Genomic DNA, 144,179 nt, shown 5'->3' on the forward strand with positions numbered 1-144,179 from the left:
GAGGTCATGTTGGTCAGAGAAATTACGACCTTAGTGACTGACTGACTGTACTTCTTTGTACGTGCAGTGCTCTCCTTCTCTCCCCTCTTTCTCTTTTAATCTCTATTCTGTTATCTCTAGTGCATGGTAGCGAAACGAACGCTCATCTGGTTAAGTTCCCTGACTTTCTACTTATTATGCTTTGGCGCGGATGTGACATTTAGGACAGGTCGTTCCCCAATTCACGTTTGACAAGCCAGTTGGTGGTTACCCTCACTCATCGAAGCTCGCGCCAAATAAAATAAGGGAAGAATAGAAGAAAAAAGAAACGAACCGAAAAAAAAATCAATCTCTCCTGTATACTTTCTCATTGTTTTCTTTGTTTTACTGCAACGCTCTTTCTAGAAATTTCCAGAGTCATGGGCCTATGCAAGAGAGAAAAGTCCCGAAAGCCGTAGCTTGATTGGGCGCTTAATAGCTAATCTTAGTAGTATCTATCTATCTATCTATCTATCTATCTATCTATCTATCTATCTATCTATCTATCTATCTATCTATCTATCTATCTATTTATCTATTTATCTATCTATCTATCTATCTATCTATCTATCTATCTATCTATCTATCTATCTATCTATCTATCTATCTATCTCTTCATCTATCTATCTCAACCATACAGGCAAAGACTGCTGTAGAAAAGATACCTGTACACACCCCCGGTAGCACATGTGTGCATGCGTCTATTATTAATCAAAATACTTCGATGTAACCAACCTCAGTCAATGTACGCGTACACCTCTATAGCGTGACTAGCCCTGCAAGCTGTCTTTCTATAGAGGCTCACTCGCCGCCCTTTCATTCAGGCTAGCACAGCGTAGGGCGCCCGTGAGCGCGTTGTAGCCGTCCGAACGGTCTGTTGCAGCAGGGTCGATATAGGTAGAAGAAGCGCACACATTGTCAGCAAGGAGGCAACTGTCTCAAATGGTTGCTTCGGGGAAAGTGGTACTGGGTCATTCAGTGTTTGCTTATGTTGACAGAAAGCGGGGGGCCACAGGGTTTCGCAGCAGCTCGGCTACGTTCTCCCACAGGCTATACTCTCAGCCGGTTTTCTCTCCCTGTCTCACTCTCTCACACCTGTCACGCTTCGGTGAATATGCTAGGGAAAGTGAAACCCGAGGTATCGGGGCATTCTAGCCACCACATTTATTAAACTGCTGCCGCGACAGCAGCTAGGATAACGAGCATGTGCATAGAACTGGTATAAATGCACCAACGGTGCGTACATAGTGTACAGCGCTAGGTATTTTGATCTTTCCCCCTCCCCGCACCTTGCTGACGTGAAGAGTTCTTGTTCTGAGAGCGAGCTCCGGCTCTACAATTCAGTTTACCTTGCCATTAACGATGAATTGATGACAGCAGAGGAAGTTCAGAGTTCCGGATGGTGTCGCCGCTCGTGGAAATAACGCCGCCTTCTCTCTATAGTCACTGAACATTTGTTTCTCTCTTTCCCCGTACGTTATCACACCGATTAGTGGTGCATAGCAATATTTATTGTCCAATAATGTCGGTATGACATGACATGAGAGTATGATAAACATAAATGATAGAATTTTCGGCTTCTTGGGGCCTGAATTTTCTTTGCCGCTAGACGAAGTTCTGCAAAAGTTAAGCCGTTAGGCTCCACCACTTTCGCCTTTTTATGCTCAGCAATTCTAATCGGTGCACGAAGTTCACTACGGTCTGTTCATTTATTTTAAAGAAAACCTAAACAAAATAATAAACACAAGCACACGTTCGTTCGAAGCCCGCAAGCACGAGGACTAGGCAACTACCCATTTTTCTCGTGGTAGAGATGAACGATTGCAGCGCCAGAGTACAGATTGTGACTTGGATATTCCGACGTCTAACGACAACGTAATCACGTGACTTTGTCAAAGGTTGGCCATTTCGGAAGCAGTGCAACAAAAAAAAACGGTGATTTATAAAATGTTCACAATGCCCCCGGGCCTGCAAATATTACAAACTACGTTAGTTGCAGGAAGTTTTGCAAAGGTTCAATATATCGATTTAAGAGGTTCAATATATCGACTCAGAAGAAACAGAAGATGGCTTTCTCGCCCCAGTCGGCTGGAGCAGATGCATAGCATAACCTGTCTTTTTTTTTCTTGTTCTCGTTAACACGAGAAGTGTGACATTCATAAAGTCATAGCTCAAAATACCATAAAATGCATAATCGAACGTGCACTAAAATAACTAAAAAAGCAAAAATAAAAAGATCACAGAATATTCATGGGGTGAATGACGACGACTGGGTGAAGCTCCGGAGGGAATCATCGGCAGAACCACAAATCTTCCGTGTGTAATTCGCCAAGTCGAACATCGTGTAAAGACATCATGAGAAATACTGTATGTATATATAGAAAGCAACTTTTATTTGTTCTTCGAGACGATGGATGGATTGTGATCTCCCTTTATATATGACGGCTTATGGTCATGTGAAATGAGGGGTGAGGGGTTCCTGTGTAGGTTGCAGTGGAAAATTTGCAAATACTAGGTCAATGCATGATCCTCGGATCGTGGTTGGTTTCATATAGTCATAAGATATACATCTATGCGTCCATCCACGCATTCATTCATCGGTCCATGCATCCATGCGTGAGTCCGTCCATCCGTTTGTCCGTTCGTTCGTGCGTCGATTCATCTGTACATCCGCGCGTCCATCCATTAGTCTGTCAGTCTGCCAGTCTGTCTTGTTGCCCGTCCATGCGCCCGTCCGTGCGTCCATCTGGTGAACACTCCAAGTACCGCCATCTCCCATCTCGCATCCCCTGTCTGTCTGTCTGTCTGTCTGTCTGTCTGTCTGTCTGTCTGCCCGTCCGTCCGTCCGTCCGTCCGTCTGTCTGTCTGTCTGTCAGTCTGTCTGTCTGTCTGTCTGTCTGTCTGTCTGTCTGTCTGTCTCTCTGTCTGTCTGTCTGTCCGTCCCTGCTCAGTGAGGCATTGAACTAGGCGGTCACAAACCACGACGAGCCAAGAGACAATTGTTCACGGCTTTAGGAGCTTCGCCCCTGAAAAGCCAGCGCATTTCCTCTCCGCTTAAATCGTCATTGTCAGCAGCCCTCGCGGGCTTTCCTTTTCATATAGAACATGCTTTATCAATCTAAACAAAAAGAAAAAAAGCGCAAGAAGCGTCCGTATAGTAATCCTTGCTATGCAATGAGTTACGAGTGTCAGGAAAGGTAATAGTAATGAAAGTAAGACACCGTCACGTATCACGAGCAGCATTATGGGAAAGGGAGGGGGATGAAAAAACTTTCCCAAGTGTCATCGTGTCGAAAACAATCGCCACTGTTTTCTTCGTACTTTGTTTCTCTTGTCTGCATCGATCTCCCATCAACCGTAAACTCCATGTGTTCCTTCACTTAATATACAGACCACAGACGTGTACATGAAAAAAAAATGTAATGCGATGCTCATCGAACTGCACGGCTCCTCGTCCACACCCCGCCTCGTCAATTATGCGCTCTTTGTAGCGTGAAATAAGAAACGTCCGAGTTCTTACTAAGGATGGGCGGAAGAGGACAGTAGGGGGGAGGGATCGATATGGCTGATATTTTGTGCCCTTTTTATGGCCGATGAATGCAGTGATGCGACATACCGGGTCGTGATAACGTTCCAATAGTGCTGTCAGCCACTTTCAAAAGATGATTTGAGTTCAACGGTGACGAAGTAGGAAATAAAGCTTTAGGTGTCGTTTGTATGATGGAAGAGAGGCTTCTGGTTAATGTGCGCATGCGTGCAGTCGTCTCGGAGGTACCCGAGGTAACGAGGAGAAAACAACACTAAAGTGATCCTGAATAAACTCAAATTTTTCGTGCCTCGCCTTCACAAGCGCAAGTTATAACTATGCAACTGAAGCGAGAGAACCGTAAATTAATGCTTCCTTAGCAGAAATATCAAGATATGCTCTTGAAAGGCATTTGTCGGTGGAATGCGCAAACAAGCGCACTGCCATTCATCGTCACGTTCCTGATCATCATCAACAACATCGCCTCTCTATACTCCCTTTTCCGCCCCTCGCCTTTCCTAACGCTAAGTAGCAGGCAAGAACATGGATTCAGGCTGACGTCTCTGTTTTTCTGTAAGGATGAACGTTTTTATCTCTCTCTGTCTTCTTTCTTGGTAATATGACGCTTTTTTTAGGGAGCATCATGGTGGCAGTTGATCTGTAAATTCTTCCAGGATGTTTTACATGTTTTGTCGACGCCCTCATTCTACGGTTTCTGCATGACTGCTGATATCTCTACTGAATCAAATGCCTGCTCGTAATAAATAGTGGTTTGGTGTATTTTGAGCCTTTACTATCACCTGATTGTCAGTGTGAATGTCGTCGATTGTTGAGTAGCCTGCTCAAAATCCAGCTTGATTTTTTGGTTGATTGAATCGTAATGTTGCCTCAATTCTATGAATAATTACCTATGTAAAAGCTTGTATACGACGGAGAGCAAGCTGATCGGCCTGTGATTCTTCAAGTCCTTGTCCTGATTCTTATGAATTAAGATAATTTTAACATTCTTCCAAGATCCTGCTACACACCCCGTCATGAGGAGCTTCATAAACAGGGTGGCTATGTTTTCTAACACAATCTGCCCTCCGTCTTTCAGCAGATCTGGTGGTACCTGATCTTCCGCCAACTTGACCTCATTTCACTCCCTCCAAGGCTTTCTTGGCTTCTCCTGCAATTACTGGTGGGATGTAGTTTGCGTTACTGCTAGTTCGTACATTAGTGTCGTGGCTGTCTCCGCTGATGAACAGATCTCTTATTAGCATTCTATCTTTATCAAACCAATTACATTTTTAATAATGTCATGTGCACTAACGCATGAACTGATTGATTTATATGTGGGGTTCAATGTCCCAAAACCACTATATGATTATGAGAGACGCTGTAGTGGAGGGCTCCGGAAATTTAGACCACCTGGGGTTCTTTAACGTGCACCCAAATCGGAGCACACGGGCTTACACTAACGCACGAAATAAGCTTCAATGTTCCCGTACGAATTCTTTTGAAGACCACCAAGTGAATGGGAAAGGAAAGAAAAAGCACAAGTGCAGGGTATGTCAATCGGAGCATGGGTATCGGCACTCCGTGTCCCGACATCATAACTACAACAGCAAGGTACAAGAATTTAGGCAATGCAAGCTCCACAATTTGGGCGCCACGCTCGCGCGGCAAAGCTGGGCGTTGCTGGGAATATATGCGGCCAGTGAATGCGGCTTTTAAAAGAGTTGCCTTTGTGGCAAGTACCAACTTGCCCCGCCGCCAGCAAACGTCTGGCGCCAAGCCACCCTCAGTTTACGAAGGTGGCTTGGCACCAGATATTTGCGGGCGGCGTCAGCAAGGCCACGTGCGCGCATGCCATGTTCATTCGGTCCGGATCACTGCTAGCCATCAACTGTTACAGTGTGACGCAGTATACAGATGTCATGCGAGAGCTCAGCGCGTGCTCGCAAGCGTGTGTGGCAGCGTTGTGGCGGAAGGAGTGCCGTAGGCCCCGCCGCGGTGGTCTAGTGGCTATGGTACTCGGCTGCTGACCCGCAGGTCGCGGGATCGAATCCCGGCTGCGGCGGCTGCATTTCCGAGGGAGGCGGAAATGTTGTAGGCCCGTGTACTCATATTTGGGTGCACGTTAAAGAACCCCAGGTGGTCGAAATTTCCGGAGCCCTCCACTACGGCGTCTCTCATAATCGTATGGTGGTTTTGGGACGTCAAACCCCACAAATCGATCAATCAATCAATAAAGGAGTGCCGTAGATATTCCCAGTTGTGATAAGAGCAGTTGCGCAGCTTTACGTTGCTTTGGAAGCCAGTATACCAACAAAATATATCGTCAATTCGCTCCAGAATGCCTTTCGTGCACGAAATTATCGTTCTGATTTCTCGTATACAACGGCAGTAATGGACTTCCTATTTGCGGAGAAATTCCTGTGCCCTTGTTTTATCCAGATCTTATTTGTGGTTGAAATGCGGTGTTGGACATCCCTCCAAGACATCACGGCGTTGAGGACCGCGCGTGTTGGCGCGGCGTATAGGAAGGGCGTATTTAACAAAATTGATGAAACATGTGGGAAAGAGATTACTCCATCAGTCCTTCCTTATGCGTACCGTCCATATAGCGCAAAAAGCCATGTAGTTTCATGAAGGGTAGCTACGCACGAAAGCAATTACAGTGCATTTTATTTTTGTCTGTGTGGAAAACTTGTATTCGTAGCGTGGCGTGTTAACTAGTGAATACACTGGTAAAGTAATTTTTTTTCAGGTGGAAGACTTAGATGCCTCAACAAGCGCGGAAATAAATTGTCGCAGTCATGTGATAAGGTAACCATATGATGTATTTATAGCACCTTAGAACACCAATAGTTCTGACGTCGTCATTAGGTTATAAGCTTTAAGAAGTCGTTGAGAGAGGATCAATACATCAACTGAAAAGATCAGGAAGAAGGCTTACTTTTTCTGGTGGTCTTATTCTAGCGCAGAAGTAAACGAGTTTTTTTTCTCGTACCAGCAAGACCAAGTCTGAACTATACTCTTCTGGTCGAGACAGATACTTGGACCAAAATGATCTCAATCGTCAGCAAGGAAAAGGAAAGCTGTCCACTCCCCTTGGTTGCTGGAGGAATAAACGTTGATTCTCTATATCTCGCTTCGTCCAGAGCTGGGGTGATTTCTCGTAGGCTGCTTACTCACTTATTAGTTTTAAATATTATCAAATAAGTGACCTATGTATTATGAACGATTATCATTTAATTAGTCTAGCATGCCTCCAGTCATAACGTATTAAGACGCAATTATTAGGACGGCATCAAGAGCACAAAGACAATAAGAAAAAAGGAGAGGATGGCGAGACGCAAGCTGCGCTCTTTGCCTTTACGGTCTCTTTTCCCTGTCATCGATGCGCTGTTGATACGCTGTTAATGAATCGTTACCCATTCACCCGAGCTCACGCTCTTACAGGCTAAGAAAAACGTTTATGATGTTCATGAAAGCCAGTGATCGTCAATCGCGTCCTGAATAAAAAATTGTTCTGAGTGCTCTTTTCTGGTGTTGACGGACTGGATAAAAAGAGGTTTTGTAAGCTGCAACCCCATGATTCATCACAATATGTAACCTAAAATACAAATACATAGTGGTATCCAGATAACCACGTGTTTGTGAGAGCGCAACGCCCAGATGCGAGCTCTGCGCAAACAGCGCTTACTCACTCTTGTCAGTGCAGGTTGTTATCGCATAACCTTCCTGGATACTTGAATGGGCTAACATCGTTTAATGAGATATGGGTTACTAGTAAATTCAAATATTTAAAAGGCAGGATGTTAGAGAGATTTAGAATACCCCACGCAAAGATTGTGGACGTAGCGTTAGCGTTCGTCACTCAACGGCAGCCCGCAAGAGGTTAGCGTCCGATGCATGCGCAACGCAAACGCAACACCTTGCGTCACACTGTTATTAAACTCTCTGTTGTTGCACCTTCGAAATACAACCCGCTTCGACCACTGCATCTTGGGACCTTTCCACCTGTTGCACCTTACACGTGAAGCAAATTTGTCTGTGTATTATTGATACCACGAGATTATACAAACAATCAGGCTAATAAAATAAAAAAAAACACGAAATACTCATTTTTTCACGTTAATTGCAAGTTAATTTATTAAAACTTTGCTACCCGTGTCTCAACGGGTCATCAAACTACTCGAAAGGCAAAAATTGTTTATGGTGTTGGCGTTGGGCACGAGTTTATAACGAACACGTATCCGCTAAAGGAAGTAAGGAAGAGGACAGAGAGGAAAGGCAGGGATGGTAATTAGATGAACCAGTATGCTACCCTACACAGGAGAAATGAATGAGGCAGTTTTAAAGATGAAGAAAGAGAGAGAGAGAAAGAGCACACACTAATTCTCACAACTCACAAATTAAAACGCCATCGGTCTATAATCACCAGTGCAAGTCTGATGACTGCAGCAAATTTAGCATTGCCTTCGTCACCTTCACCCGCAATGACTTATCAGGACGACACTGAAGAATTGTTTCGGCCGTCACCGCAAAGGAAGTGATTTTCTCTATGCATTGTAGTGAGCAAAGTTGCAGAATATGAGCTGTAGTGTCTCTTTCTTATCACAGTTGTCACAAAAATGGTTGTAGGTCATTTAGATACAAAAGAAGGATCACTTCGTCAAGCGCGTACCAACTTTTGCGCGAGTTGTGGGGGGGGGGGCAAATCTAACTCACTCGCCAGCCTTTTTATATATATATATATATATATATATATATATATATATATATATATATATATATATATATATATATACATATATTTATATTTATATATATATGTATGAATAAATATATATATATATATATATATATATATATATGTATATATATATATATATTGCTACTTATATATCACGTAAAACATAAGAGAATCAAGTTTTTCGATACGGCATATTGTTGTTTGCCATTGGTTTTTCAGCATTTAAAATTGTCTGTGTGCCATAAAATCGTCTGCTTCTTACATGACGTCACGAATCCATGAAATGTCGTGGTGTTCATTATAGCGCATGCATAATAGAAAAGGCATTCATGCGCTGAAAAATATCTAAAACTTTTTTGGGGTAGTCGGAGAGAATCTTCTTCTAAATATTATTCAAGCAGACTAGCCGCTGGCCACATTATCAGCGGCTACTTATCGCAGCTGGCGAGATGAAACATAATAAGTAGAACAAAATATATTCACTTGAAGAATCAAGGCATTTAGTAGCTGGTGCGTGCACACATCAATGAGCTCGTCCTTGTTGAGAGAGAAAGAAAGAGGGAATAGATAGAAATAAGCAGCGCTGCGCGTGCGTACTTCTTTGCTGTCCAAGTTGTACTTTGAGCTGCAAAACATAATTCAAGTTCAATGAGAACCAATGAGCCCCACTCTCAGTTAAGCCTACATAGTGCTAAAAACCATAGTCCGTCACCTTCCCCTTGGTCCGGTGAATCAAGCTAAGGGGCAAGCCTTAAAGTTGAGCTTCCCACTGTGCTAGAGTCCACCGCTTTATTCGTCACCACTTTGAAATCTATCACTATCGCTCCAAATTACCATAAGCAAGGCGGATCAGGTTTATCAGAGACAAAAGCGGCCCCCTTTTTTCGCGCTTCCAGATAAGACTAGAACATTGAAGAATATTCGTAACATTCATCAGCTCACAGCAGCTCCGACAAATAAGCGGGGATAATAATGTTTTGAGAAAAGAAAATAATTTTTCTGGAGCAGCAGACCAATTGGCCACTCCATAAAAAGTTTGCTCGTTCGCATCCTTAACTTCATCAGCCAGTCACTGCAGAAATCAAGCGTTTACAAGTTATGCAATGTTCTTGGGCCCCTGTTCAGCGCTGGCATTCTCTGCAATGCTACTGCCCAAAGTGCGAACGCGCCGCATAGGCGCCCCACACCGCAAGAGTCCACAAGGAAAATCGTCACCGCAAAAGTGTTGGAGAAATTTCACTATATTGTAATATTTCCTCGTAAAACCATAAGTGATTACGGTCACCGGGTAATGGAAAACTTAGGCTTAGTGTTTGCTTTCCCCAGCATGCAACCAACAGTAACCACTGTCGAAAGTGGGGTGGGAGGGCTCAGCCCCTCTAACTTTTCTTAGTGTGTGTGTGGGGGGGGGGGGGGGGTGGCTTGCGCCTCTTTTGCCCCCCTGGCTAGTACGCCTATGCACTTCGCGAAATGACTCACCTCTGAGTCATAAACAGCAAAGCAGAGAGGCATCACTGCGGTGATGTCCAGTAGGTGTATGTAGAAGTAAAGTGTTCGGGCTGAGATGGTGCTGATTGCGCAGTCAACTTGTTGCATTCAAAGCGGAAAAAGTAATTTCTTGTGCGGTTACTCGAAGTTGGTGAGCAGCGTCGGTCCTTGATAACGGTATCTTCTCAAGCCTATCGTCCTGAACCTTTTCACAGCTAGAGCTTCTCGAAATGGTGCCGCAATGGCGGAGATAAACGAGTTTAATAACCGAAATGTGTCATTCTCTCATTTTGCTCTAACGTCAAATCTATTTTTTATTTTATTTTACCACTCAATGAGAAAAAAACTGGAAGCGTACTTAGCCTCAGGCAGACAAGTAGGTTATTTCTGCTACTGACAAAAGTTGAATCCCGTGCGGACGTCACGACTAACTCTGTGCATACCAAAATGCCTGCAAAGGAGCAAGAGATTGTTTGCATTTTAAGGTGCCTCCACGTTACGTGGCGCTGCCACACTTCACAGTCTTGATGATGATGGCATTCTGAATACTCGGGATATGTTGTCGGGAAATAAAAGAAAACTTATATGTTGGGTCAAGAAGTTCGTTAAAAAAAGTCGATCAATTCATATAGCGTCTGCTCGTGGCAACTAAACCACTCAGTTCATGATTACGAAATGGTGCGCACACAATAAAACACTATCACTGCCATTGTTCAACACTAAAACTACGACATGCTTGCGCCACGAATTTACGCCACATTACGACAGTTTGCATGACTACTTTGCATGCACAGTTTGTACGCACAGTTCTTTTTGACAACGTTGGTGCAGTCACAATATGCTCAGGCGCTCTCATCTATAACCACCCTAACACCACCCTCTTTCGCAACCCTTGTGACAGTGGAGCCCGGAGTTACTTATAGTAGCATCTAATACCCAAGATGAACGAAGTGTTACTATACTATCGTAGCCAATGCATTGCTATGACAAACTGCCAAGTTTGCCCGCTGACGCTTTCGCTGTGCAAAAGTGTTATCTTTCTTTTCTCTTTGCTTAATGCTGACGTGTCCGTTTCTCTAAACACTAAGTACATTGTCCATTTGTGCAAAAACCCGGTAATGATGTGCACGCGTGCCTCCATAATATCCCGCAATCACCGCAGACATCACTGTCCTCGCAAAGCGAAACGCGACATCACTGTCTGTTGCAGAAACGAGACGAGACAGGCGTGGACTCCGTTCAATGAGAATTAACAGCAGAAATCTTCTTTTTTTTATTTTGCTTATTCACGCGCGCGCTCTTTCGTCTCTTGTTTTTTTCTTCGCCTTCTCTTCAGTGAGTTTCAATAGCCCTTCAAGTTGGTAGATATGTTGTACAGGTCTCCGAATGAGTTTTCCATTTGTTTACAAAAGGCAGGAGCGTATTTTCTCGTCAACTCCCGAATAAACTTCCATGACTTTGGCCAGGTTCTGAAGTGATCTAGAAGTGCGTGAACCAAGCAATACGATGCCTCCTCGGTTCACTCTCGTTTCTTGTTTACTTGCGTAAGGTAAGCTTGCTCTCTGAATTCCTTCAGATATTCCTTGTTCCACCTTTTCCACCAATCTTTCATGATGTTTTGCCGCTTTCTCCAGATTTCTTCAATGTTGACTTCGAGTTGATTTCCGTCATTGCCGGTAAGTCTATATTTTCCACCTATTATGGCAGCCGGTGCAATAGGTAGCGGCTCATCCGGTTCGCTGTATACAAAAGTTAACGGCCTGTTGTTAAGCACCGCTTCAACTTCAGTGGCTATTGTCTCCATCTCTTCCCTGGTTAGCAGTCTCTTTCTGATGACTTTTCTCATTGATGATTTCATGCTTCGTATTATTCTTTCATAGAAGCCTCCCCAACAAGGCGCTCGTTCGGCGATAAACTACCACTTTATTTTATCTCCTTGGTTAGCTCATTTAGAGACTTCTTCTAACTCTTTCAGCATACGATTGATTTCTCTGTTGGCTTTCTTGAACGTCCTTGCGTTGTCACTATATATTGTGCGACATAAGCCTCTTCTCGCTGTAAATCTTCTGAATGCATGTAAGAATGCTTCTGTTTTACAGTTGTCGACCACTTCGAGAAGTACAGCTCTTGTTGTTGTACACACGAATACTGCGATGTACAGTTTTGTCATGCCTTTCAAGGCGTCTTTTATAAGCATCGGGCCTGTAAAATCTACACCAGTATCTTCAAATGGTTGTCGGTGGTTTACTCAGTCAGCAGGCAGGGGTGCTGTGTCTTGCTTAATTTGTTTAGCGTCAAATCATTGACACTTTAAACATCCAAGAGTAATCTTGTTCACCTGCTGCCTTCCTTGGATTATCCAATATTTCGTTCTAAGCTGCGATAGTGTTGCACTGACTCCTCCATGCAACGCGAGCTGTTGCACATGTCACACTAGCAGCTTTGTAGCAGCCGTCCACTTTGGTAGCACAATGGGATGTTTTTCATTGTATGTCAGTCCACTTTGAGACAGACGACCCTTGTGCCCTATTAGTCCTTGTTCATCTTCAAAGACTTCCCTACCACAAACAAACATCTTTGTTGTCTTCGTTGAATTGATCTTGTTGAGTATAATATGTTCCCGTATCTTTCGTTGCTCCAATTTTATTATCACCGTCTCTGCATTCTTTACATCCTCAAAACTCAGATCATTGATTATCCGCTTCTTTCTTATAATCTGTATGTATCTCACAACCCAAGCTGTTACTCTGAGCAATCTTATGCAGGTTCCATACTTCTCTGCGTCGATCACGACCGGAATTGACGTTTATGTGTTAGTTGCAGAAGATTCACAACTCTCAGTGTCTTCTTCTGTTTCCGTCTGCCCTGTGGTCTTATTTTCCGTAACAAGTCACTTTGGACCAAGCCACCGTAGGTCCGACTGCATCAAAGCCTTTGTGCTTATACCTCTGCTCATGAGATCAGCTGGGTTCTCTTCACTTGCAATGTATTTCTACTCTCATAGCTTCATTTTCTTTTTTATCTCTTTCACCCTATTCTCTACAAATTTGTCTCGTTTTTCTTTCCGTGTAGCCAACTAAGAACAATGGTCGAGTCCGCCCAGTATCTTGTAGCATTTACATTGCTTACAAATGTGCTTCTGATGTATTTTGAAATGCATGCAGACAGCAACGCAGCCATTCACTCAAGCTGTAGTAACGAGATTTAATTCATTGGCACTATTCTTCCTTCTGCAATTTGTATTTCAGCCTTCTTTTCTTTCTCGTAGTGATTTATCAAATAGGCCACTGTTCCGTATACATATTGACTTGCATCAGAAAACAAGTAAAGTTTCGTGTGAATAGCTTCCTCTTCTGTCTTACATCAAACCATCGTGGCACACTGAACCCTTGAATCGATTCCAGCTCTTTAATCCATCTCCTCCAAGTCTCTGTTTCATCATCTGGCAGTGAGTCGTCCCAAGACGTCCCTTTCCTCCACATGTTTTGTATTTCTCGCTTGACTGTTACCGTAAATGGAGTAAAGAGTCCCAGAAGATCGTACACTCTTGCAGTGAGCTCTAAGATTTGGCTCTTTGATAGCGCACCTCTGGTATCAATGTTTTTTATGTTAAAAGATAATAGGTACAGCCTATCTACCTTGAAGTTCTATCTTATGCCAAGTACCTTTATTTTGGTAGAAGCCCCGAAGCTTGTGTTTTCCTCTTTCTTTATGTTTTGTTGTAATCCAGGCTCAATTGTGTTTAACTTTCTGAGAGTCAATGAAATGACGCCTCTAGAAAAATCTCCTTTGAATCCAAGTAAATGTTTTCGGCTTCCTTGGGTGATTCGGCTCCCATTATTATGTCGTCGAGGTAGATGTTTCTTCTCAGCTGTTTAATCGTCTGCGAAAATTTCTCCTCCAACTTGCTGAGGTAGTGCTGTACTGTTGCTGTGAGCAAGAAATTCTGGAGGCTGAGCCAAACGTCGCTTTTGACATTCTGCATGTTACGATCTTCACATCGCTTCCACTTGAAATTCTATCCCACCAAAGGAAACACAGCGCGTATCTGTCTTCCTCGATTACTGAAATCTGTAAGAATGCCTTCCCAATATTAGCTGTCATTTGAATGCGATGGTGCCGGAAGTTCATCGGCATGTGCACGAGATCACAATTGAGATTTGGTCCAGTTTCAAAGTTGTCATTTAGAGATGACCCTTTTGTGGACGATGATGACACATCAAATACTATTCTTATCTTTGTTGTTTGACAATATTCCTTGATGACGGCTTGATGCGGCATGTAGTAGCAGTGTGTCATCGGTGCCTTTTGTTCCTCGGCCACTTCTGCCACTCCACTATTCAAGTACTTTCTGATGGTATTCTCGTAACATCGCAATACACTTTCGTCTTTCCGTAACCTTCGAGTGAGTTGCTTCAATGTGGTCATTGCGACACCCTTATTTTCATCAAGCTCCACGGTGTCTTTCCATGGAAGTCGTACTGAGTATCTTTTCTCTTCAGACTTTGGGTTCTTGCTAAAATACTCCATCACACTCTCTTCTTTCATTGCATCTTGCTCGGTACCCTTATGCCGATGGTTTCTATGTCCCAGAAATGCCTTAGCTCTGTCTCTATGTCGGACTTGTCCACTTTAACGTGAAGTACCACAACTGTTGACCGTTTCACTAACAATGTGGCTAACTTAGTTTTGCCCTGCACCGTCCAACCGAATATGGTCTCTGTTGCTGTCAGCTTCTCTTCCAGTTTTCGGATGATTCCGGTCATTATTTGCCAGTACTGGTCTCATCTAACAATTTCTCTGCAGTTTGTGGTTGTACATAAACCATCAGCCAACTTTAATCCGTCGTCTTCATACTTCTCCTTCAGTGAAACTGGCAGGAGCGGTATTCTTTCTTTTGATATAACGTCAACCTCGAGTGCTTCCAACAAAGCCTCTTCGCCACTATATGCGCTTCTAAGTTTGACTTCAACTGAATGCATAGTCTTTTTCTCTTGTCCTCCTCCGAAAGAGCTTATGGTCAGTCTTTCTTTTCTGTTGACCGTGCAACCAAGATTCTTTGACAAGCTCTTAAGGATGAATGTTCTTTGGCTACCAGTGTCCAACAGAACCCGACAGTAGCACGACTTGTTTCTACCTTCTGCTATTGCCATTGCAGTCTACTGAAAAATGCTCGACGATATATCCGTATATTGGCGGATGGACCCTTGCTCTTCCTGATTTTTATATTTACCTTGAATGGTTGCTGTGCCCTGCGCTGTGAGTTCTTTTCCCCGGCACATAGACGTTGCGTGCCTCTTTCCGCATATCTTGCATCTTATGCTTGCCTTGCATCTTTTAGCACTATGTCGGAGCCTCGTGCAATGGAAGCATCTTTGAGACGCTTTTAGCTTCATTTTCTTCTCTTCATATGCCATATTTTTTCTGCAGTCATCTGAATAGTGGGTATTAGTCTCACAAATAATGCAAAACTTTACCATGGTGCTTTGAAACTTAACCGTTCTTTTAAGTTGCCTACTGTCAAATTTGTCGCCGTGGCTTAGCTTGCACTCTACCAATTCCTCTCTGCACTCAACTTGGTCTTCTATATATCTCACCAAGCGCTTCAGAGTTTCTCCATCATGTTTAGTTGCATTCTAACATTTATCTGAAGACCTGCCGGCCAATTTTTTTTGTTTTGGTTGGAACCCCATGTGCATCTCCGCAGGTAAATATCTTTTAAATACTGGTAGTAGCAGCGATGCATATTACTCGCTTTTCACACTTAAGGATTCCAGCCCACGCGTATGCACTTGTACCTTGTCTGACAGTCTTCTCAATCCTTCATAGTCACTGCAGCTTGCTACTGTACTCAAGTTAGCTCTTTCATGCACATTTCTTTAAGCGCTTAGTCTTTCCGGTATCGGTGCTTGAGCATGTCGATAGCTTTCACATAATTACTGTCCGAATATTAAAGCACCTCCACGACAGCTGCCGCTCAACCGGTTAGTGATGACAGAAGGTTCGTGAACTTTTGATTCTCGTTTAATTCTTTTCTCACGTGAACAGCCGATTCAAACTGATGTCAGAATCTCTGCCACTTCCTCATGTCGCCATCGAACTTCATTAATTCTACCTTTGGTAGCTTTACTGAATTTGCTTGCGGCGCTTGCCTCGCATTGTCATTTGAAGGGACCTGTAACCTCACTGGCTCGCGCCGTTCTTGTCGACAAAAGTAGGCACTCATGTTATGCAGAATGCTAATCGTCCTTAGCTTGTACTCAGTGGTCCTCGCAAACTCAACTTCGGCTGTTTCCGGCGTTATGAAGTATTTCATTTGTTCGTTAACTGTCTTTAACATGTCGGCAATGCCTCTAATCTGGCTCGCTATCAGTGATATTGCCACAGGGTCTTCATTCTCATGAAGCTTATTTTCTGCTTCGCTCACTAGGTGTGTTATTTGCATCCTCGGCGTTTTTCTTTTCTTCGAAATTACTTCCCTGTTCATTTTGAATAATTGAGGAAACAGCCGGTCGCTCACAGATTTCAGCGGCGAACCTTCACCCGTACCTGTGTCGTCTTCCGTGTCTGTGCCGCTCTCTCAGATTGCGATGTGCTGTCTCGCTGCCGTCGGTTCGCACTGGGCCTTCTCTTCATCCGTCCTGTATGGCCTGTCTTTCGTCCTGGTATTCCGTGGCCAGTGGGAAGAGGAGAAGCCGCTATTCTGGACACGGCACCATGTCGCAGAAATGAGACGAAGCAAGCGTGGACTGCGTTAGATGAGAACAAGCAGCAAGAATCCTTTTTTATGTATTTTTATTTCGAATGCTGATATAATGTAATTCACTTTGAAAGCGAGTACATGATCATGGCGAAAGCCATGAAGGCCAGCGTCCAGCCGGCCGTCACTCCCGCAGCCCGCACAACATGCACGTTGTCGTACGTATAGTTCCTCAGCATGACGCCGCGCATAGCATGTGCCGGAAGGGCCTGCGGTACGGCCCAACTGAAGGGACGCAGCACCTCCGGGGCGCCTTCGACGGGCCATAGCACACCTCCCATGAGAAGTGCTGGATAGAGGGCGGCCATCGAGAGCAGCAGGGCCGTCGCCTCATCCTTGGATATCGACGAAGTCAAGAACCCGAAGTTCATGCCGCAGAGTGCCATCAGCACTGGTATGAAGAAGGCCGCGCAAAGGCTTCCGCGCACAGGAGTGTCGAAGACGCTGACGAACACCACGAGCATGAGTACCGTCTGCATGTACGCCATGGACATCTGAACCACCGCATGGCTTGTGATCACCTCCACTGGTGTCACGCCGGCTACAATGGATCGTCCACGGATTCCTTCCTGGTTCTCGGCTACGAGCAACAGCGCCGTCAGAGACATGGACAAGGCAAAGAGCGTCGCGACGATGATGCCAGGGCTCATGAACTCCCGGAAGGTGAAGTCGAAGGCGCTGTAGAAAGGATCCGTGAACCGTATCGTTTGAAGAGAGAAATTCAGGCTGGTCAAGTTGTGGGAGAGTGCCTTCAGATACCTAGTGTGTGCTTCCAAGATCTCTAACTGCAACGTGTTCCTGATGGTGTAATCGGTCGCGTCCAGGAAGAAGTTGACCAAGAACCCCTTGGTGTATCCCCTGAGCGACTTTGAGTGCACCCTGGAATTCAACTCCTTCGTGTAGTTTGGTGGTATGTGGATGGTGCCCCAGGCCTCTTAACCGAGCACCGCATCAAAGGCCTGGCGGATATCCGGAAACGGCTTCTGCGTTACAGTCTCATTAGAGATCTCGGCGAGGAAGGCTTTGCTGTATGAGCCGTCCTTGTCTTCGTTGACCACGCCCACCGGTAGATAGGAAGGCTTGCCTCCCACGAACAGGCAGAACACGACGCCCACAAAAGACGGCACCACCAGCTGGAACAACACCGTGATAACCTTGCGCATGATCTTCAGCAAGTTCTTGACTACCAGCGCCCTCACACGAAAGCAGCTTCGCACTGGTCCCCAGTTTGTCCATGTGAGCAGCAATTCCGGTACAGGACACGGCTTCACGGGTGACGCAGGGGCCAGCCGAGGGCGCCTCATCGACTTCGGCTTCTCAAGCACTGGCCGCGTCTCTTCGACTTTCTTTTCAGCGTTCGTCAGCGCCTGTTTTTCAGTGGGCGGCGGAGGAAAGTCCAGTGCCTGGCACACCTTTAGGTAGGACTCAGCCAGGGTAGCCGTGCCATACATCTGCATGAGTTCGCCCGGCGGCCGCTCGCACCAAATCTTGCCATTCTTCATCACGCCCACCGTGGTAGCCTCGGCGATTTCCTCGATGAAATGCGTGGTGACGAGCAGGGTGACGCCGTCCTCCTTGGACAGCACAAGGAAGTAGCGCCAGATAGCCTCACGCAGCACCGGGTCCAGACCCACGGTGGGCTCGTCCAGGATGAGAAACAGAGGCTGGTGCATCAGCGCCACAGCCAGGGACACGCGCCGCTGCTGGCCACCGCTGAGGTTCTCGACGAATCTGTTGGCGGGCAACAGCTGGAAGAAAGAGCAGAGGAAGCTGATCCGCTCGTAGATCTTCTCCAAGGGCATACCGAGCAGCTGGCCGAAGAAGTACATGTTCTCGGCTATTGTGAAGTCAGAGTGAAGTGCTAACTCCTGTGGCATGAATCCGACGCCCGGACCAGGCACCAGTCCCCGGTGCAGTTGCTGACCGAAGATGAGCACCTTGCCCGAGTCCGGCTTGCACAGACCGACCAGGCACTTGAGGAGCGACGTCTTGCCGCAGCCACTGGCACCCAACAAGCCGTAAATGGCTCCCTTGAGGATGGTCATGTTGGCCCCGTCGATGACAGGCGGCGAGTTGCGGCTGTAGCAGAGCCTCAGGTCGCGCACCACGACGGCCGCCAGGTTGCTGCCTGTAGATGTAGGTCCCATTTCAATGGCAATCGATGGTATTGCGGCACTTGGTTCTCGAGAATGAGGCACCCTCCCACGAAGCGAAAAGGTTGCACAGTAGTTGCAAGCTCACGTCGTGCGTTCAGCGACAGTTGCTCAAGCCCTGATATTTACGGGAACACCACAGAGAGATATGCGAGCGCGCGCTTTTCCGTGCCCCTTGTCTTCTTCTTCTTGTCTTCGGCGAGTATCAACTGTCGCTAGAGTGCGCAGCCCACCAGTTCAGACAGCAATGTTGTTTCGTCTTTCTATTTCTTGCAGCGTGGAGCATAACTACAGCAGCCACTGCAATTTGTAGAGTAAAGCTATCGTTCTATGGCACGCATTCAGTCGGCGCCTCTAGTTTAACCTTCCACTACTAACGCAAACACTAAACTAAACCGTTCTTGTGACTTGGTACGCAAGTGATTACCATGCTTTTTTTTAGGTTTCATAAAAAGGCGAGAACCACAGCTTCTGAGAGCAGCCACTGTGGTCTGATTACTTTTTTTTCCTAGCTGTTGCACCAAGCTTGTAAAATCATAACTTTCAAAGTCAATATTACGATTTCAAGGGGTCCCGCAATATCTTTCTGAACAATAATGTAATGACTCCATCAAATAAGAATATAGCCTCACGAATAGACTGTCACAAAAGATTTTAGTTTCCGTCTAGTAAAGTGGAGTCACAAAAATTCGTCGCACGTTTAGAGCACATTCTCTATTTTGACGTATTTGCCAGCGCACTGAAATCTATGCAGAGGAGAATTGAGCGGAGGAGAGAGGAGGTGCGCATCGTAAACGCTAGCACTCTATATTTGTTTTTTTTTGTTCTCTTTATTGAGTGCGCGACTTGCTTTAATCATGATCACAAGTGAGCATACAGCACCTGCTGGAATCTCATGGTGGCCTAGATGACAATGCATCTCACAACGCTCAAATAAGCTAATGGCTGTGGAATATGAAACTGTGGCACGGCTATTTGTGCCTATGGCATCATTTGCAGAGAAAAGAGGGTAGGATTCTTAACAAAGTTTTAAAATAATTGTAAATTTAACACCACGTGCTCAGTGATAATATTTGTGTCGCCTGCTCTCGGGAGATTCGAGTTCCAATCGCAAGCCTTTAAATTGCATGCTGAAAACCCGTCCCGGTGTTCCTTTTAGAACACTGGAAATTTTTCTCCGTGCATTGTGAATCATTGAAAAGCGTCACCGTGACAGTCCTTATACAGCAAAAATGAAAACCAATGCATTTGGTGATTGGTGCTTCTGTAAAACAGCTAGTTGGTGGAAGGCTTTTAACGGTACTCAGGTGGCCAGTAGCTCTATATTCGGTACCCAAATCTAGGCACGACTAAGTGACACTGCAAATTTATCGTCATTTACAACGAATGACATTAGCTTAACAGAAGGTCATTTTGCCTGCCTGCTGTCACAGGACGAAAACACACATCATTTTAGAAGGATGACAAGGACCTTAGCCTTTGTGAGCCATGACTCGGGGAGAAATGAGAATCTATCGAGCATTGCTAGTAACATGATTCTAGTGTCGAAAATGAGCTTTAACCTTAAAAAGCTGCCCTAAGAATATAAACGCAGTTGTTTTACACGAGTTGACGCAGCTGCTCAACAAAAGTGAAATGAAACAAGCAGCCAATTCAATTTAAAATATATCGCAGAGAGTCAGTGCATGACTGACACAGTGGCTACAAAAAATATCATCATCATATTCATCAACAACAACAACATCATCATCATCATCATCATCATAAGCCTGACTACGTCCACTGCAGGACAAAGGCCTCTCTAATGTTCCACCAGTCAACTCGGTCCTGTGCTTGCTGGTGCCAATTTATACCCGCAAACTTCTTATTCTCATCTGCCCACCTAACCTTCTGTCTGCCACTAACCCGCTTCCCTTCTCTGGGAATCCAGTCCGTTACCCTGAATGATCAGCGGTTATCCTGTCTGCGCGCTACATGTCCGACTCCCGCCCACTTCCTCTTCTTGATTTCAACTATATATGATATCCTTAATCCCAGTTTGTTCCCTAATCCACACTGTTCTCTTCTTGTCTCTTTAGTTACACCTACCATTTTCCAGAAAGGAGATGGTGGGTGCTAATTCATTTAGTGGGCGTTTAGACCCCCAATGCACGGGAAATTATGCCATCAACACCCGCGATATATGCTACGACGACAACAGAGCACAACTGAAACAAAGCCGGCGTTCGGCCACCGTTTCAGCTGCTGTAATTCAGAACTTCAGATCAGAGTTCTTTCAGAATCTATCGCGCATAAATTTCGAAATTTATTGCAAACGTCGTCAAATCAATAATTTAATTATTCTAGCAAAAAATGTAGGCGCGAAATATAAGTTACTTGTGTGTAAGTCAATAACCATTTCTTTAACGGGTTTGGGTGCACGTTAAAGAACCCCAGGTGGTTGAAACTTCCAGAGCCCTCTACACGGTGTCTTTCATTATCATATGGTGATTTTGATACGTTAAGCCCCACAAGTCAATCAATAATTCTCTTTAAAAGGTTCCTGACATCCAGACTACGCAAAATTGAGTGCGAATGTGACTCGCGAACTCACCGGAAAGGTTATGTCGTTTTAATCAAATGGCATTAGTTTTTCCGAGTCCCAGCAAACGAATTACATCGAAAACAAATGACACTCGCTGTAAATGGCGTCAGATTCAACGTGTGACACGGGTATAGGTTTCGGGAAAACTGATTTCTCCAGACATTCGCGAATGTGTGCGGCCTAACTGCCCCATAATTCTATCAGTGCACTTTACGAAAGGATGGACATCTGAATTCAAGGCTGCTGCTTACCGATGCAGCAGTAATATTCAGCTTTTTTTACAGCGAAAGCTGTTATCACAACCCGGGTCGTCAGCGCCGTAGTTGGCCGCCGCCGCCGGTGTCCGTAACCACTATCACTCAAAATCACAGCGAACGAATGGCATTAAGAACGAATGACATTACCTGAAATTGCCACCAAATAAGAAACCCTAAAGACATTTGGTGACATACTGAGATTAGAGCCCGGGTCCACTGCGTGCCAGCCCAGTATTTTGCCACTGAGCCATGCCGGTGCTTGGGATTCGTTCACAAGCTTGCCTTAGGCGGGCTTGGTGTCGTGAAAGGAATTGTGTTAATATGAGTAATAACGTGTTTTAGAACTGCAGAAAAATCAGGCATCACACAATGCAATCGCCTAACGAGTGGATCGTCTGATTCTCCAACTTATTACAAAAGCTTGTTCTTCATCACCTAATAACTGTGGCACATGCTGATGCTGATGCTGATGACTTCAGATGGATGGCACTCACCCACAGAGGGGGATGGGCCAAGAACCGGGTGGCAGGATACTTATTCACTTCAGGCGTAATTCTTCATCGTCGTTAGCCACTAAATGGAACACAAAATGCGTTACATGTGTTTAGCGAATACCACGCTTCTCTGAAAAATGGCGAAGGGTAGCCTAATAAATGGCGGCCTACTATGCATAAATTATGATTATTAAAGGCGTAGTGGGTACCCAGCAAGTGTGCTTGTAGCATTTACCCGAAGACTGCTTAGAAAAGCCTCTGAAAGACACCTCTTCTTGTTTTCGCTGTGACTGTGCTGCGCCTCTCGCGCAGGCCTGGCTTTTCTCTCTCTCTCTCTCTCTCTTTCTGAAACTTTGTCAGGTCTCTGTACGCCTCTCACGATATGTAACTTTTTCTACCTTGTAATACAAACAAGTACATATACTAAATTCCTCTACTGCTTATTCAACGAAAAGTGTATACGTGTAATGGAACAGCTAAATATTCATTCCCCAATATCATTGCGTTCTGCGCCACGCATTTCTTAGGGATCTTTGCAACCGCCTTCACGGAACAAGTAACAAGGGCATCGTACTGCGTCTCATAATCTTTGCGGTGTTTACTAAACAGGCTGTTATATGCCGAATACTAAAAGCATGACTTGGCTGTCTAACTACGGCTTCTTTGAAACCATCTCAAATCACTACTCACGCGTTGAAAGCTATCATCAAATCATCACTCAAGCGTTTTGATGAAGTTACACGTCATTAAAACATTATTGGGAAGTCATCTCTCATTCGACTTCACTTACTCGTGACACAGATACACAGGACAAACAGCAGCGATGGCATAAGTGCCGGTGCACAAATTGTCATGCATTCGATCCTCGATTCAAGTGGTGGAGAATTTTGTAATGTTGGCGTGAGACGTCCGTCACCCATGCGCTTGCATTGTGGCGCACTTTCAACATACTTGGGCTAATCAAAACTTAATCTGAATTCCTGCTTCACGGTGTGTTTTGGGATGATAAACCACGTGGCTTCATTGACGAAGAGAAAATGGCCGGGTGTTTGTTGTGCGACATGCAACTTGTATTCCACAAAGAACAGGGAAAGCGCCTCACTACGGTCGTCTAGTGGTTAAGGTACTCGGCTGCTGACCCACAGGTAGCGGGATCAAATCTCGGCTGCGGCGGCTGCATTTCTGATGGAGGCGGAAATGTTGTAGGCCCGTGTGCTCATATTCGGGTGCACGTTAAAGAACCCCAGGTGGTGGAAATTTCCGGAGCCCTCCACTACGGCGTCTCTTATAATCATATAGTGGTTTTGGGACGTTAAACCCCACCTATCAAGCAATCAATCAGAACAGGGAAAGCGCTTATAGTGGGATACAGCGATATTTTGTAAGCCATCACCCAGGAGAACTTTGACCTGCTTGAAAATCTAAGATGTGTTAAATTAAGAATGTATGCGGCAAGTAAAAGAAATGAGTCAAAAGATGGGGGGTGGGGGATCATAAAAACCTAGACCTCGTTTTTCATGGCTTGAGTGAGATTGTCGGCTCTGGCATTGTGATTCGCAGGCAAGAATTGAAGAACTCTTAAATTAAACAGCAGGAATAAAGAAAAAAAAACATTTTGAACCAGCTGTAACTAAGTTTGATGAAGAAACTGCGCGCTGATCGTGTTGAAAGCAGTATTTCGTCATGTTCGTACCATGCAGTATAACACTATGGGAGAGGAGCAGGAGGAGAAGCTCAAGCACTGAATGAAAAAAGGAGCTCGTTAGCGTTCAAACTTCTGCTGCATATAAAAGTGGAAGGTTAAAAGTTGACTACGTGGGAATTCCAGTGCTATAGCTTTACGAGGTCATATTGTCAAATAAATATCTGGAAGCCCCGTATTCTGAGACAATTGGTTGTCGACGTATCGCCTATGAATTGCTTTCCGTATGCGTTAATTGGCTGTTTTGACAAATTGCGCCCAAGTAGCGGCGTGTCTCATTAGGCACGCCTTGATGATGTCATTATTGACGTCTTCAAGGGACGATGTTTTTTTTTTCATCACTCGTAGCTGTCGAATGTTCTTGTTTGAGTTGGAGTAAACATTTTTGTTTGACAAAAATTTAGGGCTTTTGTTTTAGTGAACCCGAACGCTGCGCATATTCCATTTTGTTCACTAGTTCTGCTAAAGTTCCACAATGTTAACATGCCATAAATAGATTTTCTGCGTCCATTTACAGTAGGACAGTTGCATTTTGAAATCATTTACGTCAGCGAACCTTTACATTATATCTAAGTAACTTATCTACCCCCCCCCCCCTCCCCATGCGGTCACTACACATTTTACGAGAGCTGTTTTATACGGTGCCTGTCGACCAACGCACAGAACAACAAAAATCTCCCAGGGCCCCTTATGTAATCACTTATCATTTAAAGATTGATGGATGAAAAGTCTTTTATTGAAAAAGAGGGAGGCACATGTCCTCTGGGGGGGGGGGCGGGGGGGATAAGCGGGATTTTCAAACTATAATGTTTCACAGTGTCATTGGGTTTGCACTTACTCCAGTCACAATTACTTGTACTGACGCGGTGTGTGGTCAGCAATGGCGAAAGTTTTTTCTCGCCATTCAGCCGATGTATTGATCGTGTCCCGCCATCATTCAAAAGCTTTCTATCTCCTAAGGAGCTTTAGTACTGCTCCAAGATCAAAGGCATCTCACCTGACTCCGTCACCTTCAATCAGGCTACGATGTCACGTCATGATACCATCATGTGGCTGCATGTAACGTAAACTCACAGTAACGTCATAATGACTTCACAAATTCTGTCGAGCTGTGACGTATCATGACGTTGAATGGTTACGCCATAACGTGACGATGATGAATTTTCGCGTCACTCATTCTGGACGCCGCGAAACGCCAACGCGGATGGTTGGAGTTCCCCGTTAGATGAGGCGTCTAAGGCACTCGCCTTAGTGTCTAAAAACAAGAACACATGGCGGCAAAGTTGTCGCGCCACTCTTCAGCGGAAGGTGTAATGCTCGTAGTACCACCGTGAGCCAACCAAGTTCTCGTGTGTGTTTTGGTTGATTGATAGATATCGTGTGAAAGTAAGTAAGGCTATATCAGGAAGGAGAAGGAGGAAGAACGTTTAAGCGGAATCACAGGGAAGTTAGCCAGTTCTCAGACCGGCTGGCTACCCTGTGCTGAGGAAGGGGAGAGGGGAATAAAAGATGATAAAAATAAATGTTGCGAAGAGAGAGAGAGAAATTACAAAAAATACAAAAAATACAAAAAATACAATAAAAAGGCTATGTCAGAGATACCGTTGTAGAAGACTGCAGAAAATACCAGCCGTTTTCAGTTATTGAGCTAGCGCTGACATTCAACAGTACATCCCAAACAAGCGTTTCACGCGCGTCGAAAGGTGGCCGTCGCGGCAGAGGTCGAACACACGTCATCTAGGCCGCAGCTAAGCACCTTGACTTTACCGAGATGCTGAGTCGGCCTTGATCATCTTGTGTGTTTGCACGTATTCAGCTGACAAGGTAACGACATGCCATAGGCGTAGCACGCATACACACAGGGCCTGGTGCATCTGTTCGCACGCACCATTTCAATGAAAAAGCGCAATGTCTGACGGACCGCTTTAGCCAGAATTCTTTGTTGCTGTATCTCGTTAATTGACGGCAAGGCACCATCCTTCTGATAGCTATTGGCTTATCCGTCGGATGTCTTGAAGGTAACGCACCAGCAAACAACGTCCTAGCGCGCAACGTTTCACGAGTTTTACAGTCGCCCAAATCTTAATATCGCTCCTCAGCGCCAGTCTTTTATGCACGTTCGTCAAATGACTGAATTACGTTCTCAATAAATTCAGCGCAAGTGCAACCCACATACAATGTTCCAGTTACGAAACAATTTTTTGGCAACTGCATTCGGCCACGAGGCGCTAACACACAGCGAATTGATTGCGATGCAAAATAGCTCAACATTTTGGGCGAGAGTATGTTTTTTCCGCGTCTGCGATCACTCCGCACTATTAAATATGAATCGGTACCGTCACAGGATCGGTACTTTGAAGTTCGCATGCAACATAAAAACCACACATATTCTGCAAAAGTGCTCCTGTTTCGAGACCACAAATGCAGGTAGTAAACAGAAAAAAAGAGGACAGTGTCGGCAGAATTGCGAAGGTAAAATCTACGTATAGACCAGGACTAGAGAAAAATCAAGGAAGCATATGCACGCCGGGTGGATGTGCCGAAGAGCAAATTCGCTGTGACACCCGAACTCCCGCCTTGTCTCGCATGTGATGAGATCACGACCACTTAGGCAAAGGCAGTCAGGTATATCGCATTACTCATTGTGTTTGCCATTGCGGGCCCGTATCGCGTGTCTGTCTCGGGCCCCATGCCATCCGCCCGCTTATCCGCCATCAACACAGTTCATCCGAAGAGAAAAGACAGAACGGCGGTTCCTGCTTCTGCGTGCCTGTTTCTGCACGCCGGTGCTCACAGGAGAGCAACGCGGCACCGCAGCGGTCGGTGGTGGTAGTGTCGTCAATGTATATGACGTCAGCGGCTCGCACGCTCACACCAACACAAGGCGGGAAGTGTCGCTGACGTCAGAGACAAAAAGCCGGAAAGACTCGAGGTAATACGAGCGGTGCTCCATCTACGTCGGAAAAAAAACTAGCCCGATGCTTGTTGTATGGGCACCAGTTCGCGGAACACTGTCAGGACGAAGCTTGACATTTTTTTTTCTTTTTCACCACTATACCCTAACGAGTTTTTTGAGCGCTCACGTTACTTATTTCTCGGGTAAGACGTTATTATTTCTCGCTTTTTCTGTTGAGTACGTTTTCCCAGGATCATTTGAAGGGGAGAAATGGAGTGACTGTATGCTGATGTGCCATTTTAAACTATAATAACGTCGGCATATCTATCTATCTATCTATCTATCTATCTATCTATCCATTCTCTCTCTTTATATATATATATATATATATATATATATATATATATATATATATATATATATATTGTATCAGATTGCAGCTTATCAGCGTGACAGTACGTCACACTTATTCTGTCCTCCCTTTGTTCCCTTTCGCTCTTTCATATCGTTTGCTTTAAAAGGGCTCGAAATAAACCGCCAAGCTCTCTTTTGGGTGGCGCAGCTCTAGCCAACATGACAGCCTGTTTCTTTTAGAGACACAATACATGCTGTTAGAAGTGCCAAAGCCTCGTCAAAATGGAAAACGTCAAGCATCCAGAACAGCTGCGGTTGGCAGGCAACATACGAGGAAATTGGCAGATGTTCAAGAAAAAACTGGAACTTTTCTTCGCGGCGACGCCCACTAAACCACCCAGGACGGAAGCCTCCAAGACAGCAATCTTGCTCAGCATCGCCGGTGAGGAAGCCCTCGACATCTACAACAACTTCTCGTTCGCAGAAGGTGAGAGCAATGAAGACTACCAGACAGTGTTGCGGAAGTTCGAGGAGTACTGTGTCGACGAGGGGAACGAGGTTTACGAGAGGCATGTTTTTCGCCTTCGCATGCAGAACGAAGGAGAGCCGTTTGAGCATTATTTGCGAGAGCTTAAAAAACAGGCGAAACTATGCAGTTTCGGCACGCTAGAAGAATTCATGATACGAAATCAGATTGTTTTTGGCACAAAGAACCCGAAGATAAGGGAAAAGATGTTGCGAGAAAATGGCTTAACCTTACAGAAGGCTGAGCAGATTTGTAAAGCAGCCGAGGTTTCAACACGACAAACTGCTGCTTGGTCGAGTCAAACGTTGCAAGTAGACTACGCCCACAGGGCAGAGCACAACAAAAAAAAAATTTCGGTGCCGACAGTGCAACAAGGAGCACGCGCAAAGGCAATGTCCAGCATATGGAAAGACATGCTTTGCTTGCAATAAGCCGAACCATTTTGCTATATGCTGCAAGCGTCGACCGAGCCGACACATAGGCCAAGTACAAGAAGTTGAGGCAGAGGACGGATTTGACATTTTGGACATCGGTGTCTACGGTGTCAGCCTCGGGGAAAGCGCAGACTGGACGGTGAGCGGAAAGCTAGGCGGACAGGAAATCAGATTCAAAGTGGACACAGGTTCACAAGTCAACATAATTCCGTGGTCTCTTTTCCGTCGTTTCAAGGATGCAGCGGACCTGCAGGAAAGTAGTGCAGTTTTGAAGGCTTACAACGGCAGCGCCATCAAGCATGTCGGATATAGCAGGGAATTGTTGCTACTAAGCGACGCGACGCATGCTGTGACCTTCTTCGTAGTCAAAAAAGGTCGCCAGGCCATATTAGGGCTGCACGCATGTAAGCAATTTGGGATTGTCCCGAAATCTGTGGATTCGGCAAGGTGGAGCGAGCCGGAACCCGAGAAGTCCTTTCCAGACTTATTTCAGGGTATGGGCTGTGTCGGAAGGCGATACCGGATGATCCTGCGGGAGGATGGTGTTCCAGTCGTGCACCCAGCCCGACGGGTACCCTTGGCCCTGAGAGAGCCTCTTCGACAAGAACTGGAACGCATGGAAACGGCCTCCATTATCAAGAAAGTGGACGAACCGACAGAATGGGTGAGCCCTCTGGTTATTACGCGTAAGAAAGATGGGGCCCTTCGTGTATGCATGGATCCGAGGGAAATAAACAAGAACATAAAGCATGAGCACTATCCTATGCCAACAAGGGAAGAGATTGAGGCAGAGCTGTCAGGTGCAACATGTTTTTCGCGCCTAGGTGCCAAGGCAGGTTTCCATCAAATTCCATTGGACGCAGCTACATCACAAGTGTGCACTTTTGCGACGCCGTTCGGGCGTTACCGCTTCTTGCGACTTCCGTTCGGAATTTCGTCCGCAAGCGAAGTTTTCCAGAAAACGCTAACAGAAATATTTGAAGGATTGGCAGGTGTACGCAGATACATAGACATTTTAGTGTGGGGCGTCAGCAAGGATCAGCATAATGAACGCCTGCAGGCCGTGCTGAAGCGGGCACAAAAAGCGGGCCTGACTTTTAACCTGAAGAAATGCGTTTTTGGCGTGAAAGAAATTGAGTTCCTGGGTAACGTAATAAGTGAGCAGGGAATAAGTCCGAGTCGCAACCTGGTTGAAAGCATTCGTTCACTGCCTACACCTACAGATAGGCACACCATGCGCAGAATGATGGGCGTGGTCAACTATTTTCGCAAATATGTGCCGTCGTTGAGTGATAAGATAATCTTGCTGCGCGGCCTTGTGAAAGAAAACGTCGCGTTTGAATGGACCACAGCGCATCAGCGGGAATGGGAAGCAGTGTGCAACGCGTTAACAAACCCACCGTTACTCGCGCTCTTTGACGAGAAGAAGGACACTAAGATCACTGCGGACGCTTCGGGGACCGGTTTAGGCGCGGCCCTGCTGCATCAAGAACATTAACCGATTGCGAGACCCGTTACTCGCAAATTGAAAAGGAAACGCTCGGTATAGTGTTTGCATGCGAGAAATTTCATCATTTCGTTTATGGTCGAAAGGTATAGATCGAAACTGACCATAGGCCCCTGCTTGCCATTTCTCAAAAGGGCATTGGAGACGTGCCACCACGATTGCAGCGTTTTTTCATCAGGCTTTTACAATATGATTATACTTTGCAGTTCGTGCCTGGCAAGGAGCTGGTTCTGGCGGACATGCTGTCGCGTGCACCTATACCATTACAGTCATCGAGTGCCTTCACAGACGTCGACATCCATGCGACAGAGGTCGTCTCCGGCATCGTAAGCACGCCCATGAAAGTACGTCTGGAAAAGGAAACAAGGAACGACCCGTATTTGAGCGAGGTGAGAGAACGAATCTCACGGGGTGACGCCGTCGAAGGTGAACTCAAGCCCTTTGCCGGAGAACTGTCAGTGGTAGAAGGTCACTTCTGAAGGGATGCAAAGTGGTCATACCCAAAGCCATGAGAGCAGAAATTCTTCGACGAATTCACGATGGACACCTCGGACTAAATAAATGCAAGGCGAGAGCACGCAGGTTGGTATTTTGGCCTGGACTCAGCAGTGCCATTGACTCCTTCATTCGGGGGTGCAGTACTTGCCAGAGGTATGCATACAAGCAGCCGAGTGAGCCCCTTCTCATGCAGGCAACCCCGGACAGGCCATGGCACCGAGTGGGAATTGACATTTTTCAGTTCGGGGGAGCCTCCTATGTCATTGTATACGATGCCCACTCCAATTTCCCTGACGTAGAGAAGCTAAGAAGCACAACGGCCAAAGAAGTCATAGATAAAATATCGGCCATCTTCTCACGCTACAGCATCCCGGTTCATGTATGTACTGACAATTGGCCCCAGTTTGGATCGCAAGAGTTCCGAGAGTTCGCGCAAAGATATGACTTTCAGAACATCACATCGAGTCCAGAATTCCCTCGGTCAAATGGACTGGCAGAAAAGGGGGTTCAGATTGTTGAGCGCATCCTAAAGAAGACCAACGACTCCAACGGTGACTTTTGGTTGGGGCTTTTAGCCTATCGTTCATCCCCACTAGAACATGGTCGCTCTCCAGGTGAACCACTGCAAGGCCGGCACCTTCGCACGACCCTTCCCGAGTACCAAGGCGATCCCGGAACTACAGTGGAAAAGCGTCGCCCGTCTTCGAACGGAAAGGCACTACCACCGCTCGGAAGTGGAACTGCAGTACGCATTCATAATGGACACTGGTCACGCACAGCGACAGTAAGCGAGCAAGCCGCACCAAGATCTTACATGGTGAAGACCGAGGACCAGCGGATGCTGAGGCGAAACAGGCAACACCTGCTGCGCATACCCGGAAACAGTACAAGCGAGGATGAAGACCAAGACGCCGACAGCCCTGAAAACATGGTCAATCGGGACAAAAGCCAGGACAGCAATACACCTGGCGAACAAGCGCACGGAGACCAACAAGGCATAGCGGATCCCACAGCTATAACGCAAGGTTCCCACCATGAAGGGGACAATTTCAATTTTTCAAGTGCACGAAAGTCTACCAGGAAACGTGCGGAACCTCGACGATTGCATTACGACAACAACTTTCATCAAGTTTTCTAGAATGTTTTTTTAATCAGCACGAGAACACGTATCAGATTGCAGCTTATCAGCGTGACTGTACGTCACACTTATTCTGTCCTCCCTTTGTTCCCTTTCCCTCTTTCATATCGTTTGCTTTAAAAGGGCTCGAAATAAACCACCAGGCTCTCTTTTAGGTGGCGCAGCTCTAGCCAACATGACAGCCTGTTTCTTTTAGAGACACAATATATATATATATATATATATATATATATATATATATATATATAAAGGGCCTTGCCATCATTACGTAAATCATTACTCAGCAGGATTAAAAAAAAGATCACCAGCGTTACACCAAGAAAACGTGCTGCATATCGTGTTCCCAGTAAAGTGAAGCAACGGCTACTAAATTCTTGTTACCAAAATTCACTTGCCTTCTGTATTTTTGCATCATTAGGGACATCATTATCTGCCGTATATTCAAATACCCAAATATACATGGTGACTGAAGTATCATTTATGCGCACGATATCAAGTCATCTCTGTAATGTCTAAAATATATCATCATGCACACCAGTGGGAAGCGGTCCCGCATCAGCCTATACCTGAGACATTAAAAGAACAGCTTAGATGAAGTGTAATTTACTTGTGCTGGTAAATATTATTACGGTCATGTCTATTGATTATCAGAAGGCGAACACGTCACCTCAATGCTGCTTAGCAGATCACTGACAGCCCTATAATTCGGCCCCTTGGGACTAAGGAGAGGTTCAATGTAACCTGCACTCTGGTGGTACAGGGGGGGGGGGAGTACTGTTTCATAAAGAAAGCGCTACTGTCCATTTTCACGTCATATAAAGCAGTATTACTGAAACAACTGACAAGGAGTTGTACAATATGCATTAATCATTGCCGAAAAGCTGCCGCTGGAACCTGACTTGCTATGCGGTGAAGGTGAGGCAAAGACAGGCGTAGTACTTCTTGTGGCTGTTCAGTTGGAAATTTTATTTCTCTGTTGGAACAAAAAACTATTCTTTCACAACTCTCTCATTATCTTACCTACAGTCGGTACTATTCAACAATGTCAAAGCCATTATTTTACTTGGACCGCTAGATTGCCGAAATTAAGGTGAAATATGAGTGTAAATGCTGTTTTTATTTCCGAATTGGACGCAATATTTCGGCTATTCTTGCTTCATTTGCTCCGTAGCGTTTTAGTCAGTTAATATAGAAACATAGAAAGAAGGAAATGATAATATATTACTGACTAAAAAATGTGTGATTTCTCGAAAAAAGCACTGACAGTTGGGTGAGTTGGTGTTGTTTCATAGTTATGAACTATGCTACACGTGCAGCATATGTCAATACTTCACCGAAGTGAAAAAAAAGCAAATTAAAACTAAGAATAATAAACTATCATAGTCATGAATAGGTATAGCTACCTTGAGACGAACGAAAAAAATGTTTCGTAATAAATACTCTAACCAGTCATACTATGCAAAAATATTAAGTGCGACGCAGTATCACTGGGGTACGAAAAGTTTGAAGCGGCCTCTAGGCCACACAAATTTTTTGCGAACTGTAACGCCCTATTTACTACTTCTCCCTGTCACATATATCTCGGCATGATCGGAGATTGTCAAAAATTGATCGGGTACGCTTGTTATGGAATAACCCATATATATATATATATATATATATATATATATATATATTGAAAGACGCAGGCAGACTAGGTACGGCGAGCAGACAGGGCGAGCAGAAGCGTTTATTCTGCGATGTCTCGCTCGGCTCAGAACCACACCAAGAGAGAGAACGATGATGATGGGTATGTGCAAGTGAGAACGATGATGATGGGTATGTGCAAGTGAGAACGATCAAATGCTTGGAATGTGCTTACAATTTCCCCCCCCCTCTGCGAAGCGGCCAACCTGGCCGCCAGTCAGAGATCGGCCGAACGAGTAACAAAAGGCTTCATGCGTGAGACGTGAACTATTTCCGTGCTGCGCAGACGGCGGTCAGTGACAGACTGAAGCGGGGTGACGAGGTAGTTAACTGGAGATGTCTGTCGTACAACGGTGTATGGGCCAACATACCGGTGAAGAAATTTCTCGCAAAGGCCCGACGCTCGAACCGGGGTCCATAGTAAAACCTTATCGCCAGCATTAAAGGCCACGTCGCGTCGTTTTTTATCACAGCGATGTTTTCTCTCCTTTTGGGTTGCTTCCGTGTTTTTGCGAGCAATTTCACGGCATTGTGTGACTCGGGCTGCGAACTCTTCTGGGAGCGAGGTACTGCTTGGAGCCGGTGCAAAGAAAAATGCCGTGTCGAAGACCGAGGAGGCAGATCGGCCGTACACGAGAAAAAACGGGCTGTAGCCAGTTGATCGTTGTACGGCAGTATTGTATGCGAAGGTGACAAACGGTAAAATGTTATCCCAATTTTTGTGGTCAGGATGCAAGTACATCGATATCATGTCAGAGAGTGTTCGGTGGAAGCGCTCGGTAAGGCCATTCGTTTGCGGATGGTATGTAGAAGTGGTTTTATGCACTGTATTGCACGCCTGCAGGACTTCATCCAGGACCTTGGAAAGGAAGGCTTTGCCACGGTCACTCAAAAGGACGCGAGGGGCTCCGTGGCGCAAGACGATGGAGTTCAAGAAAAAATTGGCGATTTCTGTGGCGGTAGCAGAATGAAGAGGTGAAGTCTCGGCGTATCTTGTTTGATGGTCGACTGCAGTGACGATCCAACGGTGACCGGAAGGTGTCAACGGCAAAGGACCATACAAGTCTATTCCGACAAATTCGAATGGTGTGGTGGGACAGGGAAGAGGCTGAAGGAAACCAGCAGGCGGGGATGTGGATCGCTTGCGGTGCTGACACAACGCGCACGAGCCCACGTATTTGGCCACCGTTGTGGACAAGCCAGGCCAGAAGCAGCGCGTCTTGATGCGATCGTAGGTCTTGTGGAAGCCTAGATGACCGGCAGCAATATCATCGTGGAATGCTTCCAAAACTCGAAGACGAAGGCAGCGGGGAAGAACTGGCACCCACTTGTTACCGGTGGGATGGTAAATGTAGCGCTTAAGCACACCGTCCTGAAGGCGAAATTGTCGAAGCTGGCGTCGCAAGCGGCTGTTGGGTGGTTTAGTGACACCGCGAAGGCGATCAATGAAAGACCGACAGTAGGAATCTGCCAGCTGAAGTGAACGTAAATCGGAGTTCGAAGATAGCTGCATTGGATCCAGCGATGCGAGCGATACGTGTTGTGAGGCAAGCTGGGTGTCAGAGTCATTCGAACGCGATGCGGTGGACGTATTGTCACGAGAGAGCGAAAGTGGGCACCGGGACAGCGCGTCGGCATCATGATGACATTTGCCAGACTTGTACGTAACTGTAAAGTCGTACTCTTGTAAGCGCAGTATCCAGCGCGCAAGACGTCCTGACATATTCTTCATTGATGAAAGCCAACAGAGTGCGTGGTGGTCGGTGATGATGGTGAAGTGCCGACCGTAGAGATACGGGCGGAATTTCTGTATCGACCATACGATAGCCAAGCACTCCTGCTCCGTGATGGTGTAATTCCGCTCAGCTGTTGACAGAGTCCGGCTAGCGTAGGCCACAACCTGCTCTTTAGAGGTGGAATCACGCTGCAGAAGGACTGCTCCAATGCCTTGTGCGCTTGCGTCAGTATGGAGTATGGTAGGCGCTCTCTCATCGAAGTGGCGCAGCACTGGTCCGGAAGTCAGGCGTTCTTTCAAAATTTCAAATGCAGATTCGCAGTCGTTGGACCATGAGAAAGGAGCACCAGTGGCCAATAACTTATTTAGCGGAGCCGCTAAGGTAGCAAAGTTGCGTATAAAGCGACGAAAATAGGACGCGAGACCAAGAAAGCTGCGCAACGTCTTTTGGTTGGACGGTCGAGGGAACTGTAGCACAGCTGCGATCTTCTCGGGATCTGGTTGGATTCCGTCTTTGGAAACGACGTGACCGAGGACTTTGATGCTTTTGCTGGCAAATGTACACTTCTTTGTATTTATCTGAAGGCCAGCCTTGGAGAGACATTGTAGCACCTCGTCTAATCGTTGAAGATGTTGGGCAAAGGTACTTGAAAAAACAACGATATCATCTAAGTAACAGAGGCAGGTCTTCCATTTTAGGCCACGAAGAACAGTATCAATCATTCGCTCAAACGTGGCTGGAGCGTTGCACAAGCCGAATGGCATTACATTAAATTCATAAAGGCCGTCCGGTGTGGCAAATGCAGTTTTTTTCTTTGTCAGCCTCGTTCATGGGGATTTGCCAGTAACCTGATCGTAAGTCAAGGCTCGAAAAATAGTTCGCCCCTTGCAGTGTGTCTAAAGCGTCATCAATTCTAGGCATAGGATATACGTCCTTGCGTGTGATCTTATTTAACGCGCGGTAGTCAATGCAAAAACGAACAGAGCCATCCTTCTTTTTAACTAAAACGACTGGAGATGCCCAGGAACTCGAAGAAGGTCGTATTATATTTCGCGATAGCATCTCGTTCACTTCTTTTTCAATTATTTCTCTCTCTGATTGCGAAACCCGATATGGGCGACGGCGTATCACACGAGAACCGTCGGTTTCAATGCGATGTACAGCCGCGGAAGTCTGACTCAGTGTTGTGGTACAGCTATCAAAGCAGGCTTTGTGCTTAGCCAAAAGGGCCAATAGTGCTTCAGACTGTTTTGGTGTGAGGTCTGAACCAATGACAGGTCGAAAAGGGAAAGAACGTGAACCTGGAGCTGGTACTGGTGACGAAGACGGGCAGAGTGTCGCGATGGAGGTCAATGGAGAGAAGTCAATCTTTGCCACTGTCATTCCCTTGGGCAGCAGCACAGATTCTGCAGTTGTGTTAGAAACGGGCAGAAAAGCGCAGCCAGAGGAAAACCGGAGGAGGCAAGAGGCGACGAGAATTCCACGGGAGGTGCAGCGAAACGAAGGAGCCACAAGTGCATCACCGTCGGTTACTTGGGTAGATGCGACAGCTATCACGTGTTCGTGACCAGGGTGCAGGACGCAGTCTTCAACAATGACCAAGTTGGAGATCGAGGGTGATGAAACTGGAATGGGCGCATCCGTTGTATCCGTTATGTGAATGACGTTCTCTTTAAAGGATATAACAGCGGAAGCAGAATGCAGAAAGTCCCAACCAAGGATAAGTTCATGAATGCACGTGGGCAACACAATCATCTCGATGTGGTGACGTATACCATCAATAGAAACACGAGCCGTACACTGTCCGTCAGGTTGAATCAGCACGTTATTTGCCCCACGCAACACAGGTCCCACATAGGGCGTTCTGACTTTACGGAGGCGCGAGCACAAGTCACTACGCAAAACAGAAGTGGTTGCACCGGTGTCAACGAGAGCTTGCACAGGAATACCTTCAATAGTCACTGACAACATATTAGCTGGGCGAACAGGAGGTATTTTTGTTGGTCGACGGGACGCAGTTTTCCCTCCAAAAACTGCAATCCTTAGTTTTCCGAAGATTGGTCAACAGGACGGGAGATGATTGGACGAAGTGGCGATGCGGAGCGGCGATAGGGCGATGGAGAGCGTCGTCTGGAGGAGCGGTATTCCTGATGTTGACGAGGGGACACTGGAGGAGACGGAGACCGGTACTGCGCGGACGGGTAGGTGTCTGGAGCATAAAGATCTGGTCTTCGGAACCGGTCTCGTTCGAACTCAGCATAGCCTCGTCGTTCCTCTTGCTGGCGGCGACGGCAGTAACGAGAAATGTGGCCTCGTATACCGCAGTAAAAGCAAACAGGACGGGATTGACGCCACTGAGGATACAAGGGTGCAGCAGTCATTCCACCTCGCATAGCAGCCAAATGGCTACTAGCAGTATCCGTAGAGCTAGATGCCCCGGGAGCAGGCGGAATCGCAGCGATCTCCGCATATGTGGGCATTACCGTTTGAACAACCGGTGCTGCCGGTGTCGACCTGGGCGTCACATCGGCGTATGTGGGCATCGGGCGTGCTGGCGGAGCGACCGGGGATGTCGGTGTCGCCATTGCCGCTAACTCCTGCTTAACAAGATTCCGCAGGTCGAATGGTGGAGACGGAGCGGAGGCGACAGTGGACCGCTGCTGTTCAAGGTCTCGAAGTTCTTCCCGGATAATTGTGCGGATAAGGGTTTTTAATTCAGAGGGAGGCATCAGGCGTGGATCACTGTCTTGTTGAAGCCGAAGGGACTGCAACTGGTCAAGGCGTTGGCATGTCGAAATGACGTCGTTAACCGTAGCGGGATTGCCAACAGCCAAGGCGTTGAATGCGATTGGGCCGATTCCTTTAAGGATGTGGCGAACGCGCTCATCTTCCGTCATGTCTTTATTCGCACGGCGACAGAGGGCCAAAACATCCTCGATATACGAAGTGTACGACTCATGTGCCAGTTGTAGACGCACAGCCAGCTTCTGTTTCGCGGCTTCGGAACGACCCGATGAGCATCCGAATATTTGTCGCAGTTTGTTGGCAAAGGTCGACCAATCAACGAAGTCAGTTTCGTGATTAAAATACCAGGTTTTGGCTACGCTGGTCAAATAGAAAGGAAGGTAGCTCAGTTTCTCTGCTTCGGTCCATCGATTGGCTGAACCCACACGGTTGTAAAGGTCAAGCCATTCCTCGACGTCGTCACCGCGAAGACCCGCGAACACGGGCGGTTCGCGCTGAGGGCTGGTGACAGTAGATGAAGAGCGGGCAGCCGCCGGCGTAGGGGCTGTAGCGTTAGGGCTAGGCGTTAGGTCCGATGTCTGCATACCTGTGTGGGTGGCTGGGTGCAATCGGCGACCAGATCGGAGCTCCAGGTGGGAAATGAACGTAGGAGGACGTCGGGATCTTACCCCGGCACTTCCACCACTCTGAAAGACGCAGGCAGACTAGGTACGGCGAGCAGACAGGGCGAGCAGAAGCGTTTATTCTGCGATGTCTCGCTCGGCTCAGAACCACACCAAGAGAGAGAACGATGATGATGGGTATGTGCAAGTGAGAACGATGATGATGGGTATGTGCAAGTGAGAACGATCAAATGCTTGGAATGTGCTTACAATATATATATATATATATATATATATATATATATATATATTTATATATATATATTATCTCCTGCGGGCAGGATAAATATATATATATATATATATATATATATATATATATATATATATATATATATATATATATATATATATATATATATATATAAATATTGCAAACGAAAACAAGCAAACAACTTTTTTTTGTGGCAAATACAATATATGCATTATGGAACACTAATGTCGACCGTCGTCCTACGACGTCGTGATCATGACGTCACATACTGACAAAATTTGTGACGGTCACGTGACGTCTCGACTCCACATAATTTGACGTCACATGACTTCATCCAATCACATCGTCGCTCGGTAAATGGTGGGCCTATCCTGTACGTTGTGCAAAAGAGGTTTATCTTACCTGTAGTCTTGCAATACCTCCGCTACTGGAAGCAGTGTTAAAGAACGTTAGGTTCGAAAACCTCTCCGGGAGGCGAAGGAAAATAAGACGGCTTTCACCTATCTAACACTTGAAAGGACTCAAAACTCATATAACCGATTCTGGGTCAATCCCCCTGAGTGTATATGAGTCATGCTTGAGGCACCATCATCATTATCATCATCATCATCGTCATTATCTGCCTGTCGTCTTCAGCAAATGCACGAGGAACCCTACGAGTCTTTTTTTTCTGTCATTTGAGTGGTAACCAATGACCTTACCTTAAATTCATTTGTTGCAATTTGCCTAGATTTATTCGAGCCATACTACTTGAGGGTGAATGTTAGGGCCTTGAAGCTGCTTATCGATAACCGTCAGATGGTGCGCGTCCCACACGTACTCCGACACATCGCAAACAACGCAGTGCTTCGTTTTTTTCTTGGGGACCTCCAACGTAAAAATTTTGGTCTGTCTGTCGATACAATTGTCTGTTTGTCCACTCTAAATGGTACCCTAAATGACATCAAATGATACCCCCAAACGGCGGAACCTATCCGCAGCGCCCACCAATATTGCTCAAGTTTTAGCGTTCATACTTGTGCGATTGTCAATCCGAAATTAATTATTGCGCATATCTGAGGCACGGTAACTACACGCCGATATTTTTTATGTGAGGCTTTATACTAGAGAAGGCATACATAAGTAATTCTAACGACCATAGCATTTACCAAGCTGCGATGACAGTGCAACACGATACTCAAAAAGGCAAGTGTTTCCAACGCCTTGCTAAGACGACACGGTGGTGGCACATACCCGTCGCCTTGCGTTCTACAACTTATAGCCGCCAAGACTGGCGCGCACACCACGCTCTTCGTTTTCTAAGATAACTGCCAGATAGCGCTCATGTCTCACGTGTGACGTGACTCGATGCTCTCGGTCACCTCCGCTGCATGCTCGAGGCACTCTGACGCAGCGCCTCCAGAATACCGTTCACCAGTTTTCTTGCCCAGAACATCAAATACACGTTTTTTTTTTCACTCTTTCCAGATGCCAGACTATCGTCTTTCGACGAAATTTGCAGTATAACATGCAGATACAGGGCCACTTTTTTTTCCTGCTTCTCATAACTTGTCTTTGTGTAAAGACATCCCGTTTAATTTGCTCCGATTACCCTCGCACAGTGTCGCACGTCTATAGACAAACCAGAAGGAACACTGTGAGGAATGCGGGGCCCCTACAGGCCGCTGAAGAGTGAATATTAACAGATCGTACTGATTGCTCATCCGTACGCCTGCTTCGAGAGCAATTTCCGGAATCGTCTGTTCCTTTTGATCTCCCCGAGTGCGTTCGAGAATCCCAATAGTGTGGTCCTACTGAGCAAGGTTCTAATGGGTGCATCTGTTCAATATCGGTATATTTTCCACCATGAATTGTATTACTCTGTTCTCTTTCATATGGAGGCGTGACGGAAGCTTAGGTTGACAAGTTTGTATATATCATGCATTCGTGTGACGCAGAGTGTATTAAAATATACGAAAAAAACATAGGAAAATGCACTTGGCTCTTGGTTGTCTCTTAAGGAATTCTTTGATCCAGCTTCCGTGGTAGGAAAGGGTGACATTGCCGCTATCGGTACTTTTGGGTATATTTATGCAATATTACATGCGAAAGCCTTGATTTGCGTAATTATACGAGTACGCGAAGATTTTACATAATGAACATTTTTGTTATGGTAGGCGAAAATATTTATCTATGGTCTAGATCGTGCCATGCGTCATGCGCTCGCTCGCGATTTGGTTGTATGATATAAATTTAACACAATATTCTTTGTACGTCGCGGTGAACCAGTCGTGGCGGTGCTCAGCTGCTGACCCAAATGTCGAACGTTCTATCCGGGTCGCATGTTCGATCGCATGTTCGCAGGTCGCATGTTCGAATGACAAAGTGAAGTTAAATTACATTGAGCTTTTTTTCTTGTTGGCAGCTTTGATTGCCCCACACACAGCTACAGCGATCTCAGCGAAGTGTCTAAAGGGAGAGCATTGCACAACTCTAAATTATATGGCAGGATCAGCTCGTGCTCAGGGTTGAACCGAACGCAATTGTAGCTGACTCAATAGATTGTGCTGAAAATCAGGTTTAAAAGCACTGAAATTTGGCCGAGTTTGTACTTGAAAATCGTGTTTTTCTCTCATTTTCGTGCCTTCTTATGCCTCTTTCTACTACGATGTTCAAGTACTAACTCGCCCAAATTTCAGTGCTTCTGAACTTGATTATAATATTTAAGGTTCTTTCAGGCAATCAAAAGACCATTAGTTAGTGTAACTCTGCCTCTCGCATGTTGTCTGCTTACGCGTTCGTGTTACCACTATATTGTGCTGCGTCTAGCGCTAGCTGAGGCTGCCGCTGTCAACCGCTATGCTCACAGCGCCATTTTGAACGGGTTAATGGTAAAGGCCATCGACGCGTAGACAACTCTTTAGGGAAGCACGATTCCTTGTGTATGCTGTACGAGCGCGTCAAAAGACGAATTGCGACTTCACACTTCACGTGCACACGTCGTGATTGTGCACTTTTTTGGCTATCCAGGACCATATCAGCAAATTAGGTGACAGAAGGCCCTTCTACGGAAGCATAGCCGAAGGACACGCAAGTGTTTAGTTACACTGAAAGGCCTCACGAGGCTTACGGGGCTTGGAAGGCTGATCATAATAAAGGAGCTCAGTAGTGCACAATCTAAACGAGAATAACTGAATGAATATGAAAAGTACAATAGTGACACCTGTCTTGTATTCCCAACAGACAGCCAAATAAACGACAGAGAGCACAATTAGATATCGCTGTGTCCTGTTTCGGCTGCGTAAACGTGTGGGCTTCAATTGTGATGGTTCGCTGCCTTACTTTCCAGCAGAGGACTTTCTTTTTTGATTTATAGTTCTTCAATTATACATTTATTTATTTCATCCACTGAAGCAAGTACCATCTTAGGTGAGCTCAAAAAAACAGAATAACGAAAAAGAAATAAAGTGATTACGGAAGTATCAAGGTCCTCAGGGTGAATTATTCAAAGTACACACATCGAATTTCCTTTTGGTCTGTTAATACCATTGGGCCAGAGATGCAGATATTCATGAGAAACTAAATATAGTGCAAATCAAATCTGATAAAGTGAAAGCGAAATTGAATCTTTTTTTTGTTACGCCAGGGGGGTGCTTGTCATTGGGAGTCTCCCAGGCGATACGTCTTACTTGCGTTTTTAACAATGAGATATGGAGAAAAAAGGTCATTAGACATTACTAAACTCCAAAGCCTATGTAGGTCTGCGCTTTCAGAATAGCAAACATTTCTCGTTCTCACGACGAGGAAGTCGGCCGCCCTTCACATTAATTGGTGTTGACAGTCTAAGACATTCTAAACACATTTTAGACAGTTTGTAGACTGTCTAAATATTTTTTGGAAGGCCAAACCACATTTTTCGCACGAAGGGAAGCCTAAACTGAACGCCAACAAAAACAATCTTGAAGAGAGAGAGAGAAAAAAAATAATGAAAGAAAGGCAGGGAAGTTAATAATGGCTGAGCCTGATAGGCTACCTTGCACTGGGGAACACTGATTTTATTGATATGTGAGGTTTCACGTCCCAAGACCACCATATGATTATCAAAGATGCCTTAGTGGAGGGCTCTGAAAATTTAGACCACCTGCGGTTCTTTAACCTGGACACAAATCTGTGCAGACTGGCCTACAGCATTCACGCCTCCATCGAAAATGCAGCAGCCGCAACCGGAATCTGATCCTGTGACCTGCGGGTGAGCAGTCGAGTACCTTAGCCACTAGACCACCGCGGCGGGGCCCATAAACTGGGGAAGGGGATAATGAGAATAAAGGTTAGAGAGAGACAGTGTGAAAAAGACACTGCTTCTTTTGTTGTAACGGCAGTTCTGTGTCTAACATTACAGACGCCGAGTCCCTCCCATGGGTTATATATCGTTATATATCGCGGAAACTTTTTATCAATCAGTTTAGGAACTTGTTTTTCTGATCGCGTGGTGAATATACTAATGATCTGGGCTCTTTCTTGTGTCTTGATCATTTCCTGTACTTAAAGATAAGCATTAGATGCAGGTCTGTCTGGTTGGTAAGTAAGCTGAGAAAAACTTCTTTATCTCCAACCAATGTAAAACACGTAAAATACGTAAAAGCCCGACGTTTCCAAACCGTCTCGCTTCCTTCCTCACCAAGGCTAGTGGTGAAGTTATAGTGGTGTCTTGAAGGCGCTCGCGCGGTAGGTTATGACCCCACGTTTTCACGCGTTTTAATTTCGTTGGACACACAATAATTTTTCTCAATTTTCTCTACTGTACCACGCATTCCTGCAAATCAACAATTCGGAAGCGGTGCATTTGTGACAGCGATATCATGTCTCTAGTGTGTACTTCAACCACTCCATGCACACTTTTTCGTGCGTGATATTACTGTGGAAGTTTATATTGTAGATGACAATGTAATTGATAAAGTTGAAACTTGCTTGTGTGAGTAAAGCTTTGGCGTTTTGGCTGCTTTTTGTGTAAATGCTAACATGCTCTAAACCACGAGAAAATATGTGGTGAAATGTTTTCTATATTTAAATGAACACACTACGGCGTCTTGAGGGTATACGTGCAGTAACGCGTGTGTCTTTTGTAATGAACAACCTGCTTTAAACCACGAAGTCTTTATAATAATCCCATGTTCTGATACCTAATTGCAATGTACGCCTGTACCAGCATTATTGCTGCGATATTACCTGTTCTGTTCTGTTCTGTTTTAACTGTTTTGCTGTGGAGAGGTTGAGGTGCCTATTGCCTCGGCTACTCCATATCACAAAGTTCTGGAGCGAAAAATAAAATAATAATACAGAACGGTACCCAAAAATTAACAATACGGAAAAGAAAGAAACATAATAGCACACTGAAACCAGTTCAAATATCATGCCAATACACAGTTTTCTTCGCGCAGTTCACACAGTCAAAAATACTTACACGCACACCTTACTATTCTAATGTCAGCGATATTACCTGTTGTATTGTGTAGCCGGTATACAAGATACATGTGTTTCTAAAGCCTGACGTTATTGTCACTGCATTTCTAAGCAGACAAAGATATTTTCAGTGTTTTTCCAAGCAGACGCTTGGCTGTGTGGTAGAACACCTGCTTTCCACGCAAAAGGCCTGCGTTAGAAGCTTAGGCAAATGCAGAAATGTTTAGGGAGTTTTAGAATAGCGCACTGCGAGCTCTTGCGGTGTGGTCACTTCCACTGCGCATGCGTCGTAACGCGAGTCGGCGTTCGCGTTCGCAGCCCGCGCGCAAAAATGCGAAACAGCATGGGGCGATCACGGCCCGCATGTGGCCCGCAAACACTGAATTCGAGGCTACAGTGTCACTGCGATCGTGCGTTGCGGGTTGCAGCAGGGCAAACGCTATTCTAAAACTCATATGGCGCCCGCTACGCCCGCAACTGCCACAGCGCTTGCAAACGGTATTCTCAAACTCCCTTTTGTTAGTAAAGACGATAGCCTTTCTTGGGGTGCTTCGACGCAAAACGTTTGGTTTGTCTGTCTGTACACTTGTCTGTTCGTCGACCCTAACGATACCATAAACGGCACCAAACGATACCCCAAACGGCCAACCCCATCCGCCGCGCCCACCAGTATTGCTGAAGTTTCAGCATTGACACTTGTGCGATTGTCAATTAAAAAGCAACTATTGCGCATATCTGGTGCCTCATATATGCGCTGACGTCAAAACATCAATGTTTTGTATGTGTAGCTTTATACTGGAGAAGGCATACATAAGTACTTCTAAGGACCGTAGCGTGTATCACGCTGCGCTGACGATGCAACGTGATGCTCAAAAAGGCAAGTGTTTCCAACGTTTTGCTTCGACCACGACCTACTGTACTCCTGACCTGCCCAGATGGCAGGGTTCCTATGGAAGCGCATGTCCCCTCCCTCGTTCAACCGCTCATTATTGGCGGCACAACCTATAACCTGTTCATCTGCTTCTTTATGGTTGTTTTTATGACGCTGGGGTAAGAATGTCTGCCTTTTGTGGTGAACTGCTAGCATATATGTGACTATTTCTTTCCTTAGATGGCTGGTCAAGTAAGCTGTTCTGTGCGCTTAACTATTTATTGCACACTGGTCGACAAACGTGGGAACCCGTAGACTTTGATGGTATACGACAGCCTGTGTGGTGTTGCATCCTTTTAATTTCTAAAAAAATATCTGAATGACCTTCAGCATATCGACTCCTGAAATAATTTTTTTTATTTGAGCATAATAATTACGTACTATAAGTGCTCTGTTGGCCAAAATATGACCACAAATGCTGAAGGTGAAATTAGTGAGCCAGTGCTGACTTCCGCCACGCCGTTCCTAGGTTACAGCCCTAGTGGCAGAAGGTATGAACTAGAGCGTGGGCGCTGGAGAGGGGCTCTCTGGGCAGGTCAGGAGTAGAGTAGGTCATGGCTAAGATGAGACGGTGGTGGCACGTGCCCGTCGCTTTGCGTTCTATACGTTATCGCCTCCAAGACAGGCGCGCACGCCTTCCTTCGTTTTCGAAGATAACTGCCAGATAGCGCTCCTGTCTAGCGTGCCTCGATGCGCTCGTTCGCGTTCGCTGCACTAATGAAGACTCTGTAACGCAGCGCCTCCAGAATACGATTCACCAATTTTCTCGCGCAGAACATCAAATGAACGTTTTGTTCACTCTCGCAAGATTACCGTCTTTCGCCGACATTTGCAGTGAAACGTACAGATGTGGGGCCATTTCTTTTTATTTTATTGGCATCTTCCTTGATGTTTAGGTCATGGTCAAAATGACGATTTTTCGCTCACAACCAATGACGCACACGCCGGAATTTCTGCAAAACACAGCCGACGAATGGATTAGTACAGTTCTACGTGAGCTACGATGGAGATTCACGTGGAGATGCAACGAGTATCTCTCATCTTGATGTCATGACATAATTAGATCGTGTAATCAAATGGGAGCGCAGATTACTTGATCAGGGGAAATGAGAAGAATTTCCGATCATAGGATCCACATGAAGTGCTGGAGGTGTCCAAGAAGTAAACATGCTATCAGCGGACTCCCCGATACAGGACTAATGATTGATTGATTGAGAGACGCTGTAGTGGAGGGCTCCAAAAATTTTGACCTCCTAAGGTTCTTTAAAGTGCACCCAAATCTGAGCACACAGGCCTACAGCATTTTCGCCTCCATTGAAAAAGGCAGCCGCCACAGCCGTGACTCGATCCCGCGACCTGCGGATCAGCAGCTGAGCAGCCACTAGACCACCGTGGTAGGGCCAGATACACGATTAGAGGCAGCATGTCGAGCCGGAGGAACTCACGAGAGCACTAAAATAGCTGTTTTGTGTACAGTAGGGATCCTCAGAACATCTGTTTCAGAACAGGTGAGATGGGCATGGAGAAAAATTGAACAGTTGCATAAAATGGAGGAGGTGTTACTGACTGTGGTCCTCTATTAAGATGCACATTGGTCATCGCATGCTGGAGATGAGCGCCGAGAAAGTAATAGGCTAAGAGTTCGCTCGAGGGATTCATTCCTTGGTATAGGATGAAAGAGCAGGGCAAGTAGCCGCCATCACATTGACACCGAAGAGAAAGCAGAGCTTTCCTAAGAACGCTTATTCATATAGTGCCGCACGCAAGAACAGCTCTTATTCACCAGACCAAAAGAGATACACAAAGCTGACTACAACGATCGCATGATATGCAAAGGTGGTCTGACGACGTGTGCAAAGAATCAAGCGCGACCGCGAATAGTACTCGGCACAAGGTATCTCCGCTCAAAAAGCGGAAAGTTGAAATCCGATGCGTCCTCAAATTTTTGCCTTAGTTCTTCGAGAACGTTTAACCAAATGGTTTCACAGAAGCCGTAGTGGCTGTATAAAATACCTCAAATACGAATGAACGTGGCCAGTTATATTGGTTAAACGGAGGTAAGACTAGAATTAATCAGCAAATATATTAATTTGTTTAGAAGGAACGTTCCATGATTCATAGTACGGTGTGCGCCACTATGGGAGAGCTTTGACCTTCCCCGGTAAAGTGATAGCTGTGAAGGTGTTAAGAAAGCGTGCTAAATGATCTAGCGTACATTGTACTCAATACTGAGAGAACAGTTAGCCGTCCCTAAAATCTGTAAAATGTCACCGACAGGCCCTGCGTGCTTTGAGAGTTCCTACGTCTTCGGAACAGCACGCGGAACCTATGGTTTGTCTTGCAACCACCGAATCTGTTCTGGCCACGGACGAATTTTTCACCGAAATTTTCTGTAGAAAAAATTGGTATCAACAGATTGCGAGAACCGCTTGGAAACGTAATTATTGTTGGGCGTCCGCTTTTTAACACAATTCTTGATGCAAGCAGATGCGCAAAGTAATATTGCGAAGACAATGAGCCGTACAAGCAAATGGCATCGCAAAAACCCGTTTTCGCTCATGACCAAGAAGGAAGGGTGGGTTGCGGCCTGAACTTAGACATGAAATTTGTCACATACAGTTATGGATTTGCCTGAAACTATCGGATGCGACATATATGTTGTAGGGGCGAAGAATCTTTCGGTCAAGCTTTGTCTCTCCTTCCCTCCTTTTCCGTAGACATGGTTTGGACGAAGCCCACTATGGGCGCTGTGCTGCCAGCGGTCGCTACCAATGCATGCTCTTGGCTGCATCCATGTCCTGGCACTGCATTCAAGAACTAAAGTAGTTTCTACGTAAAATGTGACTCATGACTACGCACCAATGGCTGCATTTCAACGAATCTGCCAGCACATTCAAGTATTCTTATTTCTAACTAGCGGCACAAAGATGTGTTTGTACCCACGAATTGTACCACTGTTGAAAAAATCACAGCATATCCACGAGCTGAATGATGATGAGTGGGGCGAAGCTCCCGTCAGTTCATCCATGCTTCCGTCCGTGCGTTCGTTCTTGCTTCCGTCCGTCCGTGCTTCTGTTCATTCGTCCGTGTGTATACCTGTTCGTCCATCCGTGCGTTCGTCCATCCGCGTCTGTCCATCCGTGCGTCTGTCCGTATGTCAAACAGACAGACAGATGACGGACGGAGGCGGCCAGCGGATGATTCACGGTTTCCCCGATAAAGTCATCCGAAGCTTCGCCCCACTCGTCATTGTTATTTCCATGGATATGCTGTGAGGTGGTTACTACATAATCATCACCATCAGCCTGACTACGTCCACTGCAGGACATGTATGTAGTGACTGTAGGTTACTACACACATGCATACATACAGGTGACGACCAACCCACGCCTTAAAGGGATTAGTCCCTAAAAAATAAAAATAAATCTTTGAGCCAGTTCAGTGGCATGAAAATGACACAAGACATTCGACCCCATTTGCCTGTCTGGCCCCAACTTTACCTAAAGGAGGTGAGCTCGGGTGTCTGTGTGGTTGCATAAAAAGTCTTCAGCCGCAAGAAAAAAAGACGAGCTATTAAGTTGCAGAACAACATGCAAATACTGTACCCAAACATGAGCCGATTTCGGCGAAAGGTTCTGCAAAGACCACTAGTGGGACAGGCGCTCAATCATTCGCGCATTCAAAATGATTACTTATAGGTAGAGCTGGTCATGTAAGGCGCACAATTTCAGCGTTTTACAGCGAAAGATGTTATGAGATCACAACTCGGGTCACGCGCAGTTGTCCGCCGCCACCACCGCCGGTGTTCGTAACCACATGGCACAAAATTAGAAAAAAAAACCTAGCACCAATGACACAGTGGGGCTCTAATCCAGGCCCGCTGGGGGGAAATCCAGTCCAGCATTCACCCACTGAGCCCCACCAGTGCTTGGGGCTTGCTGGCAAACTTGACTTAGGCAGGCTTGATGTCGGGAAAGCAATCGCGTTAATACGACTTATAAATCGTTTTGAAACAGCGAAAGACCAACCCATCGTCGCACAATGCTAAGAGTGTAACGAATGGGTCGTCCAATGCTTCAACCCATTACAAAAACTTGTTCTTGTGCCCCTATTAACTGGGGCGCATACCCACTTCAGCCATAATTCCTCATTGTCGTCAGCCACTGAATCAAAATTACACGAAATTTCTTGCAGTATTTAGCGGACATCGCACTTCTCAGAAGAATGATATAGAAAAGTAGTAAAGCGAATGCTGGCCTACTACCCAAACTATTTTATTAATAATGTCATATAGGCATAAAGCAAGGGTGCTTCTTGCCCACTACGAAGCTAAGCAAACTGGACGCATATGAACTCCACCGGAACGTGTGTAGCTTTTATCCCGTTGTAGCTTCGGCGTACGCTGACACTTTTTTGAAGCTTTATTATGTTCAGTCTTGTTACACTACATGCACACACACACTCCTCCCATCGCCCAGCCATCGATGATAATCAACTAGAGGAAGAAACTGTGACAATGGCGCTGGTGACATCAATACCCCTTTGGGGGGGGGGGGGGGGGGCATATGTATCAGTTCATCCAAATGCGCGTATTACTGGCGGGCCTTCATGTGTAGCACTTCTGCAAGTTCTATGACGCCAGGTTTTGCCCGGACGACGAGTTAAGGAACATACGCTTAAAAACCTGGCTGGCACCTCATTTTTTCTGCCCTTGGCAAGTGGTGTTCTTACACATGGATAACCTATGGTTCTTCCTGCTGGATTCGCCCGATCGGCCATGTTTATCCGTTTATCCTGGCTTGCAATGGTGAAAAATTCGTATATCAATTTAAGCGTTATCACTTTTCACTTGCGGTGATAATTCTGAGGCTTCAATGCTTACTTGATTCGGAAATAATGCGTCACCTTCGTGCGTGGTGCGCCTCGTGCGCTGTATGTTTTGGTTCAACGAGGCTGAAAGACACTTTTTTTTCTTTTCGAAAAGATTAGAAAAATCCTGAAAGGGATTCAGTGGTATTTCCGAAAGCAAATAAGTGATACGGATGACCTTCGCTCAAAAGAACAACGTGGCCAGATACAGCAGAACTGTACACGTATTCTCAAATCAACCTTTATGCTAAATATTGTACACAAAAGCTTAGCAAGTGGTAATACACGACATCATTAGGAAATAAAAAAGACTAACTGTATTTAAGAACATACAATTTCTAAATACGGCCACACCTATCACTATGCTTCATGCTTGGTGTTCATTCTGTGTTATTTACTTATCTTCCATGAGTCACTGACTGGTGTAGACTGCCCATTGAGCGATTGTCCCAGGAATTTGTTGGTGGTGGGCTGGATTTTTCTACCACGACGAACTTCCCTTGAACAACGAGGCTTTGCTCACTAAGAAGGGCAGTTTTGTTTCCCTCCGAAAGTACGTGCTTTACAGTAAAGACCTCCCTCGACGTGATGCCGTCCTGTGGCACAAGCTTCAGGCAGGTGTCTCTACCAACCCCTGGCTTTATAGCAAGGTATATGCCCACACCTCGTGACACCACACTGTAAATACTGCTCACAATCGGCCACGCTTATACACATGGCATGAACGTGCCCACAGTACGCTGACACTTCTCACACAAAAGATACATGGGAGTCCCTTCTGCATATCACTGACACGGCACAGCAACGCCGGGTAATCTCAAGCGCATTGGAGGCCGCGGTGTCCATAGGGTATCCATCCTCTTCGGTATCCCATCCTCTTTGATGAACCTTAAGTCCATCTTGGGTCTAGTGCTCACGGTAGTGAAGTGGTTACAGTGTTCATATGCCGACCGTAAAGTCGCGGGTTCTTCGATTTCGTTTTCGGCGGTCGCACTTTAACGGATGCAAAAATCCAGATGCCCGTATACTGTGAGATGCCGGTGCAGGTTAAAAAACACCCGAGGATCAAAATTTCTGGAGCTCTCCACTACAGCGTACCTCATTAACCCGACATGTTTTCAGCACGTCAAAATCCAGTGATTCTTGAGTGCCCCGAGCCTTCATGAAAAGCGGAATTGCTGGATTGGTGATCTGTAACGCTTCCAAAAATTTGCAGTACTAAATATATTAACATTTTTGCGATGGTGCAACGAGACCGATGTTATCCGAAATCGAACTTCCAACCTCTTATTCATCAACAGAACACAACACGATGGAAGCCAGTAGACTCCCACTGTCGACTTTTTGGCATTCCCTCCTTTGACACACCGACCATCGGAGGACATGTGAATGGGAGGTGACCCAAGCAATCAAAGCGAGACCGAGTGGCTACATCACGCTCAGAATCTTCTCGCTCATAAGGTAGAAGACTGGGAAGGTGGCAAGTACAACTCCGTGAGTCTTTTCTTTTTTCTTTCTACTCTCCTGAAATTAAGGCAGTATTTGTATACCATGGGATTTTTTTTTCTTTTTAGGCTTCCGCAGTAGCGACGATGCCTGTGATTCGGCAGGAGCAAAGGTGAAAGCGAGTGGCGGCAGCGGCCATTCAGATCGCAACGAGATGTCATTTCTGAAAGCCGTGTGTAGATATGCCATTGACGTGAACCATGCACGCGAAAATGGTCTTTCTAGAGTCTCACCGCACTTCGCTTGTGTTATGTGGAAACCTCGGGAAAAGAAGGATCGGCTGGGTGGGGCGGAATGCAGCTGATTCGCAGGGCACGTTTGTATGCATCCTCTAGTAACGGTGGTGGCAGGAAGGCGGGGTTGAAAGTGTTTTTACTCTGAGAAATAAGCGCCAGTAGTGCGCGCATTCATCTATAGCGGAACCATTTTTCTAAAGATATGCCAAAAGTAGTCCGGTCTGGCCGATATAAACCTTCACACAGGAGAAAAGAGGTTTCTACACAACTTTCCACCCACAAGTGACGTAGGGCCCCGCAAGCTTTTCAATGGAAAATGTATTCAGGATCGAGCGAGAGAACGTGATATTTCTATCAAGAATAATCATTGCCCCGCCGTGGTGGTCTAGGAGCTAAGGTACTCGCTTGCTGAGCCGCAGGTCGCGGGATTGATTCCCGGCTTCGGCGGCTGCATTTCCAATGGAGGCGGAAATGCTGTAGGCCCGTGTGCTCAGATTTGGGTGCACGTTAAAGAACCCCAGGTGGTCGAAATTTCCGGAGCCCTCCACTACGGTGCTTCTCATAATCATATGGTGGTTTTGGGACGTTAAACCCCACAAATCAATCAATCAATCAACCATTCTTGGCAGAACGAAGGAAGTCCTTGAGCAAAAAATCCTGCAAGCATAGCACGAAAAAAAAGAATATCTGTCTTATAAAAACTGGTCCCTCACTGATATGTATACTGAATACTGAAAGTCACGCGTAATTTTTTCTGCATTTCAGTGTTTAGTCAATGCCACAAACCTTGGTAAAAACACAAAACAGCACTTTTTTAAACGCAAGACGAAGGAAAGGTAAGAAACACACGGCGCTGAACTCGCAACTGGTTTGGTAGAAAAAACGACATCAATATCTTTTATACAAAGTGAGTGCGCATGTCCATTGTCAAAGATTATTCACATGTCAAACCGGAAGGCACAACCTCGAGCAAGCTCTCTAGTCACCCCTGTTTAACAGGCCCTCTTTTTTAAATTATGAAGTTTTCTAATGTAACAACTCGTGAGTGATATTTTCGCATACAAGACTGCCTCACGGTTTGACATTCGATTCATCTTTGAAAATGAGGATGCGCAGTCGCCTTGTGAAAAGAAGTACGTTTCGTTTTTCTTTTCCAATAAATCAGTTGCAAGCTCAGCACCGTGTGTCTGTTATCTTTCCTTCGTCTTGTGTTTTAAATAGGCGCTTTTTTACATTTTGACCATTGAACCTAAACAACTCTCTCAATTTGCATGTCTTTGTCGTAAACCTTTTTTAAAAACAGTTTTCTAAACACTGTTGTGCGTTTCTTTTTTCTTTAACCCGAGAAGATATATTTACAATAATAATAAGAATTATATCTGGTGTTTTGCGTCCCAAAACCACGATATGGTGAGGACCGCCGTCGTAGATTCGGAAATTTGGACCATCTGGTTCACCGGACAAGTAAAGCAAAAAAAGGAAGCAAAGACATCCTGCAGATCACACGTACTTGGGAATCGACGTTATGCGGGGGGAGGCGACCATGTTGCAATTTTTTATTGAACGACACGTCACGAAATGATGCTAAATATGTGTACAAATGTTGCACGCTGAAGAGTTGAAGAGTTGCAGATGTTTATATTACCATTTATTTGAACTTGCGCAACGATGCCAACTCGAACATGCGTATTAGCAACCCCAGAAGCTGATATAAAGCGCTGATTCTCGCGAGGATGCTGGTCCTAGACACTGCTACATAAATCAACTTCAGCGCATGGCAACTAACCACAATTGACATTAACCCTAGGTGACGGCTGTATTAAAGCAGAACATATATATTGTTTATAAAATTGGGATGGCAGCACTGCAACCACTATTGACGTTTCACGAATATGAGCGTCTATTTGAAAAGTTGTTCCGCGACCTCGCGTAGCTCGGTGGTAAAACACTTCATTGCCCCGCAGAATGCTTGGGTTGGAGTCCAGCTGGGACCCTGAGATTTATTACTTGCATTCGTTGGGTCGACGCTACCGATGTCGGGTATTTATTTACGCTCGCGCGTCAAAATTGCGCATGTGTTTTCTCGTCGTTCCTGGGTAGATACTAAGTGTCAATCAACTGTGGCACATACCCGCATACCGGCAGCACATACCCACACGTGGGTGTACCACCCGGGTGCCAGTGTCTGACAGTAAGTGTTTGACGATGTACGTGACGGGATTGTGATAATATTCATGTCTTGACTAGCGCGTCTTATTCGTCAAACCACCTTACCCTCTCATGCTAATTTTGATTCACGCCAAGTTAAGGGGGTGACTACGAGAGCATGGCAGCATAAGCGGCTAGATAGATAGATAGATAGATAGATAGATAGATAGATAGATAGATAGATAGATAGATAGATAGATAGATAGATAGATAGATAGATAGATAGATAGATAGATAGATAGATAGATAGATAGATAGATAGATAGATAGATAGATAGATAGATAGATAGATAGATAGATAGATAGATAGATACGTTAAAGTCGCCGAAGTTCGCTAAGAAATGCTTCGCATTTATAAGTGAAATATTTTTCAGCTGCTCGTTTTCTACTTGCTTCATTAAGAAGCCTTAGTTGGACTACCGCATCAGCTCTGTGGACACAGGTTACAGATAGAGTTAGCTGGTTCACCGCTGTTATGTAGAGGTTGCGGGGATCGAGTGCTGATGGAAGCAGAGGCGGGAGTACGCCGTTATGCTCCACTGGTCATACACTTTCACAATGCAAGGGCTCGAAGTTTGAACTAATTTATAGCGCAAGCTATTTTTGTACATGCAATACTAAGAAAAAAAGCTTGAATTTGAACTTAAGTCCCTGGAAATCCGTCGTCCTCATTTTCTAACACAAGAGCGAGAGAAGTCTGACTAGATGGAGAGCGTGTGAAAGGCTGTGTGGGTGAGAGAGAAGTGATGTAGAGATGAACATAGTGTAGTGGAGCATACGCACCAACGCGTATGCACTTTCGGAAGATAACGAAAAGCCCCGTGCTCTGCTTGCTAAGAGCTTGTGGACCTCTGGTCAGCCGAACGCTTCAGTCACGAGGGTCTTAAAGGAGGACCAGTTGGCGATGGCGGTTTCGCGGTTGGTAAACCAAAGCTTAGCTACGTCTGCCAAGCAAAAGGTAACGTAGGCGAGCTTAGAGTCGTCGTCCCACTTGTTGCTGGCGCTGACGCGTTCGTACAAGGAGAGCCAGTCTTCGACGTCTTGCTCACCACTGCCGCTGAAGATTGGTGGGTCCCGTTGGCGAGTAGCGCCGGGGCAGGTACACGGGGCAGCCGATGGTGCTGGCTGGGCTGGGACGGGCTGGTTGGCGACTGCGTCAGTCATGTTTCGCGGTAGTCTCTCGGGCAACTTGCGAGAGCGGAGCTCCGGGTCTGCTTGGGGATCTCAGCAGCCTCCACCAAATGTGCTGACGTTTATTCGAGCAGAGAAGTCACAACGAGGTCGCGACGGAAAAGGGGCGTACGGCAAGTTTGACAATAGCGGCACAAGCTCTCGCGCAAGCAGAGCACGGGGCTTTTCGTTATATTCCGAAGGCGCATACGCGTTGGTGCGTATGCTCCACTACAACAGTAAAGAAAGGATGGCGATGTAGACAGGATTAGCGTGGGCAGAAAAAAGAAGGTCAGGGGCTAAGCGGGGGCCGTGGACAGGGGGACCAGCTGATAGCTCTCCTGGAAAAGCTGAAGGCCCGAATTCATTCAGATATGCCCGGCGATGGGCAAGCTGAATCAGACACCACGAGTTACGTTATTTTGACCAGCTTGCGTGAAAGTAAGTATGTTCAAGTTGCGCACAACTTTTAAAACTATTAGGAACGAAGTTAACAGAAAACCATCCTTGGAAATCAAGATCCATTCAGAGTGCATTAATACTAGACAGTGTTATAAAGCAGACGAAGAAAAACAACCTAATGAGCATTTCGAAAGAAGTTGTTGGTGAATAAGGGCCAGACGCATACCCTAAGCATGAACTCTAACAAATGCTGTTTCTAGTACGCATCCCGCCAGTCAAAAAGTAAATCTTAGACAAGACACAGCCACAGCAACTGAGCGTAGAAGCCTTCCGAACTTTTTTTCTAAATACCTCTTTACCAACCGATCCAATAGAGTTACCGTAGAGCATTTCTATGTATTTCCGCCAAAAAGAAGAACAACCCTTCATCTCACGACTATAAGGATTGCATCTTAATTTCACAGGTTTTGTGGAGAACGTGGTAGCGAGGATGACCAGGCAAAAAAGCTGCATCGAGCAACTTGGGCGTAATCTGGCTCTGGCTCCCTCATACGAGACACTGTGCCGTGCTCCCTACCAGGCTGCGTAAATTATGGGCCTTTTTCCTCTCCTAACCACTACCACCACCACATTCATATACTGGCCAGCTTGAAAGCGGTCAGACAGAAAAAACAGACGGTAACGCATAAATTAAATAAAAAAGTGAACAACTAGCATAACTGATAAACAAGATAATTGTGGAAACAATTGAAAAAAGCGAAAAAGTTATAGAGCACTTCACCAAAAGCAACCATGATGGAATGCGAAGCAGCAGCGGTGCGCATGGCGTTGAACCGGCTGACACGGGCTTTGACGCGGGTGCCTAGCAAAACGGTTTAAGCGAAACTCAGTGTAGCGTAAACGTTTTAAGCGCAGAGACACGACAGGCGGGTTGGGTTTCATATAAGTTTTATCGCAGATAAACAAGCCAAAAGAGTGTTTTCACTAGACGTACGGTCGAACGTTGCCGACGTTGGAGAGGGCGTAGCGAAAGAGAAATCGGTTGCAAGCGGGTGCTGTGGCGAGCGTGCTGCGAGTGAAGGAGAGAGGGGCGTCAGCGCGTCCCCGTGAAGAAAGTGTGCGAGGGGAGCGTCACATCAACGCACAGTGGCGGCAAGACCTACTTGACACCACTCCAACACCTCCGGCGAGGGAGACGCGTTGCGGCGCGTTCGTACAACGTTACACACGTGAGTCAAAGAGCTCCTTCGTATCTAAAACAACACGTGTTTTCTTCAGGACTGGAGTTCGAAAACGTGTAACTACAGTGTGAAAGCTAGAGCCTTCACTCGTCGGCCATCCGCCCATGCCCAGCCACGGCTTGACTGCACAGGCGCACATTTTTTTAAATGAAGAAACATCGCCCTAACTCAGTGGTCTAGAGGTCCAGTCAGGACTCGAGTGTCCAGTCGAGTGTCCAGTCTGGACACTCGACTGCTAACCTGAAAATCGCAGGATCGAATGCCGGCCAGCTACGGCGGCAGCATTTGCGATTGAGGCAAACACGTTTGAGGCATGTTTACTTATATTTAGGTGCGCGTTAAAGAACCGCAGCTGTCCGAAATTTCCGAAGCCCTCCAGTGTATACGGCGTCGTATAATGGTATCATGGTTTCGGGACGTTACACCAGATATTATTATTACTATTATTATAATTATTATTATAATTATTATTATTATTATTATTATTATTATTATTATTATTATTATTATTATTATTATTATTATTATTATTATTATTATTATTATTAGTATGAAGGAACACCTTAGAAGAACTGAGCTTCGGGTGACTTGGTATTCTTTTGTGGATGGCACTATGCGCAAAAAAGACGCACAAAAATGAAGAGAGCACAGACAGACGCTGACTAACAACTGAAGTTCATTTTGAGAAAAACACACATATGAATGAAAGGCAAGAACGCGTGGTTATGGTCACAGGTTGCCTGTTAGGTAATTTATCTCATCTCGAGATAATTTATCTCGACCTCTAGGGGCTCTGCTCTTAAACAAAGCTTTTTCATGCTGTCTTATGGGAACGCGGATTTCCCGCATCTCAGCCGAATACGCAATATTGAAGTACCTTAACAAAAACGTTCGTACGTCCTTTTCGTCCCACTAAGACAGATTCTTTCGGCCTTTCGGCCAGCATAATTGGTCCCTGACTTTCGCGATAGTTTTCCAAGGTACTAGAAATTTTCGAACATGCAGTTGGCCACGAGAACAAACAAAAATATACGCGGAAGCATGGCATTTGGTGATTTTTAGGGATTAAGTTTCATTGGATCATACGTCATGCTGTCATTTCTAAAAAACGTAGCTTGTAAAACGCTGACTTTCAAAGTTTCTCCACTTTGAGCATTTCCCGCCTGGCCTCTCCTTCTTCAACGAGAAGCGCCAACGCGCACTGCTAATTAGGTAATCGCCTATGAACGCCTGTCCTTGTTTAAAAGCTACGAAGTGGAGCTCAGAGAACTGGAACTGCATTTTGGGTTCACCCACTCACAATTCGCTGAAAAATATATCAGGTGATCAAATATAGAGTTCTCTTGAAGTTTTTTCAATCGCGCTAGCTTCTAACGAATGGCAAATTTTTCTCGCACTTGCATTGACTTCAGAGTGAAAGAAGTTTTCTCTGTAACGAATACATATCGTCCGCTATGTGCGGTATCGGATATGTATCGAGCAGTATGCTCTTTCACTGAAATTGTCCAAATAACTTACGCACACTTTTGAATTTCAATGGTGTACATCTTGTTTTTTTGGTAGGTTTATGGTATATTTTCACGTGGCAAAAACATCCCCACCTAGTTGTTTCTGTTTTTACAGAGAAAGCTGTTATGAAATAACAACAGAGTCGATTTTGAGACATAGTTTTTTGTCACCGCTGGAGTCCGTAACCAATGTCAAGCGAAATAAAGGTAAACGAAATAAGTTAGAAATATCTCATCAAAATTTATTACAGCTAAGATTCTTTTTGTGTAAACCCCTCATTATACAACAGAGTCACCCAGCCGATTTAAAATGTGTTGCAAGCTTACGAAATGCAGGCCTCATATCAGTTACGGAATCGAGTTAACAGCGTTTCAGAAAATTACAGTCCAAACCCGGCATCACTCTATCCTAATACCGCAACGACTGGGTTGTTTAAAGCTTATGACCCATTACCAAAGGTTCAGATAATATCCTTATTTGCCGTAAGCCACAGTTGTCAACAATGTGCAAATAATGTATTACAGGTGTGTAACGGCTATATATCATGCTCCTGCGAAGAATAAATAATATAATGAAATTATGTACTCTTTCTCAGTTGACAAAAGTTTTGCCTATTTATGGCCTACTGGGTGCCATGCCACTGCATCTGTAGTAATTCATATATTCAGTGACTCCAGGGCAGCCATCCGCGCCTTCAGTCATATTGCCGAGTGTAGAGAAGCCTATCGCATACTGGAGGGCAAAAGCATCGACCCTACACTTTCACGTGGTTCCCCGCTTACATCGGATCCATAAGGGGAGGCCCCACAAACCTGAACAAGCTGGCCCACTTCAAGGCGCGAGGTCTCAATTCCATGAACATGGAGAACTCCCCGGCTGGCCCACACCCGACCATTTATAATGATATTACACAGCACTTTTATGTCGGTAGCAGATATTTCCCCATCTTATAACAAGAGTTCAAGTCAAGCGCAGGCGTTGACTGTCAGACTACGGCCGACGGGTTCGTATTCTAGCCCGGCTTTATTCCATAAAATTTATCCCGACATCAATCCCAGCAGCTCTTACGTGCCGAAACTACGATACAATTGTGAGGGTCACCGCATAGGGGTGAGATCTGGAAATTTCGACCACCTGGTGTTCTTTAATGTGCACTGACAACACGCAGTACATGAGACTCTGGCATTTCGTCACCATAGAAATGTGATCGTCGTGGCTAGGATCGAACCGAACACCTTCCATGCAGAATGCAAGCACCACGAGCGCTACACCACCGCGGCGAGCAAAGGTACTACGCTAGAGATAAAAATGCGTCAAGGGTCCAATACTTGGTGTTTGCTAATTGTGTTCACCCTAAAACGGTCTATATGTGGATGAAGATTAACCAAGATGCGAATAAAATGCTTCATATTAACAATAGTAAATGATGGACCTTCGCGCCTCAAAATCATGGTATGATGATGAGGTAAGCCATATCATGGCTTTAGGACGTTAAATCCTATCAGTTGTTACTGCAGAGCAGGGAAATGATAAACGTGATTGGCGGGGGGCATGTGGCGCCTGCCATTTTGATCAACACAACAAGTTTTATTTGCTTAATTAGTACGTTCACAACCTATACTCCGACATGACTGGTGTCAAGCATTTTTTTAGGCACCCGATGCGGTCCCTATGTGTTTTCAACCATGGAACAGTAGTAACATTGTACTTCAGAATCAGCGCCACAATTTTCCTCATTCATGAGATCGTTACCTATATGTCTCTGTAATCCCGACGTCAAGTTCCCTTCAAAAACGACCTATATAAAAGATATGGGAAAGCTCCTTGTCCTAATGGTCCCCTGCTTAAGTCAACTTCAAGCACCCCTCCCCGTACACGCGCATCACCGCTTTTTACTTTGTGAGAATATGTGGGGCCAAGTTCCACAATTATGGTCATTGTGAACCCCAGATATATAAACTTTCGATATTTCGAGAGGGGGTCAGAACGTGACGTCGCGCATCGTCAGCATTTAGCGGGGCTGTTTGTTTTGTTCAGCAAATGGCGAGTGGCCGAAAAAAACTCCTGGGGTGCTTACGGCCGAGTAGATTTGAAAAATCTTTTAGTCGGAAGCCGTGTGAAGTGCTTAATTAACGACGTGATTGAGACAAGGTCGGTAGGCAGCTAGGGGCTTAGCGGGAGCCAGAACGTTAATCAAGGCAGAAACTGAATCGCTGCGTGGTGTGGAATGGGCTGTCCGAAAGGATTAAACTAAACGCATCGCAAAGTAGGCTTAATTCAATGAAAAATAGGTTGTCGCAGTGGCTGCAAAAATTCGAAAATAACACATATACTAAAGATGTGAAAATTGACAGGCCAGGATAGCTGAGAGCACAAAGAAATAATAAGAAATGGTTCATTGATTGATGGATATGTTGGGTTAAGGATCCCCAAACCACCACGTGGTCATGAGAGACGCCGTGGTGCAGGGCTCGGGAAATTTAGACCATGAGGGGTTCTTTAACGTACATTCAAATCTGAGCACACATGCCTACAGCATTTTCTCCTACACCAAACATGCAGTCACCGCAGCTGGGATTGGATCCCGCAATCAGTGGTTCAGCAGCGAAGTACTTTAGCCACAAGACCACCGTGGCGGGGCCGATAATGAAAGAAACTATGCTGCTGTAACAGTTTTTATCTCCCGACAGTCCCACTACGTAGCCGTGACCTTTAGGCACAAGGACATGGAAGCATGGGCCGTAGAAACTATCAGGTAGTATACTGAAGTGTTTGGAATTGTGTAATGTGTTACACACATGACAACGAGCTCTAACTATATGCGCCCAGTTAGGCAAAGAAGCCGGGAGGAGCATTGCCACAGATCAAACAATCGAACGGTCACCGAAATCCGACGAATTTTCATCAACATATTAAGAGAAAAAATCTCAGCATCATATCAGTCAACTAATATGTTGGCCACTAGTAGCGTTTTCTTGTAGCGGTCATTTTCATATGCTATCAAACTATTGCAAAGCAGAAAGTTCCACTCATTGCCACCTGCGACATCAGCGCACTGCTTAAACGTCAACACGCTAGCCAAGACAAAAATCAAACATGTTTTTGCTGCAGTGCTATTATATGGTTCTCAATATTTTGGATGCGAATAATGCGAACCATGCTATTGTTATTACTGCTGAATGTCGAACTTCACTTTGTGTTCAAAACATGTGAATTGCTTCAATTGTCTATACAGTGGTCTATCTATAAAAAAGCTGTGTGTCTGAGTGTTGGTAATTGAGAATTTTTAAAACAGCCCTAAATTTCTCATGTTTTAAGAAGTTTTTGAAATCAGGAGAGACTTTCAGATACATCATACGACCCTGTTGTTGGTTCCAGCATCAACACAAGTGATGAATAGAAAATAATAATAGCAGAAATCGTTCCAAAGACACGTGCGATACTGAAGCTCATGCGTTTGTGCAGTCAGTCATACCAAACCTCACATGACCTTCATGTAGTATGACGCCATCAAATACGTCACCGTGTGATGACGCAAATCACCAGAAATTATGACGTCCATGATCGTGTCACATAACCGCGTCATTGCATAACGTCGTCACTCGGTGAAAGGTGGATTGATAACGCCAGCTCTGTAGTGAAGGAAATGTTGCAGTATCTCAGATTCGAGAGAGAGTGAGCAACGGCGTTAGCAAGATAACAAAGGGGGGTTGGTGGAGAGACGTATGTCAACATACCGTTTTTCAGATCCAACAACTAAGCCAACAGTGCCACGGCAGACGCACATGCGTGAAAATGGTTGGGTTGGTGCATTCGTTGTTCTATGACCTCGTTATAATTCTTCGTAACGGTATACAAAAATAGGAAACCCCTATTTTAGCACACCGATTTGGGGTTCCCACGTGCCTAAAGCAAAATCGTCTACAGAGCAGCCTGAGCATGCACTGGAATGAAGCAGAACCGAGGCGTTATCTGCCTCAATATTTCAATGGCTAAATAGCAAGAAAATTGGAACAGTACAATACAGAACAAGAAACATAACAACACTGAACACAACAAAAGAGCACATTATTCTTTTTTTCCAGCGGGTGAACTGTCTCCTGCCGTGTTTTTTTTTTCAGTTTGCTACGTGCTTTTTTTGCTTGTTAATTCTTGTTTGTTTTTTGCTTTGTAAGCAATGAATCGTTTTATTTTCAATTTTATTTCTTCCCCTTCTGAGCTCATTGAAAAGTAGTACCCGATGAAATAAAAGCGCCATGGGAAGTTCAGACGGCCTTCGGTAGTTTGAATTTTTGGCAAGCGGTTGTCACGAGATTTTCATCGCCTCTTCTCTTATTGTTATTTTCTGTTGCTTCGATGCGTGCCTACAAAAAGGCCCTGAGTTTTAAATAGTAAACCAATTGTGAGTACAGCGCTGTGTGTGAGTTTCTTCTCTAAAAGTTCCGTCTTTTTTGAGCTGATAAATCCGTCAAAATAATAATGAGCCAACTTGCCCAAGCATCAATTTTACCCAATATCTCCCCAGAAAGCCAGTTAGAGCAGAACTGAACGCCATACGTCGTGCGAGCTGAGAGGCCATCCTAAAGTGCACACTCGTGGTGTAGTGCCCAGAAATGTTTCACCAGCCGTTGAGGTCTTGTCACACAAATACTATACACGCTTCTTCAAGCACGCTGCTAGACAGCACTCCTATCAGAAGCCCATGCTAGGCGTCACGAAGAGATCGATTTTTCACCCCACTCTTCTCGTGTGCATTCCGGCAACCGCATTTGTTCGAACGTTCGCATTCATCGTACGCGGTAGGAGCGGAAGTGTCATTACGACATAGGACGTACTTACCTCTCGCAACTTGTGCGAGGCAGAATTAGCCGCCGCTAACTTATTCATAAACGTAAGGCTATCACCTGCATCGCGAGACTCGGTGGTGCAAGCTAGGTTATTACTTCACGCGCTACAGTTCAGATTCACAGCTCTGGCGCGATTGGTGTTCGTATGCGACCACTCCATAAAGCTCTCTTCCACAATGAATGCTAGGCATCTGCTCGCTTGTGGCGTGCGAAGTCGTTGCGCAATATCTAAAGTGGAATGAAATAAAATGAAAGATTCTCGCCGCTACATGCACCGTATAGTGGTGAGAGCTTGTCGTGTTAGTTTGGGAATTTACAGAAACGAGCTCGCGTAAGGGCATTTTGCGTAGGAGTTGTGTGCTGACTGCAGCAACGCAAAAACTATTTTACAGCGGCAGCGTTCCCACATAATCGTTGTTCGCTCACGTGGATCGCAGGATAGCGATGCGTATAGGTTAGAGCGGTGGCGTAGAGTAACGTTTAGGAAATTTGAAATGCTTTCTGTAGTCTGGGAGATTGCATGAAGGTGACATCCATGTCTCTTATGAATATCTGTTCTTTTGAGAATGTTATAATGACACCTACAAGATTTACAAATACATCGATCACTTTCATAGACCTTTTTATGAGTAATTTAACACAACGGTTTCTATGCTCTGGCACTATTATTCGGGCCATCAGCGATCATTTGCCCATATTTGTCTCTACAAGTCGTACCGTGAAGCTATCTGCGTGCCTTCCCCAATGCGCATTTTCTTACAGATCTAATAATGCATAAACACCGCCTCTATTTAGAGAAATGTTACTGCTAACAAACTTGTGTGTCGTGCTAGAAGAATGTAATTCAGACCCCGCATATAGTGCATTTTTAGGTATAATTTTAAAGGCCTACCACTATATATTTCCTTTGAAAACATTCCGACACTCCGAAAAACGCCGGGAACCTTGAATGACAAAGCAATTCTTAACTAAATAAAGAAACGAGATGTTTTATATAAGGCACCCATCAAAACTAGAGAGCCTGAGGCATTCAAGGTGTTTAACGAGTTTAGACTCTATGTGCCGAAGCAGCTACGAAGGATCAGAAAGAATACCTACTACAGCAATTCGGTACGACTACGGGACGCTCTGCTCAGATTTGGAAGACTCGAAGTACAATACTTGGGAAATCACAGGAATGAACAATTAAGATGTTACAGAACAGCGTAGAATTAATAGGTCATGACTTGAAAACATTTTCAATGACTTCTTTCTTATTCTTGGCCATTCTTCATATAATCATTCAGATATTACCTATACAATTTCTTACACAGAACCTACAATATATCTTACACCGGTGTCTGACAATGAAGTTATCTCGGCTTTTATATATGACATTAAGCAACAATGAAGCCACTGATGTGTCGGGCATTCAAGTACAACCAGTGAAGTAAGTAGTAGAACTTTTGGAAACATTTATATGAAATATTTAACTAAAATTTGTCATTATGAATATGGCCACGTGAAATGCGAACCACCAAAGCGACAGCGACATTCAAAAAGGGGGATAAAATATATTTGAGCGGCGACTGGCAGATATTCATATTACCAGTATTTTGGAAAGATTTTAAAAAATAATTTTAAAGCACTTGTCAATTTTTGCAGACCGTCATAATTTTATGCATCCGGTCCTATTTAGTTTCCGTAAGAAGATTTTTGATGGACGCGCAAATGCTGCAGACCCGTGTGCTCAGATTTGGGTGCACTTTAAAGAGCCGCAGGTGGTCAACAATTCCGGAATTTTCCACTACGGCGTCACTCATATCCATATGAAGGTTTTGGGACATTATACCCCACATATCAATTTCCGTAAGAAGTCCACCGCTCTTGACCTCTTTGTACAAAAAGAAATTAGGTTAGAAACATTTGAATGTGAGGAAGTGGTGCAGGGAATATTCTTGGATTTTTCTAAGGTTGTCCACCTTTTCAATTATAGCATTTTGTTGAGAAAGTTAAAACTTATGGCATTAGACGCGTATCACCTTTACTAATTTCCTAATACTTCGAACATAGAAAAATCAAATAAAAAACCGGTCAGATGTAGTGTTCTCCAAAGGAAGTATCCTAGGACCGTTTTTCAATTTACTTTATATTAACGATGTTTCGATAGATTATGGTACTGCGTAATTTATTGTATATACAAATGACACCAGTTTAATTTCTTTCATGAAATTCATAAAATTACCTAATTAATAGGGGTAACGAAGCGCTATCCAAAAAAAATTACTGGCCGACTTAAAACCGCTCAAAATTACCATTATCAAAACATAGCAATGATGTTTCGACCATGAAACTAAACTGATTAACTAGCACCAATAACGTTGAATAATGCAGAAATTGAGTTTATATCATCAACCTAAACTGCAGGCGTCTTTTTCAATGAGCACAAAATGTGATATGACCACATAAATGACCTAATTAGCAAACTATCTAGTACAATAGGTGTGATGTGCCTTGTCTTTTTTATAATATCCTACAAGCATTGACATGATGTTAAGTAACGCTCCATCCATACCCATACTTAATTAGGAATTGCTAGTTTGGGGTACTACCACAAAAGAAAACATTGACAAGCTCGCACTTTTACAGAAACGTGTGACTCGATTAGCATGCAAAACTTCATACCTCTCACACACCAGTGACCTTTTTTATAAGACAATACTGTTCCGTTAAAGTTCATCTTTAACTGTAGTTTATGTCGTCATTATAAATCTAGCATAATAAAAAAATCCAGTGCTCTACAAACGCTAGCATAATTACAAGCCACTCTAATAATAAAGTATAATATATGCAAACCTCAACAATGGCAAATTAACGAACGTCGCTCTAAATATAGTAAAAATGCTTAGGTTCACGCTACCACCTTTACTGAACGAAATCAGTAAAGATCAGCTTTTCAACATTCTGGAAACCTATTTAAAAAACAACAGAGACTTTTCACCACACTATTTATATCACGAACTTGCCTCCTAAACAACACCATCTATTTTTATATTGTTTTCGTTGTGTTCTCAAGGGAAGTATCTTTAATGCTTCTTCATAAAGTCTATGCAAGCCCGTTTTCTGTTTTTTTTTTGGGGGGGGGGGGATATTCGTGTGCAGTTTAATATGTGTGCACTTCAATGTTCTTTGTTTGTTTTTGTTCGGTACTACAGTTCACACTGTAAATCGTGTAGTGTGGCCACGACACCCTGAAGCTGATTGTATCAACTTTTCCCCCCTGGTCTCCTACATTTTCGTTGTAAATAAATAAATAAATAAATAAATAAAATATAAATGCATAAATAAAAATGGGTGTGCATGGGCGAAAGAATGAACACCAATAATCACAATTATCAGAATTGCAGCAGGTGCTATAGAACGACACAGACAGACAGACAGACAGACAGACAGACAGACAGACAGACAGACAGACAGACAGACAGACAGACAGATAGACAGACAGACAGACAGACAGACAGACAGACTAGACAGACAGACAGACAGACAGACAGACAGAGAATAGATAGATAGATAGATAGATAGATAGATAGATAGATAGATAGATAGATAGATAGATAGATAGATAGATAGATAGATAGATAGATAGATAGATAAATAGATAGATAGATAGATAGATAGATAGATAGATAGATAGATAGATAAATAAATAGACAGATAGATAGATAGATAGATAGATAGATAGATAGATAGATAGATAGATAGATAGATAGATAGATAGATAGATAGATAGATAGATAGATAGATAGACAGACAGACAGACAGACAGACAGACAGACAGACAGACAGACAGACAGACAGACAGACAGACAGACAGACAGATAGATAGATAGATAGATAGATAGATAGATAGATAGATAGATAGATAGATAGATAGATAGATAGATAGATAGATAGTGTCGCCAACTGCACAAGCGAAGATTGTGCTACCTTAAAGCGTTATAATCTATGAAGTGTCTGAGAACAAAAACAATTAGAGTAATGTCTTATTATTATCACGCACACTCCACAGCTATGGATAAGGCGATCTCTATGTTTGTAAAGCATTTCTTTCAAGAGCTTCGCCGTCAACGCTTTCATATCAGCTCCATGCGTCATATCATTGCATCAATCACTGTGAACTGCAGGTATTCAGATTTCCACGCAACGTGATTGTTTAGCGCATTATGCGGTTGTTGTGTTGCTAATTGTCTATTTAACTGGGATAGCGCTAAGGGCAACTTCTGCATGTATTCCCCAGCTTGGTCTAAAATTCCCAGAATCTTCACGAGGACCTCAGCTAGCATGAATTATTTGACGAGCAGCCACTCACTTGCATGCAAACAGGATTGAGAGTAAGTGGTAACAACTGCGGTACGCTTGTACAATGGCAGGGATTTTCATTAACGAAAGCACTGCTCACCAAACGAGGCCTCGCTTTTGAGGCTGAAAAAAAAATTACCCATCTTCAACGCATTTGGGACGATAAATGACGTGCATAAGCTACGTGTATGAGCACTGCCACGTAAGACTTGCAATTTTAGTTAGGCCTCCACGTTCACGACGCGACAGCCGCCGATACACGCAGCTAGTGTTGGAAACGAATCATTTTTACGCATAACGGCGCACTTGTTGAACTTGTGCCGTCAGTTGGTATACTAATGGCAGTATGCAATTGAACATCATGCATCTAACGGAACTGTGTTCGTTACACATGTACAAGTTTGTCCGTGCCTCAAGCGTGTAACAACGCTTCTGTGTGGTTTACGGTAACTGCGGTTACGTCTGCTAACTGCAGTTAAGCTTACCTGTGTCATAAGGGTATAAGGTTCTTTGCCACTGTTGCCTAGGCGACATGAACAAAACATATATGCTTTTACCCTCCCCTAGATAGCTTGGCCGGCTCTGATGTGGTGCAGCGAGCTGCCAGAAAAGCTGCACTTTCTTGAGGTGAAATTAAATAAAAACCCGTCTACTCTGCTTTAGGTGCAGGTCAAGTATGAAACTCTGGGGGGTCAAATTAATTCGTAATCCTCTGCTGCGGCATTACCTTGATGATATTCTTGCACGCGCCGTACAAGTCCACAAAAATGTTACTGAAAGATGTGCCACGGTAGCTTTAGAATATTTTTTTATTGGGAACAATTTAATTATTTGGTGGGTTGAGAACATTTTATAATCAATATTTGTACTGTGCACATCACGGAATGGCTAAACAAAAATATCACAGTCGTGTTTGACGCAGTGTAGTGTTTTACTCAATTTTTACGAAAGCTTTAGCGCATTACAGTAATGATCGTTTCTGCATCTCTCGTAGGCCCACAAAGAAGTGAAAGTACTGTTGCAGTTCTCAGCGAGGATGCGATTGTGTGAGCGCTTTCATCTTGTAGTTCAGTCGAGCATTCGTCACTGAATTCGTTGTATTTTCCCCTTCCTATTTTTTTATAATTATCCTAGTCTTCTTCCTTATTACTCTACGAAAGTGCAGTCCAACGCAAACTTTACAGCTAACCTCCTTGTCTACTGAATCCTTCCTACACCTGGCTTTGCGGAAATTCAATCTGTCTCTTACGCAGTTCTCCTGACTACCGTTTCATTGTGCACCACAAATATATTTTATTGGTGAATTGGCAGTCGTGACGTTTCAACTATGTTCGAAGTATGTGCGTGGGTAGCAAACACTAGTGTAAGCCTACCCACTCATATCGGCATCAATAACAATCAATAACAAGAGCGAAAGCTACCACGCATTACATTGCTTCCACGCGGGATTAGGTCTAATCTCTGACAGGGAGTTTTGAATTTTATGTAGCCACAGTATTTATCCAATGCCCAAAACGTTCACATAGAGTGGACTGAGGTTACTGGAAGTTTAAAGCCATGTTTTTCTCCTCAGTCGGTTGTACACGTACTCGGGACAGCGTCAAAACCAAACAGGAAGTGGGCACACAGCAAAGGGCGAGAACATGGAGGCGAAATATCAATTCGGAAAGGTATGCAGGCGTGTGAGAAGCGACGCCCTCTCAGAAAACGAGGGCGACAGCTGTAACTGACTCAGAGCAAGTAACTTCCATCAGCGGCTTCAAGGAGACGTTGCCTACTCACAAAGCTCATGAAGGAAACGTTATTGAGAGTATTCGCACCTGTGACGCTGGAGGTTCGGAGCGCAGAAAAACATGAGTTGTCGCTCTGTACGTATAGAAGAATACAACATGGGTCGAGTTATCCACTGAAACTCTCGAATGTTTTTTTTGTTTTTTTTTTCAAGTACCATTTAAAAAAATTATCGCGGATCGCACTACGTCGTACAAGCCCTGCTGACAGCGTAAAGATGGTTGATTGAAATTTCTAATCAATTATTCGTTAATCAATCTACCCTCTACTCAATTAATCGCTTACAGTGCGATGTGTTAATCGATACTTTATGGGTGCTTTAGAAAAATTATCCTATTGCTCGAGAAGCATTGTTTGTATAACAATGGAAGCTTGAACAAGTTCGTATGCGTTTATCTCATGGCGTATTCGGGTGGCCCCTCCGGTCCTCTGGCTCAGAGCCGCCAAGATGCAGAGGCAGCTCGCAATCGTAGCGTGAGAGGAGCGTACCAACCGAATACATGGGCGATCTCAGAGCGCTCAGAGCACCTTAAGAGCAGCGCGCCTGCAGCTTAACCTTGCAGCCAGCGCGGAAAACTGCCGGGTAAACATTTATCTTGTCCATCTTGGCGGGAAGCGCAGTAACACAGAACACACAACACAAGCGTTAAGCGCTTGTGTTGTGTGTTCTGTGTAATAGTTGCTGCTCTTCCTAACAAGATGGCTGCTTCATACCAAGTGGCCCAAAACAATTGTTTATTGGGTAAACATTGCTCCGCTGAGTTAGCAAATGGTGTCGATCAGTTCAGTGGACATCTCTGACATATCTGACCTTATTTATATTTTTTATTTTGATCTCTCTCATACGTCCGGATGTAGTGAAAGCCTTCCGAGCTCAGCACATAAATCTGGTGATCGTACTCGTCCGAGCTGCTATCTTGAAAGCGAATCACGGGGCTGTTTGCGAGCTGCTGTAACGACAGCATTGACGTTGCCTCCGCCTTCGCCAGCCACCTCGTTACGGACATGGTGCATTTATGGCTTCATAGATGTGCATTCACCCCATACACGCTCTAGAACGCCACTAACAATGCACGTGCACTACGCGCCCTGTGATGTGTCCTTCCGAAATGCACACTCGCGCTCCTCACCGGGTTCACCTGCCGGTAGCCACGTGATTGGCCGGCTTGTGTCACATGATGCGTCCTCCCGGTCAGATTGTGCCACGCCCTCACTTCGAAGTCAGAGCGGTCGGGAGCAGTCTGGGTCAGAGGCTGAAAGAACCAATCGAAGAAGCCCAAGCACTCGAATTCTACCAACCGAAGGTGCAGCAACTTTTCAGATAGCTCCGGAGCGCTCGAAAAGGCCCAACCAAATACTCCGTTAGTTGATACAGTACACACAAGAAGAGAATGAATAATAAGAAACATACTGGTCTCGAAGCTTCCCATCGCTGAGGGGAATCGGTCACGCAGCAGTTAATACATAGGAAAAAAGGAATTTCAAGTTTTGATAAGAAATAATTATTCAGTTATCTAGGGAATATAAATATCGACAATCATAAGGTTTCGTACGAATAAAGTACCTAAAGAACTAATACTTGAAATGAATAAATAAATGGCGATTTGAAAGAGCTATAGTTTCATTAGTAGAGAGAGAGAGAGAGAGATAAAGATGCAAGGAAAGGCAGGGAGGTTAACCAGACGCACATCCGGTTTGCTACCCTGCACTGGGGAAGGGATAAAGGGGAGAAAAGAGGTTGCAGAAAGATGAGAAGGTACACACAATCACGAGCACACTCGGGGAGCACACACAGTCTACAGGCGGTCGCTCAGGTTTGTTGACTTAAGGTAAAGTAGCAGTGCTTTAGTTGCTTTCTGCGCAACTGAGGCAGATGTTCAAGGTCCTAGTATCTTCTGCACACAAAATGGTCCGGGGTCAAGTCGATTCAAAACCATCCGTAGCTGGCATCGCTGTGTGTCGTAGCAAGCGCAGCTGCACAGGACGTGTTCGCTGGTCTCTTCATCTCCGCAGTAGTCGCATGTAGGAGTGTCTGCCATACCAATGCGAAAGGAGTACACCTTTGTGAATGCAACACCCAACCAAAGGCGGCATAACAGTGTCGCATCGGAGCGGGAAAGTTGTGATGGTAGCTTTAGCTTGAGCGAAGGATCCAGTTCATAAAATTGACACCTTTGGAAGCTGGTAGACGACCAGAACGTGCGTGTGAGATCTCGAGCAAGCAGGTAAAGTTGTCTTGCTGCATCATTCCTTGATAGAGGAATCGGGACTACACGGGTTTCTTCATGGGCTGAGCGGGCTGCATCATCGGCTAATTGATTTCCGGTAACACCGATATGTCCAGGCAGCCATTGATATATAATATCATGCCCTCGTGCTAGAGCTTCATGATGGCAATGTCTTATTTCTTGTACCAGTTGGTCATGGCTCCTCCTACGCATGGCAGACTGCAAACTCTGAAGCGCTGCCTTCGAATCACAGAATATGACCCATTTTCCTGGACGTTCTTGAACGAGATATTGTAAAGCAGCCCTTATAGCAGCAAGCTCTGATGCCGTAGATGTAGTCATATGCGACAGCTTAAACTTGATTGTCATTTCTGCAGCCAGAATTACAGCGGCACCTGATGAGCTGCTGGATGAGACGGACCCATCAGTGTATATCTGCGTTCGGTCTAAGTACAACTCATGTAATAATAGCAGTGTTGCTTGCTTCAATGCTACTCTGGAGTGACTGCTTTTCTTTTTGATTCCCGGAATTTCTAGACGTACTTGCGGCTTGTCGAGGCACCACAAAAGGCAGTTTCATTAGTAAGAACCTAGCAAGCTAAGCTTCTTGTGTCTAAGAAATTCGCAAACGGCTATGCAGACGCTCCTGTTGCAGTAGCCCCGAGAAGAAGCCCCCAAGGGAAAGGATATTCTCAGACTTATGAGTAATGCTTAATTTTTTTAATATAGTTTCTAAATCTTTCTTCCTATGACTTGCGAAACGCACCTGTCCCCGCCAGTTCTGTTTCTTGTTCTTCGTCGTCTTCCTGTGTGCATCGCATCAACCAAAATATATGCATTGTTTGTTTTATCTTGACCCAAGTCTTCCTAATAGGTTCACTATAGAGATCACATCTGCGCATTTGCACTTTCAAGAAAATTTTGAATTTCGCCAGTGGATGCAGCTGAACCGTCGTCTATGTGTAATGTCACAACGAATAATAATAATAATAATAATAATAATAATAATAATAATAATAATAATAATAATAATAATAATAATAATAATAATAATAATAATAATAATAATAATAAACTTGCATACACAGATACACAAGGATAGAGAAAAGGGGTAGATAAGACGCACCAGAAACATGCAGCTGGCTGAGGGTTAGGTAATCTCTTGAAAGGCAAAGCAGAGGTAAGGAGCAACAGGAAGTTAATAAGAAGCTTGCACTGCGTATATTTGAGGGCAACCAAGATCTTGTACATGGAAGATAGACTCTCTTCCCGTGCTACCCGGTTTAAGATATTAACAGTACAGGCAGTTCAAAGGCTGTATCCATACCCAGTGAAGCTTTCAGAAACAGTTTTTATTGTCTGTGTTTTTGGAGTATAAGTAATACGCATCAAATTTTAGTTATACAAAGCCTTTGTCAGAAAATAAACGTTCAAATTTATGAGCAGTGTGTAGTTAATATAATATCAAGAACTTTATTAAAATGGGGTTTGATAATATTTTTGCAAATAATGCAAAACTAATCACTCCGCTTATTAAGTGCTATATTAGGGATGACCGAACCAATAGAGAGTCATAGCGACCGATGCTAGACAAAGTGTAGAAAAGTGACGAATCAAGATTTAGCTCTGCCTAAACTATAGCAGCATCAGGAAGCTCAGCAATCATTTTGACGGATTCGCTATCAGTATGTGCGGCCCTCACTGCAATCAGAGTTTGCACACATTGAGTGCTTTCAAATCAGTCATTCCACTGCACATGAATTCAAACACCGTCGTCTCCATCCGTTCCGTGTCATTTTGGCGCCCATGCCAGAGGTACCATTCTATATCCGTGACATTATCCCGTTCAACAGAGCACCGTGCTGGTGCCTGTTATGGTTAGAAGGGCGTGCCGCTGTCGTAGTGTTGCAGGCGAGAAACAAGTGCAATGTCAGTTCTGGATGCAATAGTCGACGAGTTCGCAGTCGGGAAAATTTCATAGGTGGCACGTGTGACCTGGTGCAGAACTCGGTAAGGCCCAACGTATCTCGATAAAAGTTTCTCGCAGAAGCCGACACGATCATATGTGAGCCCCAATAGCACGAGGTAGCCCGGAGAAGAATTTCCATTCCTGTGTCAACTGTTATAGAGTAACTTTAGTGCTGTCTGGGACGACGAGCACCGAGCTCGAGCTACTGTACGCGCGATGAGAGCTCGGGAGCTGAAATCTTGAGCGTACAAAGTGGTGGATGGAGGGTCTGACTGAATAAAGGTTTAAAGAGGTAACAGAGAGAATAAAATGGCGAGTAGCCAGTGGTTTGATGAGGCGAAGAGTTGAAGGTGAAGGCTACGAATGGGAAGACGATGGCCCATCGATGTGGTAGTCAGAACCGTACATGGAAACACGTCCCTCAGTGCGGTGCTGAGACGTTCGAGTAAGTCCGTTAGTCTGAGCATGGTAAGAAGTCGTAAAGCTGTGTCGCATAGCACGAGATCGAAGTGGATCGTTATCCAAACGAGACAGGAAGCAGCGGCCACGGTGCGTGAGTAAACAAGAAGGAGCTCCATGCTAAAGTGTGATGTCGTGGAGAAAGAAATCTGCAACGTCCGTCACCAGAACAAAAGCAGTCAGAGTCGTTCTAGCAAGTGCAAACCGCTCTGCCTTTTGACATATTTTCTCAGTTTTATTCTTCAGAAACCAATCATCTTTTGTTTCTGAAGAAAAAACAGAACAGCTAAAGGAACTGACAAAGAAATAAACATTGTATATTACATTGTGGATCTTCTTGAACCACTGTATATCGCCGTTAAAGAGCAAAAAAATAAAACATAACAGCCTAATATAATTATAACAATATTAATGATATTGTAATTACAACAGCAACAGCAATAATAGTATTAATACTAATAATAGATTATTATTATTATTATTATTATTATTATTATTATTATTATTATTATTATTATTATTATTATTATTATTATTATTATTATTATTATTATTATTATTATTATTATTATTATTATTATTATTATTATTATTATTATTATTATTATTAACGTGTTTTACGACCCTAAACCTAGAAACCTTGGACCATCTCCAGATAAAAGGACACATATGTAGATGCGAAGTAGCGGGCGCTAACGCTTACACAGGCGGTGACGTTGACGCTGGCGCTCATAAAGCGAAAGCCAAGTAAAGACATCAGCAGTAATGCCAGTATTACAGAATCATGGCAATTAAGAACTCTACATAGACATACTGGGAGGATTTTTTTTATTTATATTTAGCAGAATATGCGAAGGTAGGCTACGTTAGGGCCGGCTATCCAAACATTATGGCAGTAATGTACAGAATAAAACACACAAACAAGAAAAAATAATAAAATAGGAAAACAACTCATCAGAAGCATTATGTACATACTATATACATTAGAGGGCTTATAATGCATGAATGAGCACACTATGTATGGTGATAGCACAGTTCATATATCGGGATCACATTGCGGATATAGAGTCCGTACAAATAGCGACAAGGTGTATTTTGAACTAAAGACAGTTCATTAGATTCGTGTTTGCATTAAAATGCGTTAAACTACTTGGCGTCATCTTCCACGAGCACATGCCATGGAATGACCAAGTAAATGCGGTTACATTGAAATCGAATAAGTGCGTAGGAGTAATCAACCGTCTTCGACACATAGTACCATCTACAGTAACAAGGTTACTATATGATGCACTTTTTACTTCCCATCTAAGTTACTGCTTCCTGGTGTGGGGTAAAACTATAGCCCTCTTTACATGTCAAAACTGAGCGTGTTACAAAAGAAAATGGTTCGAATGATTTCAAATGCTCCCTATCTAGAACGCACCACCCCTCTTTTCAAACGGTATTGTATCGTTAAAATATCAGATCTTTATACTTTCAAGTTGTTCTTCTGCTACAAAAAGGCAGCACTCGGAAAATCAGACACATTTCTTTAACTCGCGAGCCTTAAACAAAACGAGGTTCCATATCACGTCCGATATCAACCACCTTGGCACGTTCCATTTTCACGCATGCACTACGGAACGCAACGCATCCGACACCCCATCCCAAAAATAAATTATTTCGAATTGCAAGGAACAGATATTTTATCCAACACAAAAAAGAAATTAGAGGGCTGTTCACGTAACTATTCAAACTTGCTTTTTGTAAAAATGTAACATACACCTATTCTGCAAGTTGTTTTTTTTCATTATTGATATACTATGGCATCTAGCATCTTTTCTTTTTTATTCTCTGAGATCAAATCCTGTGCATTCTTGTTTCACTGCCGATGGGTGGCTGGGGCTTTTTCAAGCTGTCATTGGCCAGCCTTTTCCCATTCACCTATTTTACCGCAAATGGTTGCTTTTTTGGTGAAAATAGACTCCTTTGATTAATTGATTGATTGATTTTATTTTGATTCATGGAATTTATTTTGATTGTTTGATTGATTGATTGATTGATTGGCATGTCTAACGGATTCTGGAAGCACTGCATGAGACATTAGTGCCATCTGGCAGTGATTTTGGAAAACTAAAAAAAAAATATCTTCTGATATAGTGAGCGCGTGGCGTGTGCGCGCAATCTTGGAGGCCATCTTTTGTAGAATGCAAGACGACGGGTAGGTGTCACCAGCGCAGGTTCCTTAGAATTACTCATGTATGCTTTTTATAGTAAAAAGAAACAAGCCACAGATATTGATGCGTTGAGGTAGTGCCTCAGATACGTGCAATATTTCCTTTTATTCGACAAAACGCACCACAATACTATAAATTATTGTCATTATTTTTTAAAGCATGCTACACAACAATAATGTTAAAAAACACATGAAGACACACTTACTTGCAACAATGTTCGTTATCAATTCGTTGTGATTATATACCTCAACGTAATCCATTTCATTCGTTTCACTATATTACCATCTATATAATATGTATAACAGCTTTGTGTTGAACTTCATTCTCTAGTTTCTTAATCTCTTGTTTCTTGACATAAAAAATCTCATGTTGTTCAAATCAATTGCAAGCATGTTTTATTACTTTATATATCAATTGTACACCATCGTTGATGGAAATTTTTATTGTTTACTTTGAGTTATGTACTATTTGTTAGTAAACTAAGGCTCTTGTAAACACTTACCCTTTATTGGGTATTTATATTGTTGTTCTTTTTTTCTATAAGCTTTGCTTTATTACTATCTCAACTTTTTTTTACTTTTAACTGCCTTTTGCCATTACCTGCAATTTTATTCTTATTTACTAAAGACTAATACCAGGCCCCTCGAGGAGAGTTTTGTAACTCCGGGACCTCCTTCTGTGCTCATGAGAAATAACGAATTAAACGAAAAATGCACAAGTATGAATGCCGAATCTAGATCAATATTGGTGGGCGTTGCGGATGTGGTTAGACTTTAGCCGTTTCGGGTTACCTGCCGACAAGCCGACAGACCAAAATTTTTGCGTCGAAGTTCTTCCACAGCTTTGTGGTGGTGTGTTCGCAGCTTTGACGTCATATCTGGGAGGGCTCACTGCTCCCCCTCAAGTATGTAAGAAGTACTTGAAATCGGTAAACACATTCTAAACACACAAATGGAAAGACTATCATCTGTATAAACGCAGCAGCTTCAATTACTCGCCGACTTTTTCGCAGGTTAGACGAAGGCTGCACTTTCAATAAATTTCTGCGGTCCATCAATCGGTCAATCGGTTATTCACAGAACGCCTGGTTTGATTCATGTACGACTTTCCACACGATAGAGAAAGGACACCCTTCGTCTAATATCTGCCTGCATTGCAAGGAATGTAAGTATTGTCTTTTTTTACTATGTGAGACAAAAGTGTTGTCGAGGCTTAAGAACAGAACCACGCGAAAGGTCATTGAAGCCTCCTTTCTGTACGAGTCCGGGGACGTGTGTGTGGCGAGGCCTTCAGTGAACCTGCATAAACTGGATATGAATTATTCAACTGTCAACGGCAGTTTCTTAACCGGCAAGCTAATAGTCTGCGCTTCTCTGTGACTTGTTTCCTTCGTGTTTTCTGCCCAAAATGCCGTTCACAACACAACCTAAACCTGTGTTGTCCCCCTAAACCAAAAGTGCGTAGTCAGAAATAACCTTTATCCGAAATTCATACACTGCGGTTTCAATTTCTTTCTCCCTTTTTATTGTTCCATGCGCATTCAAATAGTCGGTGCAAAAAACACCAGCACAATTTTAAATTCAAATTTAATTTCTACAATGCTCCGTTTCACAAGCGTAGTTGTAACTTGCACTTTGATATTTGGAGGGTGTTATTGCATATTCGTTTTCTGTATGTTATCGTTCACCCTGTTTTCAATGTGTTGTTGCAAACGTGAAGCTGCATGAATATATGTATTTACTCTCGATAGGTGCCATGTAGAAAGATTTGTTAGTAACAACAGTCCTATTTCGGCTCTTCTTTTTTGTGCTTGGCAGTCTTTTTCGCTTAATTTTTATGTGTTCATGAAGAGCCAACTAGCATATAAATCCGTTTTGCTACTGTGTTGCTTACCGCAGCTTTAGCGCAGTAGCCAGCAGATTCAATATCACGTATGTGCGAGCCACTTCATTCCCAAAATTTCGATCAAAATTTGGTGTGCGGCCACCTTTTTGAAACCAATGGCATCCAACATATATGCGGCGGGCACTACACGCAAGAAAACGTCCGATGCCGATTTTGCCATTCGGAAAACAAATTCGAAGGCAACCTCCCTCTGCTTCGACCATTTTTTTGAAGGCTTTCACAAAATTCTGGCGCCGTACTCGAAAGCGATTGCATTTTTTTAGGCCGAACCTCGAATTGAGGCCTGTTTGAGACATATCTTAAATTTTCTCACCATGGTTGTCCGAATATTCACAATACACTGCAGTTGTTTTTTGCTGTTGTTGTTTAGTCTCTTAGAAAATTTTCATTTCGACAAAAATTGTTTGGCTGCACAAAAATAGCATACTCAAAAGTTCCTTGCGATACGTGAAGTCAAGTTGTTGTAGAAGTCAGGCGGGTCATTTAGAGTGGAAAGAAAGTTAGACCGGCGAGACACTGCCCTTCCTTTTCTTTTTTTTTTGTGTGTGGACTGACTCATACCAGCACGACCACAAGGCGGGGAATGGGGTTAAAACTAAAATTGTTTTATGCCAGGGTACATCACGGCTCAGCTGACGTATTTTCGCCACAGATATGACCGGGTAAACTATACACTAAGACATTGCAAAAAAAAAAAATACCAGAAAGCAAGATTCTGTCAGACGGCGTCGAACCAGACACCTCTCGATTCCCAGCGCGCGGCGCGACGGAGCTAACGTTGTCGAGGATGCTAAGGGCGAACCGTCGATATACACCACACAGCATTTGGTGGTCCTCAGAGCTTCGAAACTTTAGCGCATTTTTGTTATCAATAGGGAGATGGCGCGATGGGGTTGCATTGGGCAGGAGCGTTGCAGACCACAGCACACTGTCTTTTTCTGCCACCACGGCAAAACACATGCAAAGAACCCAGTATACGCCATGAAGATGACGATGACGCTGATGATGATGAACATCATGATCGCCGACAGCGACTGGCTTGTGCAGTGTTTGACGTCTCAATATGTTCTCGTATCGTATGACTTGAAACAACTAACAACCACCAGGGAAACGTCCACAGGCCTTGTCAAAATTTACCAACTTCAAGCTACATCTGATGCCACTAAGCAGTAATAATTAAGGCAAAACTATGTTCACTACTTCACATAACATAACATTTATGACCACTAAACATTTCATGTATGTGTACACCGCTTTGTCACTCATTTACATACGTGAGTGTTCAACGGCACGAGTGACTCATGGTAACTCCAAATGATCCCACTTCTTCGCCCACTCATCATCATTCATTACATTGATGTGAGTTGTCTTTTTTCTGCTCCTGGCGTCAAAAAAGAACCACTAAAATATTCAAAGAGCGGCAAGACTTGCGTACCCTTTCCGCACCGTCATCAACAATATGTAAATCGTATTATCCACACGTCCCCACGTTTCATGAATGAAAACTTCTGCTTTCACACAGTAAAGCTGGGTATTGTTCAAAGGCTTGCACGCCAGCCAGTGGCCTGTTGCTTTTCTTAGCTGCTATACTCCTTCTCTCCCTGTTTGAATTATAGAGGCAGATCAATGCTGTTTCCAAAGCTCCGGCGGCTCAAACCACTCGAAGTTACCTTGAAAATGCGCATAGCAAATGACAGTGAGGATTGGAGACAAAATAGAGGCGGCGGAAATAGAACGTAACAAAACTAACTGTGCCAGTGTGCCATCTGTAAACCTTTTTTTCAAAAAGAAATAGATTTTTTTGAACCGTAGACGATATGTATAACACGTGTTGGTGGCACCGGATGGTGACGCATATTGACGAGAGATGGGCGTACCGTATCGTGTTAATTTCTTTCTACGTTTGGATGGACCAGTTATATGTGCACCCTAATGTGAGTCGGCGGTGTTGTCGTTCCTTTTTCATCTTGTGTGTCTCATCCGAAGTTTCCTATGGTTTTTTTCCCGCTTATAAGAATGAACCACCTAGCCCCAGCTTCAACCCTGGTGCAATTGGTACTGCACGGAAACACACTAAACCATCACGCGCACCTCTCCAAAGCCGTAAAGAGGATACAAGGCAACCCATGAAGTTAAGCAGGCGCCTACCGGACGCAGGCTGAGTACGCTACAAATATATTCCCTACCACCTATGTACGATTACTTTCTGCTCTGGTGGGTGTGCTAAGGCTGCGAAAATAGAGCTGTCCTGTTGCGTATTTCATGCACACGTTCGAGTGCTGCCGGGACAAACCTATTCAATATATTCTTTGCGAAAACCCGCAATACTACTTGCAGAGACAGTCATTAGTCATTTTGCAATGTACTCGATCAACTGGACGACGGACGACCAGGCTTTTCTGAAAGCGAAAGACTATATATATATATATATATATATATATATATATATATATATATATATATATATATATATATATATTCACCACTATTTTCTTGCCCTGGTACACGGTAGCTAACCTATTCTCCTGCAAGGTTAACCAAGTGCTGTCATCTTGGGCTGCTACCTCCACCCTGTTGCGTTCGTGTCAACTGAAAAAGAACTAAGGTAAGCTCCTACGCATGGAACCATTTATGTGGGTGCATTGGACGTCGCGTCACATATTTTACTTCATGTCAAGACGTAGAAAACTCTCTTTTCACGTATCCGCCCTGTATAACGACGCCCGGTGATAAAAAAAATTCAATCCTGTACAGATATAGCCCTTCGCTATACTCAAGATTGATATGATTTAAAAAAAGTATCGTTTATTACTATAAAAGAGATCTACAATTTTTCTGTGACAGGTGAGGTTAGAGCATTGGCGAGTGCATTGCTAAACATATCGTTTTAACTCCCCATACCACGGCTTCATTATGAGAAATGCTGTCGCGCAAACTCTGTCTAAATCATGAACTAAGTAGACAGTGTCTTTTACTTTTCGAAGTCATCGGGATGGGTCCACAGTGGGCGGAAATGGAACCAACGTCCTAGAGTTTAGCAGCGTGATGACTGACCTGCGAAGCCACCCCAGAATGTTCATTTGAAACAGTGACACGGGGTGCACGCTCCTGGCACACTAATAAATAGTTATTTTACAAGGATGAGTGCTGCACGAAAACGGATAAGCTTTTTTATTCACGGAGTTTCTGCGCTTCTTTTAAGCAATGAACCACCGTACACACTCAAATGAGTATTCATGCTGGTGGTTATGCCATTTCTTTATGGTGATTAACAGTATACAACACTGCGTAAGCTTGTGCGGTCAAAATACCCGCCAGCAGAAATACCTTGTAAATACTCTGTAAATACCTAACATAGTGATCTTTACATTTCATATGCGTGTTCTTCGTTTACCATGTATTGTGCATATGTAGACGTATGTTTCTGTAGCAATTCTTGTTTATTTGAGTATGTTGTGTTCCGTGTACATATGTAAACATATTTTTTGTAACAACTTTTGGTGTGTCTATGGATGTTGTGTTCTGTCGCGATGTTCTGTTGGATTGTAATTGATGTTCACTGTCCGTAAGAATAAATTTCTGTAAACAGAATGATGGGTCGTCTTCTGCTCAGGAAACACCTGCGCGTGGTTTCTAATCATCGGTGAAATATCCCTGGCATCAATATTTAAACAGTGTTTCAAGAGAGCGCTTGCTATATGTGCTGTGGTGGAGTCCTTCGTTAATTTGAGAAATGACAAGTAAAAATATACGAGCCATTACTGCAACGACTTTAAAACAGCATAATCAGGGCCCTTTGGCACATATTCTTAGCCGACCCAATAGCTGTCCATCTTGCTATAGATCGATTATCAAATAGAACACATGTAGCGTACCCCGGCACATCCTTTACGGTAACTAACACGGGCTATCGAGATTGGAGTCCGTTTGCCGAGGGTACAGTTATCCGCAATGTGACGAGTTGTCAGTTTCATCGAGTCACCACTGATTTTATTTTTCTATAGTCCTAGTAAACAACATGCCTAGGTGGTAAATTGAAGCCGGCATACTTGGCTCAATCATCCCGACATGCTTCAAGCCATGGAACTGTAATCCGAATTCAATTGTGCAAGACTAGTCATAGATCTTTCGCCGTTGGTGCAATGTAAAAATGCTACCTATTTAGCTCTTTTTGTCTGTTGCAAATTTTACTTTCACGTGTGTGTGTGTGGGGGGGGGGTTAACCTTATGCCTGATAGGTTAACGCTAAGAGCCATGAACAACGGAAATGAAAAAAAAAACGGGGGAACAGCATTGCTGGTAAAGAAGATACAATGGTCAGAGGTAGAAAAAAGGAATCAGAAAAAAGTACTGTCAAATTACACCTGGCTGGGCCAATCCCCGTGTGTCGTATACTTAAATACCTCCAGGGGCCTTAAAAGCCTAAACACGTACCCGGTATCGTATCAACCAGGAAACCCAGTTTCACTGACGTGCACGTATGCCACGCAAAGCTCTGCGTAGTACCATTCCTCCTGTACTCCGGCTCGTAGACGTGTCTCAAAAAGGCGAACGCCTATTCAAGCTGACGTCCCTGTGGAACAGGCCTCAAATGTGTAAAGCCTGTTGTATTGTAGATATGCGATACAAATAAAGCGCGTCATTTCTTTTTTACTTTTATTTGTTTTGTTAGCGATAGTTCGCATATGGGAAAAAATTATCGCAGAGTCCGTCTTCTAGAAGCCGATGGCTTGCGCTCACCATGGCTGAGGCTTGGATGAAAAGGGCGATGAAAGAAGAATAATTGCGATATCAGAGAAGAACATTTTCTAAATGAAAAATAAACACAAATCATACAACTTGAGTTCTCAGCCCGTAGCGCCTAAACTCGGTGCGCTAACCACGATGTCTCTGTGCCTTTATTTATACAAGCGTGAACATATCACCTTTTTTAACCATCACACGTGTAACAAAGCGCGTTGAGGCTCTTGTCATGCTCGGACAACAATGAATGTTTGTCATTGGTCTCATTTGGTACATGCACGATCGTGGTAAGAGCATAGTGCTTGGAAACTACGGCGCCGCCAGTGAAACCGCTTTTACTAGTGGCACTGTCGAAAACTTGCGTAAACGTTTACAGTTGCTCCACTCCTGCCAGCTACGCGAAATTGATGGCGTCACTACTTGTAGATGGTATTCGCTTCAGATAATGTTTTCCTACAAATCACAGCCTCTCTCTGCTTTCTCAGTGGTGCGCATGAAGATTTGTGAGTGTGTCTGGAGTATACGCCGGAAATTGGCCTTCCTGCCAACAACATTCGTGAGATAGCATGACATTTGTCCCAGTCGCAGAATACCTCTGCGATGTTTTTAACTTTCAGTTCACAATTGAAGGATGAAAAAGTATGAGACTGCAATAGGAAAGTAGAATAATCTAAACAATGGTATAAAAGTTCTTGGCCTTGAAAAGGAAGCCAACACTTCGAGCTGATGAGCGAGAATTCTGGAGTCTATGCGACCAGCCGTTATTTGCAGGCTTCCAGTAAGACTTCGAGGTCATTGCTGTAATGTAACTGCTGCTATTCGGAGGGCTCTCATATAGCCTTAATGCGGCACTTACTTTTCACAGCTGAGGCTTTCCGCACGATGAATATTGTAACGCACAAGGAACAAGTAATATTCTTTATGCTGAACTTGCTTGGTTTAAAAGGGACAAAGAGGACCTACAGAACGCCAAGCGAGACGTCTTTGGCGTAATGGGTTGCGTGCGGCTGAAAAAGAACCGCCTGAAGAAAGCCCGTGGCAACGATGATCGTCACCTGAAAGCGAGCTTCCTGGAAACGCGCTGAATGAGTATTGCATTGTTAAAAGATTTGTAGATAAGGTTCCATTCCCCCATTGTTACTTAAGAGAGAGTGCTTGAATGAATGTTTGTAGCTTTACTATAGAACGGAAAAAATGATGATCATTATGCTGCTGGTGTTGCTGCTGCTAATGATGATTACGACGACGACGATCATGATAATGATGGCCCAAATCACTGACCCGCACTTACTCTAATAAATGGCCAAGGAGCGAAAAGGTTGCTATACCGCTCTATTGTATTTATGCCCCTGTTGCGATGTTCCTTTGCCACTTCTCCTTAACAGTCTGAGCGTAAAAACTTTACGAGGAATGAATTGACTTTATTTGTGTTAGTCGCTCTTGCTTTATTTGTATGACGTAAGGAGATCTTGGCACGCCGAAGCAAGACGCTGCCTGTTTTTCAACTACTGAAGGAATGAAGCATAACACATGCACAGTTTACAAAGCACTACAACGTTTATAGTCAATAATAATACTCGTGAACACTGAATGTCGTTCGAGCTAAGGTTTTTATTAGTTGTATTTTCTTCTGCAAAGTTGCATACATATGCATGCCTTGTGGTACACAAGTGCGACCTAGAATAAACAATACTACAATAGAAACATTAATTGGCTTCATCAACACCACGTGTTGAAGAATATTCATCTCTTCAAACTTCCATCTGCTCCATAACGTTTACCTTCTTTGAACTTTCTCAGATTAAGACGAAGAACACCACGACGGTTTCTAAAAAATCAGAAAGTGCCTTATGTTTTAACCTGACATGACTTGAAGGCGAAGGGCGTTTTCTTTTCCTTTTCTTCTAATTCGGCGTATTCGCACACCTTTCCCCCCTCTCGGTCAGCTTTTTATCCCCAACGTACAGCATGCACGTTGGGTATAAAAACGCATCTGATGCTGCACTCCATGCAGCATGAGATGCGTTGCAAGCTTTTTGCTCGTAAATTTGTTTCAGACTGCAACCCTTAATTCTCTTCCCCAATCATAGGTTAGCAGACCGGACAGATGTCTGGTTGACCTTCCTGCCTTTCCTCTTCTTCTTCCTCCTCCCCCGCCCCATTAATCGGCTCACATATTGCCATGCGACCATGTCACGCGATGATGTCATCATATCATGTCGTGCTCCGCAACGTCACTTGATGTCATGAATTTGGGCATTCAGCGACATCATGACGATCTCGTTGGGTGACGATTCCATGACCACATTTTTTTTGATCACTTGTGTCGAGGCCAAAGGTAAACGTCCGCGTTTGGTGGAGCATATAAAAAAAACATTAAAAGACGGAATGACGGCAGATTGGGCAAGGGATTAAACAGGGGATGCACATATGTTGGTTCACACCAAGAGAAAGTATAGGACCCGGGTAGGTAACGTAACACACCAGCCCGGGTCATCTAATAAGCAGACCAGCCCAGTTGATGGTTCTTGTCAAAAGACAGACAACCGGTTTATGGTAGAAGCAACACCGAATGGCTATTGCGGGATGAAAAATGCAGCTGAGGTAGACTGAGGGTTCGAAAGAGGGACGAAATTTAGACGTTCGCACGCTTAAAATGGCCTCCACCTTCACAGGAAGGGGAAAACTGGAAATCTTCGGGAGAGCCTTTCGACCAACAGTAATCTCAAACAGGTTGATACTGTTCACGTGACTATGGTAATGATGATAAACTATAATGACTGCATTAATCATCAAGGGAAGCCAGATTTCCATTGAGGGGGCATTCCAATGTACTAGTGACTGTATTTTCACCTTTTCTTAGACATATGTTAAGGGTTGCTTATAGCTCACACATGGTACATTACGCATCAATCGCCGCAGGTGTTGGAGTGGTGTCAAGTAGGTCAAAATCCTGTCCCAGATGAACGCTGACGTCACTCTCTACCTCACCCGCAGCACGCTCGCAGCTGCGGGCTCTTTCGCCCAATCGCAACACTTCTCTCTCGCTTCACCCTCTCCACCACCCGCAACGCTCCAACGCGCGTCGAGTGGAAACACTCCTTCGGCTAGTTTATCTGCGATGAAACTGACGCGAAACCAAACCCGCCTCCTGTGTTTTCGCGTTTCGAACAAACGTTTACTCGAGTAAACGCTACACCATGTTTCGCTTCACACTGTTCTATAAGCGTCCGCGTCGACGCCTGCTTCAACCGGGTCAACGCCGTGTGCACCACTCCTGCTTTGTATCCGATCAGGGTTCACTTCAGGAAGACGGTCCATAGTTCAGTCAATCCCGATGCTGGCCATATTAGTGACTTTGACTGACCAATGAAATAGTTGGCAGATCCCACGTACAATGGGAATCGATGATATGCGAAGCACGAATAAGAAAGGTTGATATCTCACTTTAAAATTCGGACAACGTTACGAGGTGAAGGTAAATTATGCCGTACATGACTTCTGTGTCATGATTATCATGTTTGGATGTGTTGTTTACCTTTGTCATCTATTCGCGTCACATGATACCAAATTTAGTATATGTGGAGCTAGCGACACGGCCGCGAGCACGCTATTAGCTTGGTATGTTGTCACAATGTTACATGAGACGCGTGTCAAGATTCTCAAATTTGCACCAATCATATATTTCGTCATCCATTGAAGTCACGTAACACCAAATTCGGTATATGTGGAGCTAGCGAAACGGCCGCGAGCGCATCATGAAGGGCCTAATGATATATCTCAATGTAGCGTTGACACACACGCACGCTGGGCAGAGCAACACTACGTTAGCAAAACGCGAGCACTCTATAGTATGACGCCAATCACCACCGGCACGGCCAGCGTCGGTCGCCGCAGCCCGACGGTAACTGGCGCAAAATTCGCACGGATGCGTTACCTAGACAACATTGCATCTCCCTCTTTTCATGACCGAGGGACGCCGGTTACGCGGAAACGCGCTTGTCTCAAAGCATTGCAGCGCGGGGCGCAGCTGCGAGTATATGGCAGGACCGGTGCCTGCAGCATTGCAACGCTGGCGTTACGAGACAAAATGAGTGCCGGCGAGCACGTGCACCGCGTCACGTCGAGATGTATTGGCGCCTTGATTATGGCATGTAGTCATGTTCTCACATGAGACGCATCTCATGATTATCATACCTACACCAGGAACATACCTTCGTCTTCCACTGACGTCACGTAATGCCAAATTTAGCATATTTGAAGCTAACGAAATTTCCGCGAGCGCATCATGAATGTGGCATGTAGTCATATTGTTACATAACACGCATCTCGTGATTATCATATAGTTATGTGTCATTTACCTATGTCGTCCGTTCGCGTCGCATAACACCGAGTTTGGTGCATGTGAAGCTAGTGAAACGGCCGGGAGCGTATCATGAGCGTGGCATGTAGTCTTGTTGTTACATGACACGCATATCATGTTTATTACGTTTGCACCAGTATCATACCTTTGTCATGCATTCACATCCCGTAATACCAAATTTAGTATAAGTGAAGCTAGCGAAACGGTCGCCAGCGTATCATGAGCGTGGCATGTAGTCATGTAGTTACATGACACGCATCTAATAATTATCATGTTTGCACCAGTCCCAAACCTTCGTCAACCATTCCCGTACCATAATATCAAATTTAGTATATGTGACTCTCGCGAGACAGCCGCGAGCGCATCATGAGCGCGCAATGTAGTCATATTTTTGCATGACACACATGTCATGATTTTCATGTTATGGTCTGTAGCTTGTGTTCACCATGCAATCATATTATACCATGCCAGTTTGGAACATGCCATGTGAACGAAACCACCGCAAGAGCTAGAAGACCATGAAATGTAAATCATGATACTCATGACATACGTGTCATAATTTTCATGTCATGACTAGTCAAATATGTTCCTCATACAGTCATGTTATGCCGTACTAAGTTTGGTACCGATACCATTTCGAAACGGCCTGGAGAGCTAAAAGTCATAGGCGGCTAGATAGATAGATACGCTCAAAGTCGCCGAAGTTCGCGAACAAATGCTTCGCATTTAAAAAAAAATTGCCCGCAGCTTCCCTCGGGGAAACACTGAGGAGGATGCGGAGCACATAATTGGTTAACGGGGTGTTAAAGTGCGACTTACTTAGGTCGATGGCTAAATTGGTTAACATGGTTGTGAAATGGGGTGTTAAATTGCGACTTACTTGGGTCGATGGCTAAATTGGTTAACGTGGTTGTAGGAGGGGGTGTTAAATGAGTGAACACGTACACACGTATGCGAAAGGGCGGTGCTGGTTGAAGGGACGTCGATCATTGTGTTTGTGGATTCGTTGGAATTCATTTCACCGCGACCTTGGACGTCGACGCGCCGTACAAACCAACCGACGAGCGGCAACTGAGCGAGCGAGCACCGACCTTGAGTATATATACAGCGCGACGGCGCATGCACTGTCAGCTGTCGAATGTTCGAGAAGGGGGAGAAGCGCAACGGCGCATGCGCGCGCGTCAGCTGCCGATGTTCTCGAAGCGTGACGGCGCATGCGCGCTACATTATACAGCTAGCGAATGTTCCTGAAGAGGAGAAGCGCACGCGGTGTGTAGAAGAGGAAGGGTGCACAGATGGTGGAGGAGTTAAGCGCGCGCGGTGTGTAGAGGAGGAAGGGATGCACAGATGGTGGAAGAAGGAGGAGGAAGCTTGCGGACGGCGCCGCACTACAAGCCTCGAGTATTAGATGCTCCGCATCTAAAACATCTGTATATGTCCGCGCATTATTTGCGTGATAAAATGCGATATCACGAGTAAGCTAAACAAAGGAACGGCTACAAATACGAACTTGTATATTTTGAGCAAAAACATTGCGAGGGGAACTTGGCAGCAGTGACGAGCCGACCGACAAATTTTCGCCTACAACGCTGCGTTTCCGACGCACGTACTTGGAGCGTAAACAAACGATCGACCAAGGTCAGGGACGCGTCGCCTGCAGCTTGGGTTCACCGACTGCCTTCGGCGCTCGTGTGGAATAAACACCACGCGGTGTCAACGTGTAAATGGAGTCTTGAGCACGTACATTCGGCGCTGTTGCTATACATACTCACGAAGGTAAAATTACAATCCATTGTGCAGAATCTGCCGGGAGCTTGGTGTTAGTGGACTCAAGTATGAGCACGGAGTACTTGGAATAAGGCGGCATCCTGGGCCGGCCGGACGACCCATAGCTCAGTATTCATTGTCAAAAAACCTTTTTCTTAAATAATTGCGTCTGAAAATCTCGTGTTAAGAGAAAAAACCCTATGGTAAACATTCTAATAGAGCTATTATACAAGATTTGTAAACCTCTTATTCCCAAGTTAAGCATACCGGGCACCTCACCCCCTTTCTAGAACCACCGTGGTGGTCTAGTGGCTAAGTACTTGGCTGCTGACCCGCAGGTCTTGGGAATAAATCCTAGCTTCGGCAGCTGGATTTTCAATAGAGGCGAAAATGCTGTAGGCCCCGGTACTCAGATTTGGATGCATGTTTGGATGCATGATTTGGATGCACCCCTCTTCCATAAAGCCCAGTAGGGTCTTTTATTTATCAACCAAAACGGCTCGAAGCTAAAAGCCATCTTTTCTTCGCCATCTCAGTTGATGTACTGAACCTGTCTTAACCCCTTTCTGAATATGTTGAAATGTTACTGAGTCTTCCACTTCCTTCAAAATCAGAGATACCTCACCTGGTCCTCGATTTCCTACAGGATCAGACCACATTTGACGAAGTTACAATGCCACGCGATGTTATTATGTGATGTTCCGTCATGTGAATTTCACCATGGCATCATACTGACGTCACAAATTTTGACATTCGGTGACGTCATAATGGTGCATGATGGCGTCTGCACTGATGATGACTTTTTGCTTGAGTCGTTTTCGACAACGTGGGGGGGCTCACAGCCATGGTCAAATTTCATGTTTGTTGGGCATCTATTGTTTTCGCTTCAACAAAACCTGATGGCCACCGTGGAGTCGATGACGCTCATAGCACCTACGCTCAGCGAACAGTAACTCAGACACATGTGACACAAGCTTGGTGCTTGAAGAGCTCCGTTTCTCTCAAAGCGCAAGTACGAGACGTCCGCTTCGGGCGACGAGGGCATCATTAATATTTCCTGGCAGTAACCGCCAATTTCATGTGGTGAAAAGTAATTTTACGCAAAAATGACGGCAAGAACTGCCGCTTATTCTTTTGTGTTCAAAATGAAATATTGAGTTATTCATAAGAAGGCACGAAGAGTACGTGTAGGGAGCAATGGCGCTGCATCTTTAGGTTTTGATTTTTTTTTTCAAGCATTTGCATGGCTTCCTTATCCTTCGTAAAGTTTATTCCGTTTATCAAATAAGTCTGTGTGCTACTAGACAGGTGCGCGTCAGGCTGGCATTTCGGGCACTTTTTCGGCGCAAGAAGGCAGTTTAGCTCTAAGTTAACAGGAGTGAATCAGCTAGCAATTTCTATCTATCTATCTATCTATCTATCTATCTATCTATCTATCTATCTATCTGTCTGTCTATCTGTCTGTCTGTCTGTCTATCTATCTATCTATCTATCTGTCTATCTGTCTCTCTATCTATCTATCTATCTATCTATCTATCAATCTATCTATCTATCTATCTATCTATCTATCCATCTACCTATCTATCTATCTATCTGTCTGTCTGTCTGTCTGTCTATCTATCTGTCTATCTATCTATCTATCTATCTATCTATCTATCTATCTATCTATCTATCTATCTATCTATCTATCTATCTATCTATCTATCTATCTATCTATCTATCTATCTATCTATCTATCTATCTATCTATCTATCTATCTATCTACATATCTACCTGTCTCTCTGTTTCTCTGTCTGTGTATGTGTGTGTTTCTTCATTATGTACACTATGGGAGCCTGGTGCCTACGGTGTCGAGTTGGGAATGTCAGGTCGCGAACGAGAGCATTAATTGCAATACAATGAAGTGCGTTACTATTTCACTGTATCCTAGGTCCTGTCTGATGTCCAAGTCTTTAAACATACGAGCTGGCCTTCATTGTAAATTTTATGATGATGGGTTCCGATGCTCGTTGTGAAAGAGATAGCACACAGGTGACCGTATAACGGTGCAAGTTTTGTATTTTGTAGTATTATTACTTACTTCTATATGCGAGCAAATGTTTTCACTTTTGTGTCATTCATCTGCAGCTAATGTGCTGCCAGAACAAGCAAATTATGCGTAGAGGTTAAAAAATACGCATCGAAAGATTTGGTATCTCTTCAATGTCGGATATGTGTCGAGAATGTTTCTTTCTGATGATTGACTGCATTGAACAAGTCAAGGAGAGAGGTACGATCAGTGTTCGTGTTCTTGATTGTCCCATTTTATAAATCTGAGGAAGGGAACGAACAATGGTCGAGATCATTGTGCCTGACGGTGTGTGATTGTAAACAAACGTAATTTAATTAACGATGCATGCACCCGTACGAAGAATGACATGACAAACGTTGACATTTCACGTATTGCTTCAAGAGGAGGGGACAGCAGTTCAAGACACAGATACGGCATCTGCCTCTACAAGACTACAACATGATGTCTCGTTTCAAGCTTTAATTTATCAAAGAGCGATGACAGTGCCCACCACCATGGTATAGTCGATATGGTGCTGGACAGCTGACCCGAACGCCACGGTAATATATCCTCGTTGTGACAGTAGCAATTTTATTGACTAAATGCCGGTCCTCAGACCATTGTACTTATATTTTGGTGTCCATTAAAGATAACGAGGTGGTTCGAATTTTCGGAGCCATGCGTTACGGCGTTGCTGCCAACTGTATTGCGATTTTGGGACGTACAGCCCAAGTGATTATGAATATTATAAATGTTCTAAGTATTATTTCAAACGTATAATCATTGTCAAACAAGCTTGCCAATTTTCTCAAGGCTGCTTAGCCAAAAATCAAGAAAGGCGCAGAAAGCTTGGCGAACGACAAAGCACAGGTGTCTAGGGGAGCTGCAATGCATGCGCTTCAGTGAGCACGGAAATGATGGGTAGTACCCGAATTTGCCTAATCTTCGTACTTCAGGTTCCGTGTGCGATCGTGTGGCTTGGAGCTGTTTTGTCTTGAAACAAAAATAAGCAAAGTTCCGTGTTTGCGCTTCATTACCTTATTTATTTAGGCTTACCTTTTCAAATCGCGTCAAGCAGTTCAAAAGGGTTCGTTCTTTCCTTCGAAAGAAAACCGAAACATAGCTATAAAAGAAGCCCCCCCGCCCCCCTTCCTAGTGCGATTCGCCACCTGCAAGTACAAAGACTAGGAAGATGCGTTTACTACCCATCATTTCCATGGTCGCTCACCAATCGCACTGCCAGAATTCCCTCTAGTTAATTTTAAGAACTTCTATGTCACATACTGGGTTCCAAGAGCAGGCAAGCTGGTGAGGGGGAGACAGAAAGTTGGGTGGGCGGATATGATAAGAAAGTTTGTCGATATAAAGTGGCAGCAGTGAGTAGAGGACCGAGTTGGCTGGTTAAAATGAGAGAGGTCTTTGTCCTGCACTTGGCGTGGCCAGTCTCATGATGATGATGACAAAGTTTTCCTAAAGAGTGTCACGATTACTGCAAAATATACAGTGGTGTTTACGAGAAAGCAGGCAGCCTATGTGGCTTAGTAGTTATCTAGTTAAAAAGGCCGAAAAAAGTTCTCTGTTAGTGACGGCAAAAGTTTCAAGCTTTTCTATCTGCTGAATGTAGTAAATAGACACTGCGAAAGTAGTAAAATATGTTCGAAACAAGTAAATGCCTACGTTGCCGACTGTTCACTAGCTTTACCCAAGATTGTACTGACCAAGGAATACTATAGGTCGCGGGAGAACTGCCCTATGAGATCTAGTAGTGTATTTGTGTAATGCACCAAGCTACTATCCCTTGACCGTGGTTACGTGTTTTGCGTACTTTTACAGTTCTTAATGCATCTGATGACACAAACTTCATGGGTCACTCATTAATAGCTCATTAAAGCTATGATGATGCATTTCCTACGTTTATGATATATCGAGATATAATGGCTTTCCCACAGTTCGAGTGGGCTCTTTTTTTGATTCCGAGGAATTGAAAGTAACAGAACTGCGGCAAGTGCCAATTCCCCGGAATGAAATTATAATGAAATGGGTACCCATATTCCGCAACACTGTTCCCAACCATCAACATTCCCTGCTTGTATTCCCGAGTAAGATCACCAGACAGCCGGAGTAATAAAAATATGAACATCTTGTTTACACTCAGTGGTCACGAGAGAAGCTCAGAAACAAAAATACTGTACATCACTCAGCAATACTTAACTCTGCAAAACACATTTCTGGCAGGGTTAAATTGAAAGGGACTCTAAAGACGCATTATATGGAGCTAGACATTCACAAACGAGAAGTGGACTCCTGCCCTACATGGTACGTACAGTAGACTTCAGCGGCAGACTTCTGGACTAGTGCTCATTAACGCGCACTTTGTTAATGAGTATACGTCATCTTAGTTTATCCACTGGCTACCTCGTAACTGTTTGACCGAAACCCCACACATTGTTTACCCGGCGTACTGGTTAGCCCTTACGTGCGTTATGCCTATGCCAAACTGAGCGCCGCCTTATTGACAACGTTTGCGGAAAATGGCGTTTCAGGCACAAGTTCCAACAGTAAATCAAGAAAACAGGTATGATTGATTCGAACATTGTTCCATAACACGGAACGTTTTTTAAACACTGCATTGATCATACGCGCGTACGTATAAGTTCAACCCCATTAACTTACCTGCCAAAGCCACGTCCCGAAAAAAAAAAGACCAACATGGCCCAATTTTTACAAGGCTTTGGGCAGCGAGTGTGTAAAGAAGACGGGCATCATAAAGGGTTGAAACAGACTTGGCGTATGTGTTTTTTCACTGGTGGAAAATTTTTGCAAGTCTTCGTTGGAGAAAATGCAGGGAGCTTACAATAGTTTGCTGGTATTGCAACGACCTGGCTGCGCGAAAAAGGGTCACCTTTTGCGTTTGCATAGGAAAAAGTGGAGAAAGACAACGATTGATGCCCTCGCCACCTTCTGTCGTCCCTTCCTATTTTCTCAACTCTTAAGAGAAGACGCACTAACATTCCCAACATGCGCCTTGAAATGAGAACGAGGGAGGTGAGCTGACCATGCCGGAAAAAGTTACTGCGCCACTGAATGTAGCAGGAAGCCACGAAACATATCTTACGGAACAAGTATCTACAGCGCAAGTGTAGACAGTTATTACGCAAAAATGAACCAACGGGGCATGAAAGATGGTCTTTTACCTTTAACATCACGTTAAATTTAGATCCGGCTCTTTCGTTTAGATATGTACAGCTCTCCTAAGTCAAGCACCATACTGGAAGGGGGGGGGGGGCATTAACGAATTTAGGCTGCAGTTGAGGAGATTACGGTTGTGATTAACAGCTTTTAAAATGACTAGAGTACTAAAATCAGGTACGCTCAAGCTGTCCTATAGCCCGCTAGAAGGGGTCACTTGCTAGAGCGTAAACATCATGTTCCTCGCAAAGAGGAAACTTCGACAATAAAGAGTAGCACTAATTGCAAACAGTACTTTTGTTATCTAAGTAGAGTAAACATTTCCGGTAGTTCTAGCACGACGAGTAACCGAAAGGGCACGTGCGAAACTACATTTATTCTTGAACCAGATAGGAATATTATGTTCGTAAGGAACTTTCAGGAATCTTTTCTCATAACTATCATCCCAGTGTCCGTTAAGCTATCGAATTTTTCCAAGTACAACTACTATACAACGTCTGTTGATAACAAATTTTGAATTCTAGTTTATGCACCCATTCTCGCTGAAAGGAGGTACAATTTTGAACATGCAGACGGTGGTAGTTGCACATTGTTTTCACAATGACTGTGATTGTTCGGGTATGTTCTGTGGGCTAACCAAACAGATTACAAACACCTCCAATGGGAAGAACACATTAACAGCGTATGCTCTAGATTAGCGTCTGGGTTTTACGGTCTAACATTAGCCCGTCAGTACTTTGACTTACCAATATTCTGGTTTATGTATTCTGCTTTTATCTACGGCCACTCAAGGCATTGTATCAAGTCGTGGGGATGGGCGTATAAAAACTTTATAAATACAGTTATCAAACTAAAAAATTGGGCACTTAAAATTATGTCTCACTCAGGGAATTACGATCACATTGCCTCATTGTTCAGCCAATATTACATATTACCTTTTGAAAGCTTGCGACAGCTGAGTATATCAACGTGCAATTATAAGTTCATGAAATTCAATCATTCATTCAGCTCATCTATTTTTTTTCGCCTCGGGCTTTAATTCACCTTGTGCTGCCACGTTGGCAGCACAAGTTTAAAAATTTGTCGAACAAAACCTCTTTTTACGCCCTCTCAAATGGCACCTTGTGCTGCCACGGCAGCATCACAAATATAAGGTGCCGAAAATTGGCTTTTAAAAACACTGAAACCAACTGAATGTTGCAGGAGGGTTTCAATTTAGGCTTGCTAGGTAATTCATCTTGATGAGTACTGATGCGCACAAAACGCAGGAACACAAGAAGGACCACAGAGACAGACGAAGTACAGTGCGCTTCATCTGTATATCAGTGCTCTTTCTTGTGTCCATGTCTTTTGGGCACATCAGTCGCCGCCGATTTGCTCCAGGAACATGACACACGTAATCAAAAATGCCAATTTCATCGGAGTCCTTCATTCATCTAGGCGTATATACATGAATAATATTGAGGGTTCAACATCCCAAAACCACGATTACGAGAGATCTGTAGTAGAGGGCTCCGGAAGTTTTGACCACCAGGAGTTCTTTTACCTGCACCTAACTACAAGCACACGGAGCTCAAACAGTTTCGACTCCATCAAAAATGCAGCCGCCGTAGCCAGTATTCGATCTTGTGACCTTCGTGTTAGCCTTCGAGCGTCCTAGCCACTAGATTACCACGGTGAGGGTGAGCGGTAGATATGGGATGCAGAACTGTTACGCAATTCAGCCTTTCTGGTACACAGTGAATAGGGCCCACAACAAAGATGTTTAAGGTCAAATGAAAAAACAAGTTGTGTAAGGCCGCTTGGAACAGCCGACAGCTCTTCAATAGTAAATAAATTGAAGCAGAGCTCCGTGCTTCAAAGCTTCACGCCAGCCAAGCATATAAGCGCAAATAAAGGGAAATTACGAAAGTACCTTGGCAATACAGGCGAAGCGACACGGAGACAAAACAAAGTCAGCTTAACACGAACACAACTGGACAACATGGCGTTTGTCTTGCCCTGACTTCGCTTTCAAGTCAGTTTTTCTTTTTTTTTGCCAAGCGTTGGTTATCACGAATCCCTACCGACAAGTTAACCTGTTGGTCATACGAGGGACCGAACATTGGTTTTGACCAAACTGAAGCAGGCTGCAAAAGAGCTAGCTATCTTTTACGCAATCACAAATAATATTACGAAATACTGCAATAAACTTGGCTGATATCACTCGGCTTCAGATAAATAACAGAAAAATGTAAAGCTGAGTGAAAAAAATTATTCCAAGTTTACGTTACTTTAAATTATCGCCGTGTTACATCACTCGTCGAGGTGTGCGCTTTGGCGCGAGCGAAGAAGACATAAGCTGGAAAGCTGCTAGAGCGGGTGTTCTTTTTCGGTGTACTTTGTAACTATAGAGGCAGAAAAGAAAGAGATAAAAAGAAAGAAGGTAAGTAAAGGAAGATATAGAAGCTTTGGATATACTTGAGCTAAGAACTTTTAAGGGCTACACGTCAATTACAACAAGCACCTGCATTTAGAGCATTATTGTACAGTGTTCGTGTGATTGGCACCGCATATCCGGCATTTGGCCGTGTTCATTTTAGGTGCAAGCTTGCTGGCTTCTGTTATCTCGCACAATGTTTTTGTTTGCGGATAACTCGCAAAAATTTCCACTGAAAGGTAGAATAAAACGAGGCAGCCAGAAACGTTGCTGTACTTTCATAATAAAAAGCATACTTGAATGTTAATATCCGTAACGAGAACTCACAAGCGCATACATCTGCACAAACATAAGCGTAATGAGGTGGGGGTGCAAATGTTGGCATCGCCCCATAATTATGTAACGTAGAGGCTATAGCTTCCGCGTAATTTGACACAGCCGGAGCTGCCCCACATTTGCGTAACTGGTACTGTTAGGTCCACCCAAGATTTGGTTGGAAAAGGTGACACATCAGCACCTATCATGCATTCTAATAACTGCTGTACTGGTCACATATACCTCAAGAATCCTGGGACAGAAGGCAGGCTGCTATACGTGAAGCAAGTCATTGCTTCATCTTCGTTCGTGCATTAAGCAGGAGGCTTGTTGTATTACCAACCCGACAAATGTTAGCTTGAATGGGACACTGCGATCAGCACCACCCTTCTCAATACGTAACCCTTAGCAAGCCTATGTACGCATCACTTTTTACCCCCAGTAGCTTCATTATTACATTTTCTTGGTGCGGACAGGGTGAGCGTTTGCAGCGCTGCGTTTGACTTATGTTTTCTATCTGCCGTAGGGTTCGACGTCAGTGAGCACTTTACCACTGCAAAAACTTGGTTATATAACTACCCCAAAACAGGATTGGCTCTAAAGAAAACATATACACTAAGTTAAACTGAAAATGAATGTTTCCATCGTTATCGGTTCCTATGTCGAAATAAGTTCACCGTAAGCCCTGAAAAAGCGCTTATACAGCCGAAGCCTGACGGAGTGGTGGACCAAAAAAACCCCTTTCGCTGTCTGCATGCCACGAACGCCGAAGCGTGGAAGTCCTCTCAAAGCGCGCATGTTGATATGTTTTTAATTCTTGCTCCCTTTCATCGAATGCTTTCAAACAGTAAGACGGCGTGCCCGTTATTCCCGTCCTAACGTGTTCGCAAGGTCCTCATCTAGCCCTTAGTACTTCAGTGCAGCCACATTTACTGCAGCCTCAGAAAAGTTGCTTCTCAAGTCTTTGCCCTAACAACGATCCTTTCGCTCGCCCCTTTACTCCCGGGCCAGCGGCTCCGCTCTTCTTCGAAGCCTGAATCTGTGATGATATTTTACGTCACGCCAATATTTCGAAAGAAGCAGAGGTGCGTGTGTGTACATAAAATGTTCGACAATTAAGAGTGCGTAGGACTACAACGAGAGAGCATGAAGCTGCCCCACTTCCATGACGACTTTTCAAATGCCCTTAGCGTTTAGATGAAATGTTCAACAACTTGTAGTACGAATGACTCTACTATGGGAGGGCTTTGTGCTGTCTTAGTATGCCATGTTAGCGAACTAACAAAAAAAATGTGTTTAAAAAGTGTTTGACAATTTAGAGTACTTGGTTTTCTACTAAGGGATAGTGGAAAGCCGTCGCAGTGAAGAAGATGGCTGTGTGTTTAAGAGTGCTTAACGATTCAGAGTATTTTGTACTCTGCTATGGGATAGCACAATACCGTCCCTGGCAATGATTGCTGAGCTCTGCTGCCCGGAAAGATTGGGCAAATATGCATGGTGCAAATGCTAATAACAGGACGAAGCAGTGTGCGTGACGTCTTAAATTGTTGCCTTCGATTTTGTTCTGGGTAAGAGCCTTTTATTTTCTTCTTGTTATACTTTCTTGTTCTGTCGTATGTTTGGCTGATGGTTGTTAAATATTCATGTTTTTACGGTGTTGTGGCCTTTTCTTTTGTGTGTTTTAGGTTAGCAGCCGTTTTGATAACCCTTTTTTGTTTGCAGGTTCTTTACAAGCGGAGATAACTATGGTTGAAATTTCATTTCTGAATTTTTTCCCAAGTTTCCACGCGTAGTGTAAGAAATGCCAAAATGTACTTTCGGTATTCTCGCGGCCCTAGCTCAATGAAGCTCTCTAAAACTTCGTATGCTAAGTCAATGGCACCCACAGCTTACTACGGACTTCATTTTAACGATTGTAGTGTACTTAGGACCAAGCATACGCCTTAAAAATTTTTGCGTCATGGTGCGGGAATCGCAAGGTGGTGTCGCCAACCACATTTTCTTTTCACGTATTTTCTCACTTTCCAAGAGTCGTGCCACGTTAAGAGTTATGTTGTGAAGATTGTGAAATTCTACTTTACTAATGCGCGAAAAATTGTTTTCCACTTTAGTGTCCTTTCAACATCGAAGGTATACAAGCGAGCTTTTTCATCATATATTCCCGTATTGATAAAACTAATGAAACACAACATACTCTTCATGGCTCTCTTAAAGCTTGCTTTATTGATGATGGGGGAAATGCCGCGTTTTTGGTTCTGTAGTATTACGTGTCACACGTACTGAAAAGTCGTTGCGTAAAGAAAGCGTTAACCGAGAAGGAGGACAATAAAAATATCCAAAAAATGATATGTATTATATCACCATGTCTACGTTCTATCTTGCAGTCTCTTTCGTTCTTCGTTGGGGCATTATCGCTAAAAAGCTGCGTAGCCGCATTGTGTATATGGAAGGAAATTTGGAAAATTAATACGTACCACATATACTCGTACGAATAGTCATTGGCCGAATATCCCCAATAGGAGTTCTTTTTTGTGCCTCTTGTACAGCGATGATGAAACGACCAAATTGGTACCTGAAATTTCATAATATTTTGGCTAGTGGCAACTCGACTTCTAAAATCTGAGTTCTGTTTTTGACGAATTACAGCCTGCACATCCCGACGATGTTCCATTTCCTCCAATAACATTGCTCGTGTGCCAGAATCGCAATCAGTTCACTGAGACATTTAAGAAGACGTGATGTTGGCATGCAGGAAGAGGTCCAGAAGTGAGAAACAGCAATCAGACTACCATTCGAAACATTCTAAACATGTATGTATGTATGTATGTATGTATGTATGTATGTATGTATGTATGTATGTATGTATGTATGTATGTATGTATGTATGTATGTACGTATGTATGTATGTATGTATGTATTTTAAGAGCGTAAAAATCCTCGCGCGAACATTCCCCTCTCTCACCCTGCGTACAAGAGCTACCTTCATTGATTGTTCAAAGGAGCCTTCCACGTCATTAATTTCCAGTACACCGGGGAGCTCGTGACCAGAACCTTGAATGTGAGAACATAGACAGCCTAGGTGCACGTTACTTTCACGTACCCACGCCACAACGACAGCCCCCTCTTCGCTCACTGGCCCTGCCCATTTTTGCGTTTTCGGCTTCTTCCAAGCACATACTAGCCTTACAGGCAAAGCACGCTTTACAGAAAATTGCAATTATTGCGTCTATGGTTTGTGGTGTACCCGTATCCCAAAGGAGTACGGCCACCAGCGTGGGTCCGGTCTTAGCGAGCCGCAGGGCACGCGTTAACCGTCGCCTTGGCGGGAACACGATACTGCTCAAGTCGCAACACTTTATTGTGGCAACACCAAACGCAGTACAGCCCGTTGCAAATAGGCGCGGCGGGAAAGCAAGTAGGCTTATCCACGCCACGGGCACAAAGTACTACACAGGGGTGCCACGAGCACGTCTCCGCGGTAAAGCTGATCCACGGAGACACCGGAGCAAAGGCCCGGTTGCTCGAGCGAGGGCAAAGGCGCTCGCGTTGGCTTCGAAGGGAGACGGGTCGGCGTAGCGAGGCCACGCACTAGGACACCGTACCGCCCTTCGGCCGTGCGTACGCAGCGGGGCAAACAGCGGGTGAGCGTTCGCCTTGGGCGCGAGGCGCCGTCAGCGAAGTCCGACGAGCCCCCGACTGACGGGAGTCGACGGACGAAAAGATAGCGTGGCTCACCGTTTGCTGTCCCGGAGAGTATCTGACCGCCCCCGACGCAGCGCGCGAAAACCTCTCTTGGGAGTCCCCGCGCGCGGCGCCACCGTCAACATCCGCTACCGGGTGAGGGAGTTAAACGTCACTCCGCTCTCCCACCACGGCAGACAGCGAAGGAGGGCAGACATGTCGGGACATGAGAACGGCAGAAAAGGCGGCAAAGCCCGCGCAAAGGCAGCGGGCTAGCCTCAATTCCCATATCCCCCTCTCCTAAATTTGCCCTTTACCGGTCCGCAAAAGGCAGCCGGACGTCACCCATGCAGTTAAAATGACACTGCTATGAGCGACAGCTAACCTCAGTCCAGCCCTGTTACTGCTGCTAAAAAAAAAGATCACAAATGAGAAACAAAACATAAATCACAAAGTAAACACATGACACTATACAAATAACTGCGGAAGGGAGCACAGCAACGTGGCACTAGTGTTCCTGGTGCTGAAAGGGGGATAGCGTCCAGTGCGCGGAGGGGCGGAAAGGCGTGACAGTGTCCGCTCTGTGCGATGCCCGAGTGCGAGGTCAGAGGTACCGGAAGGGGGGGCTCACTGATGGCTCGTTGCTGGTCTTGTTAAGCAGCGAGTCCGACGAACGCTGCCTCGGCTGTGCTTCGGAGGCCCCGCATTTCTGGCTCGATGATGAAGCTGGAACGTTGCGCGACGCCGGGCCTCTCCAGTGCTCAGGGAGGCCGACCCAAATTGGCTGCGAATGGCGTTGGCCGGCAGCATATAGCTGCTTTCAGCTGGCCTCGCGCAGGAGCCATGGTGGTAAAGGCAGCGGGGCTTCTTCGACAACGGCCGAGAGCAGAGCACAGCCAGATGGTCTGACGTCAGTGGGTCAATGACCCCCCAGCACCTCCAGCGTCCGCATCGAAGGGGGGAAGCCATGACGCACTCTTCGCGGGCTCGCACTGAAGCGTCACGCACTTACACACGCACACACACCGCCGACGGCTGCGCGAGCGTAGGCGCAAAGCGTCCTTCGTCTCTCTCCCTCCCGGCAAGCACCGACACACAAGGTCACACACAGCTCCCTTCGCGGTAGACGAAACGAACACGGAAAAAAAAGTAAAAACAGAGCAAAACGACACTCAACATCTGGCGAAAAACATAAAACACAAATAACACTTAATATTAGACAAAAGAAACATAAAATACACATGAACACTTCAAAAAAAAAAGAAACAGAAAAGAAGTTCGCTGACAAACTAGACGACTTAGAAAACAGAAGCCGGAGAACAAACTTGGTATTCTTTGGAATACCAGATAGTCATCCAAAGGAAACTTGGGAAGAATCCGAAAATCTAGTTAAGTCTGTCTGTACGGATGTATTAAAGCTGGAAAATATAGCAATAGAAAGGGCTCATCGTCTCGGGGCCTACAAAACAGAAAGAATTCGTCCAATAATTGCTAGCTTTTCAGGATCGAAATCAAGAGAATCTGTTCTGCGAAATGCATACAGATTCAAGGGGACGTCATACAGCGTATCAGAAGACTTCAGCAAGGCAGTTCAAGAAAAACGCCGGCAGCTTTGGAAGTACAGTAAAGAAAAACAGCTCGACAAGAAAAATCGTGTACATTTAAGTTACGATAAGCTGGTAATCAATGGACAAGCATTTGCCTGGGATACTGACATGCACCAACCAGTTCCTCTTCGGGCGCATGCTCAGATATTGGGGCGGAAATGACATGATCATTCTAGCTTAAGAACAAATGGGAAATATACCATCACAAAAAGCTTTACACCAGTATTGTTGGTGGTCAATTGTCGAAGCCTAAAAAACAAAATTGATGAGTTTACAATCTTACTTGAAACGGTGAAAGCGCAAATCGTTATGGGTACCGAATCATGGCTTGACGACACAGTATTGGATGTAGAAATATTTCCGCCAGGTTTTACAGTGTACCGTAAAGATAGAAACAGGCATGGTGGTGGCGTGTTTCTTTTAATTTCAAGTAGCCTTGCCAGCGAAGAAGTTGTTTTTGATAATGAAACTGAATCAGTATGGTGCCGCGTCCAATTTCCCCAGGGAAACAACATCGTTTTTGGATCGTTTTACCGCCCACCTGACCACAACAATGAATCTTTGATTCAACTTTCCGACATACTATCACAAATATCTCACTGCGTAATACTGGGAGGGGATTTCAATCTGCCCGATATGAAATGGGATTCCGACTGTGTAGCCCCACACAAAAATCGAAATTGTTCTGCCTTTTCAGAACTAATGAGCGTCTATGGGCTACAACAATATGTGAACGAACCAACTCGGTTTAACGCTTTACTAGATCTTTTACTAAGCAATGACGAAAATGTTATTGTTCACACAAACGTATGTCCAGGAATTAGTGATCATAGTTGCGTTGTTGCAGAGTTAAACGTTTCTAGAATACCTGCGTGTAAGCAAACCCCTCGAAATGTTTTCATGTACGACAGAGGGGACTTTAATGCCATTTCCGAAGAGCTGGTCTTGTATTATCCCACTTTTTTATGCATATCGGAGTCATGCGGCATGGATGAATTGTGGCAAATTTTCCGTGACAAGGTTACAGAGCTGGTGAATATGTACGTACCTCAGAGGTGTCTAAGATGCAGAAAGAGGCACAAACCCTGGTTCAACTCTGAGATACGCAAACTTGTTAGAAAAGCAGCGAATGCCCATAAAAGGTTTCTTAAAAAGAGAACAGCACTAAATAAAACAAAGCTCAAAAGTGTAAACAAAGAGCTTAAGTTAAAACTAAAACAGGCAAAGCGTGTCTTCTTTGACAAGCTAAACACAGACTTGAAGTGTAATCCAAAATTCTTTTGGAAGTATGTCAAGAGCAACAGAAAAGACGACACAGCTATCCCTGACCTTTTAACCCAGGAAAAAACTATAACGGATGACTTGGAGAAAGCTGAAGCATTTAACGCCTATTTTCAGTCAGTGTTTTCAAAAAGAACTGAACACTCTCCAATGCTACCTTCAAAAAATATTGGTAATGAAATGGCGGAAATTGAAATCGATTACGCTGGTTTGGATAGTCTGCTGCGTACTCTGGACACCTCTAAGGCTACAGGGCCTGACGGTATATCATCTCATGTACTTAAAAAGTGTCACGTTATTATTGCACAATATTTATGCATAATGTACAAGTTGTCTCTAGACACCGGCGTTATTCCAAGGGATTGGAAAACAGCCAATGTGGTTCCTGTACACAAGGCAGGAAGCAAAAAACATGTACAAAATTATCGTCCCATATCCTTAATTTCAACCTGTTGCAAATTATTAGAACATGTTATTTATAGCGCATTGTTCAAATATCTCGAATCTACTCATTTTTTTGCCCGCTCCCAGCATGGATTTCGGCAGGGTCGTTCATGCGTCACACAACTAACTGAATTTCAGCATGACGTACTGACTGCGCTTGACCGTAACAACATTGTTGATGCATTATTTCTCGATTTTCGCAAGGCATTTGATACGGTCCCACATAATCTGTTAGATATTAAACTGGCTTCACTGAATATTAATGCTAAGCTGCAAACCTGGCTACGGAATTACTTAAGTGGTCGTAAACAGTGTGTTGTTTTAAATTCTAAAACGTCTTCATATGTAAACGTGACCTCAGGCGTGCCACAAGGTAGCGTTCTAGGTCCGCTGTTATTTTTGGTTTATATAAATGATATAGCCTATAACATAAAATCTTGCATAAAATTATTCGCAGACGATTGCGTCATCTACCGTCACATTACTTCAATCACAGACACTGAATTATTGCAAGATGACTTAAACACGGTAACACATTGGTGCTCCACGTGGAATATGTGCTTAAATATCTCGAAGTGCAACCACATCAGCTTTGCAAAGAACATTTCAAAAATCCAGTGCACATACAGTATTAATGGCGAGGCAGTCAAAAAAGTGCCCGAGTGTAAATATTTAGGAATTTACTTGACAGAATCATTCCATTGGAACAGACACATAGACCAAATGATCTCAAAGGCTAGTAGAACGTTGTTTTTTATTCGTAGAAACTTTCACTGTGCAACAAAAGAGGTGAAAGAAACTCTTTACTTCCTTCTTGTCAGGTCTATACTTGAATATGCTTGTGTTATCTGGGACCCGGCTCAAAAGTATCTTGCAAAAACAATAGAAAAAGTCCAAAACCAGGCAGCCCGTTTCGTCAGCAACAACTACGACCCATTCGCTAGTATGTCAGAAATAAAGGCCATATTAGGCTGGGAAACTCTAAAATCTAGAAGACGGAAACTTCGATTAAAACTTCTGCATAGCATATATTATAACCTAACAGGAATTAATAAGTTTGAATACCTACTAGCACCAACATATCGTTCCACAAGATGCCAACACTCACATAAAATACAAGAATACGCATACAAAACCACTACTTTTGCCAACTCCTTCTTTTTAAAAACAATTAGAGACTGGAATGAACTTCCCGAAGGTATAGTGAACTTGAGTGACAACAGCGCTTTTTTCTCATCGTTGTGAAATTGTGACATAGGTACTTCTCTTTTGGTACCTGTTGTCATGTGAAATATTGTACTAAAATATTTTTTATTTTTATATGTTGTTATAATTGAATTTTTCACTATGTTTGGCGTCTTATCGCAGAAATGTTTTCTATGACTTCTTATGTATACCCCCCTGCAGTAATGCCACTACGGCGTTGCAGGAACTATGTAAATAAAAAAAAAAAAAAAAAACACTGGCAGCAGACAGGGCGGGGTCAACTCCTTTACGAGAAAAGGCCGTAAAGAAGCTAATGCCCCTGACACACGGGCACCCTGAAGTCCTTTAGACAAGGGGACATCTTTCGGAAAGGCGTTCGGGCGCAGTGACACACGACAAAGGAGTAACTCCTTTCCGGCAAAGATCCTTTTCGCAAAAGCAGATCCCGCATCTACTTTTCTGGCAGGAAGGGAGTACTCTCGCATACAGTGTGCATAATTTATCAATAGAAGGAAACGTGTCGCAACACTGCGGTGCCCTGTCAGTATTTTTTTTTTTTTGCGCTGAGAAAATGTTTTCATTTTTAGCAGCAGGGCGATTTGTTGAAAAGTGAAGGCCTATAGTCTGTCCATACTCTCAAACGCCTGCATTACGCCACTAGCGCGACCATGTTAGGGTTGGCAGCGGCAGTTGCTGTGTTGGCGACGTAGTATCTTGTAACAATGGAGTCGGCTAAGTCGGTGAAGAAAAAACCGCGCGTCCAGTGGACTGAAAAAGAAACCTGAGCGCTGATAAAGCTATGGGAGGACCATATGGACGCCTTGCGAGGGCAAAAGCTTAAAGTGGCCGTCGCCTAATAACGGCAATGTGTCTTCAAACCAGCGCTCGTTGCGCACATATGCCCACCTTTCGCGGTTGATGGCTCTGGAAGACAGTGCGGAAGCACTCAAAATGAAGCTGTTCATGACGAGTCTTTGTTTGAGGCTCATCACTCTTGCCTTCGCAGTGTTTAGCTCATCTTCGATGGAGCCGAGGGCGACAAGAGTCAGGCCCACCTCAACTGTTGCTTTATCTCTGTCTCTGCGCTGAGACATCGCAGGACCACGATGAAACGCGGCACGCCGTCACTGACCCAGCTGGACGCAGCCATGTAAAAAGCACGACAAAAAACAAAAACAGGTAAACACCAACGTTACTAGATACTTTTTTGAGTTTGCAAACTGCGGCGCCGCGAGTGTCACCCTTCCCTGTACCGGCCAAAAAGCCGCAAGCGCGCCCCCTCTCGGCGGTGCCGCCTGACAACGGCACCGACGCTGTGAGCGTTGGCGTGATCTGCATGGTGCCGGGTGTTTTTTAATGTCTTCAACTCAGTCATCGCTTTCCCTGTGAGCTAGCTACACAGCTCACATGTGTCATGTGACGGTTCTTGAATGTGAGAAAACATGCCTCGCTGCTTTGTGACTGGTTGCCGAAGTGGGTACGATTCGACGAAATCCGCGGCCGAAAAGAGACATTTTTTCAAGCCTCCCGCTGACGAAGGTCGCCTTCAGAGATTTCAACCATAAATTAGAAAGCAAGGAAAAGGTGGCTGTAGCAAACAAAAAAGCGCGTCTCTTGTAACTCTGGCTCTTGCCTTTGAAGAAAAGTGGCTTCCAGTTTGTTTGTTTCAGTGTTCAGTAAATTGTGTTTAATTTGACTTTGTTCAGTGTTCAATAAATTGTGTTTAATTTGACTTTGTGTTCTCGTCATCTCGCTCATTTTATAGCCTTAAAAAGGCCAAATTTTTATAAAAGTAGTTCGGTATCTTTCTATGCCATGCACTTCGATTCAGGTGCACGTTAGAGAAACCCCAGGTGGTTAAAATTTCCAAAGCCCTTCACTACGACGTGCCTCATAATCATATCGTGGTTTTGGCCCGTAGAACCTTCGATATTATTGTACGATGAGCCACGCACTACAGCCATCTAATGACGCCGGATATGTTAAAGTGTAAAGCCCAGAACGACTTGTTCGTTCCAGATAACTGAATCGTATGATTCGCATTATTTTAGAAGAAAGATACCGAACTACTTCAATAAAAATTTGGCCTTTTTAAGGCTATAAAATGCGCGAGATGACGAGAACACAAAGTCAAATTAAACACAATTTATTGAACACTGAACAAAGTCAAATTAAACACAATTTACTGAACACTGAAACAAACAAACTGGAAGCCACTTTTCTTCAAAGGCAAGAGCCAGAGTTACAGGAGACGTGCTTTTTTGTTTGCTACAGCCACCTTTTCCTTGCTTTCTAATTTATGGTTGAAATCTCTGAAGGCGACCTTCGTCAGCGGGAGGCTTGAAAAAATGTCTCTTTTCGGCCGCGGATTTCGTCGAATCGTACCCACTTCGGCAACCAGTCACAAAGCAGCGAGGCATGTTTTCTCACATTCAAGAACCGTCACATGACACATGTGAGCTGTGTAGCTCACAGGGAAAGCGATGACTGAGTTGAAGACATTAAAAAACACCCGGCACCATGCAGATCACGCCAACGCTCACAGCGTCGGTGCCGTTGTCAGGCGGCACCGCCGAGAGGGGGCGCGCTTGCGGCTTTTTGACCGGTACAGGGAAGGGTGACACGTTGGGTGACACTCGCGGTATGGTGGCTACTTGCGGCGCCGCAGTTTGCAAACTGAAAAAAGTATCTAGTAACGTTGATAAACACCGACTGTTCGTAGTTGCCAGACGAACTTAAGTTGCTGCTAAAAACGCAAAAAAGCGAAAGAAAATTACAGGTATGCGCATTATAAGCCACCAGACAATAAAAAAAAAAACGGTTTTATGCTCCGGCGTCACTGAATGTGATGTACCTGCGCAGATTCTTTTTAATATTTCCATTCTTGCTGCTTCCACAAACAGCGCCATTTTTACTGCAGCGTTCTTCTGAGGCACCACCTAAAGCAGTAGTCTTGTGCCGTGTGTCATCAGCGCTACTCCTTTTTGCAAACGGTCCCCTTAGGCGACAAAAGGAGTTTACTTCAAAGTACTTTACTTTTGCCCGTGTGTCATCGGTATAACCTATACTGAGGCTAGACAGTAAACTGAGGGCCTTCGGTTGCGGAGAAGTCCGCCGTCCGGCGCGAAATCACAAAGGTGACCGCTTCCTCAGATTATACCGGTGCGGGGTCCGAATGCGGTCCGCCGCTCCGGGTGTGCCCGTTGCTTGCGCGAAGTGCCGTAGGGCACTGGCGCGAGCTCGTCAGACCGTGACAAAGGGCTTCAGGTCTGCGATGTGGGCACGGCTGAGTTTTCCCAAAGGGGATCTTTCAGCTAGTACGCGCCACGGACGCTCACTGACAATCGGTTCATAAAACCGGGCGGCTTTCCAACCCTTGGCTCAACCGTTTGTCAGACGTGGCAGGCACGGAATAGCGATAAAAGCCACGCTTCGTGCCGGGCCAGGTCACAACATTGCTCAGTTTGCAAAAACTTTCGAGCCCCTCAGGTGACCGGCCATGGATTCGTCGTGAGAGGATCGCAACAGTGCGGCTCTCAGACTTTTGGGCATAACCACCTTAAACGGGTCGCTGGACTCGTCGTCAGTGGCTATATAGTTCAGCAGGAGCCCGTCATGGTCCAGCAAAATGAATCCGCCGGGGACTCAGCGACACACGCTGTTTCAGCCCCCTAATAGCGCCCGCCGCAGAACAAGCAGCGTAACGGCGCGCCTCTCAAGACGGTTTAACGGCGCCCGCCGCAAAGCAAGCAGCGTATACGGCGCTCCGTCCCTCCGAGACTCGAAACGGATCACTCTGCTGAGCCTTCAGTAGCTCTTCGCTGCCGAAAGCAATTCCCATTCTCCCAAATGGGGGAGTCTGGTATCGCGCCCACTCAGGGCCGCAGCAACCGCCGCGTGAGTCGGCGTTACGGGTTCGCTCTCGGCCTCGTGGCCTTCGGAAAGCTCCCCCGCTCGGCCGCTTCGCGGTGCGCCGCTTACCTGGTTAGCAGCCAAGGTTTGTCCGCATAGGGACTCACCCTTCACGCCGAATGGCGGCGAAGCTGCTGTTTCGCCCCCGACGCTTGCATGTGCTAAGGCACCGCGAGCGGCCGTCGCACCGAAATCCAGGTTCTCGGCAGACAACAGGGGGCACGAGATAGCGCGTCAGCTACCACGTAGGAGTGTATTCACCACAAAAAGGGGTGACGACACAGGCGAGCGCCGAAGGGCGCCCGTCGATAGAGGCGGTGGCCTCTTGGTGCAACGCGGCATGCCACGAAGCAGACATGTTGCGACGAGCCCGAATCGCGCAGGCGAACTGACTCGCTAAGAGCAGTCAAAAGCTAGAGCTTTTGATACCGCGTTGGGCGCCAGTGTGGTGTACCCGTATCCCAAAGGAGTACGGCCACCAGCGTGGGTCCGGTCTTAGCGAGCCGCAGGGCACGCGTTAACCGTCGCCTTGGCGGGAACACGATACTGCTCAAGTCGCAACACTTTATTGTGGCAACACCAAACGCAGTACAGCCCGTTGCAAATAGGCGCGGCGGGAAAGCAAGTAGGCTTATCCACGCCACGGGCACAAAGTACTACACAGGGGTGCCACGAGCACGTCTCCGCGGTAAAGCTGATCCACGGAGACACCGGAGCAAAGGCCCGGTTGCTCGAGCGAGGGCAAAGGCGCTCGCGTTGGCTTCGAAGGGAGACGGGTCGGCGTAGCGAGGCCACGCACTAGGACACCGTACCGCCCTTCGGCCGTGCGTACGCAGCGGGGCAAACAGCGGGTGAGCGTTCGCCTTGGGCGCGAGGCGCCGTCAGCGAAGTCCGACGAGCCCCCGACTGACGGGAGTCGACGGACGAAAAGATAGCGTGGCTCACCGTTTGCTGTCCCGGAGAGTATCTGACCGCCCCCGACGCAGCGCGCGAAAACCTCTCTTGGGAGTCCCCGCGCGCGGCGCCACCGTCAACATCCGCTACCGGGTGAGGGAGTTAAACGTCACTCCGCTCTCCCACCACGGCAGACAGCGAAGGAGGGCAGACATGTCGGGACATGAGAACGGCAGAAAAGGCGGCAAAGCCCGCGCAAAGGCAGCGGGCTAGCCTCAATTCCCATAGGTTTTAAATTCGAATGCATATCTTAGTCGAGCTATATAAGGCGTCCTTGGTATCCGTCCCCCCTCTCAATTTGCAACAGCTGCTGGCGTGCGCGTCCTTAGCAACCGGAGCTACACTATGTCACGCTTCGGCGTCGGTAGCTGTCAGCAACAGCTGCGGGTGGGCGCGCTTATCTCGCCTCTAGCAACCGGAGCCCCCACCTCTTTGAATTGAACGAGACTAGCCGACACCTCAACGCAGTTCGTTTGAAACGCGTTTTTAGCGTTTGTGCTGCCTTGTCACAGCCTGAAAAGAGTGCGTTCTCAACGCGTTTTTTAGGGGCGAAGCTCCTTAAGGAATGGGTCATGCGTCAGAAATGTATGTTTGTAGCAGTAGTAGTAGTAATAGTAGTAGTAGTAGTAGATAGCCACCTCCATGGCTGGACTAGCGGAGCGGCACGAGTGCATCTTTTCGAATTGAGGAGAAAACCAAGCACGTTAATCATAAACAAAAAGATAGTTTCTGATGAAATGCCAGTGTCATGCAAACCACGACGTGCAACTGGAGCGGGACCAAGCCCCAAGAATAAACGATGATCACCTAATGGAAACGTGGGAGGTCAAGCTCGTCCTCGAGGACCTAGAAGACCAGCGCCAACTGGTCGCCAGGGCCAAGAGGGCAGTCGAAGCCAGAGGGTTCTTGGACTAGGGAACTCTGCCACCTTAGGGCGACACCAGGCCTCGCTCGGAACACTGTTTTTAAATAAAAGTTTATTTTTGTCTCTCTCTCTCTCTGATGAAATACCCTGCAGATACGAGTATCGCTGACTTAACCTCTAATAAATTTTGCCTTAAATTGGAGGCTAATAAAAAAATCTACCTACAGATGGTTACACTTTGAGCACTATCTGACCAGAAAGTGTTGCATTATTAACTCGCTGGGTGTAACCTCCTTAGTTTCAGCAAGGTTTAGCGAGGGTTGAAGCGCAGTGCCATAAACTAGCGGAGGTGACAACTAGACACGAAGATGGGAACTAGAGTCGAAGCACAAGCCATAAGAGAGTGCACGCATGCCGCTCCTCTAGTCCGGCCGTGCCAACTTTCGTTTAGTTCTTGGAATGTCTGCTGTATGGTGGTACTTCTATGGGATGAATATGTGATGAAAAGATGCGAGGTGGCATTTCTCGAAGCATTAACTAGATGGACAGATGAATGGACGGTCAGATACACGGATGAATGGACGCACGGATGGATGCATGGGTGGACGGATGGATGAATCAACGCACACACGGATGGACGCACAGACACTCGCACGGATGGACGCACAGACAGTCGCACTGACATACGCACGGACGGAGGGAAGCAAGAAGAAACGGACGTACGGAAGCGCGTGCGCTCTGACAAGCACTTCGCCCAACTCATCATCTTGCACTTCGTGGACATGCTGTGATTTCTTTTAGTAAGCTTCAAATTCAAGGCAAATTTATCTAAAATTAGGTCATCGATGTGGACAGACGGGAGGTTTATTTCATCAGGAACAACTAATTTTTTTTATTTAAGATTAACGTGCGCGGGTTTCCTCTTCAATTCAAGAGAGCGCGCGCGCACTGCTCCTTTAGTCCATCCGTGGAGGTGGCTACGTACTACTACTGGGACGATGACGACTACTACTATTACTACTACTACATACATCGCGGACGCACAACCCACTGCTTGAGCAGCTTCGCCTCTAAAATCGTGTATGCCACCTTCTGACTAAGGCTTTTTCACCTCACGTTGCTTTGTGTTCGGTAGTGTCTTAACTATCTGAGAGCGTAAAGCCGTCTCAGCTCTACTGAACCACCATCTGGTTGTGTTTAGAAAAAACTCTTTAACAATTTGGAGTACTTGGTACTCTACTATGAAAGAGCATATAGCCATCCCATGGTTTTCATACTTATCCCGAGACATTACCCTGTAAACAACATACCTGCGTTTCACATCAGTGGCGCCCGCAGCACTGACCGCTGGCTACTGCAAGTGAAGCCGTAATACCATATTGAAAGCCCAATGTTCATAAACGAAGCCGCGACAACCACACAAGGAAACTGTTTGGCGATTTCTCAAGTGCTTCACTTACGCATCATAAATAATCACTGCCACAACCCAACGCTAAAACTTTTTCCACCCTTCCTGAAAACTTATTATCTTGGATTTGATAAAGGCTCAAAAAAAAACCAACTAATTTAGCTTATCGTCTCAGGTTTTTTCTAGGTTGTCTGTCCATTCGCTCGTCTATCTAGTAAGCATTCCAAGAACCGCAATCCCGCATCTTTTTTTTTTAACCGTGCACACTAGCTACTAGAGCTGGAGACGCGTACCACGTCTCTCGCGACAGAAAAAATGCCACGTGCGGCGGAAAGCGCTATTGGCTGCACGGTGTAAGAAAAACACATTATTCTTCTAACGCTGGGCTCTGAAACGTCGTTATGCACGCTGCGCAATGCATTCGCTTTTCCTCACGATTCCCTTCGGGGAGGTCGGCGCATTTTTTTTTGGGGGGGGGGGGGGGGGGGTATCAGTTTGCTCACACCGAATTCAGTGCGTCGTTTGTTGTTGTCGTTGTTGTTGTTGCTGTTGTTGTTGTTGTTGTTGTCTAGATGAGGAGCATTTGATGTAGCCGGGCTGTCGTATGCTGTAATTGTAGGCTGTCGTCACCACTTGGCATAAAGCGGGTGAAACCGCATATAAAAAATTGGGGGACCCTTAAGCTTTCCCTTGAAGAGTTGAACGCGATAGCGAAATCTGGCCCGTGGTGCACTCTTCAACCGATAAGTGCATACTTATTGTATCGTTTTGTTACATACACACACACACGCACGCACACACACATGCACACAGTAAAGGTTGTACCGGCGTGCACGTGCGAATGGTACATACACGTTTTTGATCTAAAGCAAGAGTCGCGTGGCATCTAAGATACACACCGCACACTTGCCATCTCGGAGGCCATAAAGAGTCTGACAATGCCTCACAGATGGCAGCATATTATCTAGCGTTCGCTGTTTTCTTGATTAGTGCCTTTGAAAAGGCGTGATATGTTTTCCGCTAGATGAACATAGCTGTCCATTTTTGGAGGTGTTTGAAAGTTACTGTGTATTTTCAGCGGCGATAGCTGCACAATTCGGACCTTTTCCGACGTAGTTTGATGGCCTCCCAAATGCGCCTACAAATCGCCGAATAGGCTCGCGTTCATCGTGACACCTGTCGAAGAAAATGCGTTAAAGGGGCCCTGAAACACTTTTTTCAGGTAACCATGGAATGAATTCACTAGAGGAGCTTATTGCCTTAGGAATTTAACGCCGAAAAATTTTAAGAATCTATCCAGTGCGAGTGGAGTTACAAAGGTTTGTCACATGCTGCAATTGCATTCTCTCTTCTTTCGTCCCGACGAAAGTGCTGTAAGCTAAGCAGGGAGGGATGGCAGGGGCAAAACAACTGCATAACCTGTGCCCCGTGACCTCGAGCACTTTTTTGTTTCTTCGAATGCTTGGCTTTTTCAGTGTGATCGCGCGCGCACTCGGGGACGAGTAGCGGCCTCCCGTGTGATCTCTGTGACGAGCTTTTTCGCTCACGGTCGATTTTTCGCTCACAACCAACAATACCGACGCCGACGGCGTAATTTCTGCGACAGGAGCTCTGTAACGCTATCGCGTTAACATAGACATATAATAACACACTCTAAACAGAAATCTTCTTCCTCTTGGTCTTCGAGCACTTAGATGATAATACGAACGCAAGCCAAGCCATATATACCATCGAAAACTGTAGCATATTCAATGCGCTCTCCTGCCAGAAAAAAAAAAACGCCAGGCCTGTGCCGAACGCGCTGCACTGTCACAACATAACCTGGAAAAGCGGCCTTTTGGAGCCTCTTTCAAACACTCTTTGCGTAGCTTCTTCAAGCATGCTTGTAAGGTACACAATGAGCCATAAATCATAAACATTTTAGTGTAGTATGAAGGCATTGACTATACCATTCGTCGTCATTCTTCGGAGAAGCGTGGTACCCGCTACACACTTGCAAAGAATTTTGTGCAATTTTTTGATACTGGGGCCGACAGCAACAAAGAATTATGCCTGTATCACTTGTAAGGGGTTGGAGCATTTCTGACTCACTAGTTCCGCAACTGGCATTGTGTGACACCTAGTTGATTCTTTGTTGTCGTAAAACTTTGTATCACTCCTATAACGTGATTCCTTTCCCGGTATCAAGCCTGTGTAATGTTGTGTTGAACCACTGACAATGCTTCATGTTTTAATACCATGCACTGAAATCGACCCTATCACAATAACGCATTTCCCACTACGGCTCTGAGAGCAAATGCATCTTCATTGAGCGATGTTTATTTGTTAAGATTCGCTTTCTAACACAACTCACTGTTCTCGTTTTCAAATGATCTTCATTAATTTCCTATCATCTACCCTAGTTATCCGCAGCATGACGTCTGAATAGAGGTCACTGCTACAGTGGCTACATCACAGAAAGCACTGGTATTTCTGCCTTTTACCGCAAAGGCTTTGGGGAGGCATGTGCTCTATTGTCCATTACGGCATGATTTTATTATCACAACCTTTTGCGCTCACTTTTGATGCGCACATTGCATGTCATTCACATAATTTTAATACCTGTAATTTTACCCGCCTTTGGGACGAGGAATTTCAGGCCTCTATTGGGTGCGAGGCCCACCACTGAAAGTGTGAGCGCTGCAATGACGTTGACGCGCATGGTTGGATCACGTGATCTTGCCTGGCTCTGGCAAAGGAAAGCTGGTGGTTTGATGCGTTGTTTCTAACTGCGACTTCGCTATGTTTTCTCTATTTACCAACGTTTTTTTTTTTTTTGCTCTCACTTCATGTGTGTGGACTTCTCCAGACTTCATAATCCGGAAAGTTGCAGTAAAAGTTATCGGCGGCGCGCCAGAGCGCACTACGTACGCGATGCCACTGTCACGGCCACTGACAGTGTCACCTCTCTGTTTCTATGTTGTTCTGGTCGTTAGTTCAAGCCTATGGGGTTGGAATGAGCACCGACCACGATTGTTGACATAAAAACAGAACGTTTCAGTAACCGCATGAAAGGCTCGTCCACAAGGAAAAATAAATGTGCAAACAGCCCGATTGTGTACATGTTAAAATACGACGTACATGCATGTGGGGTAGTTACCATTCTTACAATTAGGAATGTGCGCCGTCGCCTGAATTGTCAGAGAGTCAAGATAAAGCCTCGAAATTCTCTTATTTTCCTAAATATTTGTTGATCTAACCCTACTTGGGTCTATTTCGTGGCGCATTTCTTTTGCGTGCTCGCCCAGCACGTTCGTCGAAACCTTCTTTCCTACATCATACATGTGCCGCTCCAGTCTACTAAACCTACCTTTCACTAATGTAACTTTTACTACAATCTGCGCCACCTCCCACTTCCTCCGCGGGTGTGTGTCTCCATGTTTATACCCTTCAAGAAGGGCTTCCACCCACCAGTGAAGTAGCCAGAAGGTGGCACACCTTCAGGCTACCTCCCACTTTTCTCCGCGTGTGTGTCTCCATGTTTATACCCGACAAGAAGGGCTTCCACCCACCAGTGACGTAGCCAGAAGGTTGCACACCAAGCCCGTGCGCCCTCCCCCCCTCCCGTCCACTTTCCGAAATTTTTACCATGTCATCTGCCTGGCCGTCCCCCGAAGTTTATTCAAGGTGGTGACCCCTCCGGAAAAACTTTCTGCCTACGCTCCTGCCGTCCACGACTTCAGCTCACATGATTCCTGGCTTATACGTTTGTAGAATGCGCCCACAGCCACCGTCAGCTCTTCTCAATGTTGTCTTGATCTACAAGCGAGAACGCGGTCAGCTTTTGAATGAAGCTGAAATGTCACGCAGCTTTTGAATGAAGCTGTAAAAAGCGAGCGAGGCGGAGCAATCAAACCACGAACGTCATAGGGATGCGTCCACATGGTGGCGCCACGGTATGTCTTTGCGCCCAACACAGCCGCTTAACAGGACCGTACTTCATGCTCCTAATCATGCATTGTTACTCTTTGGCTATCAATTGGCCCTTGCGCAATAAACGTCACATATCATTATCACAAGCCTGCCTAAGGCCCGTCTGCAACAGAGTTAAAGGCACTAATGTCCCTCTGTAGAGCTTCACAGACGGAGTTCAACAGTGCCTATTTTTTGTATTCTTTCTTTTTACCTTCCTTTTTAAAGAGCATGAATTTGCGTTCTATATGATGTCTTTGTTCGGACATACCAGCAAACAATTCTTAACGTGAAAGATACATGGTTGTTCTTGAGAAGAATGATTGTGAATAGTAATGTGAGAGAAGAGAGAGAGCAAAAGAGCGAAACCCAAAAATTTTTGAAGGATGGAAATTACCAGCGTCCGACTGAAGCTTCTTTCACTAATGAACTGCTCGTTCACGAGTTGAAGTGCGGGTTAGCACGGTCGACAATGCGAAAATTTGTACGAACGATAGCTAAATTCCTTCGAGCTGAGGTGGTGTTCAATATTAGTGGGAGTCCCGTGAACTTCCGAACCTACGAATATTCTGCTCATTAGAATTAGCAATCCCAAATGCTCTTTCAAGTCAATCATTCCCGAACCGACATCTTTTTGGACATGTGACATATGCTGCAATTTCTTGATGGAGCGACCACCAGTGGTAGCAAAGGTGAAAGGTTAAAGTAAACAAAGCCGCCCAAGCACAAGAGCGTTATAAGATATTCTTAATACCAAAGAACGTCGTCTAACTAAATTTAATGAATTAGTCAAGCACATAATGTTGATTTTTCATATATTCATGATGTTACTAGATCTCGCAAGAGGCTACACGATTGTTTCGCTCGTTGTTTCGCTTTTTTGGTGACGCAGTGGCACCTTCTTTTGTGCAACGCCAGAGTCAGTCTCATGTGTTCGAAGCGTTGTAGCAATTTTAGGTTAATATTGAGAGTATTTCCTGGCTATTTCTGTCAATTATATTGTTTAAAGTTTTGTTCCTCCGTTTCACCCTGGCTTTCGCATTGATAGCCTTGCTATGAACTGTGTTATTCGTTTTCATATGAACGTAATCACGCCAAACTAGATTGATTGATGGTGAGCTTGGGCCCTATAGATTACCACACTTACAAGTTTAGTTAGCCGGTTTCAACTTCACTTACCCAGTGTACTGTTAAAAAATTTTTTTCACGGCAAGAGCCCGAATGCTTGAGAAGCCTTGCTTCACGATGAAAAAAGAACTACATTTTTATGTAACCTGCAAAGCTTGTGTTTAAGAACCGGCCAGTCCTAGGTCTTTTATTCTTTTTGTTCTTTTTTGTAAACAGGTTTTAATTTTCAGCACGTGGCCTGCATGACTTCTAAAGCCGTGAACACGGTAGATAGCACAGAAAAAAGAAGCAGCAGCCCGGTACGTGAACACTAGAGTGCAGACGATGTTGTTGATTCTAGTTTAGAACGACGTGGCGGCGCCTTCGGGAGCTGTTTTCGGCTACAGAACATTGTGCCCAAGGGACGAATCAAACGGCTTAATAGAACGCTAAATGACATCTGCTTTCAGAATAAGGTCAACTGAGGTCTGTACAATAGTGGTGGAAACCTTGTTTAATGTAATGCATACTCACGATTCTTTCTCTCTCTGTCACAAAAAGAAAAACACTTATACGTATGTCCCACGAATAAGAATGCAAAATGTTAAATATGAGGACGTAATTTTAAGGCGAAAGCTTTAAATGCATCCTTCAACGCAAAGTTTAACCGTCGGGGTCGGCGTCCCATGGCAACGCCTCCTCTAGCAAGATGCCTGCGACTTGAGCCGCAGAGCTGGTTCGCGGACCCTCTCGTGTTCTCTCCTCCTCCGCATCCCCAAACAGTGTGGCTGTGAGCGCTCGCTGTGGTGGCCGCTTTAAACTTTGCAGCCTCCGAGAATAAAACAATGTCTATTGTCGTCTCGGAGGCGACACAGTCGTGTTTCTGTGATGGCGTCTCTTCCGAATCCAGCAAAAGTAGTAGTGTTGGCTGCGAGCGCTCGTTGTGGAGGAAGCACTGAACTACGAGGAACCTCCTGTCCCCATGGGAAAGTGCGCTACGTCACTGGCATCTTTAAAGAGGAGGCGCTGCCCGTGGTGTTCGGGACGAGTCATGCAAAAAATCATCACGTGATGACGCCTCTACATAGCATCACAAATCGCCAAAGTCAGTTACCTCAAGGTGACGTCATCATGGCGTCCCGTGGTGTTATTTTTCTTGTCATTATGACGTCACATGAAATTAGTAAGTGATCACGTGGCATCATTTTCTCATTCGATCATACAAAAATCTATCGTCATTATAAACGAGCATCAGCCACAGATATTGCTTATAAAACTCTTTACAAATGGCTCTTTCACTGTTTATTTTATGTTAACGTAGTGGAACGCCTGAGCTATGCTTTTGCTGAAGTAAAATTCAGTATAGCCTCGCTGCCGACGAAATAGCGTTGAAGTAATAAATTAGCTGATTTGATCTAGTATTCGTAATTGTTGCCTTAAAGGGGCCATAAAACACTTATTTGAGTAACCATGGAATTAAATCTTTGGTAAAGCTTATTGCCTCACAAATTCAACGCTACAAAAACTGGAAGAATCCGTCCAGTATGAGTGGAGTTACAAAGAATTCTCACACGCTGCAATCGCACTCTCTATTCTCTCGTTAGAGTTACTTTTCTCTTCTCTCTTAGAGTTATTGTATATGCCGCCAAATGGTAGCACGTAGAGTAACTCTAAGCAGTGAAGAATGGGAGGCGAAAACAAAACAAACGTCATGCGTGCCTTGTGACATTCATCACTTTTTCTTTTTTTTAATGCGTGGCTTTTTAGCTCGATTCAGCACCCACACGTGGACAAGTGACGGCCTTCCGTGGTAATCTCTGTAACGCCTAAACACGCCATGTTCAAATAAGTTATAGGCTAATAGATGAGCATTCTACGAGGGATTTTTGGGTGTCCTCCATTGTTTGGCAAGGGAAGAGAAAGCAATTTTTAGCTGACTGATAATTTATTGCGAGTAGTTATTTTGTTCACGTGTAGTCGGGAGCCTCTACTACCAATCGGGAGTGTTTTCTAAGCATGCTCTCCAGTCATGTCCTAAAAACTCCAGTCATGTCCTACTGGTACGGGAAAAATACTTTACACACAAAAAAACTATTCTATGTTTCAAACCAACTAAGCATAGCGTATTTCTTGCCAATCACGTTGCGGCATTAAAAGCGTCCGTTCTCAAGTTGTTTCAACCAGACAAACATCTCTTTTTTTCTTTTTTTTTTGCTTGATAGCTGAAATTTCAGCTACATTTGCAAACGTTTAAAAGTCTGTTCATGCATTGCTTCTTATGCTATTGGTACAGCGCGAATGAACTCGTTTCGCATAAATTCCTGTGTCAGCGGCGTCTTTGGTTGTGAGCAATAAAGTAAAGTTGGCCATGCAGCAAAATTCGAGGTAGAAGTAACTAAAGGAAGCAGCCAGAGGCGTTTGAACTCTGACTTTTCTTGCGGCATGGTGCAAGTCTCAACCGAAAACAAAGAGCCGGTGTGCAATGAGAAAGACGTGCGTGTGTGTGTGTGTGTGTGTGTGTGTGTGTGTGTGTGTGTGTGTGTGTGTGTGTGTGTGTGTGTGTGTGTGTGTGTGTGCGTATGTGTGTGTGTGTGTGTGTGCACACGCGAATATTGTTATCGCACTATCACATTCAAATCTTAAAGTCAAAGCCTAAGCATCCCCCAAACTTTTCTATTGCTTGTTGTCATTTTTAAGCTTCGGAGCTTTGAGCGAACTCGGTTGAAGGTGAAACCTCATTAGTTCCTAATTACAGCCGTTATCACTCGAATTCTCGTTCTTTATGTTAGAATATATTACAAACAAATGTCAATCATGTTCAGCGCGATTACCAAAACTTTTTCGTATTTGTTTCAGTACAGCGGATAATTTGCTCTGTCAATGTTTGATTCAACTGCACCATCCAGATGCGTTACTCTGCTCGTTTATATCTGATGTGTGTGCTCGTTAGTTCTGTCAATTACAGGCGCAACTGCCGAATGCCTAAAGGATTATAAAACTATGACTGTCACGATAAATTTCACGACGATTTGTTTTTATTGCTTTCGTTAGCGCAATGTAAGAATTGTAATCTATCGACAGTTTAATTCAGTTCCTGACAGCTCTATAGAGCGTCCATTTCTTTTCTGATTTTTTCCCAACATCTATAACCCAATATGTGGCACATGTATTGGTGGGAAGAGAATATATCAAGAGTTCTTTTCTATGTTGTAGACAAGCTAATCAGTTCGAGATACAAGAAAGTCAACGAAGGTTATTGCAGTTTCAAGTAGAAAACTGATATGTGCACGAATTCTTTCATAATTAAGTGTTTCCGTTCTAAAACCACGACACTATCTAGAAAGTGGCCCAAGATAAGGGATACGCAAATTTCGGCCACCTATGTTTTTTGAAAGCGCTCCGAAACATAAATAGGCCGGTCACTAGCATTCGGACTGCATCTAAATGCGGCCGCCATGGTTGTGATCCAATCCCTTGACCTTGGAATAATCAATGAAGTGTTCTAACCACTGAATTACCATGCCGAGTTGTGTGGACTGCTTCAGAGAGGATTAGTCCAAGTGCTGTGTAAATAACAAATTTGGAAGGACACCCCACGTGCATACCTAATTCAGTTAAGAACATTTTTGTCACTCTCTTTTCACAATTACAGAAAAGTTTCCAAGAAGAGTGAGCCTTTTGAGAGTCTTGTATACCCGCGTTGCATAGTCATCCTTGGCAGCGTAGTTGTTTTTTTTTTTGCGCGAATATCTTTCTGAGCATCGGCAAATCTCTGTCTTACCAATCCTGCTTCACAAAGGTCAACCGAAACTTTTCTCGGGTATGCTGCGTGTGTTAGACTACGTTAGCCAACTTACTAGGCTTGTCACTGCGTGCGAGTTATAACACCGCACAATCCACCCACATAAGTTGGCGCCTGCACGTTTAAAACGCGACACGCAGGAACCAAAACACAAAACTTATCCCTCAGAACCGAGCTATGCCTTGAAAGAGTGAAAGCTAAGCCGAGGCAACCCCGCTGGATTAGTCGCGCCGCATCCAAAATAAGCCACGCCTTATTCCGGCCTCCTGTATGGTTTTTTTAAATGAAAATACACAAGGTGACAAACCCGTGTGTGCTTGGCCTGGCATATTATAACTTTGGAGGTAAGAGCTGGTGTTTGCCTACTTACGAATTCAGAGTGGCGCTATAACGAGAAGCTTTCATGCAAGATTTTTCGCTCACCGCGCAGAAGCAATGTTTTCGTTCGCCTAATGTCATACTTTCGTCTGCTACCTGTCTCATTCTCTTCCTTTCTCTCTTTGGTGTTTAACGAAGGGTTAACGTGGAGTTAGCTACCTTGCAAAAGTTTATCGCTGTAGAACTGAATCACGTTCGAAGAGTAGGCATCACATTGCTAAACTTTCGGTGCAGCAAAACGCGGGTTTCTTGTTTGCGTCTATAAAGAGAAGGGTATGCACACTTGAGTTCATTCATTGCACAAGCTGAAGTTGTGCAACTTCTAAATGAGACCTTACGGGTTTTGCATTTGCGGCTTGGATGGTTGATAACGTAATGTATTCACAGTTAGAGCTCCGTGGAACATTAGAATAACACACTCAATATGGGCTAAACTGTAGGGGTTACAATAGTGACACCTATCATGACAAGGTACAATAGTGACACCTATCATGACATTTTTCGTACAAATCAGAGGAGTGTTTGGATCTTCTTTGCGAGTGTGCATCACTTCGAGTCACTTTAATGTTCGCCCTCGTTTCACTCTACGGTTATATCAGCTACGCATATGATAACGTGGATTGTGTAAGCGTGCAAGTGGGGGTTATGCATGTTCGTAGGGGCTGCTGAAACCTCTCGTGATAAAACGGGAATATCCCGCAGCCGAGACCATTGTAGAACCATTCAGTTTCCTTGGCCGCGGGCTCTCATCTTGTATCTCGTATACTCAATGCTATAGGGAGCCAGCAGTGGAGTTGTCAATGAGCGTATACCCCGGCCGCTCCCGCTGACGTAATCCGCTTCGCAGAATTTCTCTCCATTTTTCAGCGCCTTCCTGTGAAAGTAGCCTCACAATAAAGTGTTATCACGTGGTTAAGTTGACAAAACTGCAGTATCACGAATGACAGGGCTGCTCGAGCTGTTTGTGCAAAAAATAAGCACGGTAAGAGCACACGTGCGGGCGCTGACAGCGGTAAACCGCAATCGGTCATCTGCACGGGCGTGTATTTTTTGTAGCGACTCCCTGGTAAAGGCCTTCTTTCGGCGCAACACGTCTCCAACGCTGGTCTCCCATAGGACACTGTGAGTTTTAGATAAGCTCATGCGGCGCTCAATTTATTAATGAGGACATCATCAGTTCAATGAGCGTATATCAAGCTTGTATTCATTATTTGTAGATCACGTGTACATCATGCGTGTATATTCATTTCATTTACTTTGTCGACAAATCGATTAAGTAAAAGTGATTCATTTATAATGTAAAAGTTTGTTACAGAGTATCTGTACGTGACACAAAAATAGCTTCGGTAAACACATTAATTGGAATGACCTAATATCTGCCATACTATGTAGCTATAAAGTTCCAACGCCTGTGCGCAGTCTTACCCAGTGCTTCATTACTCGTATGTCTGCCTTCGTTGAGGCAGTTTTAAATAAACTAGACTGTATACCACCTTTAATGTCACAGGTCATATGGTGAAAAAAAGTTTAATGGCGATGCTTGTACTAAACAAATGCAAGGCTTCAAACGGTGAAACGGAACAATTCTGAAGGCTAATCTGACTGCTTCTAGGTTTTTTATAGTCCTCAGCTATGATGCGTGCTATTTTTAGTTTACTTGGAGGCCATCGCTAAGCTTTAGCTAGTTAACGTTAGGCTGTTTCTACGTTCAAATCTCCGCGCAAAAAGTTCACGTTTAAATCAGAGACAGTCACAGGAAGACAATGATGTGTAAGTGCCATAGACAGAAGCTCGTGCTGGAACCAAATATTCGCACTTTTCATATATGTCAATGGCGTAGGCCTTTCATCGCTTGAGGTTATTCTTGTGGCTGCCGTTGCATTTCCGTTTTCGTGATATTTTCTCGAGAGTTATTAGTCTCACGGCTGTCGCTATGCAGTTATCCTTTACAAAAATATATTTAGAATAGGTGTACACTGTCTGAAAAAATCTTTAGACAATCATTATATTGTCTAAATACAGTTTTTGAAAGGATTTGTTGAGCTACGTGTTGCGTTCTTGATTTTTATTTTACCACTGATGACTCCAGGGATTTACTCAATTTCTCTGACAAATATTCGTTTATGGTATTTTGGAAAATAAGAAAACCCTGCCTACAATGACGCGTTCATAAGAGCCGCTTGACGACAACACACACTGGGACTAGCGGAGGGTAATGAAATTTGAGATACACGAAAAAAAACAAGAATCACATGTACCAGACACTGATAACGTAGATGAGAGAAAAGTCAGCAGGTGACGAATGGAGCACAACCAGATCCCCATACGCTTATGAAGCCGCGCGGATAGAAGTGCATTGATTCATTGATATGAGGAGTTGAACGTCCCAAAACAAGCCTATGATTCTGAGGAACACCGCTGTAGAGGGCTCCGGAAATTTCGACTACCTTGGGTTTGTTGACGTGCTCGCAAATATGAGCACACGGGCCTACATCGTTTTCGCCTCCTTTGGAAAGGCAGCCCCCTCATGGATAGAAACAAAACGCATCGCACCTTCACTTGAGTTTCTTTAACGACTTCACCTCTTTTCGTGACAACAATGAAAACGGTACGCTATAGCAACCACCGTGTTTATGTTTTTGCGTTTCGTAAGCGTCAATTATTAGTTTACACATTTCGTGGTATCTCCACAAATATTGCAAGTATTGTTAAAAATGACTCGACAACCACGGGCTCTTCAATGGGCAGGTGCCATCATGCCTCCTTCGGATGTGAGTGATGTATCACGGTCTTTCAAGCGTCTGTTGACACAGCACCCCCGTCGGCCCCTTGTAGTACCGTCCGCTGTTTAAGGGAACACTAATGAGCACCTGTCATATTGTCACGAGGTTGTGATACACGCAGCACTTGAGAGGAAGCACGCAGGAGTCAGGGCGGTGTCAGGCGAACTGTTTATTGGGCGAACTTGTGCCCAGCAAAACGGGGCCAAACACAACTCATAGCAACAGCGGCGTGAACAGTCGTCGGCCGACGGAAAAAAAGAAAAAGACCCCCAGTGGCGCACTGCGCCGGCTTTTTATACACGCGTCGTAACGCGTTCCAGAGTGGCATACAAGATAAACGCGGCCTGCGTTGCGCTTAACAGAAAGTGATAGCGTCTTCCTTCGTAAACCAAAAGAACCGCACGTGTCAGTCTTTTTATACACGCGTCGTAACGCGTTCCAGAGTGGCATACAAGATAAACGCGGCCTGCGTTGCGCTTAACAGAAAGTGATAGCATCTTCCTTCGTAAACCAAAAGAACCGCACGTGTCACTACCCCCCTCTGAAAAAGCATCGTCCCGATGCTAAAGATTGATTGATTGATATGTGGGGTTTAACGTCCCAAAACCACTATATGATTATGAGAGACGCCGTAGTGGAGGGCTCCGGAAATTTAGACCACCTGGGGTTCTTTAACGTGCACCCAAATCTGAGCACACGGGCCTACAACATTTCCGCCTCCATCGGAAATGCAGCCGCCGCAGCCGGGATTCGAACCCGCGCCCTGCGGGTCAGCAGCCGAGTACCTTAGCCACTAGACCACCGCGGCGGGGCCCGATGCTAAAGACAGAACATAAGAGAGAGTACATGCAATAAATTACATTAACAATGCGTCACAGCTAATCAGCGCGCGTAATAAGGTTTAAGTCGCACCACGTGTACGACTTCGGGTCGTGCATGGCGTCGTTGGGATGACGTTAAGCCATCGGGCACGACCTCATAGTCCAGTTCACCTCGACGTCGGACTACCTTGTAGGGTCCAAAGTAGCGTCGCAGGAGCTTCTCAGACAATCCCCGTCGTCGTATTGGCGTCCAGACCCAGACAAGGTCGCCGGGTTGGTATTCGGTGTGGTGTCGTCGAAGGTTGTAGTGGCGCCTGTCGACCGTCTGTTGGCTCTTGATACGCAGGCGGGCTAGCTGTCGAGCTTCTTCAGCGCGATCCAGGTAGCTGGCGACATCGAGGTCTTCTTCGTCGGTGCCGACCGGTAGCATGGCGTCAAGCGTCGTTGTTGGGCTCCGTCCGTAGACGAGCTTGTATGGAGCAAACTGCGTCGTTTCCTGCACGGCCGTGTTGTACGCGAAGGTTACATACGGGAGTATGGCGTCCCACGTCCTGTGCTCGACGTCCACGTACATGGCCAGCATGTCGGCGATGGTCTTATTTAGACGCTCGGTGCGGCCATTCGTCTGTGGGTGATACGAGGTGGTTCGGCGGTGGCTTGTCTGACTGTACCTCAAGATCGCTTGCGTTAGGTCAGCCGTAAAGGCCGTACCTCTGTCGGTGATGAGGACCTCGGGGGCTCCATGGCGGAGGACGATGTTCTCAATGAAGAACTTGGCGACCTCGGCGGCAGTGCCCTTGGGCAAGGCCCTTGTTTCGACATAGCGGGTGAGGTAGTCAGTCGCTACGACAATCCATTTGTTGCCAGAAGTTGACGTCGGGAACGGCCCCAGTAAGTCCATGCCGATTTGTTGGAATGGCCGTTGAGGTGGTTCGACGGGTTGCAGAAGTCCGGCTGGCCTAGTTGTCGGCGTCTTGCGTCGCTGACAGTCTCTGCATGTTTTTACGTAGTGGGCGACGTCGGCAGTGAGGCGAGGCCAATAGTACTTCTCTTGTATTCGTGACAGTGTGCGGGAAACACCAAGATGTCCGGCTGTCGGGTCGTCGTGTAATGCTTCCAAAACCTCTGGACGTAACGCTGAAGGTACCACGAGGAGGTGGTCGGCGCGGAGCGGCGAGAAGTTCTTCTTCAGGAGGACGTTGTTTCTCAGGAAAAACGAAGCCAGTCCTCGGCGGAATACTTTCGGCACGTCGGCGGTCTTGCCTTGCAGGTAGTCCATGAGGATCTTGAGCTCTGGGTCAGCTCGTTGGCGTTCCGCGAAGTCGTCGGTACTTATGGGTCCCAGGAAAGAGTCGTCGTCCTGGTCATCCTGGGGCGGCGGATCGACAGGGGCGCGAGACAAGCAGTCGGCGTCGGAGTGCTTTCGTCCGCTCTTGTAGACGACGGTGATGTCAAATTCTTGTAGTCTGAGACTCCACCGTGCGAGGCGCCCTGATGGATCCTTCAAGTTAGCTAGCCAACACAAGGCGTGGTGGTCACTCACGACTTTGAAAGGCCTGCCGTACAGGTAGGGGCGGAACTTTGATGTAGCCCAGATGATGGCAAGGCATTCCTTTTCTGTCGTGGAATAATTGGCTTCTGCCTTCGAAAGTGACCGGCTAGCGTAACTGATGACCCTTTCAAGTCCGTCGGTCCTCTGCACGATCACGGCGCTGAGCCCTGTGCTGCTTGCGTCCGTGTGAATTTCGGTGTCAGCTTCTTCGTCGAAGTGCGCCAGTATTGGCGGCGTTTGCAGGCGTCGCTTTAATTCTTGAAATGCCTCGACTTGCGGCGTTTCCCATTTGAAGTCGACGTCGACCTTCGTGAGGTACGTCAGTGGCTCGGCGATCCGCGAAAAGTTCTTCACGAAGCGCCTGTAATAAGCGCAGAGGCCAAGAAATCGGCGTACTGCTTTCTTGTCGGTGGGTGCAGGAAAGTCGGCGATCGCAGCTGTTTTCTGTGGATCAGGGAGCACTCCCGACTTGCTGATAACGTGGCCAAGGAACAATAGTTCCTCGTAGGCGAAGCGGCACTTTTCTGGCTTCAGGGTAAGTCCCGAGGCTTTGATTACCCGAAGAACAGCTTCAAGGCGCCGGAGGTGCTCGTCGAAGTTGGAAGAAAATACGACTACGTCGTCCAAGTAGACGAGGCAAGTCTGCCACTTCAAGCCTGCGAGTACTGTGTCCATAACCCGTTGGAACGTCGCAGGCGCCGAGCAAAGACCAAAGGGCATGACCTTAAACTCGAATAGGCCGTCTGGTGTTATGAAGGCAGTCTTCTCTCGGTCTCTCTCGTCTACTTCGATTTGCCAGTAGCCGGTTTTGAGATCCATCGACGAAAAATACTTGGCGTTGTAGAGTCTGTCCAGAGCATCGTCTATCCGTGGGAGGGGATACACGTCTTTCTTCGTGATCTTGTTCAGGCGACGATAATCGACGCAAAAACGTAGGGTTCCGTCCTTCTTCTTCACCAACACCACGGGTGATGCCCACGGACTCGTAGACGGCTGAATGATGTCGTCACGCAGCATTTCGTCGACTTGTTGCTTGATGGCCTCGCGTTCCCGTGCAGAAACTCGGTAGGGGCTCTGACGGAGCGGACGGGCATATTCGTCGGTTATGACGCGATGTTTCGCGAGAGGGGTCTGACGAAGCCTCGACGACGACGAGAAGCAGTCCTTGTATTGGTGGAGTAAGGCTTTGAGCTCCTTTTGTTGCTGCCTGGAAAGGCTTTGATTGACGTCGAAGGCGGGCGCGGACACTGCTGTCGACGTTGCGGCTCCCTGAGAATCGGTGAGGGCGAAGGCATTGCTCGCTTCCACAAATTCGCTTAGATATGCTACCGTCGTGCCCCTATTCAAGTGCCTATATTCGTTGCTGAAGTTCGTCACCATTACCTTGGCTTCGCCGTTATGAAGCTTGGCTATGCCTCTTGCGACGCACATCTGACGGTTTAGGAGCAGGTGCTGGTCGCCTTCGATGACACCTTGTAAGTTGGTAGACGCTTTGGTGCCGACGGAAATGATGACGCTCGACAGTGGCGGGATGGTTACCTGTTCTTCTGTCACATTCAAGGCATTGTGAGCGACGTTGCAGTCTGACGCCGTTGCATTATCCGTGGACAGCGTGATTGACCTGGATCTTAGGTCGATGACTGCGCCTTGCTGGTCCAGGAAATCCATGCCTAAAATGACGTCTCGCGAGCATTGCTGCAGGACCACAAAATTCACAGAATACGTCTGGCTGTGAATCGTGACTCTTGCCGTGCAGGTTCCAGTCGGTGTTATAAGGTGGCCCCCTGCTGTTCGGATATCCGGTCCTTCCCATGCAGTCTTTACCTTCTTGAGCTTAGCGGCGAAGAGACCACTGATGATAGAGTAGTCGGCGCCGGTATCGACTAGGGCGGTGACGCTGTGGCCGTCGATGATCACGTCGAGGTCGGTGGTTCGTCGTCTGGCGTTCCGGTTAGGTCGAGGCGTCGGATCACGGCTGCGTCGGCTTGGTCCGGTGCTGCTATGTCGCGTCGGCGGCGAGGCTTTGTCGTAAAGACTCTGCTCAGGCGGCGTCCTGCCACTACGTCGGGAAAGTTCGTGCGTCGTGGTCGTCGTCATCGGCAGCGGCGGCGGCGGCGGAGGAGGATCTTCGGCATTGCGTCGTGCAGCAACCGCACCTCCATCGGTTGCTGCCTTTAGTTTCCCGGGTAGGGGCTTGGGGATCGGCCCCGGTTAGGGCCGGTGTACTGGCGGCGACCCGGGGAGACGTAGCAGCCAGGCGAAGGTGAACGGGATGGTCGTCGTTGTTGCCACTGCGATCCGGCGATGTAGTCGGCGATGTCGCGAGGTCGCTCACCTGGGCGCGGACGCGGCGCGTTCACATCGAAGCCACGCAGTCCTATCTCACGGTACTGGCAGTAGCGGTAGGTGTGCCCGGCTTCACCGCAGTGGTAGCATAGTGGGCGGTGGTTCGGGGTGCGCCAAACGTCAGTTTTCCTCGGCGAGCGCTGGATTACTGGCGAGCGGGAAGGCGTCGGGGGTGGCGGCGGTGGCTGGCGACGAAACTGCGGAGACGTTGGGTCCTGGTGTTGGCGAGGAGCGGCGACAGGTCGTCGTGCAGTAGCGGCGTAGGTCATCGCCTCCGGTTGGGGCTGTGGCCGTTCAGGAACGCTCAGTGAGCGCTGTAGTTCCTCGCGGACTACGTCTTCGAGAGAGGCGACTTGGGGCTGAGACGATGGCAACATGCGGCGCAGTTCTTCACGAACAATAGCACGTATGGTCTCGCGCAGGTCGTCGGGGCAGAGTCCTCGGACTTCTGCGACGTCTGGCGACATGCGCCGATCGTATTGGCTGGTCCGCATTTCAAGAGTCTTCTCGATGGTGGTAGCCTCGGAGAGGAACTCTTGTACCGTCTTTGGCGGGGTTCTGATCAGTCCGGCGAAGAGCTCCTGCTTCACTCCTCGCATAAGCAGGCGAACCTTCTTGTCCTCAGACATGTCGGCGTCGGCGTGGCGGAAAAGTCGCGTCATCTCCTCCGTAAAGATCGTTACGTTTTCGTTGGGGAGCTGCACCCGAGTTTCAAGCAGTGCTGCGGCTCTTTCCTTTCGCACGACGCTTGCAAAGGTGCGCAGGAAAGCAACGCGGAAGTCGTCCCAGGTTCGAAGCGTTGACTCGCGGTTCTCGAACCAAGTCCTTGCGGCGTCTTCCAGGTAAAAATACACATGACGCAGCTTGTCGTCCGGGTCCCACTTATTGAGGGCTGCGACGCGGTCGTAAATGTCAAGCCAGCTTTCCGGGTCTTCGTAGGTCGATCCGCGGAAGGTAGGCGGCTCTTTGGGCTGGTTGACGACCACGGTTGCCGAAGACCTTGCTTCCGTCATCGTGGATGCCGGCTTCGTAGCAGCCTTTGTTTTCTTGTCCTTGTCGGGGAGCGGCAGGTATTCGGGCGGTAGTCCTTGTTGTCTTCGGCTCACTCGAACGACCGGGTCGGCGTCGTCCTCTTGGCGGCTTGGGCTTGGCTCACGGCTGGACGGGGGCGTACGGTACATGGACCGAGAAACACCTCCACCAGATGTCACGAGGTTGTGATACACGCAGCACTTGAGAGGAAGCACGCAGGAGTCAGGGCGGTGTCAGGCGAACTGTTTATTGGGCGAACTTGTGCCCAGCAAAACGGGGCCAAACACAACTCATAGCAACAGCGGCGTGAACAGTCGTCGGCCGACGGAAAAAAAGAAAAAGACCCCCAGTGGCGCACTGCGCCGGCTTTTTATACACGCGTCGTAACGCGTTCCAGAGTGGCATACAAGATAAACGCGGCCTGCGTTGCGCTCAACAGAAAGTGATAGCGTCTTCCTTCGTAAACCAAAAGAACTGCACGTGTCAGTTTTTTTATACACGCGTCGTAACGCGTTCCAGAGTGGCATACAAGATAAACGCGGCCTGCGTTGCGCTTAACAGAAAATGATAGCGTCTTCCTTCGTAAACCAAAAGAACCGCACGTGTCAATATTGAAGGCTCCATAACTGCAAGCGAACGCAGAAACATTGTTCGTGCACAGCGCCGGTCTGTCCAAAGGAGTCAGAACAGTCAGGCACCGGTAGTCCTTCGCGAACGTAAGCCAAAATGTTTTTGCCAGAAAGTGAAATCTAGGCATGGTGCACACGGAAGTGTTCCCTTTAACCGTGAACCCATCTATACACTACGATGAAAGTTTTCGCGTACATACCCGTAGGCTGCACAAATTACGGCAAGCTCACACAGCTTCACTCCTAAAAGCTACAGCAGACCTATCTTCAATGTCCCCAAATTTATTCACACAATTCAGTCTTTTCTGCCGATAGAGCGATTGATTGCTTCGTTTGAGGTACCACGTTATTACGTCATTAGAGGTGGCAGAAGGTTACTTTTTGGGCCTCCCGACAACGGCTGTCGAAATCAATGACTAATATAGTTTTCTATGCGATTTGTTATTTGGGGCACATAAGACAACTCACTCGTGGTGCCTTTGCTCTGTCACAAAAGTTCGTTAGTCCTTTCGTCCAGAAAGCGGAAAATCTGATTGCCCGTCCGGGGAGTTTTCAAATTGGCGAGAACGCTGCGGCAGATTTATGCGGGCGTAAATTATCATGCTTGCGAGGCATCTACAGGAGCTCAGCACACTGCGTTCGCTGCACTTACACTGTAACAAACGGTTGTGAACGCTGCCTCCCGGTGCTATTTTTTGCCTCAAGCGCCGTAGGTAGATCTGACCATGACAGTTAAGAGGTCAGAGGCTACAGCACAAATAGCACAAGCACACGGGCACGTTCACTCTCATATTAAAAAATTACGATGTGTCTTAAAACAAATTTTTAGGAAAACTGATTTGTTTAGATTAACGGTCAACATCAATAGCAAACATGATAGCCCCATGGTCTGAATTAAACACTAAACTCTTTCCTCTGCATGCTGCAGTGAAATTTCGAAAACAAAAAATCGCAAACGTGCTACATGTAATAGGCATTTCATTTTATGACAATTGTCGTTATTATTAACCAGTTTCCTTGAAAGCACGAATCTTGTTTATAGGGGCGAAGCTCCTTGAGGTGATCGTCGCTTGTATGTATGTATGTATGTATGTATGTATGTATGTATGTATGTATGTATGTATGTATGTATGTATGTATGTATGTATGTATGTATGTATGTGTGTATGTATGTATGTATGTATGTATGTATGTATGTATGTATGTATGTATGTATGTATGTATGTATGTATGTATGTATGTATGTATGTATGTATGTATGTGTGTATGTAGTACGTAGCCACCGGTGGCACATGCGAGATGAGAGATGGCGGTACTTGGAGTGTTCACTAGATGGGCGCACGGACGGATGGATGCACAGACTAGCCGACGGACGTACGGACCGGACAGATGGACGCACAAACAGACAGACAGACAGACAGACAGACAGACAGACAGACAGACAGACAGACAGACAGACAGACAGACAGACAGACAGATGGATGGACTGACTCGCGGACGGAGGCATGGACAGACGAATGGTTGCATGGATGGACGCACGGATGTTCAAGCAGATGGACGAAAGCAAGAACAAACGGACGGACGGAAGCACGGACGGATGGAGGGACGCTTCGCCCCACTCATCGTCATTCCCTTCGTGGATATGCTGTGATTTTTTAGTTTCAGCAGACAATCGTGCCACGCGAAAACTTGATCGTTGCAATCACTGCGAGGCACTTAACACAGAATTCCTAAAGGAATGATGATCGGTGTGACAATTTAGTGAACATTTATGCAATGTGTTAACACTTCAATTGCGACAATACTTCTTTTTTGTGAAATTTTCTGTTGTTTCAACACATTTTCTTTAGAAGAACATGTACTGAGTGCATCAGTGTTGTACCACTTGCCTTTGAGGGGCTTCTATGAGCCTCTGAGCTGAAGAGGTTTTCGTTGCATTCTACTTTGCGTTGAGAACTATTGCACATGCGCAAATGAGGAATAGCAGCCGGAACCGCTCATCAGCGCGAGCGTCTCTTTGCATGCATTTATTTGCAAAACGAGCGCAAGAAAAGGTTGTCAATAGCATGGCGTAGAGTTCAAAGAGATTGTTCACTGTGAAGCTATTATGAGATCACAACTCGGGTCACGCGTAGTTGTCCGCCACCACTACCACCGGTGTCCATAACCACACCACGCGAAATTAGAAAAGAAAGAAACCTAGCACCAATGACGCAGTGGGGCTGGACCCGGGTCCACTGGGTGCCAGCCCAGTATTCTACAACTGAGCCATGCAGGTGCTTGGGGCTTGTTGGCAAACTTGCCTTAGGCAGGCTTGATGTCGGGAAAGATATCGCGTAATACGACTCGTAAAGCTTTTTAAAACAGTGAAAGAAAACCCAGTCGTCGCGCAATGAGAATACCGTAACGAGTGGGCCGTGCAATTCTCCAACCCATTACAAAAGCTTGTTTTGTTCAGCTATTAACTGTGGCGCATACCCACTTCAGCCATTCATTATTGTTGTCAGCGGCTGCATGAACGATTGGCGCAAAATTTCTTGAAAGTGTTTAGTGGATACAAAACTTCTCAGAAGAATGACAAAAAATAGCGCAGCGAATGCCGGCCTACTACCCAAAAATTTTTATTATTAATGCCTTAGTGGGTATAAAGCAAGTGTGCTTGCTGTAGTTGCCCAATGAGTGTTTTGAAAGACTCGGAAAGGCCGCTCTTCTAGCTTTCGCTGTGACTGCGCTGCGCCTTCCGCGCAGGACTGTCGTTCTTTTCTTTTTGTTTTGTTTTTTTGACATAGGAACGAATCCTATTACTGTGAAAAAAACGAAAGAAAAAATATTGTCCTTGTTTGACAGTCCCAGTGAAAATGGGTAGAACGGTCTTTTTACAACCTTCTTTAGGACATTCTTGGGGACACTACTTCAGGTAGACTTGCATGGCACCCACTAAATCATAAATCATCACAACTTTTGACAAGTAGCGAAGCAGGCACTACGCCATTATTTCATCTTCGGAGACGCGGGGTACCCGCTACACACCTCTAAGATATTACGTGCGCTTTGTTGATGCTGTGGCTGATGAGTATGAAGAATTGTGGCCGAGTCTTTCGTAGTGGTGTGGGAAGCGCTCAACAGCCCGCTCTTTATGCTATTCACATTTTGTGAAGCCTCGTTGTTATTTCACTCTTTCAAAACAGTCTATTACACGCCTTAACTAGACGTTTACCATGACATGAAGCCTGCAGAGGGTCTGTTTGCAGAGATTTTCCAACATTTTTCTCACAAATGAATTTACAGTGAGAGGACGTTTATGAACGGCTACAGTTGCAGCCAAACTGGTCTTCGAAATGCAGTGATCCGAATATCTAAACTTTCGGAGTACATTATCGGGTGCCTAGTACCGCTTATCTCATGTCACTCTGGCGAGAACGCTATTGTCAGGAGAGCAAACAACAATGGACAGATGCTTACCATAGAGAGAAGGAGTACGTGGTGGCGAATGCATTAGAGAACTCCGCTGGTGCTAGGCCTCGTTGCTTCCAAGAAGGACATTAATAGACTAAGCTAGAAAGTACAATGCTATTACGTTGGTGCTTACTTTTCAAGTGGAGATAAGGTACGCCTTAGAAGCAATAGGATACATGCCTTACCTCATTGTTTCGTCATTAGGTGTAAATTATCAAGTGTCTTATCTGCTATTTATTCGGTTATTACGTTAGAGCCAATGGCTGAAATTGTCATTGTCACCCTAATGAAGTCGTTGGCTTCTTGGTACTGTGGACTTCACTCAACAGAGCGAAAGAATGGGTATACCAACATCATACTTTTAACTTTTTTTCTAGCCCCGATGCGGTGTTATAGTAGCTAAGGTGCTCTGCTGCTGACTCGCAGGTCGTGGGATCAAATCTAGGCTGCAGCGACTGCATTTTCGATGGAGGCGAAAATGTGGTAGGCCCGTGGGCGCAAAATTGGGTGCACGTTAAAGAACCCCTGGAGGTCGAAATATCCGGAACCCTTCAGTTCAGCGTCTCTCATAATCATATGGTGGTTTCGGCACGTTAAACCCCACATATCAATCAATTATATTCCTTCAACCCGTGCGCTATGGTTTGTGTTGAATTAGCAATAACTGCGTAGAGCATCGCCAAGACGTAGCTAGGGAGCTTTTTTTCTAGTTACCTTCTATCACCGTGAAAGTTTTTTTTTGTTTGTTTGTCTTTAGTGAAAATAAAATTCATTTTAATAATTGAGTGAACGATCGAATAAATAATACAATTATGGTCAAGGCATCAGGTTGGTAAGTTTTCGTACATTGTGAAATGGCAAAACAATAATGGTTGTTAGCTCTGCTGGTATAAATTTTATTATTATTGTCAAAGTGCTCAATCAATTGGTCTGTTTGTGCACCCTGTTTTCGGGACTCTATGCATTTGGCGGCATACAAATATGTACTTACCGCTATGACGTGCACGGAGAAATCCCAAATGTGCTGAACCGAGAAACACTGGCAATAGCGCCGGCGAGAAGCAATCCTGATTCCATCGCACCCGGTGACAAGAAAATGAGTAGCTAGAGTGCAGCCTGGCCAAGTTCCCTACATTTTTCTTTTTCTATCACGTACTTCTAAGTTCTCGTTTACTAGTTGACTTTTTGAAGCTGTAAGTTACTACAACTGGAGTTGAACCAGACAACCCAACTACGTTACGCCAACCATCTTTTCATTCATTTTGTAAAACCCGTCTTCAAGTTGGTATGTCTCTCCTTCGTGCACACCTTTCACAAATTGCCGTTGTAAGAAGGCTACGCAAACGAAAAGCCATTTGCAACTTCAACAAACCTCACCCATACAACAAAAAAGCTCTTACCCTCAGCTTTTGACGAATGAAAGCGGAAGTGTTTTCTATTCAAACATAGCCTAGTTTTTCCGGTTTGAAAGTATACATTTCGAGGATACTATTCCAATATTTCTCAAGAACTTTCATTTCACAGATATTCCTAGTTCTTTCTCTTTTGACGCACGATACATTTTGGTTGACATGATACCCTCTTGTCTATGTTTCAGAAATGTATTGCTGTTTTGCAGTTTGGAATGTATGCAAGTAGTCCCATACTCGACCTCGATTCTACAAGCTTGCAACGCGTTCAAAACGCTGAAAAGCTCTCGTGGGTGGCAATCCAAATAGCTTATCTCTCTCTCTCTTTCTCTTCGTAGTGTGCCTACAACTCGGCCGCACATATCCGCAAGTTTTGCAACACAGAAACGAGCAGCCTTAGAGAACCGGTATTGCAAATATTTTTCCTTGTAGAGCCCGACATCTAAACTTCGCTGAGTGTGCACAGCTGGCTGTATACAAGTGCTCAGTCTCTCAGTGGTTTTGTACACGATGGTACTTGTTTGTTTCTTTTGTCGACGCACGCTACCGATTCTGGCTTTGCGAGGCGCCAGTAGAAGTAACAGTGGCGGACAGGAAAGCCGAAAAAAATCTCGAATGTTGGCCTCTCTTCCCGACAATGCTGACGAAAACGAATCGAAAGCCTTTTTTTTCTTTTTGTGGGAGTGAAGCTTTCGCTGTTTTATAGTGATAACAGCGCAACGTAGGAGAAAGGAAAGGAAGACACACAGACGACCGCTGAACTTACAACTGAAGTTTGTCTCCAAAACGAGGACGAATACAAAGAAAAACGACACGCGCACAAAAGATTGCTGATCAATATTTCCATATATATATATATATACACACATATATATATATATATATATATATATATATATATATATATATATATATATGCCACAAGGAAGTAGTGGTATTGGGGCAATATGAATCTGGCAACGTCTCTTTGGGCGGTCACGCGCGGGACAAATAGTCCACTTCTTTTTCCGTCAAGAAAATGGACGAGAAGATCACGCCGTTATTGCCAAGTCGCCCAACTTCTGCTCCCTCAAACATTTAACGCCTTAATCGGGAACCACACTACTCCACCACTCGGCACCTTTCGAATTGGGGTTCGCATTCAAGAGTGCCACATGTGCTGCTACACAGCATGTGCAGAGGGTGTGATCTACAATGTCCCGCTGACATGCGGAAAGCAGTACGTCGGTCAGACAACCCAATGTGTGAACGACCGATTGTGCGAACACAGAAGTAATGTTCAGAGAATAGACAGCGGGCTATTAGCCCTTCAATGCAGCACGTGTGGTCCTCCTGAATGAGTCGGTCAGTCAACTAACTTCATTTGTGTTCTAAGGTACTACAGAGTCCTAGTTGCGAGCCGCGCGCACGTTGGGGCGGGAAGACAATGGACCTACGCACGTCCGCGGACCTTTTGAACTGTCCTTACTTGCTCATGGAGATTGCCACTGTCGAGGGCTTTCTCCTTGTACTTTTGAGGTCTGAGGTTTACTTCTTTTTCCTGTACATAGGAAAAACACAAAGCAAAAGCAGAAGGCTGCAAAGCCTGACGGAGCCTATGCTCCGAAATTGAGTATGGTACACAACTTAGACGCAGATAAAAACAACTTTTTACACAAAGACTACCAAGCAAATCATAATCAGCAAATCATAATTTGACACATAAACATTACAATGTGAAAAGAACAGAACAAAATGCATAACAAAAAATAAAATACCACTAAAGAAAAACATCATTATTGCAAAATGTAAAATAGGTGAGATAAAAAACCCATTCGCCGCATATACATTTGAAAAGCAAACAACAGCATTGAAACTATACACTTACCAATTGGTACACATAAAGTAATAACTAATCAAAATATTATAATAAACATATTCAATGCATTTATGAAGAATTTCCTTGAATTTACTTTTGCATTTTTTTATTTAGGTCAACAGCATTTTCAAGTTTGTTTACGAGACTGGGTATTTGATAGTATGTTGCTGACCATAGGTGGTCCTAGTTCTCGGTGCTTTTATGCCAGGTGTACGGAGACAGTACTCAACACATCGAGAAGAATGAAACATGAGGTATAGTTTGTTATTTTTTTATGTACAGAAGTAACTTGCAGTAATATATTTGGTTTGCTTGTAATAAGAAATATTTGAAAAATAACGGAGGTGTGCTAAATTTTGTGTGTGACCGTAGTAACCTTCGATTAGTAGTAGTACTTTTTTGTACCGTGAGTAACGTTTCTTAGTTCTGTGCTGTTGTTGTTCCCCAACACAAGACACAATAACTTAGCCTGGAGTAGAACATTAAAGGTGGCATTCTGTAACGCCCAACATTGCCATAGCCTGTGAGCTAACGATCAATGCTCTTCATGGCACGCAGGGCAGTGTGGATTGATGTCCACAGCGAAAGGACTAAACCTTCCTCCAAACGGAAAAGATCTTGTTTGTAAGACTCTCCGCGTGGGTGATTGAGGTACAGTCAGCTTTAGATGCGTGAAAGGGTATTGCCAGCACTTAAGCATATAGTGTTTCACTATTTCGTGAACAGAGAGTAATGGGTCGGAGTTATGCTCATAACCCTAATCGTCTAGCGTATCGCGACCATCGCGGAATATCAGACCTCGCGCTTAGTCATGAACATAATTATCCATGAGAATACCACGTGAATGGCCGCATTATCAGCCCGTCGGCCCAACGTCAACGCAATACAGGGTACATTCTGCCCAATCGTAACCTGACACCTTGATTGTAAATTCCACAATATCAACTTTTGCACAAGTAATCACGTAGTAAGCTGCTATTAAATGCGAAGCATTTTTTTTTGCACTTTCAGTCTATCTATCTATCTATCTATCTATCTATCTATCTATCTATCTATCTATCTATCTATCTATCTATCTATCTATCTATCTATCTATCTATCTATCTATCTATCTATCTATCTATCTATCTATCTATCTATCTATCTATCTATCTATCCGCTTGCTTCTGGATATTGCCATGATCACCCGCTTAACTTGTGGAAACCAAAACCAAACTTGGTAGGAGGGGGTAAGATGTGTGATGAAACATCACATCATATTCACTGAGTCCGTCTGCCCGTCTGTCCATCTGCCTGTTTGTCTGTTTCTCTGCTACTATCACACTGGAGCACGCATTCGATGGACGGTTGTCTTGCCCCACTAATCATCATTTACTTCATGGATATACTGTGAATTTCTTATAACAGCGCCATCTATACTCTTTTTGCGTCAGCTATACGAAAACCACTGACGTCATCTAGTGATAATATTTTCAAGGGCATATACGCACAATGTCATTAAATAAGTGATTCAAAAACTAGAAGTGGCTACATACTACTACTACTACTACTACTACTACTACTACTACTACTACTACTACTACTACCACTGGTACTACTACTACAAATTAGAGAACGACAAACACCCTTAGTAGCTTCGCCCATAGAAATCGGGAGACCTTCAAGCTTTGTCTTCAAGATTTGAATGTGATAGCGTTATCCTGGTGTTTGTAAAGCATGCAAGATGCTTTCACTGCACTTCCAAGCAGAGGAGGTGATTTTCACCGACTCGCAATCAGGCTTTGTGGAAGAACACCCGCTTGCCACGTAAATGGTCTGGGTTCAATCTGCACTCCGACCTATAAGAGTTATTTATTATTTATTCTATTTGCATCATTTACAATTTTTCAGCCACTCGCAAGATGATTTTTCGCTGACAACCAACGGCCCCGACACCGGCGCCGGTGCGGGAATTTCTGGGGAGCGAGCTCTTTGAAGCTATCGCGTTAAGGTGAGTCGCTGGCCATCACATGAATATTGCAAGAATGTCGTTGACGTCATCATCTATTCCTTTGCGCCTGGCACTGTGGTACATATCCGTATACCACGAGGGGGTATGTGACGCAGGTATGCGGATATGTGGCGCACACTTCGCCACTTTATATCTAGCCAGAAACGGCAAGAGCAGACACTGGTAGTTTTGATGCGAGAGCATCAAAATCGGCTAACATAGGCAGCGTTGACTCAAAGAGTGCAAAGAATAATTATGGTGGTCTCTGTAGAAATTAAACCCAAGCAGAAATCAAACCCCAGGCAATCAAGTATTCTACCACAGATAAACGCCAGGCCTCAAAACTGGATATCAAGTAGAAGTTAACATCTGTGATTACAGTGCTGTAATTGTGATTGCAGTGCTGGTTATCTAATTTTATAGACACTACTCATGTACTCTAATGACCCATCCATCCCGTTGGGTTAACATCAATTGTAGTTCAGCACCATACACTGAAGTTGATTTATGCAGTACATTCCAGGGTTACCATCCTCGCGAGCACAAGCGCTACACATCGGCTTACGGCTTCCGGTGTTGCGAATACCTTTGTTATTGTCGGCATTGTGCCGCAACTGTAAACAAGTAGTTACATAAAACATATGCGACTGCTGAGCATCTTTTTGTGCGTAAAACATTCGTACATAACTTTAGCGTCATTTCGTAACATTTCGCTGAATAAAAGATTATTAGTGGTCATCTTTCATTCGCATGCTTCACATAACATCGATTCTCAGGGTAAGTTGGATCTGACAAATTTTCTCGCGTGCAATCTCGATATCAATGGTTCGCTGTTATTTTTCGAAATGATTTTCATAAACATGATATTGAATAATAAAAATTTGCGTGAACAGTGCTGTTAAACTCAAATGTACTAATTGTTCTGCGTGCAGCCAGTGCCAATCTTCGCAGAGACCACGTTGGCTCATAATGGTATGACTAACGCCACTACCTTGGTCTTGAACTCAGGCTATTCGAGCCCTACCGTAATCATCCAGCGCTTACCGGTGACACAAAAGGGCGATGTCAGTCGCCATGCAGGTCGACTGTCGCCTTTGAATAGCTGAGTATTGTACAGATATTGCATATTAAATAACTACGCTAGTAAAACATGAACGAGAGGCACCTAATGCAACGTTATTTTACCTTCCCCGAGTTACGGGGTGAACTTAAAGCCCTGTACATAAATCGAGATGCTTCTCAAAGGGAGTGCTGCCACAGGATGATGACAAAAATTGTTCCCAACTGGGCCGTTCAAACATCATCAAAACGACCAAGCTGACGGCCCCTGCATCGGGCGCACCTTTTCCCAAATTTTTTTCGCCCCTCATTAGTTCACACTTTCCACCGAGCCTCTACACTTGTACTATTAGCACACCTATTAGTAACTCATCCTTTCCACCAAGCCTCTTCCTCGTCCATGTTGGCGCTTAGGAACCCTGCCTCTCCTACCGAGTGCCACTTTCGCCACGCCTTGAGACCCGTTACCAGCACTACGCCACCAGACGGCGAGTCTTCGCCTAAAGACAGCTTGGCTGGTAAAGGATCTCTAAACCGACCCGTGGCCCCGCCGCGATGGTCTAATGGCTAAGGCATTCGGCTGCTGATCCCCCGGTCGTGGGATCGAATCCCGGCTGCAGCGGCCGCATTTTTGATGGAAGACAGAAATGCTATAGGTCCATGTGCTCACAATTGGGTGCACGTTAAGGAAGTCCAGGTGGTCGAAAATTATGGAGCCCTCAACTACGGCGTCTCTCATTATCATACGGTAAGTTTGAGACGGGAAACCCCCAATAAAATTAAAAAAGAAACCCGCGTTCAAAAACAACACTGTAGTTAGTTTCTCGCCTTTACTGTCCTTCCCATACAAGCGCTATATTCTCCTCGCAACCTATTTTTTCGTAAAACACGTGGAATGTCAACACTAAGCGTTTTGCAAGTCAGGATGTCGCTCTTTTTAACTACAGCCTGCTATCTCTGCTTGCGCAGTCCCAAACGCAAAACAAAAAACAAAACGAACCTAAATCAGCTTATCGTGCATTATACTTATGCGGTAGAAGGCAGAACGTGCTCGCGACTCCATGGCAAAGAAGAGTACGAAACGATTCGCAGCAGGCATCGCTCATGTAATGACCAATGGAGAACTTGGAATCACCTTGACGCACGTGAACAAATTGCCGATGTCACGAATTGTGCCGCGAGAACTGGAAACGCCGGAAGAGCGTACAATGCTCTACTTTTCATATATTCGGAGAGAACTGCTTTTGCAGCGGTGCAGTACAAGTTATGTCAATTAGGAATACCCTGTTCGTGCCGTTGGAGCACATCGACAAAGAACCCCGTTGCTTTATTCTCTCAGTTATATGTGCATTGCAGGTAGAGAAGGGAAGATGTTTTCGAAATGTTTCCGGCGGGATGCTTGACGCCTCCGTCGTCAGAGAACATGCCTGAAGGCGCAGAGTTTAGAACATGTTAACGTGATACGCTTGTCATAGAAAGTATTCATAGCCCTAATGCGAATTATAATATGGGATAAATATCAAGGACTACGTAGCGTTGGTTTTCGCAAATTTCGACCACCTGGGGTTTTTAATGCGTCATTTCAGGGCAAAGTACATCAGTAAATTCAAAATTTATTTCATTGCTGCGTGTTCTCTGGAAACACTTTGAAGGCATCTTGGCACCAATTGTTTTACTGCGACTGCGCTTGAAAATCTTGATATTATGTAGCTCCTGCATTTGCCTTCTACGTTTGTCTGTTTCACTTGACTATCGATAACCACCATCGTCATAAATTACGCACAAGAACAATTTTTGTCGTCATCGTCAGTGCAATCAGTCCCAGCCACGCCACTTCATGAATACGAAAGCGTGAAGAAAAAAATCACAACATATCCATGGAGCGAATGATCATGAGTGGGGCGAAGCTTCGAAAAGCTTTATAGGTAAACCATGAATCATCTACTGGCCACGTTTATCCGTCCATCCATCCGCCCATCCTTCCTACTGTCTGTCTGTCTGTCTGTCTGTCTGTCTGTCTGTCTGTCCATCCGTATGTCCGCTGGTTTGTATGTCCGTCCGTCCATCTGTCTGTCTGTCCATCTGTCTGACCGTACAGCCGTCCATCTAGTGAACACTCCAAGTATCACCGTCTGGCATCTTTTCATCATACATTCATCATATAGAAGTACCACCATGTAGCAGACATTCCAATAACTAAACGAGAGGTGGCTACTGCATACATCGAGGGCGCATGACCCACGGCTTGAGGAGCTTCGCCCCTAATAAGATGAACGACTTGGAGTATATCTAATGTACATCAGGAGAGTGGTACGTCACCCTGGTCAACAATTTTGAGTATTTCATGCTCAACTATGGAAGAGCACCGAGCCATCCCGTACCATCAGACATATGTGTGTTAAGAAAAAGTTGTTAACAATTTAGAGTACAAGGTACTCTACGAAAGGAGAGCATAAAGCCGTCCCAGGATTACACTTCATGCTTCCGTTGGAGATCAGGCATATAAATGCAGGATTCGGCAACAGAGTTTAAGAAGTCAAAGAAATGGTTGCTTTTAGCAAGCCTTTTTTTTTTCGTGCCATATAGGCTTGAAGAACCCTCAATGACACTCAACTTCGAAATATTTTTGAAAAAGAAATGTAAAACAAACATTGAAGTGAGTGTTCTGCTATTAACACGAATAAGCTACATATTATCCTGAGCAAACTTCTTTTAAACTAGACCTGAAGACAAACGAACACAACATTGCTACTCCCCAAGCATAATAATTCTCGAGAGATTCTCTAATTTCAAACAATATTGAAGACAAAAGAGACGTAACGGCGGCTGACAACGCCTTGCCGTGGTTGTAGGATTATTGGGAGGTGGGCATAGACAGAAGCGATTGCAGCTCCCACGCCTAGCCCAAATAGGACTAAAAAAACAACAGTCCAGCCAGGTCTTGATTCAGAACGATTCGTTCTCGTGTCTCGTGCATATCGAGGCACGCGGCTTTCTTCTTTTGGGGGCGAAACTCCACAAGCCGTGGGTTGTGCATGCGTGATGTACGTAGCAGTAGTTGTAGTAGTAGTAGTAGTCATAGTACTAGTAGGTATCCACCTAATATTTAGTGCTTGTAATGTCCGCTACATTGTGGTACTTCTATATGATGAAGATATGATGAAAAGATGCGATACAGTGGTACTTGGAGTCTTCACTAGACGGACGGATGGGCGGACGCACAGACGAACAGACGGACAAGTGAACATACGGACGGACGGACGGATGGACGGATGAATGGTTCGGTGGGTGGGTGGGCGGGTGGATGAATGTATGGATGAATGGATGGATGGATGGATGGATGGATAGATGGATGGATGGATATGGATGGATATGGATGGATGGTTGGATGGATGGATGAATGGACGAATGGACGGACGGAATGACGGACGGACCAATGGATAGACAGACAGACAGATGCAGAAACGCACGAATGGACGGACGCAGGGATGGACGCGCGGACGGACGGATGGACGGATGGAAGCGCGGACAGACTGACGAACGCTTCGCCCCACTCACCATCATTCACTCCGTGGATATGCTGTGATTTTTTGCCGTGGATAGTCCGTGAATACCTGGCCAAGACTGGCGATGCGCTCAAATATTACTCTCATGATTTATAGTGAAAGAGAATATATTCTCCAATAGCACGAATCACCTGGTGGCAGCCGTGCTGAATGGTCGTGTCGTCCACGATCTACAAGGCAAGCGTAGCTCTCGCTGATTGGCCCACCGTCCATGGTCTCTTGAGGTCATCTAGCTCTCGCCGAGCGCTGCCCCATCCTCGGACTCCTTCGGCCGTGTTCTCCATCTTTCTAACCTCAACTCCTTTGTGTCGCTCTTGTGCGGCGAGTGACATTTCTTATTTATGTTTCTTCTCTCCTTTTATCCCCTTCTACCATCTTCTACCTGGTTGATTGATATGTGGGGTTTATCGTACCAAAAACCCTCATATGTTTATGAGGGACGCCGCAATGAAGGACTCCGGAAATTTCCACCACCTGGGGTTTTATAACGTGCACCAAATCTGAGCACACGGGCCTCCAGCACTTTCGCCTCCATCGAAAATGCAGCCGCTGCAAGTCATTGCGAAATGTCGCCAATTAGGCAGACAGAAATTAGGCGCCTTTTTCTTTCTTTCTGAATGACGCATTCAAACCAATGGCACGTGAGTTCCGACTTCACTAGTAAACCATGTGCCTGCGCTGATACGTTTCATTTTTTAATAGGCGTACACTACCTGCAATTGAGCTATTCGCTTAAAGAAGGCACTAATCCTGCTGCACCCTCCGCAATGCATTGGTTTGCGACGCTTTCATTCTAACGCTGAAAAAAAAACTTGATAAAAGTAATCATGTCTCAACGCGATGGCAG

At 45.1% G+C, this 144,179-nt stretch overlaps 2 protein-coding genes across 2 annotated transcripts; one reads left to right on the forward strand and one right to left on the reverse strand.

Moving 5' to 3' along the window:
- Positions 1-16,598: 16,598 nt before the first annotated feature.
- Positions 16,599-18,683, reverse strand: LOC142788263 (ABC transporter G family member 23-like). Its single transcript, XM_075884869.1, has 2 exons — positions 17,529-18,683; positions 16,599-17,468 (listed from the first exon to the last, which is right to left on the reverse strand). The coding sequence occupies exons 1-2, from the start codon at positions 18,681-18,683 to the stop codon at positions 16,599-16,601; spliced, it is 2,025 nt and encodes a 674-aa protein (XP_075740984.1).
- Positions 18,684-27,258: 8,575 nt separating this feature from the next.
- On the forward strand, positions 27,259-104,545 carry LOC142788264 (uncharacterized). The gene is made up of 5 exons (XM_075884870.1): positions 27,259-27,534; positions 27,962-28,600; positions 29,650-29,897; positions 30,083-31,012; positions 101,700-104,545. The coding sequence occupies exons 1-5, from the start codon at positions 27,259-27,261 to the stop codon at positions 104,491-104,493; spliced, it is 4,887 nt and encodes a 1,628-aa protein (XP_075740985.1). The 3' UTR covers positions 104,494-104,545.
- The last annotated feature ends 39,634 nt before the right edge of the window (positions 104,546-144,179 follow it).

This window comes from Rhipicephalus microplus, unplaced genomic scaffold, assembly GCF_043290135.1.
Source record: "Rhipicephalus microplus isolate Deutch F79 unplaced genomic scaffold, USDA_Rmic scaffold_50, whole genome shotgun sequence".
Classification (NCBI taxonomy): Eukaryota; Metazoa; Arthropoda; class Arachnida; order Ixodida; family Ixodidae; genus Rhipicephalus; species Rhipicephalus microplus.

Coding starts and splice junctions, on each gene's coding strand:
- LOC142788264 (XM_075884870.1), top strand. CDS start 27,259: ATGGAAAACGTCAAGCATCCAGAACAGCTGCGGTTGGCAGGCAACATA. Junction 27,535..27,961: donor GTGTCGACGAGGGGAACGAG/GTTTACGAGAGG, acceptor ATATGCTGCAAG/CGTCGACCGAGCCGACACAT. Junction 31,013..101,699: donor AATTTTTCAAGTGCACGAAA/GTCTACCAGGAA, acceptor TGATCATTCTAG/CTTAAGAACAAATGGGAAAT.
- LOC142788263 (XM_075884869.1), bottom strand. CDS start 18,683: ATGGGACCTACATCTACAGGCAGCAACCTGGCGGCCGTCGTGGTGCGC. Junction 17,469..17,528: donor CCGAGATCTCTAATGAGACT/GTAACGCAGAAG, acceptor CTCGGTTAAGAG/GCCTGGGGCACCATCCACAT.